General features: G+C 37.6%; 4 protein-coding genes, 1 long non-coding RNA gene and 3 pseudogenes across 10 annotated transcripts; 3 read left to right on the top strand and 5 right to left on the bottom strand.

The window, feature by feature from the left end:
* Positions 1-15458: 15458 nt before the first annotated feature.
* LOC131788627 (uncharacterized) lies at positions 15459-92164 on the bottom strand. Of its 6 annotated transcripts, XM_066170804.1 has the most exons (22): positions 92054-92155; positions 87828-88026; positions 86314-87157; positions 83953-84507; positions 82460-82882; positions 81887-82003; positions 80930-80971; positions 75980-76069; positions 75298-75399; positions 74638-74727; positions 73613-73702; positions 73407-73496; positions 23291-23380; positions 22633-22722; positions 21980-22069; positions 21380-21460; positions 20020-20109; positions 19317-19406; positions 18667-18756; positions 18070-18150; positions 17558-17689; positions 15459-16716 (listed from the first exon to the last, which is right to left on the bottom strand). In XM_066170804.1, exons 3-22 carry the CDS (start codon positions 87053-87055, stop codon positions 15575-15577), a joined length of 4317 nt encoding a protein of 1438 aa, XP_066026901.1. In that variant the 5' UTR covers positions 87056-87157; positions 87828-88026; positions 92054-92155; the 3' UTR covers positions 15459-15574. The 6 variants fall into 6 exon arrangements, with proteins under 6 accessions (XP_066026901.1, XP_066026899.1, XP_066026902.1 ...); XM_066170802.1 differs by lacking the exon at positions 87828-88026 and having other exon boundaries at positions 92054-92164; XM_066170805.1 differs by lacking the exon at positions 87828-88026 and having other exon boundaries at positions 75298-75387; positions 92054-92164.
* LOC136282800 (uncharacterized protein F54H12.2-like) lies at positions 32380-34344 on the top strand. The gene is made up of 2 exons (XM_066170724.1): positions 32380-32526; positions 33064-34344. The coding sequence occupies exons 1-2, from the start codon at positions 32380-32382 to the stop codon at positions 34342-34344; spliced, it is 1428 nt and encodes a 475-aa protein (XP_066026821.1).
* LOC136282799 (uncharacterized) lies at positions 35079-35552 on the top strand. The gene has a single exon (XM_066170723.1). The coding sequence runs from the start codon at positions 35079-35081 to the stop codon at positions 35550-35552; it is 474 nt and encodes a 157-aa protein (XP_066026820.1).
* LOC136282852 (uncharacterized) lies at positions 78178-79440 on the top strand. Its single transcript, XR_010718470.1, has 2 exons — positions 78178-78373; positions 78478-79440. It is a non-coding gene; the product is annotated as an uncharacterized lncRNA (long non-coding RNA).
* Positions 92165-98221: 6057 nt separating the features above from the next.
* LOC136282873 (NACHT, LRR and PYD domains-containing protein 4A-like) lies at positions 98222-99191 on the bottom strand (annotated as a pseudogene).
* A 1946-nt stretch (positions 99192-101137) lies between these two features.
* Positions 101138-114794, bottom strand: LOC136282872 (uncharacterized; annotated as a pseudogene).
* A 6926-nt stretch (positions 114795-121720) lies between these two features.
* Positions 121721-127624, bottom strand: LOC131779168 (ribonuclease inhibitor-like; annotated as a pseudogene).
* Positions 126741-130006, bottom strand: LOC136282851 (NACHT, LRR and PYD domains-containing protein 14-like). The gene is made up of 2 exons (XM_066170809.1): positions 129874-130006; positions 126741-128827 (listed from the first exon to the last, which is right to left on the bottom strand). The coding sequence occupies exons 1-2, from the start codon at positions 129989-129991 to the stop codon at positions 127797-127799; spliced, it is 1149 nt and encodes a 382-aa protein (XP_066026906.1). The 5' UTR covers positions 129992-130006; the 3' UTR covers positions 126741-127796.
* Between the last annotated feature and the right edge of the window lie 6984 nt (positions 130007-136990).

Here is a 136990-nt window from a genome sequence, read left to right as displayed (position 1 = left end):
GAAATGACACATGATAGAGGCCAAAAGTCTAAAGGGGCAAAAGTGAATTTGAATTGGTGTAGTACAATTCCAAGCACATGAAAAATTGCATAGTGTTCATGTAAATGCAATGACTTGGGTATGTTCTGATTGGATTTTTGAAACATTATTTCCATGGTCCTCCAGTGGACTGTGAGTTGTTTAGCATGTGGATCCATGATTAGAAGAAAGGAAAAAAACATGTTTTTCCTTAAAAATGATACAAAACAAGTCAAATGTGATCCTACCATATCCCTGATAAATCTCCCTCTTAAGGCAAAAGGCGCAAAAACCATTAAACTTAACAAATAGCCCAAAATTTACTGAGTTAAGACCATTCTTTGGTACGACCGGCTCCCCTAATTCAATGACATATTTACAAGAAAACAATACCCAATGCCTGTGAACGGTGTAAAGGATATCCTATGCTGTAATATGATTGGTGCAAGATACATACCATCTTATGTTGGCAATCTGATTGGTGCAAGAATAATACCCTAATGCAGCAATCTGATTGGTGGCAGATATATACACCTCAGTCTGTACACTAACATCAACAAAAAGCACATCAAAAAGACAGTGCCGCACTTGAACACTTGTAGTCCAACCACAAGTCTAGATAAATGTCACAACTCAGGACTAAAGGTTCACTTTATACTCATTCCTTGTGCTTATCTACATGTAGCCAGTATTCAGTTGATCTTATGCACGCTCATTCTACACATATACGATTTAGCTCTCATACATGTAGCATAAAATTTAAAGCAAATGTACTGAAAAAAAAAGAAAAACTTAAAAGAAGTGGGTCTCACCATTTTTCATTTTTTCACAAACGATTTTGCAATCAGACCCTTTAACAACCTCTCACATTCTTCTTTCCAAGAGTAACCTTTCTGGGTAGTTTCTCGCGAAGCTTCACGGCATTGACCTTCTCTCCTTCTGCACTTTCTTCATAACATCTTCTCTTATCCTTCGTGCCCATTCACATCGTTTATCTTCACCTGATTCCAACAATGACAGTGTTTCCACCGTCTACTTTTTTTGCAAAGCATCAGCTATTCAAGATTCCGCCAGGACAAGAACAGGAACACCAGCAGAAATGGCCTCAAGATGGCAAACAAGCCCAAATGCCTTCGTGTAGCGGGATGGCAGAGCACCAAATCTGACTGATAGAACAATCACCTGAGTTCCTCTTGTTCACGGCAATATCGACGGATGGTCTTGGTTGTCGGGTTGATGCGACGTGTTGTCAAGAAACCATTGCTCAACTTTTCGTTGTTCACGCAGGAAATGAGCCAACAAATGTCATCTACAAAGTTCTTTACCAAGAGAACCAATGCATTTGCAACTGACATACATAGCCTTTAAGGGCATGTGAAAAGATATCCTCAAAGGAACTCGGCCAAGGACAAAGAGCCACATTTAAATTCTTTACTACCGATCGGTCTACAGCTAATTTTGATTCATTGGAACACTTTCCGAAGAATCCCAGGATTGATAATCTCCACTTTACCTTTAAGGAGACGTCTGCTGTACTTCTGTTGTAGGACGGGATGCCAACGGCAACAACTGCAAATCCGCTGCTTTTACACAACTCAATTTCCATCTTGTGCTTCTTCTCGTTCTTCCTTCGATTGTATCTTCTTCTGCACCCTGGCAGATTCCTTTATATTTTCCCAAGATCCTCCCAGTAGACGTGACAAATTGGATCCATTTACACTTTGTATCTGTAGGAGGGAATTACGCATGACAACCCATTTTTCTTCCATGGCCTACCACCAGTAATGTGGTTTTGGACTCTGGGTGGTGAAAACTTTCAAGCCCTCGAGGGGGTCGGCTGAAACTGAACATTCGAGCTGTGATTAAGTAACACCATGTGTTTAGCAGCTTTTCTGTCCCAATCATCGCTCTATGAGACATAACAGTGGATTTTCATGCTACCAGTCCGTCGCTTGTGCCCAATTAATGGCAAATTCTCGATTGAAAGTTGATAAATCCACCGCTTTGAAGATGTTCCATTCGTCCAACAGAGAAACAATGACATCAGAACATTCTGCTCTCTCTTCTCCTTGTGGCTAATCCTCCGGCATTCCGATGCTTTTGGAAGACGCCCATGGTTATTATTTGCTGATACGTTTTTCCTTCACCAATAGATATAATCTCATCCCCTGAATACCGCAAATCGGCGGAGATTCCAAGTGACTATCAAATCCAAACGTCTGACTCCATCTTGCATATTTAATTGCATTTGTTTATACCCAAAAAAAACACATATAGATTCGCCTGCCAGAGCTGAATAGCATTTGCCGCATGCCTTCAGGCTTTGGCGTGGCGGGAAACGGATTTTGAGTCGTTTGCACGTTTCGATTTTCTTCTGGGCGTTGTTTCCCTTCCGCTTTTCTTTTATATACCAACTCCCTCCGAAAACTTTGTACAACCCCCTAGATATTTCCAAAAAATAATTTTCTACATAAAAACACTGGAAATAGGAAAATCTCTTAAACTACGACAGAATGCCTTGGTTTTAAATACCAACCCTATTTTTCCTCCCCGAATTTCGCTGCATTTTTAACCTCGAGGGCTTGAGCCCGCGATATTGACCGCATAGCTGTGACGCAGCGTTTCCGAGTCTCCTGCTTCCCGTACCACGTTCTCTTGCCTTCCGTCTTTTGTGCCCCTTTGCCTCCCGACTCCCCCCCTTCATTGTGTTGCTCCCGTCTTCAAGTTAATCAAGAGGATCAGAAACCCGGGTTAAATTTTAAAAAATTGCGTTATAAAGTGAACCACCCCGCACTCTCTGGCGCGCTCACTGAAGCGGCATTCCTTTGAAACAAGTTTGCACCATGAGGAAAATCTTCAGTAATTTGGAATGTGCAGTCGTACGGAGCAACCTCCCAAGAAGGTCTTCCATGCACGGATTTTTCGTTGCCACAACGAAAAATACTGAGGCCTATTAAAAGACGACATTTGACCTGAATGACCCTGAATTGCTTTCTTTGCTGGAGATTTTCGACAGTTACAGCTTACCAGACTCTGACACTAAAATAAGTGTGTACATGTGTCATGTGTCATGCTATCTCAGACCTATGACGTAATCAAATTGAAGGGATTTCCAATTCACCGGAAGTGATACTGTTTTTCTAGCCCGAGTATAAACTTACGTTTCCTTGTTTCCAGAATTTTCTTCTAAGCATTGGTGGATGTTAAATGGAAATTTCAAAACTTTGCTATATAAGTGTGTTTGACTGAACAGTACTCAGTAATAAACAACTCATTATTGCCTTCTTTATTTCTTTTCCCGCTTCCCGCCCTCTCCCGCCCCCTGTTCTCCCGGACTCCCGCCCCCCTGTCCCCCTCCACTTGTCGAGACGCCATGAAAAAGGAAGCTGTGCCTACAAATGTAACCCTCGCCTAAAAGCGAGACCTTGGCCCGCCTTGAGACCGTTTCGATGTTCGCACAGGTGTATTTATGCCCTTCTTTTCATATCAAGTGAAAGATCAATCTCTCTTCTCCGCTTAAAAATCTTACATAAGTTTGCACATCCTCTCATAGTCTAATTATCTGAAGATCGAAGGTCGGATCGAATATCAAATATCGGATATGCTCAACGTCCGAACATAGTTCCCTAAAAGAACCATTTCGTCGATCGTTATTCTATCCTCGGCGTTTTCTTTCATCGTGTTCAGAAATCTTTTATTTATGAAAGTCGACTTCTGATTTTAAAATTTTTGTTTCCAGGGGGGCCTCGGCTACACCTCTGCCGCTTTTTTGTTCTCACACATTTTGACGTCATCTGTGATCTAATACTGGAAAGAGGAATCTATTTTTTATAATAAAATGACCCTAGATGAGTGAGCGCGCGAGAATTTCCACAGTTATTGTAGAACACGCTATATAGAATATTAGAATATATTAGAATAGAATATTATATATAGAATATTAGAATAGAATATTACACGATCGTCGTCCATTCATTGTTAATTTGATTTAAATTAATCAGAGCCCAGTTTTTCAAAGAACGGATGACGCTATCCAACGGATAAGTGTTAACAAAACTTACAGCGCCATCCACCTGATGCGGAGGATATGAAAAAACTGTCTGTTCACCCTAGTTGACCTGACTTATTATACACAAAACACGAGTGGAAAAGTTTTATCAATGCAGTCAACGACAACGGCTGTCCAGACAGAAGGAATAATATTTCACTACTACTACTCCTATTCCTACTCCTACTGCTACTGCTGCTGCTACTGGTACTGCTACTGCTACTGCCACTAGTAATAACAATAATAATAATAATAATAATAATAATAAGAAGAAGAAGAAGAAGAAGATGAATAAACATATGTATTTTTATAATCTTTCCTTCGTATTTCCGACCCCAACCAATCCTTGGATCAATATCAGTATCTGGGCAACTGCCCACCTACCCCTCCCCTAACTCAACAACAGTCAATTGACAACAACTTAAGGTTATTGTTGGGTTAGGGGAGGGGTAGGTGGGCAGTTGCCCAGATACTGATATTGATCCCAATCCGGATTCCTTTAGTTGATAGAATATTACTTGCTTCGTGATTTTTCTTTATTATTTGAACACATTTTAACACTTCGTATAAAATAACATAATGAGTTGTACGGAAGGAACTACACAATGACATCACTCATAATGTTTCAGAGCTGATGTTGTCACTCCTCTTGACAGCCTGAAAACCTTTCAATAAGTGAATTTAATAAATTCAGGTTTAAAATTCAGGTTTTAAATTCAGGTTTATGAAACATTCATTTCCGACTTCCACAATGGTGAACCAGTTGTTATTAGAGAACTGTAGTGAGATAAACAGATTTCCATTTCTTGGATTGAAGGAATTTTCGGTGAGTCCCAAAAAATTATCGAAAAAACAATTCGTATGGCCTTTCGTAAGGACGGCTCAACTAACCTTCTATTCCTATTCCTGGCTTTACAAGGAGGGGTGCGGGCGTAAATTAACCTCACAGAGGTTTAGCAAATAAGTGATGATGGTCGAGCTACAGAGCAATTTTCAATTGAGTGTCGAAAGACAATCCGAGATTACTTTTGGTTTTGCTTTCCTGACTGCGCTCTTTGATTGGTCAAGATCACTCGCGCCATCATCTCAACCAATCAGATGCAAAACTAACACCAATCTCAACTTGGTGAATCGCGTTTTCCCGCTCTTCGGGCAGTTTGCTTGTTTTTGCCTCGAGCACTCATTGGCTCCTCTTTGCGATAGTTTCTTTGATTTTGATTGATAGTTCTTCTAACTTTGGTTTTGTATTTACGACATTCAATTGAAAAGCACTCATCATCAAGTCGGGGATTACTATTCAGACATAAAAACAAAGTCTGAGGAATACCCGACGAAGAATGCATGGTTTAGACAGGAAAATTAATATTCAGATCTTGACTGGAGAGAAAGGACCAATGCGTTCTGGAAAATTGTTGCCTAGCTGGAGCCCAGTGTCCTCTGATCATGAAATCATCCACGTACTAAGACTGGCTAAGTTCTAAAATGCTATCTTCTCTCCAAAGGATCCAGTTTAGGTGACGGTCGTCGCGGATCCAAGTGTCTAGAAGATTAATTTGGCTTTGGTCAATTATGCTGAGGAACAATAAAAACTCTAAACATCAGAGTAGATTTAGAGTTGGTCCTAAAGATCTGTGTAAATGCTTAAGAGTTGATAGTATGTAGAGAGGTAACGTTCTCATCACAAGATCTCGGTCCTTGCTTTTCTAAACTCTTTTTTATACACTCTTATACGTTTTGTTTTCCCAAATGCCAGACTAACTAGACAGAAGAATGGATGAGATAATTTTCTCTTAGTTTACAACAAGAAATGTATTTATCGATCACCAGAACGAGCCGATCTTTGTGCGACGATTTTTGGAAGGCGAGCGTTCCCTCGTTCCTTCGACGCCTGAATACGTAAGCATGGAATAATGGAAAAGGATTTTGGTTCTATTTTGTTGGTCTCTAGAACCGAAGTAATGATTGAGCGAGACAGTTGGCGCATTCGTATTTCGCTGTCAGAGATTAAATTCTTGGATTTGCGAAAGACGAACTGCTGCGAAAGTATTTGCCAAGAGTGTTTTCATTAATCAAGAACGAAAGTCAGAGGATCGAAGACGATCAGATACCGTCCTAGTTCTAACCATGCTGACCACAGATAAGAGAGTGTTATTGGATGACCCCTATGGCACCTCCATGAGAAACCAGCGTGTTTGGTACCGAGGGAAGTATGGTTGCAAAGCTGAAACCTTAAGGAATTGACTGAAGGACACCACCAGGAGTGGAGCCTGCGGCTTAATTTGAATCAACACGGGGAAACTCACCAGGTCCGGACATAGTGAGGATTGATAGATTGAGAGCTCTTTCTCGATTCTATGGGTAGTGGTGCCGTTTGCCGTTCTTGGTTGGTGAAGTGATTTGTCTGGTTGACGAACGAGACCTTGACCTGCTAAATAGTGACGCCATCCGCCGCGGATGGCCAGGGCGGCGAACTTCTTAGAGGGACTGTTGGTATCCAACCAAAGTCAGGAAGGCAATAACAGGTCTGTGATGCCCCTAGATGTTCTGGGCCGCACGCGCGCTCCGGGAGAGTGGAGCTGGGTCCTTTTGAGTTACACTGACGACGTTAGAGAGTGCATTCTTCGTCGAAAGGCGCGGGTAATCTAATGAACATCGTCGTGCTGGGGATAGATCCTTGCAATTATTGATCTTGAACGAAGAATCCCTAGTAAGCGCGAGTCATCAGCTCAAGTTGATTACGTTCCTGCCCTTTGTACACACCGCACACCGCCCGTCGCTACTACTGATTGAGTGGTTCAGTGAAGCCTCCGGACTGGCGCCGACACTCTGTCTCGTGCAGAGAGTGAGAGACCGGGAAGTTATTCAATCTTGATCATTTAAAGGAAGTAAAAGTCGTAACAAGGTTTCCGTAAGTGAACTTGCGGAAGGATCATTACCGAGAGAGAGAGTAGTATGCTCACTACTACTAATACATTGAAAACTGCTTGAAAACCTTTTTAGGGGTCGGCCCGTTCCATTAAAAGGAGAGGGCTGCGACGCGCCGCTCGGGCTGCCATGCTGGCTATTTTAGAGAGATAAAAGTTTTTCTCTTATATCTGCAACCACTTACTTTGAAGTCTTACCTAAGTTACTTGTAGAGAAAGAAAATAATACAATCCCAGTCCATAATATCTACAGAAGTGAATGAATTTTTATATCCTGTCCTCTGAGCGGCTTGACTTTCGTTTAATTTCATCTGCACTTTTTAGCTCTTTGGAGTAATCTAACACCTATAAGCTTTATATATCACTTAAACAGCCACGAAAAATCGCCTGACTAAATATGAAACATTATAATGTAAATATAGTTTCTTTTCCGGCAACGTAGGAACATATTGTTAGAATTTCGTGTTTTGGTTTCAATGGAAGAAAGAAAACAAAGGAAAACGAAAAAAAAACCCTTGAAGCGGGGATAGGAACCTAGTTTTAAAGTGTTCACAGTCTCCAACAACAATCTCCTTGTACTCATCATGTTGTTCTTGAATTAAGTATCTAAACCACGATCTGGTCAGATGATAAGACTGAAAAGAACATCGGCGTAAGTCAGTGAAAACAAATGTGACTGAAATTAAATGAATGCATGAAAATAGATAAATAAACGAAAACTAGAAAACATAAATGAAATTCTACACTTTTTCATAATGTTGTAAATGTAAACAGAGTGGATTTCAGCTGGATAATTAAATTTACAAAATAAAACAAACAGAAAACGAAAAATAGAATCATAGCCCAAAAAAAAAGCTGTAGTCATACTTTTGCTCTGGAAACATTTTCGGGAAATTGCATTCATATGCTAGTTCAAAAAGTTATCTTGCCCATACATGAGTGACAAAAAGAAGAAGGCACGAAGAAAAATTGAGATGCGAGCCAGCGGCCATTCACCTGCGCATGCTCAGTGGATAAAAAGGACATCCGCTGATCGATGCTTAATCTATCGCCGCACACTGGCACTCCTCTCCACAATTATACATCAATCGAAACTTGAAATTGAAGATACAAGATTATTACCTCTGTTATTCATTCATTAAAACTGCACCAGAAAAACATGAAGTGGGTGTGAAAGGGGAAGGCTTTACTGTATTATCAGTGAAGAGGAAAAATATTTTGAATTGCTCCATGGTGGTAACTTAGGATTCTCAGTACCGGCAAAGTATGGGTGATGGACATGAGTATCTTTGTTTCAGTTTAACCGACCACCGACATGGCTAATCACACGTTGTCATCACTACAAGAACCTTTCAAAGAACTAAATCATTTTGCAAAATTACGCTACCGAGTAAAAGCCTTGTTGATCACGAGTAACGGGCAGTAAATTAGAACTTAGTTCTCCAAATGATTGTTATAAATAACAAAGCACAACAAAAATATACCAGCGAATAAATAGCTTTGAACGCTCAGTAATTTTTTCTTCTTTTGAGGGGGAGGGGCTTGGAAATTCAGAGAGAGAGGGCTGAATAAGCTTTAAGGCTGAGAATACCCAGCCTCTATTTGCTGTGAAATGTAAGCTCTGTCAAAGAACAGAGGCAATCTCTAGATATGGGCATTTTTTCTTTTGTACATAAGGTTTAGTTGAAAGGAAGAATTAGAGAACGAGTCACGTAACAATAAAACTGATAGATTTCCCTATTCAGTTTCGAAGAGCCTCTTACAGAAACTTCCCAAAGAGTTACTGTCATTGTTTACTTGACAGATTTGACTGGAAGTTTCAAGCACAAGGCCTTTCATTCACTTCGCAAAATCCGCGGCGATGGAAGTAAATCGAGTATAAAACTTAACATGAGGTTGCTCAATAGAATCTCAAACAAATTTAAGAACTCAAATTTTAATATACTTTTGAGATAAGCGTTTGATTTTCCTATCCTGGCTGTCACTATCCTTCAAGACCTGCCTTAAATCAAACTTCCTTTAACAAAAATTAAAAGCAAAAAAAAAAGTACTGAGCCAGAATATATTAGTTATAACAGGAAGGATTTTAAATGCATTAGACACGTTCCAAATTTGTAGAATAGAACAAAAATTCATGCAGCCGAGCGCTTTGAGATTACCTTAAACAAAGAAGTGTCAAGATTGTAAACGAAAGCGACAGCAAAAATTTAACAAACGACCTTGAGATACTGTAAGTTGATACAGATATTCTGACTGACTTCTTGAAAGTTAATAGGACAAAGAATTTCGCGCAGGTATCAAACGCGTCGAAATTAAAAATCTCCTGTTGGAATTAAATGACTATAGAAGCTGCAGTCCAGCTGACATTTATCCAAGAATCTTGAAATGTTGCAGTAACTCACGAGGTTCGCCCCTATGCACTTTGCTTAATAATTCGTTCAAATTTGGTAAATCCGTGGAGAGCTACAGACCTATTTCCTTAGCCTCTGTTGTCAGTGAATTCCCCAACTACGCCTTCTGACACACATAAAACATAATTCGATTTTTGGCACAGAGAGAAGTTTATTAAGAATACGAACCAACAGTAATAAAAGCCAATGATATGCCTAATAAACCTCTCTGCCACCCTATGACATCACACAAAATCACCCAGAGTGGGAGGGTGGGTGGAAAGAAAAACGAAACAGTACACAATGTCTGGTGAACGCTCAAAGTGAAAACTGACGCGAAATGAAACACGAAACTCCTCGTGCCTGGTACTAGAAGGTGTGTGTTACGCAATTAATCCCTTTGAACACGTGCTTGTCCAAAGGGTGTAAATTCCCCCACTACGCCCTCTGACACAAATAAAACACAATTTGCTTTTTGGCACAGAGAGAAGTTTATTAAGAATACGAACCAACAGTAAAAAAAAGCCAATGGTATGCCTAATAAATCTCTCTGCCACCAAACGGAACGCCCAACAAAAACGGGTTGTGCTTTAATTATGAAACTACGAAGCACTAGAAAGAACTGCAAAACGAAGCTGATGGGCGAAGGTGAGCTTTGATTCAACACTAAATTCTAAATAAGCCTTATACGCATCACTCGCCCAGTCTCCGTCTATCTGTATGAGTTCCCCCGGTACACAGTGATTAAAGGCCCTAGAGGCCGCACCGCGACGGAAATAATGACCTCGAAAGGACGAAGCGTCTGGGAGACCAGCAGCAGAAATCGCCTGACAGAACTCGGTGAAATGTATAATGAACATATTTAGTTAACTAAATTAACATGGTTGATAATTAACTAACAACAACATACATGTAAATTTCATTACAGTGAAAACAGGATCAAATCCAACAATTTGCAAAAAGGTGTCATTGTTATAAGGTTATAGGTAGGATGGACAATGAAAATATTCTGATTCACATTCCTCTGGAAACCCTCAAAACTCAATATGGATCGGGTGGCAGCTACAAGAGATTGAAGAAAAGACAGTGCATTTGCCAAAGCCATTTACCCTTTCTCTAAATCACAAATACTAAAGACTGATTAGGTGAAAAGAATATTTTTAATCTTGTTCTGACGCAGAAGTGTACAAATTTCTGTGTATTAACCAGAAAACATGAAATGTTCAATACACGAACACAAATTGTTCCAAATTGACTGAGAGTGGCTTCAGGCAAGAAAACCAGTGGTTAACACCAAAATTTGAGTCTAGTGACTTAACGGTACTCAATAAAGTGGCATAATCTGTTTGCAAAGGGAAGATCAAGTTATAACATAATTAAGCCATGCCAATAAATGAAGCCTTAAACCTCACTTCAAAGTAATTTACATTACTTATCAGACATATTTCTTAAGAGCATTCAAAGTACAAGTGGCCTCTTTTGTTGTACAGTTAATGTAGATAGTAAGAGATTAAATTGTTCCAAAATGGGTATTTGCAAAGGTAAGATCATAAACCTGAAAAAGCTCTTGTTCCTCTGGTAAATGGGTGGTCATCAGGAAATCTATTGGCAAGACTAAACCATTGCCGCATGTATGTGCTGTTGGAAGGTACGCTGCAACCTGAAAAACATTGAGTAACACATGATCAAACAAAAAATTCCTTGAGTACATTGCATGGCAAATATACCAGATGTGCAGTGCTAACACCAAAACATCACAGCAGTCAACAATGGACTGTCTTTTTAATAAAATGCATCCCAATAACTAGTGCTAATATTACTGTCTAGTAGCTTTCAGATTCATTTCCTCCCTCCCTGCCAAAAAAATTGTTGAATGCAACCCTTCACACAAAAAGGGGGCTGAAGGATGTAACCGTTAAATTGTGAAACTTATTTCACTCATGGTTCATGTACAGCCAGAATTCAGTTGTATGAGTTATGTTCACAGCAAATGGCTATTAACAGCAGCATTTTCACCATTCAATACCGACTATAACAATCCAGAGTACTTTTAAATAGCTCTATAAGGAATAAACAGCACAATTTAATTATTAAATAGCATTGCTACTGGATGAAATTGACATGTACCTTATTAGGTTCTTCACATAAAGCAAATTTAATAGAGGGGTGTGTAAATGTTTCTTTTCAAGCTAGAGTTGCAAACTCGATTCCCGGGTTGATACACGCGCATGCGATAAACACCAAACCAAAATAGGATCTTTTCTTTCTTTATTCCTTCCCTATTCCTTGGGACGTTATGATATCGAAGCGGTCAACTGAAATTATTACGTAGAGAAACTTAAGTATTGTGATCATAGCTTAAGAATAATCTCGATTTTGGAAACGAGCACGTGGCAATTAAAAGAGCCAAAAGAAAGATAAAAATGAGCGATAAATTCCGCTTTGAGTAACGACTACGAGCTAAATAACATAGTCACAAAGCAAGTTATTGCTTACCAACGTTCGCGGGTCTTGATTACTTTATCTAACTTATCGAGGATTACAGTCTAACTTGTCTTCTATTCAAAAACGATCTTGATCACACGGAGTCTTATTTTGAACTGAAACGCTAACTATAATTTTCTGTCTAAAAATAACTAATCACAGGGGCGTCAACCTAACCAGAAAATATTTCGTAGCTTTTCTCGGAAGCGCAGTAACACTTAGCTTCAACGGAAGCAGTTACAGGGTGAAGGACAAATCCTAGGACTGGCTCCTCTGAAGCCCCCGTAACAAATACCAGAACATGACTCAAAGTGATTCCATCTCTTCGGCAAATTGAAACTTCTCGTACATATTTCACAAATAAAGCATAAACTTGCTTTTATCTTAGGTTACATGTGGATCCCTCTTGAGAGAATTCATGGAACAATAAATTGAGAAGCAATCTTGCAGTAAGCTTGTGTGTTGTTGGCCTTATTAAATGAAGCAATACTGGTACTTTCTGAAAGATCTTGAAAAATCCAAACACATCCAATCCCTGTTGCAAATTGACAATGCAACGGTCATTTGTTGATATCACAAATTCTTCAATGACATTGACTGGTAGGAAAGCCGGTGACTGTCCATTTTGCAGGAGAGCAATACCCATCATGATGCCCACACAAAAATAGTCATCACAAATATGTTCTCTAAGGCCGTGGTCAAAATACTTTCCTTGATTGCCAAATTCATAAGGCGGATTCATTCTTTGCGTGGCCCACCCAGATCTCTTGCTTTTTCTCCCAAGAAATCCACGTCAAATGTAATATGGAAATTCTCTATGGATCTAAGCTCTGTGAAAGTTGTCTTTAAAATGTCATACCTGTCTATGCGAATATAGTTGGTTTCCCCTTCCTTTAATTCAGATTCACTTGTCACATCCAAATCACGCCCTTGAACAAGCTCTTTTTGCAAGAAACGCAACATTTCTAGAGGATCACTCAGACCTTGCTTGTGAATTTCTTCTATCAGCTGATCAGCTTTTAAAGGTGCCCTTGCATCTGCACTGTCCAACAAATCTTGATTTACAACATGCTGATTATCTCCAACATCAGAAATCAAATTTTTGGGGGAGCATTGGTCGCACTAGCTGAACAGTCAAAGGCTGACTTCAAAAGATCTTCATCGCTTTCTGCCCTTCCATTAAAGACAAACCCAAACCCTTGCTTTACTTTCAGATATACCAAACCTTGGCCTGCCAACTTTTTCACCACAGAATAGTTGTACTCAGATCCTGGTCCCAATTGAAGAGTCGAAATTGTCTTGTGGTGGACCTATACAAACTCGAAATCATTAACGCCAAGTAAAGGAAATTTAGCCGTTAAAGATTCCTTTACTGCTTTCCGTATGGTGGTTTCGTCCGCACATTCTTCTAGAACCAACATATCCTTTGCAATGATAGAGTCCCATTTTAGATGATGAAGCTCCTCCGGTTCATTCGAGTTCCAGCAACGTAACAAAGTATATTCCAAAACCTTCTTTTCTTTCTTCATCGTTTAAATGAAATTTAATTTAAATGAATGAAAAGGATTAAATCAAACTCAAGCAATTAAAAGAAATACTGCAGTAAGATTAAAAACACAGTTTAAAATTTTCAATAAGCGACACCTGCTAGTCGCTGGCGCCGCTTGTTGAAACTAAAACTCTTTTAAGATTATCATTGGCTTCTTTTTCACCCCACCACTATTCTTAGCAACAAAGGTCGTCATTTCGTTTGTTTATTACTCGCCAAAAACTATCAAATGCACTCAAAAGCCTAAAATCGAAAAAAAGTTTACAGGAATTGATCGAGCGAGCGAGTGCCATTCTCTACATCATATCTACAACCCGCTCTTGCGCATGCGCGCAATTCACGCGTTAAAAAGGCTAAGAAACTTTCCACGTACTGTGTTTGCTCGTGTGGCTGCGATGTTTGGTGAGCTGATCTCAAACTTGCGCATTGTGAAATTTTCCTGCCAATAGGATTCGCCGCGTCGTCGTGACCGGAATCGATCGTAAACTATTTTACATACAAGCCGCCAGGCCCGACGCGACCACCAAGACAGACTGCGGCGTCTTCTAGAATCACAGCATCGTAAATTCACTTTTAACTTACCAGGACGTAAGGGAGGTGATGGCTCACCTGCTGATGGTTTAAATTGTCGTCCTCATCATCAATGCCACTATCATCGGATGGAAGAAGGTTAAGTTGCTCCACACGCTGATCCACTGTCTTTGCCAAATCCGTCACAGCGCGCAGCTCGAACAGAGTCACACGAGGCGGTATGACAGGAGCTGGTTGTTCGGAAGTGGGCGCACGAACGAACGTCCGCAACTCGTTGGTTTCCTGTCGAAAAGCCTTCATTTCAGAGGACAAAAGCTTCACCGATTCGGCTAAAGATTGCAGAGAAGAAACAGCAGCATCATGGTCGTCGGTAGGAGGAGTACTCTCAGTATTCGTTAGCGCTTCAATCTCCGCGAGTTCGGCCTGTTCGTTATCACTGCGAGCTGGACCGGTACAGTACTTTCCAGGACGACCGAAGTCATGAGCAGACTTAAACTGTTTGGAACCTGAACACCTACTTTGACGACCCATTGGAAAGAAAAACGAAACAGTACACAATCTCTGGTGAACGCTCAAAATGAAAACTGACGCGAAATGAAACACGAAACTCCTTGTGCCTGGTAATTAATTCCTTTGAATACGTGCTTGTCCAAAGGGGGTAAATTTGCGAGAGGATTGAAAGGAAGTCCGAGGCTAAGTCCAAGCAGTTGGTTTTATGGAAGAGCTTTCTTGCCTACCGAAATTACTTGACACTTTCCGACAAAGAGCCCTGAACCAGGCTCCTGAGCAAGCCATCTAGAGTTTTGCTTTTGACCACGGAGGGAGTTACTTCTATTTATTCTGGACCAAATACAAACGGGAAAAAAAACCTTCGTGCCCAAATAAAGCGGATACGTGTGTTCTAGGCCGTGTTTTCTTCATTAAGGCTCTATTGACAGATTCAGTAAAAGCTAGGATTGAAAAATAATAAAAAAACATTTCACACATTAACTGCAATCCTTGCACATATATGTAATATCCTTGGTTAATAAACTTCAAAGTTTAGTGTGGTCCTTAAAAAAAATATCAAATATATATGTAAAATATGATTTCTACTGAGAGCTGAGAATTTTGGAACAATAACTCACACATTATCGATTAGATTACATCTACATTACATTCTGAACTATTCCATTTAATTGAAAAAGAGATAATACAATAAAATTTACGTTCCCCTGAAACAATCTCCTACCATGAGTATAAAATTTTAGCCTGGAGTAATACATAACTCTGCTCTTCATAAAATCATCAACTAGGATGAAGAAATTTCAAGTTAGAGTACAAGCCTTGAATGACTAACGAGATAGTCCAAATAAACTCATTTGAAAGAGGATACAATAATTTGTACGACGCCTACATTTGGCTTTAAACGAACAAGGCAGAAAAAAACATTCCTTTTTGTACAAGTGTATTTCAATAAAGCTTTCACATTATACTCTTGGAGTCTACAAACAAAAAGTACGGAAGCCTATAAATGTTGAGAAAATATGTTGTTACTTTATTCATACGTCACTAATTCATGTAGACTTTCTTTCGAAGTTTTCTTTTAAAAGACAGCGATATTCATTAAATAGGTTAGCATGATTGTAATTCAATATTCTTGGCATCTTATTACTGTTGGACGGGAAAGTCGTAGAGCTCCTCTAACTTCCCAATCAGTGCCAGTTAACATTTGAGACAAATACTTTTTGCCTTCATCTGTTACATTCCAATTTGCGTGAAGGGTTAAGCTCCTTAGTTTGCATTTGGTATCAGTCAAGGCCTTACACAGGTGCTTGATTCCTTCATCTCCGAATTCGCAGACACGGATTTCTAAGCTGGTCAACGGACAGTTACTGCTGGTAAGTGCATTACACAAGTGTTTCAATTCGTTGTCTCCCCACTGAATGTTACCGACGTTTAAGCTTGTTAATCTGCAGTTAACGCTGGTAAGCGCGTCACAAAAGTGCATGATTCCTTGGTCTCCTGACCAATTCCAACAGACCCTTAACCTAGTTAATGTACAGTTCACGCTGGTTAGTGCGTTACACAAGTGCATTACTCCTTTGTCTCCAAACTGATTACCACAGACGTTTAAGCAAGTTAATGTACAGTTAACGCTGGTTAGTGCGTTACACAAGAGCATTATTCCTTTGTCTCCCAACTGATCGCCACTGACGTTTAAGCTGGTTAAAGTACAGTTCACGCTGGTTAGCGCGTTACACAAGTGCATGATGTCTTTGTCTCCTGACCAATTGTCACTGATGTTTAAGCTGATTAAATTGCAGTCACTACTGATCAACGCTTCACACAGGTGTTTTAATCCTTGACTTTGTAAACCAATGTCATACAGTGTCAAGCTGTAAAGTTCACTCTGAGTAAGCACTGTACTCAAGTTCTTCAAACCTTCATCAGATATCCGACTCCTAGAAAGGATTAATTTGGTTACTTTCCAGTCCCTGTTGGTGATCGCTTTACACAGTGTTATCAAATCAGGGTCGTACTCTGTTGGCCACGCCTTCAATATGCCTGAGGTCGAGCTGTACAACGGTTTACGAAACGTCTTCTCGTCCTCGTCCTCGTTCCACGCTTCATGATACCAGTCCAATGGCAGTACACATTTAGGTAGCTCATCCATAAACAGAAGCACCACTTGCCATGCACCTTCTCTGATGTGGATAGTAAGAAATGTTTTCAATTGGTATTTATCCATTGCTTCTCTTAATTCCTCAAAGGCACGAGGTGATTGGAATACTAAAGGATTAAAACGAAAGAAATATTAATCTTTCACTCAAAAAATTACAGCGAAAAAAACCGCCTTAATATTTTTTTTTGTCTCAAAACTGACAAACTACAAAAAAATTTCCTCAGCAAATTGGAAACAAAAAGAATTTCAAGTCTCAGTGTTTTGACTTATTGTTCAAACATTCCAAATCATAGGAAACCAGTTGGTAAAACAAGGAGACGAACAGTATCAACAATAAATGTCCTGCGATGACAAAAACAGTAAGCTAAGCCTACTTTCTTTTTTTTTTTCCAAGAAGTCTTAAAAATTTCAGCAAATCACTTGCGAAGTTGAAATCATTTTCATAAAGTTTTATTCCAGTATAGTATTTTCCCTCGCTGGTAATCTGCAAGCGACCAGCTTTAACATCAGAATTGTATGGACAGAGTAGAAGGGTCATGTCTGTCCAACTTGATCTTACTCGGTCAATAAGATTTTTATTCCATGACCGCCGCTCTTCTTTTTGTTCCTTTTTCTTGCAGGGCCGCACGCTTGGCCCTGCAGCTTTTAATGCTCCTGCTCATGCAACCGTGCACGGTCTTCATAAAGGGATTAATTTACAAATCTTTTTTTTTCCTTATTAAGAACGGGCATTGGATCGCGCGGGTAACTTGATGATTGTATAAAAATATCAGGTCTACTGAGAAAGAACAAACCCAACACAAGATCACAAATCTGGATTTAAAAAAAAGTTCCTTGATCATAACACAAACCCAGCATTACTCTGTAATCTTACGACACAATAGAGATAACTGGACATATTTTTGAAAACCAGTACAAACTGTCACTTACTTTAACAATGTTAAGTACCTCGCCTGCGTAAGCCAAGTTTGGCTGACTCTTTAGACAAGTAGCTGACATAGCTCTGGAGTTCATCGGGTAAACTGACATCAAACTTCGCCAGTCCTGACCTAATGGTCGGATACATGGCGTTCTCTAATGCTATCATGAAGAACACAAAAAAGGCACAACCAACTTTAGTACTTTAGGTCATAATCTTAATTCGGTGAAATTATAAAATGAGGAACTCCTCTTAAAGACAACGTAAGTGTCAATGTTGTCTTAGGGTTAAACTTACATTTGCCATTCAAAGATACCACCTACATGTCTTGTTGACCATTTCGGATATGCAACATTAATATGTAGCAAAATTTGAAAGTATCTATTTTTTAGTGCAATGGGAGGTTGTCTTCTCACTACATGACGGCTGATGACTGGGTTTCCAGAGTTCCGTGGAAAAAGAACTTCGATAAAGAAGTGGAAATGTTCCAATAGCATTCTACTACAGCTATTTTCTCTTTAAATGTGCATTATTTATTCACCTTCCATCCTACTTTTCTGTAGTTTCTTAAGTAGTTCCTCTAGATCTACTTCAATGGTAGAAACAGGGGGAGGTGAACTACCTGAGAGAACAAGTAAGTAGCAAAATGGTTTAAAGCATTCAACATCATTCTTGGTTCATAGCATTATATAAGAGGAAGGGGTATCTTAAATATTGAGCACATACACATCATATGGTGTTTTAATATGTAATGAGCACAAATGTTTTGCAAATTGCATGAGGGGCTTGGAAATATAAGAGCAATGAGTAAATTATCCGGTCACACATAAGTAAAAGCGTCTCATAAGGGATTTTTCATTCCATCATCATTTTTCATTTTCAGATATTTTGGCTACAGGTTTTTGAAATGCATCTTATTCATCACATAAGGTGCCCGAGAAAGATGAAATGTAACACATACAAAATCATTTAGGAGTCCTTTATAACAAGAAATAGAAAGAGTTTTACCTAAGAGTATTCTGCTTAAAAAATCAAGCCTATTTTCCAGAGGATGTAAATTAGTGGAACCATTTCCTCATATCACTTTCCATATTTCTTTTTCCCTGTTTAACAGAGCCAATATGCATGTTTCACTCACCTTTCACTCTTTGCCTGGTAAGTTTGGCAAGTAGTTTGTCTACTTTCTCTTCAAGATTAGCAGCAAAGAGTTTAGGGGGAGGCAAAGTGCCTGAAAGGAAAGGTAAACAGAAGGATATACTGTATTTAGCATTCAGTGCCTTACCTTACATAAATGGTTAACAGGTATTTACCAACATTGTAACATTATGGTCATGTGAAGGTAAAGTTTGTTATATCTTCAATTAATCACCTAGTATAGTAATTGTTGAAATTAACCATTTAGAAATACTATTTCATCATGATAAGCCATGGCCAAGTTAATATTCCCTTTTACCACACCACAGAATTAGGAAAAAATAAATTAAGAAAAATTTCATCTAAAAAATAACACTTTACATAACATTTACAGCTGAAAGTATAAGACAGCAGTCTCACTTGATAACTATAAAGGAAGAGGGGTTATCTTTACTAAGGAATAATTTCCCTTGAAAATGAATGATTAGAACAAGGACTGGAAGCATTGATCAATAGTAATAAAATTAGATAACAGGTTCTTTTAAACAAGGAATAATTTCCCTTGAAAAGTGATAATTGGACACGGGTGAAAGCCACTTATAGCATTCTTGCATTTATTACTCTCTTGTGAATCAATAAACATTTTTTATTTACCTTCCACTCTGAATCTCATAAGCTCCATGTGTAGTTCTGCTAGTCTTTTCTCAAGATGAATGGATGAAAAGTCAAGGACAGGAAAACTACCTGAGAGCAAAGGTACACAGAAATATATTTAGCACTTGGAGCCTCACATGATAAAAAAAAAGTTACAGCACACTAACATGTATCAAGGTCAAGTGAAAGAACAATGGTGCAAGTTTTCTATTATATCATTGCGAAATAAGCTATCTGTAATTATTATTTCGTTATCACAATTGCCACAGCCAATTCAATACTACCTCTGACTGAAATTATGGATTAAGAGGCAAAACTTAATTCAAAATATTTTCCTTAACAAAACTAAGTTACTGAATAAAAGCTCAGTGTATTTCACAGTATTTTTGGATGAAAATAAGGATAGAAAAAGGCATATGTCTCATACAGGAAATAATTTATCGTACAAGTATTTTCTGGAAAAAAAGGGAAGACATTTAATGGCATTGAGCCATTACATGGCTAAAATATAAAAATAACAACCAAACATTTTTAACACTAGGTCATATTGTCACCCTGATGATGACTTAGTGTTGAAAATATTTGGTTTTACTTTTCAATATTTCAGCTCATTTTTAAACCTAGGCAAACTTTATGGACAGCTATTAGCATTCTTAGATCAGTTTCTCCCTAATAATGACGAGAAATGAATTTTTCTATTCACCTTCCATTCTCAGCCTCTTAATGTCCACACATACTTTTCCTAGCTTTTCTTCAAGATCAGTGGTGGAGAGAAGAGGGGGAGGTGAAGAACCTGAAAGCAAAGGTATACAAAGCTTTTCAAAATTCAGTTTCTTACTTTACACAGAAAAGATAACCACAGGTATACCTGTGCCAACAACAATTTATCATCATGTTAAAGTAAATATCGTTAGTTCTCCATTCTAACACCATGATCATTGTTGAAAACAACTATTATGTATTTTTACTGCACGCCGACTCAATACCACCTTTAGCTAAAGTAGAGAATGAGACAATCCCAAATTTGGATTAATCTAATCGCCCTAGGGACACTGAGCTATTGCAGACACCTTGCCACTGTGGACAAGAGCCAGCCCCAGGGGTAACATGTAAAGAAATGACTGAAATAAACTCCCTTCATAATGGACTCTGGCTATTGCTGTGACAATTTACTTGTTTTTTATTTTGCAATAAGGAACTACTCTTGAAGACAATGTTAGTGTCAATGTTGTCATAGACTGTGACAGAACACAGAAGGCTTATTTGCCATTCAAAGATAACATCAACATGTCATGTTGTCGATCATTTCTGTCATAGAACATTACTGCAAAATTTCTTTAATGCATGGGCTGCATGAGGTTCTTAATGGAGTTTGGGCTTTTACAGCTAACAATAAAAGTTTTGGCCATTTTACAGCTAACACTTAAAAGGTGGGCCATTTTACAGCCAATGATTAATTTGTTTCTGATAAAAAGTTTAAAAGAAATTTTTTCAGTGGACCCTTTTTACGACTGATGGTTGAAATTTGTCAATTTATACACCTAATATGTAATTTTTTTGCTGTTTTACGGTTAACAGTAAACAAAATTGAGACCCTCCCACATGCACTGAAAAGTTTACTGACGTGCATCTTTACTATATGTACTATTAAAGCATAATTATATATATATATATATATATATATATATATATATATATATATATATATATACATAAATGTGGGGGTAGTGTCTACCTTGGCATAAAGTGCTCAATGCTGTGGTAGCAGTGGTGAGTACATATACGTGAAAGAATCAAAGAGCACGCATCGATTCTCTGTTACTCTGAGTTTCGCGCCTAAGCGCTCCTCAGACAGAACTTTTAGTCTGAGTAACAGAGAATCGATGCATCCTCTTTGATTCTTTCACTTATAAATATACGTATATGCTTTAATAGTACATGTAGTAAATGTGCAGGTGTTCTGCGGACTTCTGTGGAAAAAGGCACTTTGATAAAGAAGTGGAAGTGTTTCAATAGCATTCTACCACAATCATTTTCTCTCTAACTGTGCATTATTTATTCACCTTCCATCCTACTTTTCTGTAGTTTCTTAAGTAGTTCCTCTAGACCTACTTCAATGGTAGAAACAGGGGGAGGTGAACTACCTGAAAGAACAAGTAAGCAGCAAAATGGTTTAAAGCATTCAACATCATTCTTGGTTCATAGCATTATATAAGAGGAAGGGGTATCTTAAATATTGAGCAAATACACATCATATGATGTTTTAACATGTAATGAGCACAAATGTTTTGCAAGTTGCATGTAAGGCTTGGAAATATAAGAGCAATGAGTAAATTATCTGGTCCACAACACATTAAAGCGTCTCATGCGGGATTTGTCATTCAATTGTTATTTTTCATTTTCTGATATTTTGGCTACAGGTTTTTGAAATTCATCCTATTCATTACATAAGTTGCCCAAGAAAGATAAAATACAACACATACAAACCATTTAGGAGTCCTTTATAACAAAGAAATAGAAAGAGTTTTACCTAAGAGTATTCTGCTTAAAAAAAAATCAAGCCTTTATTCCAGAGGATGTAAAGTAGTGGAACCATTTCCTCATATCACTTTCCATATTTCTTTTTCCCTGTTTAACAGAGCCAATATGCATGTTTCACTCACCTTTCACTCTTTGCCTGGTAAGTTTCATAAGTAGATTGTCTACTTTCTCTTTAAGATTAGCAGTAAAGAGTTTAGGGGGAAGCAAAGTGCCTGAAAGGAAAGGTAAACAGAAGGATACACTGTATTTAGCATTCAGTGCGTTACCTTACATAAATGGTTAAAAACAGGTATTTACCAACATAACATTATGGTCATGTGAAGGTAAAGTTTGTAATATCTTCAATTAATCATCTAGTATAGTAATTGTTGAAATTAACCATTTAGAAATACTATTTCATCATGATTAGCCATATTAAAGCCATATTAAATAACATTGTAACATTATAGTCATGTGAAGGTACAATTTATGGTGTCTTTGATTGATCACTTAAAATTTTATAGTAATTGTTGAAATCAACCATTTAGAAATACTATTTCATCATAATAAGCCATGGCCAACTTAATATTCCCTTTTACCACAGCACAGAGTAAGGAAAAACTGAAATTAAGGAAAATTTCAAATAAAAGTTGACACTTACATAATACATAATAGGTGAAAGTATAAGACAGCAATCTCACTTATATAAAGTAAGCAGGGTTATCATTGTTAACGAATAGTTTCCCTTGAAAATGTATGATTTGAATAAATAAATCAATACACATTTTACATTCACCTTGCATTCTGAGCCTCTGATGCTCCATGCTTAGTTCAGCTAGTTTTATCTCAAGATCAATGGTTGAAAATTGAAGGTCAGGAGAACTACCTGAGAGCAAAGGTACGCAGAAATATATTTAGCACTTAGTACCTCACCAGATATAAAAAAATAAAGGCATAATAACATGTACAGAGGTGAAGGGAGAGAACAATGAAATTAGCTATTTTTAAGTATTGTTTCATTATAACATGCCACAGCCTGAAATTATAAATCTAACAGCAAAACCGAATTGAAAATATGTTCCATAAAAAAACTAAGTTAGTAAATAATAGCTGGGAGCATTTAACAGTTTTATTGGACAAAAGTAAGGACAGAAAAAGGTTAATATCTCATAAAGGGAATAATTCATCTTACAAGTATTTACTGGAAAAAATAAGAAAACATTTAAAGGCATTGGGCTGTTTACATGGCTAAAAATATTTTAAAAAAGTAAAAACATAACATTTGTGACACTAGGTCTCTTCACCCTGATGATGACCCAGTGTTGAGAATATTTGGTTTTTACTTTTCAATATTTTAGCTCATTTTTAAGCCTAGGCAAACTTTATGGACAGTTATTAGCATTCTTGGATCAGTTTCTCCTTAAGAATGATAAGATATGAATTTTTCTATTCACCTTCCATTCTCAGCGTCTTAATGTCCACACATACTTTTCCTAGCTTTTCTTCAAGATCAGTGGTGGAGAGAAGAGGGGGAGATGAAGAACCTGAAAGCAAAGGTATACAGAGATTTTCAAAATTCAGTTTCTTACTTTACACAGGAAAGATAACAACAGGTATACCTGTGCTAACAGCAAATTGTCGTGTTAACGTAAAATAGTGTTAGTTCTCCATTATAAAACCATGATCACTGTAGAAAACAACTATTATGTTTGCAGACTTAATACCATATTTAGCTACAGTAGAGATTGAGACAATGCCAAATTTGGATTAATCTACAATTGACTCTTGCCCAGCAGAAACCTTGCTTTTACAGACACCCCACCACTGTGGACAAGAGCCAGCCCCAGGGAAAATGCATAAAGAAATGACTGAAATAAATTCCCTTTATTAAGGAACCTTGTTATTGCTGTGATGTTTTACTTGTTTTTTCTCTCGCTATAGCTGACACTTAAATACTTTGTCAAAAATCCTGACTTGCATATTATAAAATGACATTATGGTAGAGGAAAATAAAGAAACCATTCTTCAATTGGGTGGGAACATGAGAATTTCCTATGTTTTGTTTCTATAAACATATGAAATTTGTCTCTTACTAATATGGACACTAAATCTCCCCCAAGGGTGTCTGCAGTAACAGGAGTCAACTGTACTTGGAAAAGTAACAACTGACATAAATGCCAAAAGAATTGAAGGGCATTCTATTTATTACCTTAAAATTTTAATTTTGACTTATCCTTAGCTTCAGGGTCTCTTTTCACTCACCTTTCTTTTCCTGAAATTTCATAGTGCTGCATCTCACTTCCAGTTTTTTTTTTTGTGACCAGCAGTGGACAGTAAAGAGGAGGGTGAAATACCTGAGGGAAAAGTACAAAGAACAATTCATGGTGTTACTTTTAATAGTGACTTGATAACAGGTCAAACAACATGTGATTGCTGACTGTATATGGTGTACAAAATCTATCTAAACTATCTCACTGTCACCTTTTTATGGCACAATTTATGATCAACATTGAAAAAACTTAGTAAATAATTTTATACTGTTTCACTATCCTCAGCCTCTACTATCTTAATGTTCCCTTAAAGCAAAACACAGAGTGAGGGATGTAATTTCCTTTCAAAAAAAATATTTTGAATGAGAACTAAATGTATTTAAAAGCATTCCTAGTTTAGTTTTATCATGAAATTTAATTTAACAGCATCATTCATTCACCTTCCATTCTTTGCAGTTTCATGTGTAGCTCTTCTAGTTCTCCTTCAGGATCAAAGGTGGAAGATCCAGGAAAAGGCAACATGCCTACAAACAAAATTCACACACAGAGAGATTAGCTTTTCTACTGATAAACAGCTAAAACAGGCATACCAACTTGTAGCTAAAGATAGATTTATAAAAGCTGATGAAACAACTATTTCATATACACATATATATCTCATGCATATTACTTTAATTCCACAAACCAACTCAAATTCCATTCCACATTAGTACAGAATCAGGTACAATCATATTCGTATTAATTTACATTATTTTACATAATTTACAGCAATATTAATACTTTTATTTCACAGATAATAACACGGGAAACCAACATGTGACCATCAGTATAAAGTGCATGAAAGTCATCTAAATTACATCATCAATATCAGGTAATCACTACATAGTTAATGATTAAGGTTGAAAAAAACCTTTATCATACTATTATTATACTATTATTTTAATGATTATTTCATTATTATTATAATTATTATTATTATTATTATTAATACTGTTTCACCATCCCAACCACCACCATCTTAACATTCCCTTAGGGAAAACTAAATTGAATTTTAATTTCTTCCAAATTAATCTTTTTAATGAGAACTAAAAGTATTTCAAATATTTGTCAGGTTAGTTTTACCCTACAGACCCTAGCAACCTTAAATGTTTAATCCCAAAAGCACACTTCTTTACACTTAACATCATAGCTGAACACACTGAACATATTCACTTCAGAAATTAATTCAAACTGAGCTTCCTCTTCACCTTTCCTTCCCTGCCCTTCCTCCATACGTTCTTTTCCATGACCAGTAGTGGGTATTACAGTGAGGGGTGAAGTACCTAAGAGCAAAAAGTTCAGGAAGAGATTAGCATTCACAGCCTCTCTTCAGAAGTACTGTTTGTTGTTTCCCATAAGTTGCATTCTTTAAAATAGTACTTACATCACATTATTGCATTGAGATAGTTCTTCAAAGTTTTGTCAAATAATAAAATGTTATTACTGTTCACAAGAACTTTCCATAATAACTTAATACATCTTTTAATTTTGTTTTTACCTTTCATTTTCCCTGTCTCAGCAATTTTCATCTTCTGTTTCCATTTTTTCAGCTCTTCTTGTTTTTGTGGACTTTCACTGGTTGAACTTTCGGAGTGGAATTTAGAAGATAAAGCACCTATAATCAGATTTAAAATAAAACAAAAATTAATAATGAGGCAATCATTCAATAATGACATTTAAAGCCATAAAACACACCTCAAATAGTTTTTTATAAAAATCCCAGACACAAATACGGGTAACTTTTTTTTTGATAGCCCCTCCAACAAAAATCTTGCCAATTTTTATTTTAGCTTGTTTTATTTTATTACTTTTATATTTGAAGAAAAGACAAATACAACCAGACAGAAAGGAAAATAAAAGAAATTTCTTGAAAACAAATAAATTCTGGAAGTAGATTGTCATGGCTTACATAGTCAGCATGAGCTTATTCATGAGACAATTAGTTCTATCTTGATCAAAACCTGGACCCCTCTCTACATGAGTGTTAACCCTATGATGCAACATATTGAATGAGTGATGCATTGTGTTTTTAATCATTTCAAAACATTTTTCCTGAAATTTCACTTGACCTCTCAGTGTATCCTTCCCAAGAAAGTACAGTTTGTATGCAATGTACTCTTCTATGTCCATTGTTGTTTTCAGCTTCAGTTCTGCCAGGTTAAGTTCCTTCAAGATCTTTTCAGTCACAAAACAATCTTGAACCATCTTATCCAAAAGGCCGCGCGAGTAATCTTCCCACAATTCCTCCAAGCTCTTAAGAGAATCGCACTTCACTGTTATCACCAAACTTCCCACAGAAACACCTGTAATGAGTACCTTCATTTCTTGCAAGTATTTCTGAAACTCACTATGTTCATCCCTGCTCTGTGGCGGTGTAGTACGAAGGTAATTCATAGCAATTAAGCACATGACTTTCTCTTTAAGCGGTTGGAGATCCTCTAACTCTGCATCAGATTGTCTTTTTCTCTTTGTGTCTGAAGCTGTGGATGCCTTCTGATATCCTGCTGGCTCCATCGCTGAAACTGAAGCTGTACTATAAGTGTCATGATCTGCAAGTTTCACGTGTTCTGCGTCGACCTTGATATTTAATTTTTCATCTGTTGATTTGGAGCAAAGTGCCTTAGTTAAAATTGTACTTCAAATCCACTTGAAACTATTAATATCACACTTAACTTCAAAGATATTGGATGATAGTCTGCTTGCAGGTCCTCATTATTAGAGGGCTGCTACACCAGTTTTCCTTTGCCCAAAATCTGAAATTGCACTGCAACCTCACAATTGAATAGTACCCAGTACACAAAAAATTTTTGTAACATGACGAATTTCATAAATGTATCTGCAATGATGGAAGAAAGTGAGAAAGAGGTAATAGTGACTGAGAGGGAACTATTACTGCTGGTTTATCCATATCAAAATATTTAAAGAAATAAATCATGCAATATAGCGGCACTATCTACATGTACCTACATTTAGTCTTTTACATAAGGTTTTATATTTCCACGCACAGAAGGTTAAAGCAACATCCCCTGCACCTAAAATTTAAGCAAAGATAAAATCACTGAACATACCATTCTCCACTACTTTCTCAATCAGCCCTTTAAACCTCTCACATTCTGTTTTCCAAGAGTAAACTTTCCTATAGTTCTCCCGAAGCTTCACAGCATTGGCTTCTCTCTCTTCTGCGCTTTCTTCGTACATCTCTTTGATCCTTCGTGCCCATTCATCTTTATCTTCATCTGATGCAACAATGAATTTTTTTCCACCTTCTACTTTTTGCAAAGCCTCAGCTATGCCAGATTCACCAGAGATAAGTACAGGAACACCAGCAGAAATGGCTTCGAGACCAACTAACCCAAATCCTTCAGTACGTGAAGGAAGAGCAACCAGGTCTGATTGGCGAAACATTCCTTTCAGTTCATCCGGTTCAGTGCAATAACCACGAATGGTTATCTGCTTGCGTTTGATGCATGTCTTCTGGAGAAACCACTGCTCTATGTTTCGGTGTTCACCAGGAGATGAGCCAACAAATGTGAGCTCAAATTCCTCTCCAAGGGAACCTATGGCATTTGCTACTATATCATAACCCTTTAACGTAAGGTCTTCAACGGTTGCTCGGCCGAACATGAAGACGTTGAATTTCTTCATCAGCATGTAAGACTTACTTAATTCTATCGATTCGTTGCAAAACCTTTTTATAATTCCAGGGGTGATGATCTCCACTTTCACATTTGGTAAACTTCTGCTGTACTTCTGTTGTAGACGTGAGCCGACAGCGACAATTGCATCCGCTGCTTTACACAACTCAATTTCCAGCTTGTGCTTCTCTTCGTTCTCCTCAATCGTATCTGTAACAATCGTGGCAGTACTTTCTTTGAACTTTCCAAGGTCCTCGCAGAAGACGTGGACAAACTGAATCCATTTACATCTTGTAGCTCGTACAATGAAGCATGCTGGAGTTCCAAGTTTTCTGCTATGACCAATCACAATATGCGGATTCGGAAGCTCTGGAGGTGGAGCTTTCAACAAATCTAGGGGATCTCGTGATCCAGCAACAGTCTGAGCGGTGATTAGATTCACTCCATGTTATTCAGCATCTTCTCTGTCCTGATCATCGCTTCTCGAGACATAGCAGTGGATATTCATGCTACCAGTCGTTGTCTCTGCCAAATTAATAGCTAATTCGCGATTGAAAGTTGATATTCCACCTTTCGAAGATTTCCACTCGTCACAGAGAAACATGGCATCAATAAGCCTCTGTTCTTTTTTCTCCTCTTCGCTACTGGCAGCAGTAGATGCGCTTGAACACGCCATTGTCACTATTGCTCTAATTTATTCCAGGAATCGATAAGTTTCACCCCACTAAATATCACAATCAAAGTAAATTCGTAAAGAACATACACGTTTGACTCCATCTAGCACAGGATAGAACGTCCATGGCTAAATTCAGTGAGTGCTAAGATATCAAGGAAGTTGAGCCCATAGATCAGCGTTAGCTCTTCAGCGGCTCGAGATAATTTCATGTATAGGGCCGCTCATGTCACTTTCTATTCATGTGGGGAATCATGCGACTGAAATAAATGAAAATCTTACACAAGAACCATTAGAGAAGAAAACAATCACCAAATTATGAGAGGCCGCTAAGCATACTTATCTGTGTACAAAAAGCAAAAACCTAAGAGTTTCATGGCAAAGCGCTCGCTCCGCACGTATGACCTCGAGCCAAATACATACACACACACACACACACACGCACACACACGCACACACACGCACGCGCACACGCACGCACACGCACACGCACGCACGCGCGTACGCACACGCACGCACACACGCACGCATACACACATACATACATGCATACATACATACTTTATTTGGTATAGTAGGTTAAATTGAAGGCAGCTGGAGGCTGATGTGGACCTACCGTCTACGGAATTTAGCTAGGAATCTAAGTGTACTATTATTAAATCGGATCAAAGCTACACACTAAAAGTATTTAAAATCTTAATTCTTAAATTAAAGGCCTACGGACTAAACTACGAACTGTTCAGCTAAAACTATCTAGGTGTACTGTTATAAAATTTGTTCAAAATAACAATGCTGAAGATATTTAAAATCGTGATTCTTATGGGATTAAAATTACAATACTAAAATTATTTAAAATCTTGATTCTTGTGGGATACCATACTTGTTTCTTTGAGAAAGCTAAGATCATTAATAATTTTTTTATGCCGACGTTCTTTTAGAAGGTTCTTAAAGTTCCTGAGGGAGTGGGAATGTTTGAGAGAGGTAGGTGTAAGTTGTCAAGCTAGTGGGCCTCTGTATCTTAAGGAATTCCTGCCAATGTCCAAGTTTTATCTGGGTGTAACGAAGTGATTACTATTTCCGAGGTTATAGTGTGGATTGGCAATACTAAAGAGGTTTGCTATTTTATCTGGGGTAATGTTCCTATTTACTTTGTACATTAAGATGAGAAGCTTCTTTTTATATTGGTTTGATAACGGCTCCCATCCAGTACTTTCTAGGGCATCTTGATCTGATATGTCCCGTGGCAATCTGTATATGGTTTTAGCTGTTCATCAAAGGCGGTGTGCTGGTGCCCCAGACTAAGCTACAATAGGTGATAGTAGGGACAATGCTGCTGAAGTAAATTGTTTCTAGTTCACTCTTTGGTAAATGTTTAAATCTTTTAAGTTGCCTCACTTTCTTTCCAAAGGATTTACAGAGGTGCTCTGAGTGGCTGTTCCAGGAGAGCTGGGGATCAGTAATGACCCTCAGACATCTTGTTTCGTGAACAACATTCAGTATCTTATCTCCCAGTTTAAGGGGTCTTAGTGGGCCGTAGAAAGCTCTGTGTGATATGATCATGGCCTCGGACTTCCCAGCGTGATTAGTTAGTTTGTTGTTTCTGCACCAGTGTGAAATCTCTGAAAGGGCTCTGTTTAAACCATCGACTACTTTATCTACATCGTTACCAATGAAATGCAGCGTCTACCACTCCCACTCCCACTCGATCAATCAATAAATACATAATACGAAAAAAGAGATGACGAGAACAAATAATTTTTCACATTTGTAAAGAAAGCTAGTCTGGGACACAAATTTTTCTGAACAACTCCCATTTTATTATTATTGCCTTGTCATAGGCTTTCTTCTTCTTCGTCTTTCAGTTTTAAAATTTGTTTTTTCACCTGTCAGATACGTCATCATTAGTACTGCACCTCTCCTAGGAAAAAATTCTGAATCCATTTCCTGTAAAACGTGCTGATTTGAGCACGGAAACCAAGAACGTACGAGTTTCATGGGAAACGAATATGGCGAAATACAAAAAGAAAATGTTGAAAACAAAGACTTCCACACGATTGTAAAGATACCTCTCTAAGGCACAAGGGTTCTGAACAACGCCCATTTTACTACCAAGGCAGTCTAGGCACGATGCCGTGGAACGGATCCCTCTCCAAAGAAGGAGTTACTTTTCGAAATCTTTACTACTTACTTTAACGCTTTAACGCTTTAGCAAATCCTTTCAGCAGAGTTTCTGTCCTCCCTCCTTCACTTTAATGTAATACAACTATTGGATGTGTGATGTGGTGTAAAATTCTGCTCGTACCAAAGTTTTATCCTGATTGGCTTTCTGTGATGCCTCCGGGGTCCGTGCGTCATTCGTCCATTCAATTTTCATTTAAAATCAAAAATTGAAAATCGATGTCAATTTTTGATTTTCGTCACTTTTTATCATAAAAAAACGAAAGTGCCAAATCAAAAATTTTTACTTTTTTTCCTTTTGGTTGAGTACTGTATTTTTACTTTAATCCTGTCAACAATAAAGAGAAAAATGAAAGTGAGCGGCAATTTTGCTTTTCCGACAATGTTGCAGTCTGTGGCATGGCTTAGTTTTTCTGTTTTCGGCGAAAGTCTGAAAATTGAAAATTGCAATCAATTTTCAAGTTTTGTTTTTCGGCCAAAACATTCAAAATCGTCGACAGAACTATCCAAGAGGAAGGGGGAAGGGTCCATTCGCACGATAACTTTTGCCCCCAGCGCCCTCTCCCTATGGCCAGGTCCGTTTCCTTGCTTAAGGGGTTTGCGAAGGAAGTGAGAGTTTAACTGTCTCCGCTGTTATTCACGACTTTTTGGAGCGCCTTCCCCAGTTCTGTCCATTACAGCGAGCAGCCAGACTTTGGACGTTAGCTAAGAAGTTAAAAAGATCTTAAACTTCGTATTGGACCATATTGGAGCGGGTGATGTAGCCACATCGACTTTTCAGACGCCATACTGTAAAACATGGTTGGAATAAATGTGAGAGAGAGGGAGGGGGTAAGTTTCTGAAACCACCCAGTCGACATAACTGTGATCTTTTTACCTGGTGGCGCTTTAAACCCAATAAGAGGTCAGTGCAAATTCTTACGGATTGATGTGAATGATTCATTTCAGGACTAGATGTCAAGATGACATTTGCTGAGTTATTAGAAGCCCTTTTTCCTTTACTTCAAAGAAAGTAATAAGAGTCAAATGTATTAATTTTTAGTCATAGACGAGAATGAGGAACATAAGATAGCTGTTTTATGGGTAGCACAATTAATCGCACCTTATGTCGATAAAGTGACTGTTAATGGAGAAACATAGCGTTCATTGAAACTTTTCTTTTACCAGATGTAAAAATACACGTTTTGTAGTTGTAATTCCAAGTTTTGTTAATTTTTTGTAGATGGCATAAGTACAGACCATCTTGAAATCGCACGGTTGAAGGGTAAAGACACAAGGCTAGATACATTGTCTATGGACGATCATGTTGAAATCGCTTGGTTGATTGGTATGCTTAAGTTTAGGAAATTAGCTGGACGATAAGGATTGTCGGATAAAGACTTAGAATGTATTGCTCGTGATGTACAGTTTCTAGAAGATAATATGGATAAATAAATAAAAGTTGTATCACCAAAAACACTGTGTCGTTTTTCTGTGTCAATCATGAGGAGTGTAAGACGGTCAGTGATTAAAAGAAGAAAACGCAATCAACGTGGGGGTGCTTCTGTGAGGAGGGTTAAGAGAATTCTTCGTTGAGGCCCCTCTCTTACAGATAAATTAGCTTACGCAGCAAGTATGTTGTTATCGGGTCCTGCACCAGGTTTTGGAATACTTGGTAAACTTCTGGGAAAACAGGCTTTCAAAGGCATGATAGATAATGTCAAGCATTATAAAAAGGGTCGGCGATGAAAAAAAATCATTAGTTTATCATGCCTACCTCGTGGAGTCAATGTCTATGCTACTTACATTATCGAGTGGTGTCGTGGCTTTGTGATCGCATCACACGTATCGTCTACGAAGAGGATGAGCCGCATAAAATCCCTTACGAATGGGTTCCCGAAGACATGGAAGATGAGGTGTTTAAGTTTGTCGCGAAACCACACCTACATCGACTACACGACCGTATCTTTCATTTGGTGACGTTTATGAGATACTATGATGCGAAGTATACATATAAGACGTGGATTCACTTGTATACGCAGTACCTTCATAAGTACTGGGACACTTACCATTATTTCAAACTTTGGTGTCATTTATCATGGTTAAGAAAATTGAAAAAGGTATCAAGGATGAAAAAATGAAAACAAAAGAGAGAATCACAGGAGTTGTATGACGAACCTGGTGTCGTCGGTAGTTTGGGTGGTGTAGCACCGTATACCAAAGCTCAAAGGATCTCTATCGCTCAAGGTAAAAAAGAATTATAGGAAAAATTGGCGTACACGCTTCACAAACCCAGACGTCGACGAGGAGAATTTTTACCTGTCGTGGTGTTCGACATTGATCAACAATGGGTAGCAGATTTGATTAAAGTACAGACCCTATCCAAACAGAACAAGGGATACCGATGCATATTTTTTTACCATACGTACTGATATGTCAAAATACCACCTCAGACTTCTAGTATTACTCCTATCCAAGTGTACTCCTATCCAAGTGTACGATCAGATCTCATCGATCTTTCGAGAAGTTTTGCCCAACTGGATTTGGGTTTCAAAACCACAGAAAATGCCAATCTCACAGCACGCGCAAACAATGTGGGTGTGATGACTTCACCAGCCAACAATATTGCACACACCCTCTTTAAGCAAATCAATTTCAGAGCCAATGGCACCCTACTCACCGAACAAGTGGACATGTACCATCTTAAAGCTTTCATACAGACGATCCTTAATTATGACAGGAATGATGGAGAGACGATACTCGAACCAGCTGGATGGCGGAACGAAATTGATTCTCCTGTAACCTACACCGCTGCAAATGTCAAGATGGATGATGCCGCGTATACAGCTCTTTCTACAAATCATCAAGACAGCATCAAGAAACAGAGAGCAGATGCAAGAGATTACTATACAGGAGGAAAGAGGAGAATCTTGAGAATGAAACCGTTTAAGGACGCGTTTCACCAAGGAAAATGGATCGTCCCCAAAACTCTTTTGGAATTGGAATTTTATCTGAATCCAGCAGCTTTGTTCATGAATGGAGAAGCCGATCCACCTGATGAGGTAGTCCGAGTCAACCCAGAGGATATTAAACTTACCTTCTTTCTCTGTCTGGTGTCCCTAAACCCAACCGTCTACATGAGCATGATGAGTATGATGACCAAAACCCCAGCCAAGTATCCCATGATCCGTACCGAGATGAGACAGTTTCCCCTAAACAATGGGGCCATTTCCAAAGAAATCAACAACCCATTCAATGGAAAGGTGCCCCAAAGGGTCATCATTGGTATTCTGAAAACTTCTGCATTCAATGGTCAATACAACGAAGACCCCTTGGCCTTTGGAAAATTTGGGGTGGAATACATCAAACAAATTGTGAATGGAGAAGAATACCCCTACGAGACTTTGGAACTCAACACGGCTAATGGTCAAAAAGACTTGGTGGGTTATCACCGATTAATGGATGCTACTGGCTGTCTGTACAGAAATGCAGGAAACATGGTGCGATTCAAAGACTGGAGTCATGGAAAAAATTGCACGCTGTTTGCGTTTTCCAATGTGGCCAATGGAAGACACGATGACCCGGTTCTTCTACCTAAAAATGAAGGCTTCATCAACATTCACATTAAATGTGCAGGGCAAGCAATTCAGAAAACAGTGATTGTGTACGCTGAATATGAAAGCATTATTGAAATTGATGGTATTAAAGGAGCTACCACCATGGAAGTGCATTAGTGATGGAGTTTGTGTGGCTTACTACGAATCAACTCAACGCTTTAGCGGATAGCGATCCAGAACTCCGCAAGTACTTTGTGAGTGCTTTAGCCTGTGACGAACTACCTGAGTCGCCTGAACGTGTGAAACCGAGAGCTTACATTGTCAATACCCACACTACAGACAAACCTGGGGAACACTGGATAGCTGTGTGGACCGAACACGATAGCTGTAAAATTTTAGATAGTTATGGTTTAGATTTAACCCCCTATGAATTTCTGACCATATATTCATTGTATGGTTAAACCGATGGCGATACGTGCGTAAAAATACTCGAGCATTACAATCTGTGAAACCCGCAAGTTGTGGAAATTATGTCATCATTTATTTAATGTGTAAAGCAAGACGTAAGAGTATGGATGAGTTTTTTTTCCATGTTTTCTAAAAAGGATTATGTAGGCAACGATGGTAAAGTAGGCGACATGTTAGAAGACATCATTCAATCGTTAATAAAATAAAAGGAATGAAATAAAATCGTGTCATTTTTGTGTAACTCGCTTTTAGCAATCATGTTCAAGTGTGTGGAACCAGGATTTTCTTTCAAATTCCCTTCCAATATTTTGATTGTGGGCCCTACAAGTTGTGGAAAAACCACCTTTCTCCATCACTTGCTTTTAGAAAATTTAGACCTCTTTGACGAAAGACCGCCCCGCGTGCGTTACTGTTATGGATCCTGGCAAAATAAGTTTGACGACATGCAACGCTGTGGCATAGAATCTTTTAAAGGAGTGCCTTCCCACGACGATTTAACAACATGGTTAGGAGATAAACGAGGGGGTATTCTTGTCTTGGATGATCTCATGTCGGAGGGAGGAGATGACAGAGAAATACTTAATCTTTTTACTCAATATTCTCACCACATGAATGTCACCGTGTGTTATATCTGCCAAGATATGTTCCCTCAAGGAAAATATGCTAAGACCATCTCTAGGAATACGCAATACATTATTGCCTTTAAAAATCCTAGACATAAAGTAGCGTTGCGCACCTTACTGCTACAGATATACCCGACCAAGTGGCTACCTGTCATGGATATATATAATGCATGTACGGACAGACCCTATGGTTATTTGTTATTAAACGTACACCCTGCAAGTAGAGATTCTACGAGACTTTTAAGTCACTTGTTACGACACGAAGGGTGTGTATGCTGTTATAGAGAGAAATAAATAAGAAAGATGCCTGGTTATAAGCGCAGCATGCCTACAACCCGAAGGAGAAGAAGAGTGAAAAGAAGACTAGCCAAAAGAGGACAAAAAGGAGGTATCCTATCATCAGCGGCACTCATTCCAGCCCTCATTCCTGGAGGTAAAGCATTAGGTTTAAGTGCCCTTGGAGGAGCTGCATCGTTTGGGGCTAAAAAAGGCTTAGAAGCTCTTACAAAGAAAAAGCGATGATTAATAGTTTCGAGAGAAATGTGGATTTTTTAAAATCTATTTTACAAGAGAAAAATAGAAAGCGTCGTATGGAAAAATTACTTCACGCTAGTAAAGATCAAATCAATGCCGTCAGTGAATTCACGTTGAACGTGTTGAAGAAAAAGATACCTTTATCACCGCCCACCGTTGCCAAACTCAAGAAATATAGAGTGATGTTGAGAGAGTTGGGTAAACGGAGGAACTCTTTAAAAAAGTGGCGTCAATTACTTGTGAATCAAACAGGCGGTAGCTTTTGGAGTGGTATGAACGACGCGTTCTGTCAGTGCTTCAAGAGATCATGACTGTCGCTGTACAAGAGGGTATAAACGAAATGGACACGGATATAAAGTTTGATTTGCAATTCAATTCAACAACGACGACAGTGACTATAAGGATTCAACCGAGTGTAGACTCACAATAGCTCAACTGTTTCGGTGGTTGCGTTTACTTGTGGTGGAGCCCTTGTGGCGATTATGGAGACGTTCTTAATGGTGAAACCTGATTAGTTTCGAGCTTTGATAGATTATTACAAGGGAAAAATTACCGAAAGTACTCTTCTGGACAAAGCCGCACGCGTGGCCGCCGAAGCAAAACTGTTATTAGAAGATACATCTACTCCTGCTGCTTTAAAAGAACCTGTGGTAAAAGAATTGTTAATGCAAGAGCGCAAGCTTACTGACAAATTGAGACAGATTCCTACCGCCGGTGGTGTAGAACCTCCACCTCGAGACGATGAGGGTAATATCATGGAGGGGTTCCAGGAGGGATTGTTAAAAGAACTCATTAAATCCATAAAAAGGAGGGGATAAGCCGCCGTACCTCAGATGACACCTAAGAGGGAACCTGTCACACCTGCGAGGATCAAGAACGAACCCGTCACGGCTGCGAAAGCGGGATTGTCCAAGATTCCTTTTCTCACAGCTCCATCCCAAAAGATACAAAAAACGAAACGAAAACTTCCAATTCCCACACCGCAAAAGCATCGCACGGAGTTGGAACGACTCAAAGAATTTGGCAACTGGGAACCTTGGGAAAAGAGAGGTTACGACCCGTATCAAGCGTTTGAAGATGACGAAACCCCAAAGTCGAGGAAAGGCAAAGGGAGGGGCAAGAACCGTCCAAGCTAAGCCTAAAAGGAAACGACAGAGTGGAGGAAAATTTGATATTCAGAAATGGATTTCAAAGTTAGGTGTTGAGTTTCATTGGCCTGGATACCAGTATATGGGTCCAGGTACAAAATTAGCTAAGCGATTAAAACGTGGTGATCCAGGAATTAATCGCCTTGATATATTAGCCAAACAGCACGATATTGATTACAGTAAAGCTAAATCACTCGCTGACAAACATATTGCAGATCGTAAGATGGTAGCTGGATTCGATAAGTTTTAGGCAAGAAGAGTTTAACCGAGCAAATTGTCAAGCGAATCATGAAAGCTAAACTTAAAACAAAATTGTAATACCTCTACAATGATGAAATAAAACTTGTGAAAATGCAACAAAGTGTGTGTCTCCGGTTCATTTGTAGTTGTGTCGTTATCGAGAGCACATCATGTCAGGTAATACTTTCTACTTGACGTTACCCAGTAACGATGGGAGTCTGAAATATTTTTCAGACAACAAAAACAATTCTTAGAAAAATCGATTAGACAAACGCACCGATTTAGAAAGACAGTGGGAAATGGGATTGAGTAGTATTTCGCTTCCACACGATTTTAAGGTGTCCAGTTACCTCAAAGGATTAAAAGACGATGATATCTTGCTAACCACAGGACGAATTAAAATAGCCATTGGGGATATACAACATAAAGTGACTTACAATGTCATGTACGGAGACATCAAACAACATCGTATCGAGACAGTTCACGATTTACTCAAATCCTTGTTTGATGAAGAACGTTTAAAATGTATTATGAATATGGGCTCGGCGTTTGGGAGTCATTTTTCTTCAGGACACAGCGCACAATTTGAAGTGATTACAGATGAAGATAAAGTAACGATTACTGTGACAGCAGACAAGGTAAAATCGACTGATATAACTCATCAAGAAGTTCGTGACGGTCTCTATTTTGAGTTACCTCGAGACATGTGTGAGTTGTTAGGTTGGACGAAAAAAAAAACAGTGCGTTATCGTCATATTTTTAGTGGTCCTATTGAAGAGAATTGTAATGTATCACGACCGGCACATAATCTCACAGTGACTAAACGTGGTACGGTGTGGAGTTATGATAGGAGGCTTACCACATCCAGTTTGGCGTATTACAGGTATGAGATCCCATGGAAAGACCGATTTGCGGTGAAACATCATAGATTTCTTCTTAGCGATCCGAACTGGACCTTAACAATACTAAGGGAAGTGAAGTACCTACTTAAACTTACCTTACCCACGGACCTTGTATATGCATTCCTCGCTTTGTGCTCCAGTACGTATGGGAGATCAGACGACTGATCTTACACGTCAAATACACTACCAACCAATCTTGGAAGGAAACTATTATTACGAGCCCAACCAGATTCATTACATCAAGTTACGCAAAAATCACATCGATGTGGTGGAAACACAGATAAGTGAGTCGGAAAATAATAATTTGGCTCAGTTTACAGACGGCGCTTCTATCGTCACACTTCATTTTAGACGCATACGTTAACTCATGGATGCCGCCGCCCTGGAAAAGAACAGAGGAGGAAAATGTCCATTCCAGCCACTTACTTGCAAATGTCCTTCACGTCACGAGTGGCAAGACAACATTGAAAAGGAACTACAAGATATGATTTGCAGGGTAGATCACAGAACAGCCTTTCTTAGAAAATGGATAGATAATATCACAGAGAGTATGAAACGCTTGTAAGGATGACACAGACACGTGATTTAAATTGTAACAATTTAACTTGTTTTACTTAAAAATAATAAAAAGGAAACAAAACGCTAAAGTCTCTTGGCTTGAATGTCTCTCATATAAGTGTTTCAATTTTTAAGAGAGTGTCTCTGTAAGAGCGGTCCGGTCGATTTTGCTTGAGACACGGATTTCGCTCGTTTCTCGTGTGTTGTAAGACATTCATGTACCTATACTAAAACCACAATCAGTTTGATCGGATCTCTTTATTTTTCAGAGTTTTACGGAAATTAAATTTCACTCGAGCGAAGGCTAGTCGTGACACTTTTCAAGACTTTAATTTCATACAACTTTGGAGGACAATTACAGCCATGTATATTAACTCTATCTTATCTATCGAGGCGACTTTCGTAAACACCACGTGTCAATCAAGGAAACAGGGAGACTTGAATGACACCTTATCGGTTCGCCTAAATCACACACGCCAAAACCGATCAAATTCAAGGTAAATTTACAAGCGACTAAATACAGGAATGGCTCCGACCTGTGATTGGATGATAAAAATAGTAAAAGTTAATAAGTTATATCTTAACTCGTTAACTGCGTGTCTCGAAGCGGAACAATGAAATACCAATGTAAAAACACCGATGTGTCAAACAAGAAATGGCTACTTACATAACGAAGAGAAGGCAGAGTCTATCTTGTTTAGCGAGGTCGTTCAGTGATATTCCGGCGATGAAAAAGTCATCCGCTGAGAAGTTCCGCTGACAAAACTCATTTAGTCAGTTTAAGCGGACGACCAGAGACTGGAGCCATTCGTGTATTTCACCGCAGACAGGAATGGCTCCAACTCATGCGTACATTAATTTTTTTTCGCCCTGGCTATATAATTTATACACTGAGATAAAAACTGAAAGAGCGATTTCTTAGGTTCTTCTTATGTTGTAATCTACAGTGCTTGCAAATGAAGCCCTCTTTTATTACTACAGGGCCATGTAGTTTCCAAGTTTTAAAATAATGCAGCAACTGCATGTCACGTTTGGAAAATCACGCAATGTTGCGTGACGCTGCGACCAATGTCTTTACTTTACAGCATGCTCTGCTGGAGAAATAAGGCTTGGCCGCAATCGAGGGAGTTTTTTTTTCGTGGAAAACTGATTTTCTAGGCTATTGTTCACATGAAGGAGAAATCCATTCATCGGGCTCTTCATCTTTTTTTGCACAACACCTAAAGGAAGAAAGTCGCGGATTAATTTTGCTTGGTAATTTCTAACAACTCCACTAGACCTAAAAACAAACCAAACCAAAAAAACGTCTTACCAGTCAAGCCAGTTGCAGTAGCTCTCGCACTGAATCATGTCGAAGTACCTTGACTGTTTGCAATGATGGTACAACCAATCTTCAAAAAGTTTTCGGCCATAACAAGAAAGCGTAAAATGATTTTATAAAACTTGTTCTAAAATTAATGAAGGCTGTTCATCACATGACGCTGTATTGGAACGTGTATATCTCGTTTGCTATTGTATCACACTACTGTTTTAGACAAGGTATTTATACCACTTAAATTTAAGAAAGAATGAGTAGAACATAAACCACATTTTCTGTAAAGTACACGAGCCATCCTAACCTAATTTGCCAACTACTTTCCAGGCATCGTCTGTAAAAAATCGCTTCAATTTTTCAAATTTGAAAATTTTTTAGCTAAAACCGTGGCTCCCAAAAATATTTCTCACCTCGCCTAAAAAAATTTTCAGAAGAAATTTTCAAATTTTTCACAGCTTTGCCTATTCCTGCTCGTAGGTCCAGCCAAGCCCTTATGGTCATTGGCCCACGCAATGGCCGCTAACAATGGCTTATAAATATAGGCGTTTGGTGTTGACTTGTAAAACTCCCTGAAGAAGTTTACGACAGTTAGACGAAACGCGTCAGAGAATAAAGAATTTTTACAACTACTGTTCGCACAGCGCTACTCACTAGTTTAGTTTTAAATTTTTAAAATTTTTTTTTTTTTTTAAATTGTCTAAAAATTATATAAAAATTATTGAAAAAAAATTAATAAACAGTCGGAGCTATTCCTGTCAGCGGTGAAATACAGGAATGGCTCCAGTCTCTGATCGTCCGCCTGAACTGACTAAATGAGTTTAGTCAGCAGATGACTTTTTCATCACTGGAATATCGCTGAACGACCTCGCTGAAAAAGAAAGGCTGCCTTCCCTTCGCTACGTAAGTAACCATTTCTTGTTTGACACATCGGTATTTTCACTCGCATTGATAGTTCATTGTTCCGCTTCGAGACACGCGGTAAACAATACTCACGAGCAAGGAGTTAAGATGTAACTTATTAACTTTTACTATTTTTATCATCCAATCACAGGTCGGAGCCATTCCTCTATTTAGTCGCTTGTGGTAAATTTTTGAAAAAGTGAGGCGTTCTTAACTGATCTAACTAGCATAGCTAGGAAGTAGGTGCCATAGAAAAAGTAACTACAGAAAAAAACTTTGCGGCCCGACCTTTACGAGAACTTTATAATTCCGTGAACTTACCTAATTTCGGCAATCTCCGAGTTTGGCCGCCATTTTGAGGGAATTGTCAACATGAAGCGTAACCGATATAAATCAAGCAGATAGATCTAAAACCGTCAGAAATACATACGAAAGCAATTGAAATGAACTTTACTTTCAATTCAAGCGGCAAAATTTGAAATTGTTCGTTAAACTTACAATCCCCATGCGACCATTTCTTTCAACAATTCAAACACTTCTAGTGTTCAAATTTCCCTCGTCGATTCCACCGCAAGAAATAACCTGTGCCACCCAAGCTTCGACTCAAATGTGAAGTACGAATCAAGTAACATAACCGCTTCATCTTCGCGGCAATATCACGCTGGTATTTTGATTTTCCGATCGACAAGAACGGTGATCAGGAATCTATCGGTTTGTTTACCTCATAAAGGTGACCGCTGACCAGCCGGTAAGTGAAAACAGCAGAGCGCGGGGTGGAGTGGGTGGCGGGCTTATCGTCATAAGATATTCGAATACATGCTCAAAAAGCTCTAGGACTATCAGTCTAAACAGTGGTACAGGCAACTTTTATTTTATTCTCATAACTTTCTCCTTTAAATTAGAACTGGTATTAATCAATAGAGTTATCAATATATTTTTAACCGGGTACCCATATAACCTTTTTGCTTGTCATCAGTGTTATAAAATAAGGTGTCTTTTCCACCAGAACCTTTTATTTATGCCCCATTGCACGGAATGAACACTATACTTAGAATGTTTGCTCTAAGTAATTTTTTCTGTTCCCAAGAATGTATGCAAAGTGATAGAGATTTGATTCATTCCGCTGACACGTTCTTTTAAGTTATGGCGCGTGCAGGTTTTTTCTATCAAAAGTCGCGCATGCAACACACCGGAATTGAAAATTCGTCGTAAAATCGCAAGAACCTTAGAATGAGTGTTGGCTGCTTTGACTTCTGGCGAGATTAAGTGGATTGTTCAAAGGACCCCCTGAGATTTTTTTTCAGGACTATAACTGAGATTTGTTAATAACTATGATAATCGTCATCATTAGCGGACGGTGCTTTTTTGCTCATTGTTGTCATCATTATCGTTATCACGCCGGAAGTATAAAGCCGGCATGTCGCCTTACCTAGCTACACAGAAAATTGTTCTCTCTTTTGCTTCCCTTGGATCCTGGAAACTGTTACTATTAAGACGATCAACAAGAAAGCCTTTATAATTATTGAAACTTTTGATGAACAGAATGTGAGAAAAAATCGGTGGAGAGAGTTTTTCGGGTATCTTATAATCTGAACGACAGTTTTAAATAAAACAAATAACACTTAATTCAATTTGCCTTAGTTGTCTCGTGTTTAAAAGTGGCGTTTCTGGGGACCGTAGATTCTTCTCTTCTCTTCTTGTCTCAGCCAATACTCACTATCATCAACTTTTTTCTTGTGCTTCTTACGGCATGAGACACAGTGGGCTGAGGTAAGCGATTGCAAATTTCTCAGTTAAAGTAAAGCCCAGTAGCATCCATCAGGAATAAAAAACCGACATGCCCTGTTTACTTTTATTATTCTAAATCAAATAAGGGGTGTTTTAGTCTGCAAATTTAATCATACTGGTTAATGAGAATCATACAAACCGAGGAAAACTGACCGCAAATAATTGTGAACCGTACGCATGAGTAAGTATTTTGCGTTGTCAGGTGATTTGATCTTCTACAAAAACATTATTGATTATCGATCGAGCAACATTGTACATATTTCCATCTGTAATTAAAAGCACTTACACATAGATCTATTTTTTTCAACGTGATATGTACTTAAGTACCCTTCATCTAATAAAGAATTTCTTCTCTTTTCGAGCAGATATGTTACGTGACAAAAATAGATAACAGAAAATGTTACTGAAGACTACCTGATTCAACTGGAATAATAACTCCAAAAAGCTTTTGAATGTCCTGAGACATATGCAAGGTAATTATATCTCTGCCTTGGATACGCTTCCTGACACCATCATGATCAGGATACTGACATGTTACCTTTGCACTTCTCCAAAACTTCCCTAGAGTGTGGCGATTCCTATAGCAAATCCAAATTTTTTTGTTTATACTCCTGAGCGAGGTTATTGCCAAGATTAGCTCATTTTCACGTAAAAACCTCTTTAGACAGGTGGCAGCTTATCAAATGATGTTTTACTTCGTCATTGCATTCAGACAGTCGTACCAAACCACTTAAGCCACACGATGAACCAAAGTTTTTTCCATCTTTGCTATTCAAAAAGGAGTCCTGAGACATAATGAACGTCTCGCTAATGAACGACTTCTTCCTGTACTTGTAATTGTTTCCAACGCGATACAAGTTCAGGAGTCTAAAGGAACTCACTATAACTTTGTATATTCGATACGATTTCAATTTCCACGTCAAAGGAGAAGCCTATTGTAATTCGTGAGTGGTCAGTGGTTACGCTCGTGAGGTAAAGAATGGGTTTGTGACTTTCTCACTCAATTGAAAGACTCGCGTCACTCTCATGAAATGGTTGAACGGAATACAGACTTCGAGCAGTCTCTTATTTTTCTTAAAGATAGTGAGGTCACGCGTATCCTGTGAGTATGGAGAAGCCGCGAGACGCGAGACTCGTATCTCGCGTCTTTGCCGCTCCACGCTCTCAGAGTTAAGCAAAGACAAGACACGTTATTTCCGGTGCGATACAGTAGGTTCAATGGTTATCTCGATTATCTAAACACATTTATTTACGTGGTAAAGATTTGTTTTTAAATCTATGAACTGATGCTAGTCCTATTTGGAACGTAACGTATTTGAAATAAAAAAGAATACTAAGTAAAATAAAAGTTGTCTGCAACACGAAGCATGCCTTCGCATTAAGACTGAGAATCCTAATGTTTATCATGATACATTAATGCATATGCTCGAATGTTCCCAAAAATCTTCTGATAATCTGCCCGCACCCACCCCTCACCCCGCCCCTCACCCCGCCCCTCGTCACTGAACCGTATTGTTTTCACTCAGCAGCTGGTCAGCGGTCACGTTTATGAGGTAAACAAACCGATCGATTCTTGATCACCGTTCTTGTCGATCGGAAAATCAAAATACAAGCTAGATATAGCCGCGAAGTTGAAGCAGTTATGTTATTTGATTCGTACTTCACATTCGAGTCGAAGCTTGGGTGGCACAGGTTATTTCTTGCGGTGGAATCGACGAGGGGTATTCAGAAAGTTGTAGTGTTTGAATTGTTGGAATAAATGGTCGCATGGGGATGGTAAGTTTAACGAACAATTTCAAATTTTGCCGCTTGAATTGAAAGTAAAGTTCATTTCAATTGCTTTCGTATGTATTTCTGACAGTTTTAGATCTATCTGCTTGATTTATATCGGTTACGCTTCATGTTGACAATTCCCTCAAAATGGCGGCCAAACTTGCCGAAAATTAGGTAAGTTCACGGAGTTATAAAGTTCTCGTAAAGGTCGGGCCGCAAAGTTTTTTTCGGTAGTTACCTTTTCTATGGCACCTACTTCTTAGCTATATTAGTTGGATCAGTTAAGAATGCCTCACTTTTTCAAAAATTTACCTTGAATTTGATCGGTTTTGGCGTGTGTGATTTAGGCGAACCGATAAGGTGTCATTCAAGTCTCCCTGTTTCCTTGATTGACACGTGATGTTTACGAAAGTCGCCTCGATAGATAAGATAGAGTTAATATATTTAGCTGTGGTATTTGTTTTTTGCTGAGTTCCGTAGTTTTTTGTAAATTGTCCTCCAAAGTTGTATGAAATTAAAGTCTTGAATAGTGTCACGACAAGCCTTCGCTCGAGTGAAATTTAATTTCCGTAAAACTCTGAAAAATAAAGAGATCCGATCAAACTGATTGTGGTTTTAGTATAGGTACATGAATGTCTTACAACACACGAGAAACGAGCGAAATCCGTGTCTCAAGCAAAATCGACCGGACCGCTCTTACAGAGACACTCTCTTAAAATGTCTTGTGCATCGAATCCTGTAAACTGAGCATATCCGTAGGGACACGATTTAAATGTTCCTACACGAGGTACCCGCTTGTCAAATACCAAACCATATTTTTTGACTTCTGTTTCTGTCTTAATCTTCTTGGCAATTGGATTACGCTTAAAATGTCTCGGGTTCACAATGTCAGTGTCTCTTCTTTCGTCTTGCGGGTCTAAAATTTCATCCAAAATATTTTGCTTCATGACCTGATAATTAAGCTGTTTGGCACCACGCACGTAAAGGGAAAAGCCACGAACTTTACACACGATTTTCCCATGTTTCGTCGCATACCCATAGTTCTTGGTACCCCCTAACACAAATTCCACGAATCCCCTTCATCCAACTCATTGGTCATATCGCCAAGGTAATCACCTAAGGGAATTTCTGTTTGACCTGGCTTCAACGTGTAAATGATCGAGTCTGTATCATAATACAAGACTCGATCGCCCAACACCTCCAAAGATTCATAAAGCTTAAGACGGGCCTGAATATGTTGGTTTTGGACCCCTTTACTGCATCCTCTTCTATCTTCCTATACGCCAGTTCAATCACATCAGCACTCAAAATGCGTATGTCTGATATTTCAATCGTCGTGTCATTTAAATGATCAATCAGCTCGTGTGGTTCTGTGATTTGCTTCGTTTTCATCTTGTTCATTTGTTCGCGAAACTTACCCCAAAAGGAGTTCAGTATCAGTTTGGCAGTGGCCTTTCTTCCTGGATTTTTCTTGATGTGCTGGGGGTCTAAGTCTATCCCTTCTCTTGCCTTGTAATTTTTAACATAATCTTCTTTTTGCGTGTCCGTTTGTACCCAGCTGGGGTAACCACTACTTTCTTGTTTTATCTTCAACCAGGTGTCTACGTACGGGGCAAACAGACCTTGCCTTCTTTGGTCTGGTGGGAAATGCCATGCTTCGTGTATGCGAAAACCTGGTACCCTTTTTCAACAGCTTTCATGATTTCGGGCGTACACCAAGTACCGGTGAGCATGCGATCCTCCACACCATGACTACAATAATAATTTCTTCCCAATATCAGTTTGGCACTTTCATCTTCCACTCATTTTTGACATGATGGAAACGTCAGTTTTTTCCATGTCGAAGGGCAACACGGGATTGTATAAATTATACGGCGGTAAAATGTCGACTGTCAAGATACCGTAGTAGGAGGCTGGATCTTGGTCGTCTGTTTCCAAAAAGATTTCGGGGTGACCCATGGGGTAAATACCGTATTTGTTTACGTAGTAATATCCTGAGGTGACGTCGACGTATCTGATTTCTCGCCTTCATCTGTGTTGGCCTTGTAATAAAGCGACGCCGCCCCAGTTCGACCTCCACAGAAAGCATCTCTCGGATTGAGCTGTGGTACAAGATTGATTCCCTTGAGAAAATCTTGAATTTCCTTTGAGGCCTTTTTCTGCTCCTTCCATTGGCATTCCAAGATTTCAAGCACTTTATACCCATCTGTCGGAGTGTCTGACATTTGTCTTCCGTCTGCTGACATAAGGCTTCCATCGTTTAGCTGCCTGATGAAAACGCCTTTTTCTTGCGGTCTTTATGACAACGTCTGCACCCGTGAAACAAACAGCCATGAAATTCATACAATGTGTTTGTGTGGCTATCAAAACCATCGACATGGTATGCCTCAGGCCCCGCGGGTATCAACTTCTCCCCACCATTAAGAACATGTTGGATACGTGGGCTGTCTGATCCAAGCTGATGTTCCTGCCACATCAACCATTCTAATGCAACTTCTGATTGATTGACTTGTGCCCCATGCCATCATCTTACAGGTTCAACGGCCGCAGTGTCCTCGGAAAGATGTTTTTACGCCAAATTCTGTTGCATGCTGACGCAACCGTGGCACATTTTTTCATCGGATCAAACCCTGACATGGACTGGAATTCATTTACAAATTTAAGACAACCGGCTTAAAGAAGGGCGACATCTGATTGGCAGTAGGCTATGAGTTCTTGCTTGAGATAAAATGGGTCTTTCTTTTTCAGTTGTTCTTCATACCAGACTTGAAATTCTTCTTTTTTTAGAATTGGACATACTTTCTGGGTCGTAATGGGAGGCTGCTGTCAGGGCTTTCACATAGTCTTGATGGTCGGGTGTGTGGAACAGGTGAGGAAAGAACCTTTCTTGAGTTCCGTGAGAGCAAAGGTACTGGTAAAGGCTGAGAGTGACATCGGGAGAAAGCTGAACGAATCTTTGAATGTGATTTGATCCATTTTGAAGGATAACCATTTAGTACCTATGGCGATGATGTTCTCGATTTTTCTTCCTTCCTTTACCAACTGATGTTGTAGAAACATAGAATCGTACCCCTTTAAATTATGGAAAATGCATATCACCTCGCGTGGATCGCCATATTTGTCCTCGTTGAGCTGGGTGAGAAAGTTCAGAAAGTCGGCCGTGCAATTCTCCCCGTAGTAGGTTTCGAAGGTATCATCTTCAGAGGTGAGGGTGCAGACCAGTACGGGGATGTGTGTGTTATCTTCCGCTATCATAGATTCAAAATCAGCATAGACGAAGATGGGAGGTTCTTCATACACCGAGGCCAAGGGATTTCTTTTCTATGGCGTTTCAGGGTTGCTTTGGTTTTTTTCTTTCTTTGATCTTCTTTGGCTGCCACAGGTTGTATAAGGCATTTGTGTTCTGTAGGTTTTACATATTCATAGCATACGGAGCATTTGTCAAAGTAGCATTGGTGAGATTATTTTGACGCTGTGGGTTCAAACTCCTTGCGACAAGTAGGGTATTGAACATTGCTGTCGCAGATCTTTTTCTCTTCATGCATGTCATAATACGTCTGACTGTAAAACTTTCGGCAACAAGAATAACAGAGTACTTCACGTAAGGCATAATCAGGTTTTGCGCCACATTCTACTTGTTTGCATGCATGACATCTTCGACCCTCACATGGGTGATGTCTGAAGTCATTATGATCAAATCCCTTGTTGCACTGATCGCAAAAATAGGATCGTTCTAGAAAACCAGTGTAAGATGTGTAAGTATCATAGTGACCAATCTCAGAGTCATCATGTTTCTGGAGCAAGAGGCGGATAATATGGGGTGCTTTTGGGCCTACAAATACCATCATGTAGAGGTAGGTTGCCATCACTTTCAATTGGTAGTCTGGTGCTAGGAAGTCTTGAAATTTTTTCAATTCCTCGTGCCCGCATGCCCCCAAAGGTACCCCCGCATCTTCATGGAGTTGATGGGCCATTCGTGATTGAACAGTCTCACATTTTTTTACATTCTCGTAATCGATTTTCTCTCTATATCCCTCATCTTTATGGATCCATGCTTTTGCGACACAAATGGCTCTTGCACAACACAATTAGTCTGAATTTTTAATCTGAATCACGGAATGTTTCTTTTTCAAAACTTCTGCCATGGATCGCTTTCCCACTAGAGCTTTTTGTCTTCCACTTTTATCACCTTTAGGCATTCGAATGAAGGTAAGGTCGGCGGTAAACTTAGAAGAGGATTTAAACGATTCTCCTGAATTCAATTTATTGGCCATGGTAGTCATGTAATTTTCAAAGCGTTCTGAATTCTTCATGATTTCTTCTACTTTGAATGTGGCTGATTGTTGGGCGTGGGCGAATTGATCCGATTGTAAGGTGAAATGGAACGCGTCATGAAATGAACCTTTCTTTTGCTGAATTTGTTTCCGTATCGATCTAAAAAATAACCCAAACAATTTCGATGAGTCTATCCCCTGAAACTTTTTTTGCAAAATATTTTTTAAAATCTTACCTCGCTAACGCATTAGTAATTTCTTTTCCAATATTTTCGCCCTGGGATGGAGTTCGTGTCTGCTTGAGGGTGGCCTCGCATCTTTGTTTATCCGCCGCCTTTTTCCAATTTTTTTGGAGTCCAGCATTTTGAAATTCAAATTTAAAGAGAGCACCACTTGATTGTTCCACACCCAAGTCTACATTGAGGGCATCCAATTGTTGTTGGTCCAATTGTTCATACAATTCATTGAGTTGATCGTCAGATATTTCCCCACCATACTATTGTTTTTCAAGTTCATCATAATGTTGATTTAATAGGTCATCCAAGATACCATCCTCTTCCTCCACATCATCATACTTTATTTTTGCCATCATCGAATAAATCTACAGCTAACAAGACATGACACAAATATAAGTTTTACTCGTATTTTATTAGTTTATTTACAAAAGTTTCGAATGACCTTTACATGATTCATGATATAGATCTTCTGAATCTTTGATATATTCGTTAACCAATTCAGTGGTAGTTTTTAAGTGCTCCTCTTTTACAAGTTTTACAAGCTTGCAAAATACGCGAGTACGGTGTATTTTCTGTTTGGTTAAGGCTTCAAGAATTCGTTCGTAATCGGCCATGTCGTCTTTACAGTCTGGACACATATCGGCAACGGTAGGGTCCTAAAAAAGTAAAACATCTGTGACACATTAAAAAAGCTGCTTGCCGCGACAGTCTTGTTTTGACACTATCATACTCACCTCCAAAGTTTTGTTTTCTGGTTGAGCCATGAAATCTTCAATGTGTCTTTTCAGGATTCTTCTTGGTTTTATGATCTTCTCACTTTACTTCTGCAACTTTTAAGATAAGAGCGCGCGGGTTATATACTAAATTTTGTGTCATTTGATTAGTTTGTTTTCCTGCATGGTGATTGGTGAATTCTAAAACGACGCCATCTGTGATTATTATTATTATTTATTGCGATCCGTCGGTATACTCAAGGTCATGTATAAAATTTTGTGTCATTAGATTGGTTTGTTTTCCCGTATGGTGATTGGTGAATTCTAGAACTACGGCATCTGTGATTGGTGTATTTTGATCCGTCGGTATACTAAAGGTCATCTATAAAATTTTGTGTCATTAGATTGGTTTGTTTTCCCGCACGGTGGTTAGTGAATTCTAAAACTACGCCATCTGTGATTGGTGTATTTCGATCCGTCGGTATACTAAAGGTCATGTATAAAATTTTGTGTCATTTGATTGGTTTGTTTTCCCGCATGGTGATTGGTGAATTCTAAAACGACGCCATCTGTGATTGGTGTATTTCGATCCGTCGGTATACTAACGGTCATCTATAGCGGTATCGTTTTGTTACAACAGTTTGCCTTTAAATCTAAAAAAGAAAAGTGTGTCATATCTCTGAATTAGACCATAACAATCTTTGCTGGCCTTTTGACCAAGGTACGTATGTTGAGAGTGATTTTTTACTTTCTTCATTTGACTTTTTCCTAACAATGCCGTTTTTTTAGATGCCTCCTGTAAGACGATCTCGAAGACTCGCACGTCAAGATGTGGAAGAAGATGGCAGACGGTATGATTGTTTCATCTGTTTAACCCGAATCAACGTCAATATGCACAACGCTACAGGTACATCATGTTGCCAAAGACGCGTACATCGACAGTGTTATCAAACTCACGTTCATACATCCAATACGTGTGGTCTTTGCAGAGAACCTGTTGCTGTCCATGAGGCGCAAGCTATGGCCGCAGTAGCAAACCCAGAACCTAAGCATCCATTTCGTCAAACAGATAAGGAACTCCGCGAACAGCAAAGGCAACAAGCGATCCACATGTCTACTTTATGTGCACTTCTATGTGACAGATAGATAATTTTCAAAATTCGATCTTAAGTCTTTGTCAAGCTTTAATCATTAGAAGATGTAGAATGGAATATTATGTAATTCAAGTATCTTTTTGTAGGGAATTTCAAACGAGTTTTTTTTTCAAGCCCATCATCAATCTCCTCACATTTTTTTGTCAATTTCTCTTTGATGTTCTCTTAGAAAACACGATCATTAGACATAGATTAGGAATACATGCAAGTATCTTGGAAACGAGACGCTGGGACCAGGTGTACTGTCATAGCAATTTATTTATGCAAGTTGGTTTATTTTTTGTTTTATAGCTACCACCCTCCAACTTCCTTTTTTGGCTAGCTTTTTCATGTTCATTTATATGGAGTTTCGCTTTCTTAAATTGAACCATTAAATTAATTTTTATACAACCTATTTTTAGACTGAATTTCCATTGGAGGACATTGTGGATTTTTTAGAAACATTAAAATCATTATTATGGTGGCATGATATCCAAGATGAAATCTGTGTCCTTTTTAATCAGTTTAGGTTTTTTATGATTGTCACCCATATTTATAATATTATACCCTTAATAAGTTTTGGTTTCGTCGAGTATGATGAAGATGTAGCGCCACCTATATTAGAGGATTATATATGGTTAACCACCAATTACCACAGTGATACTCATAATGTCATACATTTTTTTCTTGATTGTATTCCTCAATCATCCTTTTTGTAACGCTAGATTTTTTTCAACTTTTTCAGAATGAGTATCCCTTTATGGATTACTACAACTTTTTATTCAGGCTATGGACCTTTTTAGATAATCAAGATCCCGAGGATGAAATTTTGGCCCTTTTAAACCAATTTGATTTTTTATGAATGTCAATTACGTTTATAATGTCATGAACATTATCTGTTTCAATATTGTCCCCTATCAAGAGGTACCACCACATCTAGAGAATTGTACATGGTTAGCTACCATTCCCAACAGAAACAGTCATAACATTTTTCATTTTTATTGTACTCCATTTGTTTAACAATAAACTTTACATTGGATTTTACATGTGGGTTGTCTTATCTATAATCTAACTCATGAAATGCAGAAAAAAAGCCGTCTGCTATTTCTTTATCCCCGTTAGTATAGTAAATACATCGTTCGTTTCCATAGGGGTGGTAAATGTGTCGCAAGGCATCGCGGAATATAATGTCATGATGTCTCTCCCGTAATTTCAACTCCTGAATTTCTTTCTGATACCTTTCCACATCTTGTGCATGTTTCGATGCTTGCTTACGAATCTTGCGCTTTAGGCGACGCACTTTTAACACACGGAACAGGTTTCTTATGCGACGGCGTCGTGTTTTCTTGCCCCTTTTAGACATGTGAATCCAACGCGGTCACTCTCTGTCAAAAGCCATGGTTATGGAGACTGGCTGAATCTCTAAGAATACCTCGGTTTTTATGGCGTAAGCGATACCATTTAAAAGAGTGTTTCAATTCTGTCATAGCCTCCATGTCAGTAACCAACCGAATAATACATCGGATGTAAGATGATCCACCCACGTGAAACGCGTTATAAGCAGACATGATATCTTCAAAGTCGTGACCATGGTGACGAAGATTGTCCCCCAATTTCACAAAATCAAACCAATGGGTATACATCCACATTTGCTTGTGTGCTCCTTTAGGACTCGTATAATATGTCACTTTTTCCAAAATGCGATTGTAAATACCTTCTTGGCAATACCAGTAGTAATCTTGGGTAGTTTTCATAGCCGTCAAGTGATCTAGTTTTTCCATGACAAGACCTAGTACGTTTAAAAATATCCACACATCGTCATAGTCTTTCACCTGCGATATGACCCAGTATCTCCCTTCTTCTGTCGATGTTTGTTCATACCCAAAAGTGTGGTGAAGTAACACACCCGCGCAACCCGTATTTTTTTCGTCAATCACATGAAATGTATACACAGTATGTGGACAAATAGGACTCATATACACTAACTCTAACACGCGCTCTAAATCCTCGTGGAAAGCCATCGTCAGTAAGAAATGAGAGTTGAACTTTTTTTCAAACACTTTATTACATATCTTTTTACAATCTGACTGGTTTAACGATCTTGACAATCTGGACAATCGCAGGGTTCGCGATTCATTTCTCTTTCTTCTAAAGTCTTAGGAAATCCATCAATACATCCATGACACGATTTCTCTTTTTCACATACTCGGGATCGTCTTCGTCAGGAGGTAGTGTGTAATCTTCTTTTAACATACGTCTCAGATCGTCGTCGTCTGCTTCATTCTCCATGGTGCCTAAAATGTCATCGATATGCCAAAGAAGACCCCGGGTTGGAACGTATTGACACATCTTGTGAATTTTTCTTGAACCTTGTGCTTTGCTTTTATACAGATGTGATGTGAACTAGGAGATATCCATTCGTTCTTCATTAACAAACTGACGTAATGCACAATTACAATGGGCAGCCTTCATGTAATCCCTTAGAGGTTAGGGCAGCCTTGAACAGCTACAATTATATAAATATTTATCAAACATCAATTTTTTAGCCAATACCACGGCCCAAAACCTGAACTTTACGGCCGCTATATTGACGATTGCATCGGCGCTACCTCCTCTACCAAAGAGGAGCTCACTCAATTTATAACCGCCGTCAATTCCTTTCATCCGGCTCTTAAATATACCTGGGAAATTTCCGACACTTCTTTGGCTTTTCTAGACATCAAAATTTCAATTGAAGGCAACGGCTTATGTATTAATGTTTACTACAAACCGACAGATTCACATAGTTACTTGTTGTATTCATTTTCACATCCATCACACGTCAAGAACTCTATACCTTTTTCACAGTTTCTCAGACTTCGTCGTTTATGTACTGACGACTCTGATTTTTCCGAAAAATCAGATACAATGTGCCAGTTTTTCGATAAATGTGGCTATCCTGTTTCCGTCGTTCAAGCGGGCTACCACCGTGCCCAACAAATCGATCGACAGGCAGCACTACAAACGGCTGAGAAGGAAAACACTGACCGCATTCCATTTACTCTTACATTTCACCCTCACAACCACGCAGTCAAATCTATCATTCTTAACAATTTTAGATTACTCCAAAACGATTCAGCGACTGGCACTATCTTTTCGCAACCCCCACTTATTTCATTCAAACATGACAAAAACATAGGCAACTTTTTAGTCAGGAGTTCATTTCAAACCAATGACCAATCTGGAACTTTTAAATGCGCTCGCTCACGATGCAAAACTTGTCCTTTCATTCATGACGTAGAGAAAATATCGGGACCCAAAAGATCCATTAAGATCATTGATCACTTTACGTGTACCTCCGCCAATGTTATTTACTGCATAACTTGCACTTATTGCAATAAGTTATACATCGGCGAAACAGGAAGACGACTGGGTGACCGATTCCGAGAACACCTTCGCGATGTGGAAAGAAATGACAAGGACGCATCCAAACCAGTCGCTAGACACTTTAATCTTCCTTATCATTCTAAACAGCATATGGCAGTTTGCGGCCTATCCTCACATCTAGGCAGTTCGGAAAGCCGTAAAACACTAGAACAAAAATTTATATTCCAAATCGGCACCCTTAATCCCTACGGAACAACGAGCGCTTTTCATTCAACTAATTTATTTCTGTTTTCTCGTCACCATATTCCCACCAATGGCGTAGCTCCACTTTCTGCATATAAATCCACACACAACCCACAATTCCTCTAATCGCTCTGACGAAGGGCTAACGCTCGAAACGTCAGCTTTTTTACCCTTTACGGTGGCTAATTTACGTTTTCAACCCAGTTGTTAACACTAAATTACCTGCTATACTCTCCCACCGACGTAGCACCACAGTTTCTTTAGAAACTTACCCCTTTATTCAAATTTGCTTTGTTTTGGTTTTGATTTCACCCAATCACAAAGCTCGAAACCGATATCCAGACATGGTTGTGGCCCGAACTGCACGCGTGTTATCTTGATGATGATTGACGTTGTCATGCACGAACAGGGCCGGGTCACATGAAGAACCACGAGATTTTTGCTTATAAAACTCTTTTGTCAGTCGTTGTGTATTTCAACGTATTTGGATTGCGATAACCTGGAGCATTATGGCGCAAACGCCCAAAATACTTACAGCCGCATACACAAGTCTTATTGTTCGCGGCCAATCCACAGTAAAAAAGATGTCATTGAGCGGCAATTTTGGAACGGATTGAGTCGCGAACGCTTGAAAGCCATGAAAGCCTTGAATGCCTTGTATGCCTTGTATGCCAATGTCTTAGTTGAAAAACGTACTCTTGTAAAAAGCAAAATCTGAAATCTGAAACCAAACTGCATATACTCTATGCAATCTATTGAACAACACTACTACCGTGAGACTGAAGAAAAAAACTCTAATGGATGCAAACAGCTTGTGAAGAAAGACGCCATGTTGGATTCACTTGATTCCAGGGAACGTAGCTACGATAGCAGTGCGAATGGTATTAATTTCACGATCAGAAAGGTGAATCTTATGTTTGTTTTCATTGTAGTTGCATGGATATTCTTTTTTAATAAATACATGATCCAAAATCCTGTGTTTTTTGTGTATAATGTTTTTATGTTAAGTATTATTTACCCAATTGTCTTGTCACAGGCGGCCCAAGCTCACGTCTTGAGAAAAAGTCAACGATTAATTCATGAACGCGTTGCGCGTTGTGCGACTCGGTGTTAAGTTACGAGAGGAACCGTTGAAGATTTGAACACGTTATAAGGAATAGTATGGGGAACGAAATATGGTCGATTTACAACGATAAATATTTCTGAATGTGAACATTTTTCTCGTAAAATCAATAAAACTTACTCATACCCTGTGCGTCCGTTGTAGTTTCTGGCGATTTCTGCCGTTTTAAGCTTGCTTTATCATCACTGTTATTCATGTCATCTACTTTTGTTACGTTGGTAAAGTCTGCCAGACATCACACCAACCAACTCGCGCGCAAAATAAGAAGACTATGTTGTAGGCTTGAAATTATATTACGATCGATTTTCATCAAGAAATGGGCCAGGAATTTTCCACAATAGTGCAAATAGTCGTGAAGGCCGAGAAGCGGAAAAGCGATTGCGTGACGTTCGGTAAGCTGTAAGATGACATGTTATTATATACCACACGTAAAAACTCTTCAGATTCTCAGTCTGCATTTTGTACCCACTCTGCAGTCTGCAGTCTATATTTTGTATCCGGTCGGCAGTCTGCTGTCCGCATTTTGTACTAACAGGTATCCGTGGCACCGATACAGCTTATTTTTGGTTACATTTATTCGCACAATTTAAAAAACACCCATAATCTAGCACAAAATACCTGTGTGAGGTAATTCGACATTTTCGTTCTTTTCCGCGTTAATACTCTTCTTTCCTTTTGTAAGAATGTAGACCACTTACAATGTTTCAAGTAATCCACCCACCGGACAAAAAATAACTCTTGCATGCATAGCATGCCTATGTTTTGAAATAGGTGTATGCCCTTGGCCAGACTTGAGCTCACTATTTCAGTATACTACTCCGACACCCGTAGTATCACTACATTCGATTCCAAGGATCCAGTACCATCCAGGTATCCCAGTTACCCTGCTCACAGGGTCTAGTTCGAGCTAATTTTAGCCTTTTACCCAATGAGTTAATGTGGTCCAAGCAGTTGGTTTTATGGAAAAGCGTTCTTGCCTTCCGAAATTACTCGGCACTTTCCCACAAAGAGCCCTGAACCAGGCTCTTGCGTAGGCCATTTAGAGTTTTGCTTTTGACCAGGGAGGGAGTTACCTCTATTCATTCTGAACCGAATACAAACGGGAAAAAACCATCGTGTCCAAATAAAACGGATACGCGTGTTCCAGCCTGTGTTTCCTTCAATGGGGCTCTACTGACAGATTCAGTAAAAGCTAGGATCGAAAAAAGTAAAACAACATTTATTACTTTCAACTGCAGTCCTTTCACATATTCAATGTCCTTGGTTAATATACTTCGGAGTTTAGTGTGGTCCTTAAAAAATATAAAATATATATGTGAAATATGATTTCTACTGAGAGTTAGTTGAGAATTTTGGAACATTGGAACATTATCAATTAGATTACATTCTGAACTACTGCAGTAAATCGAAAAAGAGACTATACATTGTAAGGACTACGTAACCCGTAAAACAATTTCCTACCATTAGTTCGTAATTTTAGAGTAACACACAAATCTGTTCTTCATAAAATTATCAACTTGGATGAAAAAATTACGACTTAGAGTACAAGCTTTGCTTAAATAACTCACTAGGTAAAGTCCACATAAACTCATTTCAACGTGTATACAATTGGTTGTACAACGTCTTCAACGAACAAAGCAGAACAAAACATTCCTTTTTGTTCAAGAGTATTTCAATGAAGTGTAAGAATCTTGGAGTCTACCAACTAAAAAAAAAGAAAGCCTATAAAAACTGAGAAAATAAGTTGTTACTTATACGTCACTAGTTCATGTAGACTTTTTAAAAGTTTCTTTTAGAAGACAATGATATTCATTAAATAGGTTATCAAAATATGATTTAATATTTTTGGCATCTAATTACAGCTAAATCACCAGTATAACCAATTGTTTGTAGCTCAAAACATTTTGTTACAAAAGTTATAACATTATTGCTAACAGATCCGTCATAAGAAATTGCAGTTGTATTTGTAATCAATTCTTTAGCACACAGAAATTTGTCTATTGAATAAAGAACGTTTAACAATCGTTTGTGTCATGATACCGAGTTATTTCTCAATTCTTGATCGCGATGTTTCGACTGTCTCACTGCTGGTCATTTTTGTGTCTAGTGCGTTATGGAATTCGAAAAGCACTTTATATACGCCACATTTGAGCACGAAAAATGATGTTTTACTCATAGTTTACCTTACGTGATTAATAACATGAAGTGTACACTGATTTTCAACAAGTGGAATGTGTAACCATGTCGATATTTTATCGTTATAAATTCGGAAACTGTCGGTTTACCAATTGGATTCAAGTAGAAAACCGCAAGGAAGAGTCGGGAGCAATTGAATTCGGGGACGAAAATATGACGATGACTCTGATCTTTGACCACCATGAGCTTTTACCCGTGCCTTGAGGCATAGTTAATCGAGGGGACTGGTTGTGAAAGCCGGCAATCTTCAAAGAGATAGGTTATTGTTTAAGTTTATTGAAGTCACGTGACAACGACCGTGCACACTCAATTCCGAGATGGCGTCGTTTGCAAGCAAACATCATGAAACATGTAGTCATTTGACGTGTTTTTGACGCTGAAAATGTAGTTCTCTCATCTTCAAAAGTTTATCATTACGAAAGTGAAATGCCTGGCGATAACTGCTCGGTTTTTGGATGTGGTTCGTGCCGGAGGACGATTAACTATGTTCTAAGGCACAAGGGTTTCTGAACAATATCAATTTTACTACCAAGGCAGTCTAACCACGATGCCGTGGAACGGACACCAAGCAAGAACTGGGCCTTTGAGAGGATCTTAGAAGCTCTCAGGTGTTTCGATCTCTCTCCAAAGAAGGAGTTACTTTTCGAAATTCGAAATAGATGTGTTCTGATCAGATCTTTGAATCCTGACCTTATAGTTCTACTCAGAAAAGAGCTCTTCTAAGTTTATTTCTTATTTTCAGACCTTTCTTGGTAGAGTTCTTTTCTACTCCTTCCTTGAGGTTGATTCTTTGCACAATGAAGCACAATTTGCTTCTACACGTGATGACATTACTTCTCAAGTGCGGTCATTCATACCTGTATTCTTCGTGTAACGCTTTAGCAGATCTTTTCGGCAGAGTTTCTATCCTCCCTACTTGACTTTAATGTAACGCAACTATTGGATGTGTGATGTGGTGTGAGATTCTGCTCGTACCAAAGTTTTATCCTGGTTGGCTTTCTGAGATACCTCCGGTACCATGCCATTGTTTGTGTGAAATGAAGCAGAGATAGAAGAACAACAGTAATACATCCAATTTGATCTCAGAAGCTATTCTGATGTCTTGACGAGACCAGAATCGTTTTTGCAATGCGCCAAAGGTTTCTGCTGCTGAATCACCTCTTCTCTCAACTTCAGGATTTGAGGAATTGACGATAGTGGCATCTTATGTATGTAACAGACTTGGTGCTTTTCGGTTTTCTCCATTAATATGTCAGCTGAACGGAAGACCCTGGGACTAGATTAGTGAGACAAGTGAGACTAGTTAGACCCCGTGGGTTTTACAGACGTCCTGATTTTGAGGCATCAATTTTTAATTTGACAGAGTAACAGCAGATCACTGGGTGATCTACAATTTTCTCAATGTTATCAGTATCAGTAGCAACCGGAACAACCAGCTGGTAAACAGGAGACCGCGCAGCAAGTTTTCGAGTGGGGGGCTAGAGAAGAATGCGTGAAGGAAAATATTTTTAAATTATTTTTTGTTTAATTTATTTTTATTCTTACAAAAAAGTGGGGGGGGGGGGCTCTCCCTCTGCGCGGTCCCTGACATGTAGTCTCTTGTCTTTGATGGAGCTTTGAGCCTCAGACTTGCTGAACAGTTATCAATTTACACAAGTCTTTTGGACTGGTCATTATTCATTACCTTTAGAAGGGTTGGAAGAATTTGGTTGTGTGTCAGTAAAATTTACCTAATTCCCCTAAGGCTCTGTAATATTCTGATATACTCTCCTCCCTCCCTTCCACCCCAACACACAAACATTTCATTGGTTGTCAATTCCACACTTCACACTCTGTTAGCAACGACTGATCCCCCCTCCACTACCCCTGAAAACCATGTTATCTTCCAAAATCTTCCACCCCCACCCACCCCAGGCGAATTAAATTTTTAATCCAAATCAAAACTTGTCATAAGTACATAGTATTAAATTTCTGCTTTAAAAACTTTTGTTTCCATATTTAAAAATTATAAAATATATATGCAAACTATAGTTTATTCGAGAGTTGTAACTTCTAAGACAACAACTTCTCATGTAATTAATTAGAAACATTGACATTATATCCTTACCTATTCTATAGAATTGGAAGGAATAAAATCTCATTTTCACTTAAATATATTAAAGTGAAAAAGGGATTAAAATATCGCAAAAACTGCATTACTCGTAAAATCGTTTCCTACCAAAAGTTCTTGATAAAATCATCAGCTGAGCTCGAAAAAATAACATGTTAGAGTCCAAACTTTGCCTAAATGATTTCCTAGGTCTGATAAACTAATTTGAAAGAGAATAGAATAGTTTTCATAAAACGCAAATCTGCCTCAGAGAACTAACTGAGTAAACAACAAAGGAGAGCACTGGAAGTTTCTGGCATAAGGCCTTTCTTTCATGTACTTCGCCAAAAACCGTGGCGATGGAGGTAAATCGAGAAGAAAACTTTACATAAGGTTGCTCATTAGAATCTCAAACAAAGGTAGGAACTTAAAATTTTAATATTCTTTTGAGATAAGCGTTTGATTTTCCTGTCCTGGCTGTTACTATCCTTCAAGACATGCTTTAAATCTAACTTCCTGTAGCAAAAATTAAAAGTTAAAAAAAAAATACTGAGCCAGAATATATTAGTTATAACAGGAACGACTTTAAATGCATCAGACGTGTTCCCAAAATTTGAATAATAGAACAAAAATTAAGTCTTTCAACCAAGAGCTTTGAGATTACCCTTAAACAACGAAGTGTCAAGATTGCAAAGGAAGGTGACGGCAAAAATTGAACGAACGACCTTGAGATACTTTAAGTTGGTACAGATACTCTGACTGATAAAAAAAAAACATTGCAGATAGTTTAAATCAATGTTTCGCATCGGAAAACTTGACTGAATCTTCCTAACTTCCTGAAAGTTGATAGGACAAATAATTTCGCGCAGGTTTCAAATGCACTGAAGTTAAAAATCTCCAGTTGGAATTAAATGTCTATAAAAACTGCAACCCGACGACTTTCACCCAAGAATCTTGAAATGTTGCAGTTACTCACAAGCCACGCCCCTATGCACTTTGTTTAATAATTCATTCAAATTTGGTATAATTCCGAGAATATAGTTGTTTATTTGTTTGTTTGATGTTTTTTGAAAACAACTCAGTGTTACTCCGCTTCATATAAAAGGTGCCAAAATTACAGTATACCTTTTCCCAAGCTTCTGTTGTCAGTAAATTTGCGTGAAGATTGGAAGGAAGTCCAAGGCTAAGCCCAAGCAGTTGGTTTCATGGAAGAGCGTTCTTGCCATCCGAAATTACTCGACACTTACCCACAAAGAGCCCTGAACTAGGCTCTTGCGCAAGCCATTTAGAGTTCTGCTTTTCATTATGGAGGGAGTTACTTCTATTTATTCTGGACCAAATACAAACGGGAAAAGAACCTTCGTGTCCAAATAAAACGGGTACGTGTGTTTTAGCCCGTGTTTCCTTCATTAAGGCTCTATTGACGGATTCAGTAAAAGATATCGTAAAAAAACAAAACCACATTTATTAAATTTAACTGCAGTCCTTTCACATATTCAATGTCCTTGGTTAATATACTTCGCAGTTTAGTGTGATCCTTTAAAAAATGTCAAATATATATGTAAAATATGATTTCTACTGAGAGTTGAGAACTTTAGAACAATAACTTAAATACTATCGATTAGATTACGTCTACATTACATTCTGAACTATTCCGGTAAATTGAAAAAGGGATTATACATTAATAAGACTACGTAACCCGTCCTGAAACAATTTCCTACCATTCGTATGTAATTTAAGGGTATTACAAAACTCCGCTCTTCATAAAATCATCAGCTAGGATGAAAAAATTACGAGTTGGAGTAAAAGCTTCGCGTAAATGAATTACGAGGTAAAGTCCAAATAAACTCATTTCAACGAGAATACAATTGGTTTTACAACGCCTACATTTGGCTTCGAAAATGAACAAGGCAGAAAAAAACATTCCAAATATTTAAATGAAGCTTAAACATTATACTCTTGGAGTCTACTGACAAAAAATATGAAAGCCTTAAAAAAACTTGAGAAAATATGTTGTTATTTCATTTATACGTCACTAATTCATGTAGTCTTTTCAAAGTTTTCTTTTAGTAGACAACGATATTCTTTAGATAGGTTATCAAAACATCATTCAATATTCTTGGCATCTTATTACAGCTGAAGCACCAGTATAACCCTGTAGCTAAAAACATTTTTTACAAAATTTTTGACATTATTACCAACAGATCCTTTATACGAAATTACAGTTGCATTTATAGTCTAATTTTTAAAACAGTGAAATTCGTCTATCCAACAATGAACGTTTAATAATCATTTGTGTCATGATACCGAGTCATTCTTCAATTCTTGATCGCGATGTTTCGACTGCCTCACTGCTGGTCAATTTTAATACTCTGTTCAACAAGTTATAGTGACTAGAAGGTCAGTTATCGAATTAATTACCTTGAACAATAATCATTAATTTGTCATTTAAAAAAATGTAATTTATTTCATAACAAGCGAAACGTAACAGGAGGATGCTGTCACGGCTCTGAGTCACTGACTTGTTTTTTGATCTACTTTGTAGTCGAACGGTAAAGTCGTAGAGCTCCTTTATCTTCCCAGTCAGTACCAATTAACATTTGAGACAAATATTTTTTTCCATCATCTGTTACATACGAATTTGCCCGGAGGTTTAAGCTCCGTAGTTTGCATTTGGTATCAGTCAAGGCCTTACACAGGTGCTTGATTCCTTCATCTCCAAATTTATTGCCGCGTATGTCTAAACTTGTTAATGTACAGAATCCGTTGGTTAAAACTTCAGACAATTCTTTCATTCCCCCATCTCCTAATCTATTAAAACCGACTTTTAATTTGGTTAACGCACAGTTACTGCTGGTCAATGCATCACACAAGTGTTTCAATCCGTTGTCTTCCAACTGATTGTTACTGACATTTAAGCTTGTTAATCTGCAGTTAACGCTTGCTAGCGCTTTACACAAAAGACTTATTCCTACGTCTCCAAACACACTGTCACTGACGTTTAAGCTGGTTAATGTACAGTTAACGCTGGTTAGCGCTTTACACAAGTGCATTATTCCTACGTCTCCCAAGTTATTCAAACTGATGTTTAAGTTTGTTAATCTGCAGTTAACGCTGGTTAGCGCGTTACACAGGTGTTCTATTCCTTCCCTTTGTAAACCAATGTCATACAGTGTCAAGCTGTAAAGTTCACTCTGAGTAAGCGCTCTACTCAAGTTCTTCAAACCTTCATCAGGTATCCGACTCCGAGAGAGAATTAATCTGGTTACTTTCCAGTCCTTGTTGGTGATCGCTTTACACAGTGTTACCAAACCAGGGTCGTAATGTGTTGGCCACCCATTCAATATGCCTGTCTTCGAACTGTATATCACTTCATTAGACACCTCCTCGTCCTCGTCCTCGTCCTCGTTCTCGTCCTCGTCCTCGTTATGAATTTTACCACACCGGTCCCATGGTAGTTTAACTTTGGGGAGCTCATCCGTAAACAGCAGCACCACTTGCCATGCACCTTCTCTGATGTGAATAGTAAGGAATGTTTTCAATTCGCCTTTATCCATTGCTTCTCGTAATTCCTCTAAGGCACGAGGTGGTTGGAGTACTAAAGGATTAAAACAAAAGAAATCTATTAATTTTTACTTGAAAACATTACAGCGAAAAACACTACCTTTCCATTGCTTTAGTCTAAAAACTGACAAAGCACAGAAAATACCTCGGCAAATTGGACACAAAAATAATTTTGAGTCTCCTTGTTTCGACTTATTGTTGAATCATCCCAAGTCAAAGGAAACCAGTTGGTAAAACAAGGAGACGGGCCAGTATGAACAATAAATGTCTTTTTCTTTTCCAAGAAGTCTTAAAATGTCAGCAAATCCTTTGCGAAGTTGTAAATCATTGTCATAAAGTTTTATTCCAATATTATCTTTTCCTCCACTAGTAATCTAAAACTCTACAGTCGAAAATGCCTGCGAGAGAGGTTGCTGTTGTTGTTTTTTCCAAATCTGGTTTTAAAGTTTCAGAACATTTTCAAGAACACAAGAGAAAAAAATTGTTTTCACTTTACAAACATAACAACGAACTATACGTGTTGATAAATTGAAAGAGACGTCTTTTTCTTGGTAATAAGATTATAAAACCTAAAAAAAACCCCAACACAAGATCACAAATCTGAATTTAAAAAAAATTCCTTGACTATTACACAAACCCAGTATTTCTCAATAATCTTACGACCGAATATGGATAACTGGACATATGTTTCAGAGCCAATACAAGCTTATTTTAACAATGTTAAGTACCTTGCTTACGTAAGTGAAGTTTGGCTGACACATCTAATAAGTAACTGACATAGTTCTGGACTTCCTCGGGTAAACTGACATCAAACTTCGCCAGTCCTGATCTAATGGTCGGATACATGGCGTTGAGTATTGCTATCATGAAGGACACAAAAAGACGTAAACTATTTTAGTACTTAAGGTCACATTCTCTGTTCAGAGAATTTATTAAAATGAGGAACTACTTAAAAGACAACGTAAGAGTCAATTTTGTCATTAACTGTGAAAGATCACGGACAAGCTTGGGGTCAAATTTACATTTTGAAAAGATACCGCCAACATGTCTTGTCAATCATTTCTGACATGGAACATTAATACAAAAGTTTCTTAACGCACGAGCTTCATGAGGGGCTCAATGGGGTGATGGCTTTTACGGCTAACGGTTAAAATTTTGGCCATATTAGGGCTAACTTCTTTTTAGGGAGTTTAAAAGAAAAATTTCCTTGGTTAACCCTTTGTAATCTAACGTTAAGGATCTTAGAATTCACATCACATCAAATCTATCACGGAGCCTGAAAACAAGGCAAACAGCGTACTCCGATTTATAGGTCGAACAAAGGACCCCAGGAACCCTGAATTGTTCTCGAAATTGTACGAGTTTAGAACATCCAATACTCTAGTACTGCTCTCCAGTGTGATCTCCACACCTCAAAAAGGATTCGGCTATTTTATAGAATGTACAACGCAAAACACCTAGCTATGCAATCAGAAACATTGGCCGAGATATCTCTTGTGAAGAGCGCTTAAAGGTCCTTAAATGGCCAACTCTACATCAGAGAAGATTATTTTCTTCGCTTACCGAGTGCTATAAGACGGTTAACAGTCTTAACGGGCTACACCCATTTGAGTATTTTACATTCGCACATGATTTTCGACCATTAAGAACCAACCATTACCATAAACTTAAACCATTGCCCGCAAAGCTTAACAGTTTTAAGTATTCTTTCTGTGCAAATATAGTCAATGAATGGAATAATTTACCTAAAAAAGTTGCAAAGGCAAAAACTCTGAACATTTTCAAGAACAGACTCAGATGCCATTTTACTAATGTTTTAGGAAATTTTGAACTATTTTACTGTGATTTTTAATTATTTTAGGAGACAAACTTGAAACGGGTAACCTCTTTTGTTTCCTTTTTACCTTTCAGTAAAATTTGAATTGTGAATAAACATTTATGTTATGTTAAGACTAACGGCTGAAATTCGTCAATTTTTACGACTAACATCAAAATGTTTTTGCTATGTTAGCCCCCTTGAGACCTTCCTACATGTACTTAAGTTCACTCACATGCATTAGTACTACATGCACTATTGAAGCAGCAATATGGTAAAGCTAATAACTTCTAGTAGCGCGATGTGGTCATCGTAACTCTGAGGTGGCTTACACAAAGGCTCCTGAACGTTCGACACACAAACTCAATTTACAAACTGCATGTGTACACCTTGTTCTGAATTAGAGCACAATTTGACGCTTGCGGGGCCTTAACACATCAAGGTTGTAAATGGATACGATTAAAAATGGCTAAGCACTCTGATAAAATGCTAGAGTTGTATCCAAGATTCACGACAGTACCGCGCACTTGATGCACGTGCAAATCCCGAGCACTGCAAGCGCGCACCACGAAACTACACAACATGAAACAGTACCTGTAATTTTGCATATGTACCAAAATTTGAAAGCTTCTAGGATGAGAATTTGAAAGACTAGGATGAGCTTATCCTAAGAAGCTAGTTATTTTTTAACACGTGCTAAAAAGAAGTTCACTTTTGCCTGGTATTTTGTTTATTTTCTTCTAAAATATTTTTTTCTAGTGCAATGTGAGGTTGTCTCCTTTCTACATGACGGCTGATTGCTGGATTGCTAGGATTGCCACTCGTGAAAACAGTCTCCATCTAAGTGCTGGGTGCCAATGTAGGAAAGTAATTTATATCTTAGGCCTCTAATGAGCATTGCAATTGTTACTAATTAATGCAGAAAAAGACTGCACGTGCAAGAGTTCCGTGGAAAAAGATACTTCGATAAAGAAGTGAGAGTGTTTAATAGCATTCTACTAAAATTGTTTTTTTTCTCTAAATGTGCATTATTTATTCACCTGCCATCTTGACTTTCTCAAGTTCCCGGCGTAGGCTTGATACTGTTTCAATGGTGAGAAAGAGGGAACGTAAACTACCTGAGAGAAGAAGTAAACAGCAAAATGGTTTAAGGAATTCTTAAACACCATTCTTGGTTGATAACATAATATAAGAAGAGGGGTTATCTTAAATATGGAGTAAATACACATTATCCAATGCTTCAATACGTAATGAGCAGCGCAGATGTTTTGCAAGTTGCATGCAGGGCTTAGATATTGGAGAGAAAATAATAGGAGTCCTTTATAACAAACTAAAAGGAAGTGTGTGTCACCTTTCAGCTTGTTACTGAAAAAATCAAGCCTGAAATACTAGTGGAACTATTTCCTTGCATCACTTTCCATATTTCTTTTGCCCTGTTCAACAGAGTTAATACGCATGTTTCACTCACCTTTCACTCTTTTTCTTCGTATAAGTATCCAAATAAGTTGTTCAAGTTGTTCTTGTTCATCTTCAAGATCAGCAGTAAAGAGTTCAGGGGGAGGCAAAGTACCTGAAAGGAAAGGTAAACAGAGAGATACACTGTATTTAGCATTCAGTGCCTTACCTCGCATAAATGGTTAAAAACAGGCATTTAACAAACACTTCACATTGTACTAGGCTCATGTGAAGAACTGAAAGTATTAGATAACTATCTCACTTAATAATTATAAAGGAAGAGGGATCATCTTTACTAAGGAATAGTTTCCCTTGAAAATTTATAATTTGAATAAGGAGTGGAAGCATTCATAAATAGTAATAAAATCAGATAACAGGTTCTTTTAAATAAGGATTAATTTCCCTTGTGATAATTCGATACAAGGGTGAAAGCCTTTAATGGCATTCTTGGATTTATTTCTCTGATGATGAATCAATAAACATTTTATATTCACCTTCCATTCTGAGCCTCTCAAGCTTCATGCTTAGTTCAGCTAGTTTTTTCTCAAGACCAATGGTTGAAAATTTAAGGGCAGAAAAACTACCTGAGAGCAAAGGTACACAGAAATATATTTAACACTTAGTGTCTCACCTGATATAAAAAGTTAAAGCTTAATAACATGTATCAAGCTCAAGTGAAAGAAAAATGATGTAAGTTTTCCATTAAATCATTGTGAAATAAGCTATCTGTAAGTAATATTTCATTATTACATGCCACAGCCAATTTAATACTTCCTTTAACTGAAGTTGTGGATTAAGAGACAAAACTGAATTGAAAATATTTTCCTTAACAAAACTAAGGTACTGAATAACAGCTGAGAACATTTCACAGTATTCTTGGATGAAAGTAAGGACAGAAAAAAGGTTAATATCTCAGATAGGGAATAATTTCTCTTAAAGTGTCTCCTGAAAAAAATATGAATTCATTTCATGGCACTGAGTTATTTACATGACTAAAATATTTGAAAAATATAAAAAGCAAACATTTTTGACACTAGGTCATCATCACCCTGATGATGACCTGGTTTTGAAAATGTTTGGTTTTTACCTATTCAATATTTTTAGCTTATTTTTTAAACCTAAGCAAACAATATGGACAGTTATTAGCATTCTTGTATCAGTTTCTCCCTAAAAATGACAAGATATGAATTTTTCTATTCACCTCTCATTCTCAGCTTGCTAATTTCCTCAAATACTTGCTTTAGCTTTTCCTTAAGATCAGTGGTGGGGAGAGAATGGAGAGAACCTGGGGGCAAAGGTATACAGAGCTTTTCAAAATTCAGTGTTTGACTTTAAACATAAAAGATAACAACAGATATACTTGTGCAAACAGCAAATTATTGTCATGTTAAAGTAAAACAGTGTTAGTTCTTCATTATAACTCCACGATCATCGTTGAAAACAACTATTGTGTATTTTTACCACATGCCGACTCAATACCATCCTTAGCTAAAGTAGAAAATGAAACAATGCCAAATTTGGATTAGTCTACAGTTTACTCTCGCCCTGCGTACCCCTCACTATTACAGACACCTCGCCACTGCAAACAAGAGCCATCCCCTGGAGAAAAGCATGAAGGAATGACTGAAATAGACTCCCTTTAAAACGGACTCTTCCTTTTACCGAAATGTAGACACTTTCAAGCCCCCCAGCACGAAGTTTCACTTGTTTTTTTCTCTTACTATAACAGACACTTAGTGCTTCATCCAAAATCCTAACTAATATACTATAAAGCGACATTATGAAAAAGGAAAAAAAAGAAACCATTCTTCAACAGGGTGTGAACATGAGAATTTCCTGCTTGCGGCCAGATCTCTTTCCCGTTTGTGAGGCCACGTTGGAGACTTTATTTCATATGTTGAGAAACAAAACAATTTCCTATCTCTCACACCCCGTTATTACAGATTTTTCGCTATTTCAGACATTTAATCTCCCTGCGAGGGTGTCCATAGCAATGGGAGTCAACCCTCAGGGGTAGGGTACAAAGTGAAATTCATGGTGTTACTTTTAATAGCGACACGATAACAGGTCAAACCAACATGCAATTAACTGATTGTATATGATGTACAAAATCTATCTAAACTCTATAATTGTCAGTTTTTTTAAGGCATAATTCAAAATCAACACCGATAAAACTTAGTTTAGTTATACACTATTTCACCATCCTCAGCCTCTACCATCTTAATATTCCCTTCTAGCAAAACACAGAGTGAGGGAAAACTAAATCGGGTGAAATTTCCTTTCAAAAAAAATATTTTGAATGAGAACTAAATGTATCTAAAAACATTCTTGGTTTAGTTTTACCACAAAATTTAATTTAACAGTACATTTTTATTCACCTTCCATTATTTGAAGTTTCATAAGTAGCTCTTCTAGTTTTCCTTCAAGATCAAAGGTGGAAGATCCAGGAAGAGGCCACATGCCTATAAACAAAGGTATGCAGAGAGATATTACCATTTCTACTAATTAATAGTTGGGAAAAGGCATACTAACTTGCATTTAAAGATACTAGTAGGTACATGTACACTGTAGATTATCTTCATTTAAAAACAGAAGCTTTAAAACCAAAACAAAAAAACTGTTGAGAACAACTGAAAAAGTAATCACTCTACATGTATGTAACGTTTCCTTAATTCATTGCATGGAGTCATTGTTTTTTTTTTTAATTGTTTTGACAGTCTTCTGTCCATTTTTTCCACCTCCATCACCGAGATTTGTAAGTCACCTGAGCGCAGTGTTTTTCTTGTGTGGAATCTAAGCGGGCAATCCCAAGGGGGCAGCTTAGATATAGTCAATATCAACACAGGATTCTCTTCATATTACCCACAGGTATGGCCAGCGATAGTATATGGTAAAGTTAATAACGTCAGGTAGCTCATGTGATTATTGTAACTCTAAGGTAGCTTCCACAAAGGCTCTTCAACGTTCAAGTAACAAAATCCAAGTTACAAACTGCATGTGTACACTGTGTTACGGCTTTGACCCGGACAATAAAGTTTGCAGTGCCTTAACAAACTGAAGGGTGTAAATGGATACAATTAAAAACGCCTTGGCAATCTCATAAAAAGCCCTAGTAGTATCCACTACAATACCGCGCACTTGACACTTGTGCAGATCTAAACCACTGCATGCGCGCACCACGCCAACTGTGCATAACATGAAACAGTACCTGTAATTTTGCATATGAAGCAAAATTTGAAAGTTTCCAGGACCAGAATGAGCTTATCCTAAGAAGTCAGATATTCTTTTAACATGCACTACGAGGAAATTCACTTTTCCCTAGTATTTTGTTCCTTTTCTTCTACAATTTTTATTTTCCAGTGCAAGGGGAGGTTTTCTTCTTACTACATGACGGCTGATGGCTGAGTTGCCAGGATTAACCACTCGTGAAAACAGTCTCCACCTAAGTGCTGGGTGCCAATGGAGGAACATAACTGATGTATAAGGCCTCCAAAGAGCATTGCAATGGTTAATAATTACTGCAGTAGAAGGCTGCATATGCAGGAGTTCCCTGGAAAAAATTTTACAGTACCGCTTACGTATATGTTAACTGCGCAGACGAATTACGTACACTCAGACTCAGGTTAGTCAAACGCGCATATACGATTGTTTTGCGCGCACGGTCGAAAAAATGCGCGACTCATGTGCCTTTGTTATTCATTGCAATCGGCGCTCGCTTGAGCGTTTACGCACAGAAATGTAAACAGTTTCATTTCGCATCGTGATGATTTGTTTGGTTGCGGAGCGCAATATATTACTACAATGAAAGGTCAAGTTATAGTAAATCGCAATGTCAAAGACGAAGATTCGAAGATAATAACATAAAATACTGGCCTACTCCTGCTGAAAGCCCGGACATGAATCCTTTAAAGCTCCCCTGACACGAACTGAAAACATTCGCTTGCGTCGCGTTGTCAAGCCAACTAACAAGGACGAACTTGTCGCAGGCATCCATCGGTTCAGGGACTCTGGGACTGCTGCTGAGTGCTGTAAATACATTAGCCACCTCCGAAAAGTTACTTCTACTATAGTCCAACGCGAAGGAAGATCCTAGTAACAGCTTCCTTTAATGAAAAAACGGCTCCTTTAGGAGCCACCAATTTTCCAAAAGTCGTGGATTACTGTGTTGACTGACATAAGTATCGCCGTATTGATGTTTTGTCCAATTGCACGCGTCTGCGAGTCTTATACAAACTTGAACTAAATGTATCCTGCATTTAATTTTTCCCTTCCCTTTTATGAGCAATTTGGTGAACATCGCTCGATGATTTTACAAATTTTAAAACCAGAAGCAAATCCGGTTTCCAATAAAAATATGCATATGGTAAGAACAAGGCGTAGTCGTGACAGGTAACCATACACACAACACCATTAAAATAAGCTGGTAGAACTTATAAGTTTTTGTATAAATGGCGCGATGAATAAACCAGTTTTCGAGAATAGCATGTTCACCGATGATAAAGCTATGAAATAAACGTTCAAGAGGATGGTTTGCATTAAGAATGCGACAACTGGTTACAAACGGACGCTTTAGCTGATTCTACCGAATTACAATACACCGAGAACGAATTCTCAAGGCCATTTTGACGGATGTTTTTTTATACGAAGTGACAAATTTTGATTAAAGAATTCCGTTGTAAAATGATAAATCATTCATATATTCCGATTACGAAGTCGCAGTAGTTTGTAACAGCATATCGGGAAGGTCGGTTAGAACGGTGATTGAAACGAACAAGTTTTCTTGTCGTTGGCAGCAGTGTAGTATTTTAGTCCTGTTACATTGTAGCCAAAAAAAGCATACAATTGCGAATTTAAAAAAATGTGCACGTCAAAAAATCGCACGTGCGTGCATAAGCTTGATACGTCTGCCTCTTTAGAATATATGAGGTAATCATTGTTTTTCTATTCTATTATTCCTATTTTCTCTTTTTTTCTATTCGTTTTTCTATTTAGCCTATTCTTTAAAACGGTAAACCGCCAAAAATAGATAAAACAAGAGGATTACCTCATATATACTAACGAGGCAGACGTATCAAGCTTATGCGCGCATGTGCAATTTTTTGACGCGCACATTTTTTTAAATTCGCATTTGCATGCGATTTTTGGCGCGTTTTATTCGCGTTTTTTGGTTAATGTATACACGAGCGGTAATGTAATTCTATAAGGAACTGGAAATATTTTAATAGCATTCTACTACAATTATTTTCTCTCTAAAATGTGCATTATTTATTCACCTTCGATCCGCCATTTCTGAAATTTCTTGAGCAGTTCGTCTACTTCTACTTCAACGGTGGAAAAAGTGGGAGGTAAACTACCTGAGAGAAGGTAGCAAAATGGTATAAAGCATTTAACAGCATTCTTGGTTGATAGCATTATATCAGAGGTGGAGTTAGATCATTCCATGTTTCAACATGTAATGGGTGGTGGAGATTTTTTGCAAGTTGCATGCAGGACTTGAGGGAAGATAATATAATTAGGAGTCCTATATGACAAACTAAAACCTTTCAGCTTGTTACTTAGAAAAACAAGCCTAAAATACTGGTGCAACCATTTCCTTGCATCACTTTCCATATTTCTTTTGCCCTCTGTTCAATGGAGCCAATGCACATGTTTTACTCACCTTTATCTCTTTGTCTCTCAAGTTCTGTGAGTAGTTCTATTAGTTTTTCTTCAAGATTAGCAGTTAAGAGTGCAGGGGAGAGAAAAGTACCTGAAAGGAAAGGTAAACAGAAGGATACACTGTATTTAGCATTCAGTGCCTTATTTCACATAAATGATTAAAAACAGGTATTTAACTAGCACTGTATATTGTGTTGGGGTCATGTGATAGCACAATTATTATAGTGTCAGTTTTCTGATTAATCTCCTATGGTCATTGTTGAAATCAACCATTTAGAAAAATTGACTCATCATATTGAGCCAGAGCCAACTTAATACAGCACAGAATTAGCAAAAACTAAATTAAGAAAAATTTCATATAAAAACACTTTACATAATAGCCAAAAGTATAAGACAGCAATCTCACTTAATAACTGTAAAGGAAGAGAATGTCATCTTTACTTAGGAATATTTTCCCTTGAAAATGTATGATTTGAATAAGGAGTGGAAGCGCTCATCAATAGAAATAAAATCAGACAACAGGTTCTTCTAAATAAGGAATAATTTCCCTTGAAAAGTGATATTGTCATACAGGGGCGTTTAATAGCATTCTTGGATTTATTTCTCTCTGATAATGCATTAATAAATATTTTATATTCACCTTCCATTCTGGACCTCTGAAGCTTCATGTGTAGTTCAGTTAGTTTTTCCTCAAGATCAATGGTTGAAAATTTAAGGACAGGAAAACTACCTGAGAGCAAAGGTACACAGAAATATATTTAGCACTTTGTGCCTCACCTGATATGAAAATTTAGAGCATACTAACATGTATAGAGGTCTTGGGAAAGAACAATGAAATAAGCTATCTTTAAGTATGTTTTCATTACCACATGCCACAGTTAGTTTAATACTACCTTTCACTGAAATTATGGATTTAGAGGCAAACCTGAATTGAAAATATGTTCCTAACCCAAACTTAGTTGCTGAATAATAGCTGAGAACATTTAAAAGTGTCGCAAATGTTTGGTTTTTACCTATTTAGTAAGTTAGCTCACTTTAAACCTAAGCAAACTTTATGGACATTTAATGGCATTCCTAGTTCAGTATCTTCCTAAAAATGACAAGAAATGAATTTTTCAATTCACCTTCCATTCTTAGCATCTTAAGGTCCACACATACTCTCCCTAACTTTTCTTCAAGATCAGTGGTGGAGAGAAGAGGGGGAGATGAAGAACCTGGGAGCAAAGGTATACAGAGCTTTTCAAAATTTAGTGTCTTACTTTACAAATTCCTGGGCATTCCTAGTTCAGTATCTTCCTAAAAATGACAAGAAATGAATTTTTCAATTCACCTTCCATTCTTAGCATCTTAAGGTCCACACATACTCTCCCTAACTTTTCTTCAAGATCAGTGGTGGAGAGAAGAGGGGGAGATGAAGAACCTGGGAGCAAAGTTATACAGAGCTTTTCAAAATTTAGTGTCTTACTTTACAAAGAAAAGATAACAACAGGTACACCTGTGCAAACAGCAAATTATAGTCATGTTAAAGTAAAATAGTCTTAGTTCTCCATTACAACTCCAATGATCATTGTTGAAAACAACTATTATGTATTTTTACTGCATGCCAACTCAATACCATCTTTAGCTAAAGTAGAGAATGAGACAATGCCAAATTTGGATTAATCTACAGTTAACTGCGAAAAATGTATCGCATGTATATTAAAAATGTATCTCTCACTCGTTCCCTCCACTCACTCGTGAGAGATACTTTCAGCACAAGAAGATAAAATTCGTATCCCCAAGCGGCCATGTAATGTTCTGTTTATTCTAAAGATACTGATGAAATTCCTACATAAAAGACAACTTTTTTTAAATTCATTTTCGAAACAGCAAAATAGTGCAATTAAAGTGGTCACCTATCGCAAAATGCCTGTCATAAAAATGTTATGAAACTGGGATATAAAGGAGAAATAAAGACAATAATATTTATATTTTCTGTTCAAAAAAGTCAAAATTCTAATGAAGAAGAGAAAAATTCAATAACAGCAAAAGAACCGGCCTGAGTGGGAAACTCTCTTGTAATTGGCTAATCATGTTAGTAACCATGGCGACACCAATATCCTCACACATGAAAGATAAAAATAGTATTTTCACTGCGCGCGATGAAGATATGACTTTTTAGTAAGAGGAAAAATCCTGGTATTTCATCAGTATCTATGTAATAAAATACAATTAGGTGTCCTTCATGACAAACTAAAACCTTTCAGCTTTTTACATAAAAAAAAGCCTAAAATACTGGTGCAACCATTTTCCTTGCATCACTTTCCATATTTCTTTTGCCCTGTTCAACGAAGCCAATACACATGTTTTACTCACCTTTCATTAAGACTCTATCAAGTTCTATAAATTGTCTTTCAAAGTCATCTCCAGGATCAGTAGTAAAGAGTTCAGGAGGAGGCAAAGTACCTGAAAGGAAAGGTAAACAGTAAGATACACTGTACTTAGCATGCAGCACCTTACTTTACATAAATGGTTAAAACAGGCATTAGACTAACAATGCACATTGTGTTAGGGTCATGTGATAGCACAGTTATAGTCTGTGTCAGTTTTCTGATTAATCTCCCATGGTCATTGTTGAAATCAACTATTAAGAAAAACTGTTTCATCATTATAAGCCACAGCCCAACTTAATACTCCCTTTGGCCACGGCACAGAATAAGGAAGAACAAATTAAGAAAAAATTCATATAAAAGCTGACACTTTACATAATACCTGAAAGTATAGGACAGCAACCTCACTAATTAACTATAGAGGAAGCAGGGTTATCTTTACTAAGGAAAAGATTCCCTTGAAAATGTACATTAGAATAAGAAGTGGAAGCATTCATCAATAGTAATAAAATCAGATAACAGGTTCCTTAAAATAAGGAACAATTTTCCTTGAAAAGTGATATTTCAATACAGGGGTAAAAGCCTTTAATAGCATTCTTGGATTTATTTCTCTCTGATAATGAATCAATAAACATTTTATATTCACCTTCCATTCTGAGCCTCTGAAACTCCATGCATAGTTCATCTAGTTTTTTTTCAAGATCAACAGTTGAACATTGAAGGACAGGAAAACAACCTGAGAAAGAAGCTACACAGATATATATTTAGCACTAAGTGCCACACCTGATATAAAAAGTAAAGGCATAATAACATCTATCGAGGTCAATGGAGAGAACAATGAAATTAGCTATCTCTAAGTATTTTTTCGTTATCACATGCTACTGCCAATTCAGTACTACCTTTGACTGAAATTATAGATTTAGTGGTAAAACTGAATTGAAAATATGTTCCTTAACTAAACTAAGTTACTAAATAAAAGCTGAGAGCATTTAACAGTATTCTTGGATGAAAATAAAGACAGGAAAAGATTAATATCTCAGATAAGGAATAATTTCTATCGGTAGTATTTCCAAAAAAAAGAAGGTGAAAATATTCAAAGGCATTGAGCTATTTATATGGCTAAAATATTAAAAAAAAGTAATTAAAACCAAACATTTTCAACATTAGGTCATCATCGCCCTGATGATGACCAAGTGTCCCAAATGTTTGGTTTTTACCTATTTAATATGTTAGCTCACTTTAAACCTAAGCAAACTTTATGGACATTTAATGGCATTCCTAGTTCAGTATCTTCCTAAAAATAATAAGAAATGAATTTTTCAATTCACCTTCCATTCTGGACCTCCGAAGCTTCTTGTGTAGTTCAGTTAGTTTTTCCTCAAGATCAACGATTGAAACTTCAAGGACAGGAAAACTACCTGAGAGCAAAGGTACACAGAAATATATTTAGCACTTTGTGCCTCACCTGATATGAAAATTTAAAGCATACTAACATGTATACACTATGAACTCAAAACCCATGAAAATCTTGTGAAATAATTCATTGTAAATTCACAGATTTTTCACAGGATATTCATGGTTAAATCAATGACATTTTCATGGTCTAGGTGCCATGAAAAAGACCTGAAAAATCCCATGAAAAACCTGTGAAAATTTCCATATTCACGACCCATGAAATATTGAGTAAAGTGACCTAGAAGCCATGAAATACCCATGAAAATGGCATTTCATGGCCTTTTCAAAGGTACTGAGAAACCCATGAATTTCAAGCCCAAAATTTCATGGTGTCAAAGTTCACTAGTTTTTAATGGGTTGCAGCAAATCATGACCCATGAATATCCTGTGAATATGTTAAAAATTCATTGACCATGAAAATTTTCCTTGAATTTTCATGGCCTCTACATGGTTTTTTCATGGCACATGAAAGTTAATTGCCAGTTAGTTTTCATGGGGTTGTTAGGAATATGCAAGCACCATGAAAATTCTTTGAAAACCCTATGAATTTGGAATTAAAAATTCTTCACTTTTCTTGTACCAAAGACTGTACTACAGTGTATAGCTTGCAGTATACCATAACTGTAATACATACACTATCACTTAAATTATACACTGAAGAACTAACCTATCTGGGAAACTTCTTGGTCCTGTTGTACAAGCACACACACATGAAAGACATGACCAGAAGTTTGGATTCTCTGATAGTTTATTTTGTTTCACCAGCTGTACATAAATATTACTTTAGGATTCCAAAATTGTGATAATTCAGTTTACACTTTCTTAAATAAAAAAAATTGGTATGAAATTTTCTGCATAAAATTAAGATGTTAATGATTTTTAGCTCTATTTTGATATCACTGATTTTCCTTGTGGAGACAGATTCTGCTCCTATATTTCTGAAGGTATATAATAAATTTGATGTGAAAAATATTTGGACGAAATTATTGAAAATATACTCACTGGCTTGATGTATTTTTGTCTAAACTTCAAATATCTTTTCCTTCGTCTAATATCATGTGTAAAATGTTATGGACAGTTATTATAATGTCTATTTATGTAACAGCATTCATGTAAATTTCTTGATATGTTTTACACTTGTGATCAATACTCTCAAGGTAACTAACAACAAAACAATTACCAACTTTCTGCACTCTTGCATGTGTGAAGATATATCTATGGCTGACTATGTCAGTGTCTCTCTGTTTTGGCCACCTGAATGTGCCATCCTTCTTTCGGTTATCATTACTATTTGCATCTTCATCATCGTTTGGACCAAGATAGGCTGCTTTAGCAAGTGTGCATTTCCTTTCATCAGTTTTGTAGACCAACACTCTTCACTGTTTGCAAAATAAAGGGAGCACATCATCAGTTATCTAAGAGCCTTTCTTATGTACGTAGTAAACCTAGAAATGGATAACTCGCCAAAACAGGTTCTTTTCAACATGAAGCCGTCAGATACTAAGCGACGCACTATGGAAGTGAGGTGAGGTATTTCGTATTCAGAATTTGACTGTATTTTTTATTCCTAAGAACGGTCGTAGGTATTTCCATACAAACTCTTGTGATGTTTCGCCAGATGATCACAGAATAAAAATTTTCAAGTTAAATCAATAGTTAGCGCGCGCGCTCCGATGTTTACGCGTAATAAGATGACCAAGCTTGAACTTACCCCTTCACGTTGTAATACATGTCGATAACTTCATCTTGAGGAAACCTCTTTGAAAAAACTTTTCAGACGGTCCATTGCGTTGATCTGGAAAAAAAGAGACTGCTACACAAACACTACGAGAAATGCAATTGGAATGGAACCATTCCGTTCGAGGTACGAAAAAAACCGCCACTTCTTCATAAATCACGTGTACTTTCACGTGGTGACCTTAGGTCATCGCAGCCATCATAGGTCAGCGGTCACATAGTGACCTCACAGGTTATCGTGTTCGACGTTACGAAATGACTCCGAAGAGGTCTCGTTGCTGCGTCTGTAATCTTACAAAATAAAGCAGCACAAAAAGCTGTTCGGTATTTGGAATTCGAAGCAAGTAACAATCGACAGGACATCATAGTCCAAGAAAGTCAGAGCTGACATCGACAGTGATTCCTGTGAAAGCGATCACGAAATCAACAACGATGTTGTAGAAGGCGATCTCAATGAATACATGAAGGTAACGTTTCATCCCGACTGAGAAGATGGCCTGACTCTGTTAACCGGCGACTCTATGAACGAGGTAAAAATAGCATTTTTCAGGTTACATTTGCACACTATTCAAAGTTCCAAATTGAGGTGACAAAGTGATTGATTTTTCATTGTTTTGTTCCACATTTCGTGTAGATGCAATGCGTACTATTGCTGTGCAACTTAAGCATCTGTACTCTGCAGGTGCCTTACTGGAAAAGCCCTAGAAGATTCCTCAGCCGTAAGAATGTAAGAGAAGGCCTTGAACAGGTTTCCAGAGTCATAGCTAACAATCAAAGCCAGCAGTGAGGCAGAAAAAATTCAACAAAGTCGTCCAGGCATGGCGAAGGCAAAAAGGCCCCAAAAAATCAAAGTGAGGATCAAACATCTGGGTCATTGCCTCCAGCCCTATTTGTCTCAACAAAGGAGCAAATTGAAGATCCATTGTTTTTAGTCATTGTTTTGTGATTTCCTGTACATTTTACGTTAACAAAGGCCACTTAAGATGTTTAGGGACATTTTCATTCGACGGTTTTCGCGCTGTACACCAAAATTCCATCAGTGCATAAATTTATAACAAGTTAGTTCCACGGATCATGAAAGTCAGCTCGTTGATAAATCAGTGACTGTGATGAATTCATTATTACCACTTTTAATGGCCTATGAATTCATCAATGAAATTCATGGGCAACAGATTTCAGGGAATATTCATGGCCCATTAATTTTGTTCTCCCAAAACAAATAAATTGTTAGCCCATGAAATGCTGTTTGATTGCAATTCATGGGCATGAAATTCATTCTGATGACTTTCTGGGGAAACTAATGGGTCATGAAAGTAGACTTTTAAGAAATTCATGGGTCATGAAAGTAGGCATATAAAGAAATTCATGGGTCATGAAATTAATTCTGATGACTTTCATGGCAAATCAATGGGTCATAAAAATAGACTTTGAAGAAATTCATGGGTCATGAAAAAAATTCCCCTAATTCATGGAAAATTCAGGGCTAAAAATAACCCCATGAAATTTAATTTTGCAGTATTCATGGGCCATGAAATGATCTTCATGGGTTTTTCACATGAAATTCATGGAATTTTCATAAAACTACAGTTCATAGTGATAGAGGTCTTGGGAAAGAACAATGAAATAAGCTATCTTTAAGTATGTTTTCATTACCACATGCCACAGTTAGTTTAATACTACCTTTCACTGAAATTATGGATTTAGAGGCAAACCTGAATTGAAAATATGTTCCTAACAAAGCTTAGTTGCTGAATAATAGCTGAGAACATTTAAAAGTGTTGCAAATGTTTGGTTTTTACCTATTTAATATGTTAGCTCACTTTAAACCTAAGCAAACTTTATGGACATCTAATGGCATTCCTAGTTCAGTATCTTCCTAAAAATGACAAGAAATGAATTTTTCAATTCACCTTCCATTCTTAGCATCTTAAGGTCCACACATACTCTCCCTAACTTTTATTCAAGATCTGTGGTGGAGAGAAGAGGGGGAAATGAAGAACCTGGGAGCAAAGGTATTCAGAGCTTTTCAAAATTTAGTGTCTTACTTTACAAAGAAAAGATAACAACAGGTACACCTGTGCAAACAGCAAATTATAGTCATGTTAAAGTAAAATAGTCTTAGTTCTCCATTACAACTCCAATGATCATTGTTTAAAACAACTATTATGTATTTTTACTGCATGCCAACTCATTACCATCTTTAGCTAAAGTAGAGAATGAGACAATGCCAAATTTGGATTAATCTACAGTTGACTCTGGCCTGGCGGTCACCTCACTATTACAGACACCTTGCCACTGTAGACAAGAGCCAGCCCCTAGAGAAACACATACAGAAATGACTGAAATAAATTCCCTCTATAACAGACTTTTGCTACTGCAATGATGCCAACTCTTTCCTGCCCCCCAGCATGACTTTTCACTTGTTTTTTCTCTCGCTATAACAGACACTTATTTACTCTGTCCAAAATCATGACTACCATACTATGAACTGACATTATGAAAAATGGAAATAAAGAAACCATTCTTCAATTGGGTGTGAACATATGAAATCTTCTGCTTACAGCCAGATCTTTTTCCAGTTTGTGGAAACTTTATTTCACATGTTAAGAAACAAAACAAATTTTTATTTCTCTTGTACCCCATTATTACAAACTTTTTGCTATTACAGACACTAAATCTCCCCCCAAGGGTGTCCACAGTAATGGGAGGCAACCTTAAGGGGAAAAGTACAAAAAGGAATTGATGGTGTTACTTTTAATAGCAACATGATAACAGGTCAAACCAACATGCCATTAACTGATTGTATTTGATGTACAAAATCTATCTACACTACATCACAGTCAGTTTTCTAAGGCATAATTTAAGATCAACACTGAAAAAACTAAGTTTATCATTGTATGCTGTTTCACCAACCAAGCCTCTACTATCTTAATTTTCTCTTATAGCAAAACACAGAGTGACGGAAAACTACATTGGGTGTAATTTCCTTTTCAAAAAAATATTTTGAATGAGAACTAAATGTATTTAAAAGCATTCTTGGTTTAGTTTTACCATCAAAGTCAATTTAACAGCACTTTTTCATTCACCTTTCATAATTTGAAGTTTCATACGTAGCTCTTCTAGTTCTTCTTCAGGATCAGAGGTGGAAGATCCAAGGGGAGGCAACATGCATAAAAACAAAGTTATACAGAGAGAGATTAGCATTTCTTCTGATAAATAGTTTGAAACAGGCATACCAACCTGTAGCTCTAAGGATAGATTTAAAAAAGCTGTTCAAAACATCCATTTGAAATACATACATACAGTACAATTATTGTTTTAATTCCACAAACCAACTCAAATTCCCTTTAATATAAGTAGAGAATGAGGCACAATCATATTTGGAGTAATTTACATTTATCTATTTTACATTATTTACAGCAATATTAGTATTCAAGGTGTTAGTTTCATTTGAGAGATGATAACACGGCAAACCAACAAGTCATGTGACCATCTCTATAAAATGCATGAAATTTATCCTAAATACAAAATTTAGGGGAAACTAAATTGGGTTTTAATTTCTTTCAAGTTTACTTAATCTTTTAAATCAAGAATTGAGAGTATTTCAAATAATTGGTTGGTTTTACCCTGCAGACTCTAGCAAACTTAAATGTTTAATCCCAAAAGGACACTTCTTTACACTTGACATTATAGCTGAACTTGCTGAACATATTCACTACAGATATTAATTCAAACTGAGCTTCCTGTTCACCTTTCCTTCCCTGTGCTTTTCCTATAAGTTCTTTTCTATAACCAGTGGTGGGTATTACAGTCAGGGGTGATGTATTTAAGAACAAAAAGTACAGGGAGAGATTAGTATTCACAGCCTCTCTACAGATATGCTATAAGTTGTTCCCCATAAGTTGTACTCTTAAAATAATACTAATGCCACATTACTGCATTGAGATCATTCTTCAAAGTTTTTTCAAATAATAAATTGTTATTGCTGTTGATCACAACAACTCTCCACAACAACTTAATACTTCTCTTAATTTTGTTTTCACCTTTTCTTTTCTCTGTCTCAACAATATTTGTCTTCTGTTCCCATTTTTTCAGCTCTTCTTGATTTTGTGGACTTTCACTGGTTGAACTTATGGAGTGGAATTCAGAAGATGAGGCACCTAAAATCAGATTTCAATGAAAACAAATAATGAGGCAATCATTGAACACTGACATTTAAACCTATAAAACAGACCTCAAATTGTTTTTAAAAACCCCACACACAAATATGGGTAACATTTTCTTTTGTAGCTCCTCCAACAAAAATCTTGCCATTTTATATTTTAGCTTGTTTTACTTCATTCATATTTGGGGCAAAGATAAACACAACCAGACAGAAAGGAAAATATAGGAAATATCTTGAAAACAAATCACTTCTAGTTGCAGATTTTCATGACTTAATTACAAAGTCATGAGAGCTTATTCATGAGACAATTGGTTCTACCTTGATCAAAACCTGGACCTCTACATGGGTGTTAATCCTACTGTGCACCATGTTGAATGAGTGATGCATTGTGTTTTTAATCCTTTCAAAATATTTTTTCAAAGACCAGGCCTTTTTCTTTCTTTCAACTGACCTTTGAGTGCATCCTTCTCAAGAAAGTACAGTTTGTATGCATTGTACTCTTCTAAGTCCATCGTTGTTTTCAGCTTCAGTTCTGCCAAGTTAAGTTCCTTCAAGATCTTTTCCGTCACAAAACAATCTTGAACCATCTTACCCAAATGGCCACATGAATACATTTTCCATAATTCCTCCAAGCTCTTGAGAGAATCACATTTTACTGTTATCACCAAACTTCCTAACTTAACACCTGTAATAAGGGTCCCTACTTTTTCTAAGTGTTTCTCAAACTCATCGCGTTCTTCCCTGTTCCGTGGTGGTGTATAATCAAAGTAATTCCGAACAATTAAGCACAGGACTTCCGTTACAGTTGTACTGTAAGCGTTAGGATCTGAAGGTGCCATGTGGGCCACTCCAACCCCAATATTTAAGTTTTGACCTGTTGATTTAGAGCAAAGTGTCTAAGTTAAAATTAAACTTCAAATCCACTTGAAACCATTAATATCACATTAAAATTTTCATTAAACGTATTAGATAATAGTCTGCTTGCAGGTCCTCATTATTTGAGGGCTTCTACACCAGTGTTCCTTTGCCTAAAACCTGAAATCACACAGCAATCTCCCAATTAAATAATACCCATGCAGTACACAAATTGGTATTACTGTTAATAACAATGGCCATCACCACCAACTTATAGCCTTGGATTACCAGTTTCCTTAAATGTAAATTTGTTACATTCCATAAGACTATAATTGTACTTGTAGCATTTACAAACAGCTACTAACTTGCAAATTGAATAATCAATGCAGAACGTGTGAGCTTCCGAAATATATCCAGCAAAAAATTTCTTCCTTTTGATTTAGCAAAGAGAAATGAAGTTTTCAGGTAACAACACAGAGAAGAGGTACATGTACTTCAACGCTAAAAATAGGTTTCTTAAGAAGTGTTAAAAATTTGACAAATTGTTTAGCTATTACATGCAGGGTTTGAATAGATTATTCTGCATGCAATTCCTCTAAATAATTATTAAAAGCTATCACATAGTTTGGTCATGTATACTATAAATATGTAATCACAAGATTTTGGTTATAAAATTTGGACTAAATAGGCAGTCCTAAATTCTGTCAGACTACTGCAAAAGTTTTTTGCAATGGGCATTCATTGTGAATACATTGGTGAAGACTGAGAATATAACCACGTAATATGTCACTTAAACACTTTCTCGAGACTGTACAATTTTATGCCACTATCTGCATCAGTAGATTAATTATTATAAATTAATATTTAATCAAATTATATTAATGATGTAAAATTTACATTACATATAATACCAACTGGAGGAATTTACACCATTAGTTACTGGCATTAAATCTTCCATAAATGCACTGCCAACTAGAAGAAATTTTGTTATTAGTAAGTGGCATAAAATCTTACATATATACATCACTGATTGAATGAAATTACGCCTTTAGTTACTGGTGGAAAATCTTCCATTACATTATACATTACCATCTTGTTCTCCTGGTGCCTGTTGCTCTTCTCCTCCTGCTGGTTCCCCTAGAGCCTGTTGCTCTTCTCCTCCTGCTGGTTCCCCTGGTGCCTGTTGCTTTTCTCCTCCTGCTGGTTCTCTTGGTGCCTGTTGCTCTTCTCCTCCTGCTGGTTCTCTTGGTGCCTGTTGCTCTTCTCCTCCTGCTGGTTCCCCTGGTGCCTGTTGCTCTTTTCCTCCTGCTGGTTCCCTTGGTGCCTGTTGTTCTTCTCCTCCTGCTGGTTCCCCTGGTGCCTGTTGCTCTTCTCCTCCTGCTGGTTCCCTTGGTGCCTGTTGCTCTTCTCCTCCTGCTGGTTCCCTTGGTGCCTGTTGCTCTTCTCCTCCTGCTGGTTCCCTTGGTGCCTGTTGCTCTTCTCCTCCTGCTGGTTCCCTTGGTGCCTGTTGCTCTTCTCCTCCTGCTGGTTCCCCTGGTGCCTGTTGCTCTTCTCCTCCTGCTGGTTCCCTTGGTGGCTGTTGCTCTTCTCCTTCTGCTGGTTCCCCTGGTGTCTGTTGTTCTCCACCTCCTCCATTTCCTTCATCTGGTTTTTTGCACACAAAATGAGAAAATTGAAATCTCTGTGGCCATTTAGCATGGGAAATATCAATTGAAAGCAGTTGGCCATTTAAGAAAAATTATCGGGAAAATTTCTGCCTTCCAAAAGGAAAATGATGAATCACATTTTGGAACGTACAATAATTTTGGGTCTGATTAAATCTATCTTGCTATTATCCTTTCTGTATCCTTACATACATTTTCCTGATCACTCAGTCAACACTGTTGTCAAACCAGAGCTACGATTGAATGTGGATGTGCTACCCTCTGGAATAAGAGATGTGCTGGATCCTTGGATCCCTGTTGTGTCTGTAGCAGGGTTGTAACTAAGAAATTAGGTTGCTAGCTGAAGTTTCAAGAGAGGCGTCCAAAAGATAGAGAGCGACCATTCACAGACACAGGAACTCTTCTAAGAGAGTTACCACGATGGACTAGAATCAACAGCAATATACCGTATTTACCCGTGTATAATGCGCACTTTTTTCGTTAAAAATAATCATCAAAATCGCGGTGCGTATTATACACGTATTCTGTCAAGCACGTCCTAGTTTGCATACCTTAAAAAACAACAAAAGTAAAATTGCGCGGATTGGTGGCCTGGGGAGGAGAAAGAGCTTGCTTAGTTACGACTCATTTGAAGCTCACGTGACAAATACTGTAAACGCATCCTTCAAACGCGAGAACACTGAACTTGCCGTGATTCCTGGTGGGTTAACTTCCTTTCTCTAGCCGCTCGATGTATCTTTGAACAAACTGTTTAAAGATGGAGTCTGAAAACAGTGGATGACTAATGGAATTCACGAATTTATCGACACTGGACGATAAAAGAAGGCTTCGGAGGAACTGATCTGTTCGTGGATTTCGCAAACGTGGAGAGCTATTCCGTCAGAAATGATCGCTGCCTCTTTCCTGAAGTGTGGGATCACAAACAATTCGGATGGATCACAAGATGGATTGGTTTACAATTTAACCGAGATCACTGATGAAATTGATGATACAGTCATCGAAAACCTATTTGAATCGGACTGCGAGTCGGAATTTGAAGGTTTCGTTGCCTAAAGACACTGAATATTTTATTTAAATCGTACGCAATGCAGTGATGATATTCAAGCTACCAGCAGTGCTGTGAGTACAGATTATGTTTATGAATTGCTGTTATGATAAAAATTCAAGTTGAGAATTTAGGTATATTAATATGGACTTCAAGTTACCACATTTGTAAAACGTTTGACTGTAATTGAATAGAGAAGCTTGTAAATAGGTGCTCGGTGCGTGCGATATTTGTAGTAGCAACTAGTTAGAAAATGTTGTAAACATATTATTAATGAATTCCCAGCTCTTGTTAATTAAATGGAAAAATGGAAGTTTTAATTCTTGGTGTTTGTCTTGAAGTCTTTTTTTTAGACAAAAGAGGTCAAAAATTAAGGTACATATTATACACGGGCGCACATTATAAATGGGTAAATACGATAATGCACTCCTGGGCAACATTAGCTGCGACACTTCTACAGAGAAACATCTATGATGTTCCTCTGCCCCTCTCCCCCTTCCAATGCTGTCAACTGCCAATCATGTGTCTATACCATCTTTCAAACCAACATTGAGAGGGGCAGGGAAGGCAGAGATGTCCCAACAAATATGTCTAAGAGTGTAGGCCAGCTCCTTTGTGGAAATTAATTTACATTTCCCAGGATACTGAACCAGATAAATAAATTGCAAATGTTGCTTACGTTCAAGACCTTAAAGATGCCTTGCATAAACACGTATGCTGAACAAACGAGAAGTTACCAACCTGAAAATGCCCGTTTCCTATCAATCTGTGAAAACAGAACAAAAGAAAGCTGCTTGTTGTTGCTGAGAGTAATGGCACCCACAGCAACTGCCTCATCTTTGACTGTGATGGCAATTGGAGCTCCAAGGCCTTTTCGATGACTGCTGCAAAAGCTAGTACTTTCTATCTTTATGGAACTGTGGTCAGTGACATATGTTTCTTCGTCTGCGATCCCTTTCACCTCGTATGGTCTTATGGCAATCATTGACTTTCCAGATTCTTCAACGACATGACAGTATAATTCATCATTTCTTAAGTCTTCCTTTACTTTAAAGAGTATGGTAAATGGACGGTGATTCACAAAACCAGAAGTATATTGTCTAATGAAGCCAAGTTTCTTTGGGTCAATAGGCACAATTGCAAGGCCTGATTTGAAGATCACTTCGTTAGACACCATTTTAGCTAGTTCCACTGGTTCTTTTTCTTCGTCTTTTGATTTCTTGAAATACAAGGAGTAGCAACTTAAATAATCATTAGGTGAAATGACCTTGTTGCTTGTGACCAGATGAATTTTTTCTTCAAATTTGAGAAAGAGGCCCTGTACGAGGCTTCCGGTGCCAACGAACTTGCCGCCATGTAAATGAAAATCTTTCCATATCCCACAAGTAGCTAAGATGCACTTATTTTCCTTTCTCTCACGGTCTCGTCTCAAATCATGTGCAATAACAAAATTAGAGTTGGATGATTCACTCGAATGTGCCATTTCTTTCTCATCAGACCTCACCTTTTTCCTATCTTTAAAATCGAGGAAATGACTGAGGATATGCAGACTAACTCAGCACGGCGCCAACACGATTTACATTTCCTAGAATGATCACATTCAAATAAAAAAACTGCTTACAATACATCATTTTTATAATATAAAGATTCATTTCATAAGATCCAAATTGAAATTTAAAGCTTTGTAAGGGAAAAAATTATAGGAGATATGCAATCTGTCACGTTTAAAAAAATGAGTTGCCATTCTCTTTTTCCATCTCCGCATCACTAGCCATTTATAATAAATTTCGGAGATAACGCGCGCTGTCATTAGTTGAAAGAGCGTGCTCTATGAGAGTATAGAGCATAGAACTGAGCTAAAGCTGTCACGCCATCTGCCAAATTGTACCATGTTCGACCTTTTCCGGGACTTCTTTTTAGCTTTTTTCCGATAATTGAAAGTGAAATTTCGGAACAAGCGAGCCGGCAAGTAGTAACAGAAGAACCAAACAAAGGTTTGTAAACATACCAGGCGCCGTTTTTTACGTTATTAAAACGTGGGCAGATACGAAAATCCTCAAAGGAAAAACAAAATAGACATTCCGAGTTTTAAAGATTTTCACGCTCGGTTAGATTGCAAGCTTACGTACGGTAATGAAAATCAAACACAGCCAACACTCGTATAGTATATAAAGTTCAGAGTTAAAAAACAAAACAGAACAAAACAGAAATGATGAAAAATATAACCAAACTGGCATAATTGTTAAAATTCATACCAATCATGACGGTGTCTGAGCAAATATGATCATGCTGAAGTCCATCGCGGCTCACTTATCATGCCGCCCTTCGAGTGAAAAAATAAGAGCTCGCTCTGATATCCTTTCCAATGTGTTGAGTGGAAAGTCACTTCAGTCACTGCAACCGAGTTTTGCGGCGCTGTCATCCCGAGCGATCTTCATGTTCCGGTGAATTCGGCTGTCGATCATTTAAAAAACACTCGCCTTGAACAGTTTGTTTTCTACCTTGTCATGTGAAAAAACCCGTGTGTTTTTATGAGCCATAATTCGGCTGAAGTTCACTGAACATTTCACTTCAAGATTCTGAATTAAAAACTTCAGGCAAAAGCGTTAAATTCGACTTGCCGAATTATTTTAGTTTGTAAACTATCGCAGAGTGTGAACTTTGATGGTTTTTGAACTTTGATGGTTTGACACTTTTGACAGCTTTTGTCTTGTACAGCCAATCAGATTATTTGAACCATTCTAACAAGGATTCTGATTGGCTTATTGTAGCGTGCTCTATGAGAGTATAGAGCATGCTGACGACACTGTTCTTCGCTTTGGAAATAAAGTTTGTTTTGAAAATTGAAAGTAATACATGGGGAATTTAACTCAAGAAGTGGGGAGAAACACTCGACTACGTCTCGTGTTTCTCCCTACACTTCTTTCGTGCTCTAGCCGCTTCCTGCGTGCTTTATAACAGAACAGAGCACAGCCAAGGCTTCTCTATTTGTTAAATCAAGGCCATAATCAGCAATGTCCAAACAGCAAAAAATGTTTGAGAACCAACAATTGATAGCTGGCATTAAACAACAGGAATCAAGCAATAATTTAAGAGTCCTTTCATAAAGTAGCTCTTATGACATGTTGTTTGTCATTTGTTTACTCGACCTGGCGGAGGGTGTAACTTAAATTAACAATTGGTTCATACGTCAGCGTGCGTTCATCGAGATATGAAGCACGCGGGAAGTTTGGAGAGCACTCTGGCTTCTTGAGTGCTCTCCAAACTTCCCAAGTGCTTCATATCTCGATGAACGCACAGCTGACGTATGAACCAATTCTTTTACAACATTTTCAACCCAATGGTTTAAATGTTGTGAAAGGGTCAATATTCCCCCTGCTACGCTTCAGTGCGTTGATGATTTTGTTTTAGGAATACATTTCGCTACGCTGTAAACGATCTTGTCTTAGATTGGTAAAAAAACTGACAGGTGAATTCATGCGTGTAAATGAATACAAAATTATCTTATTCGAAAGAAAAACAAAAGTAAAAAATCGCGGAGAAAATGTTTTTTCTTGAAGGAGCTGTTTGCTGATGTCCTGAGCGTGCACAATTGGAATATGAAGCACGCACACGCAATTGAATTTGATTAGACAAATTTACTTGCTATGCTAAAATCCGTAATGATGACTGAAATATGCATATGATTTTATACGTCTACCTACTGTTCCAGTTACTTTTGGGAAACCTTCATTTTATTGAATGCGTTATGTTTTCTCACATGTTATCATGATCATATCGATCAGGATTAAAGGTTGTGATATGTTAACCAGCAATGTTATGACACTTTGATCATGACATTTATCGAATGACTTGTTCACTAAAAGTTCAAGCTATCAGGATAAATTTGAGCCAAGGGAAAACAAAATTAGTTCGAGTTGACAGAGAGTTCGCGTTAACCAAGTTCAAGTTAGCTGATGGTAAATTATTATGAAAATCGGGTCAAATCCAAGGGATATCGGATCTTGTTCATGTTAGCAGGGGATTCGAGTTAACAGAGTTCGAGTAGGCAGGGTTCTACTGTATTAAGGAAGCAATGCATAATTTCTCAATTGAGTCTAAACACAGGATCTTCTTTTTTTTTCTTCCTTGCAGAAACTTACCGAGACCGGAAAACCAAACAACAGTGCCCAACCCGCCGACGAGTTCAAAGCTACTGCGGTTTTACTTAATGTCAAAGGTCTGTCCGAACAGCTTCGCCGTTGCCTACAGCAACAAGGCGTGCGCGCTGTTTTCAAGTCGGAGACTACGCTAAGATCTCAGTTAGTACGACCAAAAGCCCACTAATTCTTATTTCAACCAAATCCAGATTAGTTTCTTATGAAATGGGTTTGCTGGGTTATGAGAACAGCAGTCACTTGTCAGGTTTTTTCGCCCTCGCTGGCCTCGCGTGAAAATAAAATCTAATTTAATTGAATCTACATTCTTCGACTGACGTCAAATGAATACGATTAATTAACGTTTCCTAGAATGTTCGAATTCTAATTAAAAATTAAAGTTCATACAGTTCGTCATTTTCACAAGTTATGGAGTTATTTCATAAGATCAAAATTGTAATCTAAAACATTTGAAGGGAAGAAAAGACATTTGTAAATGCAACACTTCACATATAAAACAGTGGTTCACCGTTCTTTTCTTCGATTTCCGCATCACTGGGCACATGAAGGCCATAAAAATCAATGTCTTATCTTGAAATTGGTCTGAAAAACAACAAATATAGCCGGCACTAGTCTACAGAAATCATTTCTGAACTCGATTTCTTAAATTTAGTATGCATCGAATGGTAATTTGAAATTCCTTTTTTAAAGTAACACTGCATGGTTAGATCTAGTTTGCAATTTGTTTACTCGACCCAGCAGAGCATATAACTTACGTTCGTAATCATGAATAAAATAACCGTGTAATTTCACACTTCTACCAACTGTTTTAGTTACCAACTTACAGTAGAATCCCTGTAATTGAACTCTTAAGGGAAGCTAGACCGGCTCAAGTTAGCGAAGTTCGAGTTATCGGGATTGGTGTTAAATTTCAACCATCCTGTCGATATTAATTACGAATCATGTACACTATATTCCATTCTCGCACAAACAACAGTCACTTTTAAGAACTTTTACGTGTTCTTAGTTTAATTAAAAGTGTAACGTTTACACACATGGTCCCGCGTTCAAATCGATCGCGATTAAAGGTTGAGACGTGTCAATCAGTTATGTTCTGACAATTTGACGAAAATCAAGATATCGGGGTAAATTTGTGCCGAGAAGTAAAATTACTTCAAGTTAACCTAGTTCAAACCCAATCGATATTGTTCGAGTTAGCGGGGAACTCGAGTTGATCAGGTTGGAGTTAGCAAGGTTCTACTGTATTGAGGAAGCAATGCATAACTTCTCAACTTAGTCTAAGAAAAAAGAATCTTCTGTTGCAACGCAGTCAGTTGCAGCGAGAGCACGTGGGCATATTGTACTCAAAGTGAATCACCCTTAATTTCACTTTTCTCGATCTATTTTTCGTTTAAAATCAGTTTTTGACCTTTAAAATTGTTCAAATTTAAAATTGATGACGTGTCAATCAGTTATGTTCTGACAATTTGACGAAAATCAAGATATCGGGGTAAATTTGTGCCGAGAAGTAAAATTACTTCAAGTTAACCTAGTTCAAACCCAATCGATATTGTTCGAGTTAGCGGGGAACTCGAGTTGATCAGGTTGGAGTTAGCAAGGTTCTACTGTATTGAGGAAGCAATGCATAACTTCTCAACTTAGTCTAAGAAAAAAGAATCTTCTGTTGCAACGCAGTCAGTTGCAGCGAGAGCACGTGGGCATATTGTACTCAAAGTGAATCACCCTTAATTTCACTTTTCTCGATCTATTTTTCGTTTAAAATCAGTTTTTGACCTTTAAAATTGTTCAAATTTAAAATTGATGACGTGTCAATCAGTTATGTTCTGACAATTTGACGAAAATCAAGATATCGGGGTAAATTTGTGCCGAGAAGTAAAATTACTTCAAGTTAACCTAGTTCAAACCCAATCGATATTGTTCGAGTTAGCGGGGAACTCGAGTTGATCAGGTTGGAGTTAGCAAGGTTCTACTGTATTGAGGAAGCAATGCATAACTTCTCAACTTAGTCTAAGAAAAAAGAATCTTCTGTTGCAACGCAGTCAGTTGCAGCGAGAGAACGTGGGCATATTGTGCTCAAAGTGAATCACCCTTAATTTCACTTTTCTCGATCTATTTTTCGTTTAAAATCAGTTTTTGACCTTTAAAATTGTTCAAGAACAAAATTTTTTAAGAGTTTTGAGAAATAGGTGAATTTATCGATTGTAATATTAGCTGTTTGAACAGACAAGCATTAAGACTATTGTATTAATGCAAAGTACTTTGCAAAAATCGTCTGAGCGTTCCATTCGATTTCTTGAGACAGAATAAGAAGTAATGAAACTTACCGGCTTATTAATCGAAGTTTCAAGAACTGATGAGTGAAGCTCCTGAATCTTCATTGAAAATGACAAAAGTAGTCAAGTTTCGTAATCTTCAGCACAAATGCGAAGGTGAACCAGATATTATCCAAATATCCAAATATGGCAAGGCTGTTCATCACGTGATGTGCATTACAATACTGCCATTTTAAAACCTTCAACAGGAAATGGTTCAATCGCTTTCACTCGCGTGATCGCCAGCTCTGCCAGCTCAAATTTATGGAAATAAAAGAGACATTTACATCGGAAAAGAAAACATATAATATCTTTTTATTGGTTAACCCCTTTTGCCGATTCTTTCGTCAATTCTGACTTGCTACAGTCGGTAATTTATTCATACTAACTGACGAGGTGAACAAAATGCTCTCATGGTCAACTTTTCAGACAACAGCGATTTACGACGAGGTTTTAAGGCAAGTTTGTGCGACTTTTGGGACAGAGACATTTCAAGAAGAACAGCAAAAAGCCATAGATATCTTTTTCTAAGGTGAAGATGTCTCCGTTTCGTTACCAACTGACTATAGAGATCTGTTATGTATGAAGCAGCGCCAGTGATCGATGGCCCCTCTTCTCTAGAAGAAACCGATCACTATATTTATTGTGCCGCGCGTTAAAGCTCTCACGGAAGACCAGGTGCACTATCTTAATGTTCTTAGGCCAAGAGGATTGTCCGCCTTCAACTTTCGGTCTCTTTGCGAACGGCGCTGCGAAGCTAAATTAAAACTAGTTGTTCCTTGCAGCGATTCTTTGGACTGAGAAAAGAGTCGCTCTTCACGCTTGCAGCGTAACTATCTCTTAAAGAAATCTGTAAAAACCTTGAGATTTTGCGGCAAATGATCCAACCTTTTTCGACGAACGTGACACTGTTTACAAATGCAAGCAGAAACCGCGTGGAAGATCGTCCTCTTCCTACTCTATACCAAAAATCATTCATAATCTTTTGCTATATCCTTAAAGCAAAGTATACATTTGAACTCGGACGCTTGCAAAGGGGAGGGGGAAGGCTGGAGGATTTAAATTGTGTCGCGACTAAATTTACTTGATTTCCTGCTAAGCTACTGTAATATTTGTATGATCCGATTTTCTATGGTCCCTTTTTATACTCTGTTAGAGACGACTGATTCCCCACCACAACCCCGCCCCCCCCCCGAAAATCATGTGATCCCCCAAACCCTTTCTATCGCGATACCGGGATCCCGGCTAATCGGGCTGGCTCGTGTGACTGTAGTGACGAGGTTTTTCTTTGTTGTATCAAACGATGTTGCTGAGATCTCGGCAAAATCGTGCCAGCCCAGCTCCTGTAATCAGGCTTTTAGTCAGTGTAGAGTCAGTAACTACAAAAATTGTCGACAATGAACTGTGCAGGGAATAAAAAGATTGAGGATTCTTTGCAGTCTGTTAAACCAAAACAAAAGCCCAAGGAATTCAATCATTTGTCTTTTAAAAATGTGAAATATTCTAAGACTGCTAACACTGCTATAAATCGATGACAAACAGTGTTAAGAAACGAAACTGACTGAACGCACTTATCGATAAAACTGGCAAGCTTTGTTCATCGGACTGTGCATAGAATAAAAGACTGTGGGTTAGCTGCAGTCTGCTGAACCAAAACAAAAGCACTTGTACAAATACTTTACTTTTTAATACAAAAGTTTTTGTTAAACCATATTTGGATAAGTTCAGAAAAAAAGGCCGGCTCGGTTTTCACTCCGACTTTGCGGGTAAGAAATCATCCCGCATTTGACCTTCTTGTCGCACGGTTATTCCGCAGAAAAGATGGAAAGCTCTTTTTTTTGCCTATCTTCTTCTTGTAAGCGTTTGCTCGGCCCACCAGAGTGCCATTTCTGCGTGAGACTGAAAATAGGAACACTTAATTTCAAGGAAGAAAAATATTTAGATTTGAGTTCCTCCCCCAGCGAGTTAGCGCCTTTCGATTGTTAGACTTTCAGCACGAAAAAAAGTGAATTAGTCTCAGATATTTTGGCATGGTATGAGAGTTTTAAACAAATAGTCTCGACTAATATTACAATAAAAAAAGAGGATCAGTCTTGCATTTGTAGTCCTATTTTCTTTTTACTCTTACCGATATTTTGTTTAACATAGGCTGATATTTTTTTGGCGCGCTTCAAATTGATTGAAAAAAAAGTGAAAAAAAAAACACCACTGTAATCCGCTCTCTTGGTTAACTTTTTGAAACAGATTCTTAACTTGTTTGAAATAAGGCAATTGACGATCAAAGAGTTGAACTCTTAAATTTTTTAACTGTTGTTGTGGGTTGAGACGTTTTGCGCGCTTTTTCATGGACAGGATTAGGCGCATAAAATAATTCCTAATCGCGTATTATACTCCTCATATATCACACAGTCACAGCAACTTGTTTAAAAATTTTTAGATAAAATTAGTGCCTTTTGATTACACTCTTGATTTTCTGTTTTCAAGATGAAAAAAGAAGCTTTCTAAAGCAAACGGATATTTCAGGTAAATCAGTGCTTAGATGTGAATTGAACCTATAATAGTTTATTTATTATTTTAAAAGTAGAGCGAATCCTTGGAAAGTGGGAAAGCCTCTTATCAAGGATAATAGTGTTCCAAAAGATATAATAAAAGACCGGTCGTTAATAGCGACTATGAAGGGTCGGAGCATTTTGATTGTGTCTCGACAAAATTTACCTGACCCCCCCCCCCCCCTCCAAAAAAAAGGGCTCTGTATTATTCGTGTGATCCCCTCTCATTGGCAGTTAATTTTCTATAATTCCCCCTTTATACGCTGTTGGCGAAGACAGATCACCCCTCTGTTCTCCCTGAAAACCATAAGCCCCCCCCTAAAAAATCCACCACCCTTCCCCGCCCAGGTGATGAATAAAGACAGCTTCTCAGGTGAGTTTAAGCAAGGCGTCGACGGAGACAGTAGACGGTAAAAATGATCTCTGAACTGATTTTTTCCCTTTCCTTACTATTCTTAATTCAACTCTCCATTCAGGAGGGTAGAAAAAACCTCTTGTTAGCAGTTACCTTAAATATTTTAAAAGTGTTGAACAACGGCTGAAGGCGGACGCTAAGAAGTCTACTCATTGCCATTTGCCGTAACCGTCATGCTCACTCTCCCTATTATGAGCCACAGCGAGACTCCTTGATTTTGCCGTTCTCTGGAATCAGGTTACACAACACTCTCCTGTTTTAGGGAGGAGCGTTGCGTGACACCCCAAAGAACAACTGCGAAAGAGACTAGCTATATTTTGAATTAGTGCCTGCCTTAATCAGGTTCACATTGTAGTTATTTGAATTATTATTTCTTTTCTGGATGCGATTGTGGTACCAGCGGACAGTGCACTGCTTTCACTCAATCTGGAGTTTACTGCTAACGGAGTAGTATATTTTTATCAAACGGGAGATTGAGCAACTGTGAGTATATGAAAGTCATATATCTAAACTGCGGATAAGGACATGAATATGAAAGCGATCTTCGCTGTAATGAACACTAATGGAGCAGTAGTGAAAATAAGACCTGTAAAAAATTCAGGCCTGTATGGGATTTGAACCCATGACCTCTGCGATACCGGTTCAGCGCTCTACCAACTGAGCTTACAAGCCAACTGGGAGCAGGTCATTATGTTGGTTCCAAATAAACCTGTGAAATGGTGAATAAACGAATAATGGTAACCTGTGAAATGGTGAATAAACGAAGATCGCTTTCCATTATTTGACGGTGAAATAAGTTGGACACGAACGTTCATAATGACGGTATTTATGTTATAACAATTGAATTCTATGAATAAAGCAATTCTCTTTTTCATTTGATTGAATGTTCTTCATGCTGATTAAATGATATCTGACAAAGTTCGAAGAGGCTACTAAAATTAACGTAATTCGCCTCTTATTATATAGTTATTACAGAATGAACCTGGTTAGCAGCACTGATCGATGAAAATGGGGTCAGTGGGGTTAGCCTATGTGTGCAATGATCAAAAAAAGGTCTATTAGTTGCAATCTGTTAAACCAAAACAAAAGCACCATAAGTTCCATTTTTTTTTATGAATTGACAATGGTGACATGCTCAAGTATGTAACAGACTTGGTGCTTTTCGGTTTTTCCCACTGATTAATATGTAAGGTGATCGGACTAATACTAGACTAGTCAGACTAATTAGACTAGTTTCACTAGTTAGACTAGTTAGACTAGTCAGACTAGCTAAACTAGTCAGACTAGCTAAACTAGTCAGACTAGCTAAACTAGTCAGACTAGCTAAACTCGTCTAACTAGTCTGATCAGTCTGACTGGTTAGACTAGCCAGACTCCGTGGGTTTTACAGAGGTCCTGGTTTTGAGGCAATATTTATGGTAGATCACTAATCACTAGGTGATCTACAATTTGCTTAATGTTATCAGTATCAGTAGCAACCAGGACAGAGTCGCTGGTAAACAGGAGCTCTCCGACATGTAAGTCTTTTGTCTTTGATAGAGCTTTGAGTCTCAGACTTACTGAACAGTTATCAATCTATACGAATCTTCGGGACTGGTCATTGTTCATTACCTTTGGGGGTGTCGGAGGAATTTGAATATGGTTGTTACAATAAAAGTTACCTAATCCCCCCTAAGGCTCTGTAATATTTTGCACAAACACTTCATTGGTAGTCAATTCTCTATATTCCCTACTTTATACTCTATTAGCAACGATTGACCCCCCCCCTCCACTCCCCCTGAAAACCAAGTCATCTCCCATAATCCTCCATCCCCACCTCACCCCCAGGCGAATGACTGGTCCTTTAATAACTTACACGCTTTAAGTAAGAATTTGACAAGTGGTGTCTAAAATGGATTGAGCTTTGTATCAATGCAGAAGTCAAGAATTGGCAGATAAAATTGAGCTGGAAAATTATGCTCAGATTGCGGACTTTGATTTCTCCTCTTTCTCTCTCATTCCTTTGGAGTCGAAGGGAAATGTGTTCATTTACTCTCGTAGTTTCCGTATCAAACTCACTTTAAGATCGTGGTGGTTCAAACCTGTAGCAGACTAAATTTTTTTAAGACACCCTATCCTTTTTGGCGGAACATATCGCTGTGTAGATAAGTACCCCCCGCCAGCCCATAGCTTGATTCTCAATTGGTCCAAATCAAATTTTTGGTCCGAATCAAAACTTGTTATAAATATAAATTAATAACGTACAAAATCTCCTGCCTTCAAAACTTTTTTTCCATATTTAAAACTTATAAAATATGTATGTAGAATATATCTTTTTGCGAGTTGTAACTTCTAAGACAACAACTTTTCATGCTGTTGATTAGAATTAATGATTAGAAAAAGGGATTATACTATCACATAAACTGCACTACCCGTAAAATCATCTCGTACCAAAAGTAATTTAAAGAGTATTACTTAATTCTGTTCTTGATAAAATCATCAGCTAAGCTGAAAAATCATAAGTTAGGGTACAAACTTTGTCTTAATGATTTCCGAGGTTAAGTCTGATGAAACTAATTGAAAAGAGCATACAATAGTTTTTACAACATGTAAATCTGCCTCAGAGAAATAACTAAGTAAACAACAAAGGAGAGCACTTTCAATTGAGCTGTTATACGATATCTCTGAAACGACTAACAAAAAACATCATCTGCTATTAAAATTAAACAAACATATTCTTATCATATTTGTATGTCACTAGTTCACGGAAGTGTTTTAAATTTTGTCTTCCAGAAAACAAACATATTCATCAAATACTTTATAAAAATATAATTCAATATTCTTTGCATCCTACGGACCTCTAACACAGAATTGCATCTACGCTTCCAGAAAAAGACTTGCTACTGTATTTTAACCTTCTTTCTGAAAGGAACTTAACATGAACAAAAGATCAATGAAAGTTTAATAATAGTTTGTCTAACAATGCCATCAACTGTTGATGGCGACGTTTTGTCTGCCAAATCGAGAATCGTTTAGAATACACAGTTTGATCGACAACTCATGGAGAGTCGTTCATTTATCCAATCAAAAAGCAAGCGTTAAACAATAATTCTATCAATAAAAGCTAAGTTTTTTCGTTTATCTCACGATGTAGTCACGTTTGAGACAAACGAAAAAACCCAGCTTTTATTGTTATTCACCATGATGAATAACCACAACCTTTTCTACGAAATAATTCTATCCTTCATAACAATGACATTTTAATTGACATGCGATAATTAAGCAACAAGAGTTGCCTATCCGAGCCTTATGCTTCTGACTTAAGGAACGCAGGTTTAAGCTCCGTAGTTTGCAGTTGGTATTAGTTAAGGCTTTGCACTAGTACTTTATTCCTTCATCTCCTAATTCTTTGTCACTGATGTCTAAGCTCGTTAATGTGCAGTTCTTGTTGGTTAAAGCTTCAAATAAGTCCTTTAATACCCTATCTCCTGATCTATTATGACTGAAATTTAAACTGGTTAATCAGTGTGCAGTTACTGCTGGTCAAAATTGTAAACAAGAGCCTTGTTCCTTCATCCCCTAGCCTATTGCAACTGACGTTTAACTGACTTGATGTTAGGGCTGATCATTGCATCACACAAGTGTTTTAATCCTGTTTTTCGAAAGAAAGTCCCTGTGACGGTCGAATTGGTTAATTTGCAGTTAACACTGATGAGCGCGTTACACCAGTGTATTATTTCTTCATCTCCTAACCAATTGCCACTGACGTTTAAGCTTGTTAAATTGCAGTCACTACTGATCGGTGCTTCACACAGGTGTTCTAATCCTTGACTTTGTAAACCAGTGCCATACGGTGTCAAGCTGTAAAGTTCACTCTGAGTAAGCACTGTACTCAAGTTCTTCGAACCTTCATCAGATATCTGACTGCTAGAGAGGATTAATCTGGTAACTTTCCAGTCCCTATTCGTGATCGTTTTACTCAGCGTTACCAAACCAGGGTCGTACTCTATTGGCCACCTCTTCAATATGCCTGACGTCAAACTGTACAACGGTATACTTAACATCTCCTCGTTCTCCTCCCACACTTCATGATACCAGTCCCATGACAGTTTACGTGTTGTAGTTCATCCATAAACAACAGCACCATTTGCCATGCAACTCCTCTGATGTGAAGATGAAGAAATGTTTGAAATTCGTATTTATCCATTGCTTCTCGAAATTTCGATTAGAGTACTGAATGATAAAAACAAAAGAAATATTAGCACTTAACTTGAAAACAAAATTGCGAAAAAACACGGTCCCAGATTTTTTGTTTTTATTTTTGTCTCAAGGCTGACAAACCACAAAAACTACCTCGGCAAATTGGAAACTAGGGAGTGGTGTTAAGACATTACCTGAGAATTTCGAGTCTCGGGGCTGGTTAATTACACGAGGTCTGACGCAAACCGCGGTTTTACGCAATCACGGGGCCTCAGGCATTCTCTATAAGAGGGTTGATCTAATTACATAAATGCCCTTTCACTATTAGCTTTCGGTCTTCTTTAAATAACCGGTCCGTTTATGCGTATGGGTGATGGACGTGGGTATCTTCGTTTCAGTTTAATTGATCACCGACGTGGCTAATCACACGTTGTCATCACTACTAGGACCTTTCAAAGAACTCAATCGTTTTGAAAACTACGTTATCAAGTAGAAACCCAGCTGATCACGAGTAATGACAATAAGATCAAGCTTAGTTCGCAAAAATAAATGTTCAGATAAAACTTTCGGCCAAATTGAAGATGGCTTAGGACACTGTTTTGTTAAAAAACAGCTAAACTTAGTTTAAATAACCAGTCCGTTTATGCGTATGGGTGATGGACGTGAGTATCTTCGTTTCAGTTTAATTGACCACCGACATGGCTAATCACACGTTGTCATCACTACTAGGACCTTTCAAAGAACTCAATCGTTTTGAAAACTACGTTATCAAGTCGAAACCAAGCTGATCACGAGTAATGACAATAAGATCAAGCTTAGTCATCTTAATAACTGTTATGAAAACACTAAGCACAATAAAATTATACCAATGGATCAATAACTTTGAACGCTCAGAAATTTTTTTTTGGGAGGGAGGGGTTTAGAAATTCAGTGGGAGGGCTGAACAAGCTTGACGCAGTTCTTTTTGCCTGACATAAGCGTTCGATTTTCCTTTCCCTTTTCTGGCTGAGAATACTCAGCCTCTATTTGTGAATTGTGGGCTCTGTCAAAGAACAGAAGCAGTGTCTCTAGACCTGTGTATTTTTTTCTCATGTACATAGGGTTTAGTTGAAAGGAAGAATTAGAGAACGAGTGACGTAACAATAAAAGAAATATTTCCCTTTCCAGTTTCGATCTTGAAATACTTTAAGTTGGTACAGATTGACTGATCAAAAAAAAAAAAAACCATTGCGCATAGTTTTAATCGTTAGTTCACATCGGAAAATTTGACAAATCTTCCTAACCTCCTCAAAGCTGATAGCACAAAGAATTTTGCGCAGGTATCGAATGCTCTCCTGTTGGAATTAAATGCCTATGTAAGCTGCAGCCCTGACGACATTCCATCAAGAAATAATCTTGAAATGTTGCAGTAACTCGCTAGCCTCGTCCCTATGCACTTTGTTTAATGATTCATTCAAATTTGGTATAATTCCGAAGGCTGGGAATATAGCTGTTTATTTAATTTTTTTTTTCGAGAACAGCTCAGTGATACTCCGCTTTATGTGAAAGGTGCCAAAATTAAAGTAGAGAGCTACAGACCTTTTTCCCCAGCTTCTGTTGTCAGTAAATTTGCGAGAAGATTCAAAGGAAGTCCAAGGCTAAGTCCAAACAGTTGGTTTTATGGAAGAGCGTTCTTGCCTACCGAAATTACTCGACACTTTCTTGCAAAGAGCTCTGAACCAGGCTCTTGCGCAAGCCATTTAGAGTTTTGCTTTTGACCAGGGAGGGAGTTACTTCTATTTATTCTGGACCAAATACAAACGGGAAAAGAACCTTCGTGTCCAAATAAAACGGATACGTGTGTTCTAGCCCGTGTTTCCTTCATTAAGGTTCTATTGACAGATTCAGTTAAAGTTAGGATCGAAAAAAATAAAATATTTATTTCACTCAACTGCAGTCCTTGCACATATTCAATGTTCTTGGTTAATGTAATTCGCAGTTTAGTGTGGTCCTTTCAAAAATATCAAACATATATGTAGAACAATAACCTAAATATTATCTATTAGATTACATATACATTACATTCTGAACCATTCCAGTAAATTAAAAAAAGAGATTCTAAATTATAAAAACTACGTAACCCGTACGCAATTTCCTACCACTTGTATGTAATTTTTTAGAGTATTACATAACTCTGCACTTCATAAAATCATTAGCTAGGATGAAAAAATTACGAGTTGGAGCACAAGCTTTGTGTAAATGACTTACTAGGTAAAGTCCAAATAAACTCATTTGAACGAGAATACAATTTGTTGTACAACGCCTTCATTTGGCTTCGAAAACGAACAAGGTAGAACAAAACATTCCTTTTTGTTCAAGATATTTAAATTGAGCTCACACATTATACTTATGGAGTCTACTCACAAAAAATATGAAAGACTATAAAAATTGAGACAAAATGCTGTTATTTTATTTATACGTCACTTTTTCATGTAGACTTTTAAGAAATTTTCTTTCAGAACACAACGATATTCATTTAATAGGCTATCACAATATAATTCAATATTCTAGGCATCTTATTATCGCTAAATCATCAGTATAACGTTTTGCCTGCAGATTTTAAACATTTTTACAAAAATAACAACAGTTTGCCAACAGACCCATTATACGAAATTGCAACTACGCTTCCAAAAAGACTTACTATTCGGTTGCATTTACAGTCTACTTTTTGAAACAGTGGAATTCTTCTATCGAATAACGAACGTTTACTAATCGTTTGTGTCATGATAACGAATCATTTCTCAATTCTTGATAGCGATGTTTCGACTGCCTCACTGCTGGTCATGTTCAATACTCCGTTCAACAAGTGATAGTGACTAGAAGGCCAGTTATCTAATTTATCACCTTGAACAATAATCTTTATGTTGTCATTCATAAAAATGGAATTTATTTCATGACAAGCGAAAAGTAACAGGAGGAACCTGTCAGGGCTCTGTGCCACTGACTTGTTACTTGGCCAACTTTGTAGTTTAACGGGAAAGTCGTAGATCTCTTCTAACTTCCCAATCAGTACCAGTTAACATTCGAGACAAATACTTTTGGCCTTCATCTGTTACATTCCAATTTCCGTAAAGGTTTAAACTCTTTAGTTTGCATTTGGTATCAATTAAGGCCTTACACAGGTGCTTGATTCCTTCATCTCCAAACTCGTTGTTGCGGATGTCTAAGGTGGTTAACGCACAGTTACTGCTAGTAAGTGCATCACACAAGTGTTTCAATCCGTTGTCTCCTAACCGATTGTCACTGAAGTTTAAGCTAGTTAATGTACAGTTGACGCTGGTTAGCGCGTTACACAAGTGCATCACCCCTTTGTATCCCAACTGATTCCAACTGACGGCCAAGCTGGTTAATGTACAGTTAACACTGGTTAGCGCGTTACACAAGTGCGTTATTCCTTTTCTCCCAACTGATTGTCACTGACGTTTAAGCTGGTTAATGTGCAGTTAACGCTGGTTAGTGCGTTACACAAGTGCATAATTCCTACATCTCTCAACCTATTGTTACTGACGTTTAAGCTGGTTAAATTGCATTCACTACTGATCAGCGCTTCACACAGGTGTTCTAATCCTTGACTTTGTAAACCAATGCCATACAGTGTCAAGCGATAAAATTCACTCCGAGTAAGCGCTGTACTCAAGTTCTTCAAACCTGCTTCAGATATCCGTTGGCCGGAGAGGATTAATCTGATTACTTTCCAGTCCCTGTTGGTGATCGCTTTACACAGTGTTATCAAATCAGGGTCGCACTCTGTTGGCCACGCCTTCAATATGCCTGATTTCGAACTGTACAACGGTATACTAAACGTCTCCTCGTACTCGTCTTCGTCCCACACTTCACGATACCAGTCCCATGGTAGCTTATATTTAGGGAGCTCATCCACAAACAGCAGCACCACTTGCCATGCACCTTCTCTGATGTGAATAGTAAGGAATGTTTTCAATTCGTCTTTATCCATTCCTTCTCGTAATTCCTCCAAGGAACGAGGTGATTGGAGTACTAAAGGATTAAAACAAAATGAATATTAATATTATACTTGAAAACATTGCAGCAAAAAAACCCCGCCTTTACATAGTTTTTGTCTCAAAACTGACCAACCACAAAAAATACCTCAGCAAATTGGAAACAAAAATAATTTCGAGTCTCCGTGTTTCGACTTATTGCTGAATCATCCCAGGTCAAAGGAAACCAGTTTGTAAAACAAGGAGACGGACAGTATGAACAATAAAATGTCGTGCGATACCAAAAACATTAAACTAAGCCTATTTTCTTTTTCTTTTCCGAGAAGTCTTAAAATTTCAGCAAATCATTTGTGAAGTTGTGAACCACTGTCTTAAAGTTTTATTCCAATTTATAATAAAGTTCAAATATAACGCGCGCTATCATTGGCTGAAAGAGCGTGCTCTATGAGAGTTTATATAATAAGCTCAGTTATGCACGCATTCTGATTGGTTCTCACTTATGATCTACTGGAGGACAGACGTATAGATGACGTCATCATTATAACTTTCTAAAATTCTTTATTATATAAAACAAATAGATTCCAAGTTGCCGTGCGTCTGTTCAGTAATAGATCACAGAAGTGGGAAGAAACACTCGACTACGTCTCGTGTTTCTCCCTACACTCCTTTCGTGCTCTAGCCGCTTCCTGCGTGCTTTATAACCGAAAAGAGCACAGTCAAGGCCTCTCTATTTTTGATAAATATTCTTTTCCTTCATTAGAACTGATCCAGACATCTCGAGTCGAAAATGTCTGCGCGAGATGTTGCTGTCGTTGTTTTTTTTCAAATCTGGTTTTAAAGTTTCAGAACATTTACAAAATCACAAGAGAAAAAAATTTGGATTTACTTTGCAATTATTACAACGAAATATTAGTTTAGATCAATTAAAAGAGACGTTTATTTTTCTTGGGAATACGATCATAAAGTACTTTAGTAATACCACATAAGCGACCAGCTTCAACACCAAATCTACTGAGAGAGAACAAACCCAACACAAGATCACAAATCAGGGTAAAAAAAATCCCCTGACCATAACACAAACCTAGCATTTCTCAATAATCTTACAACAGAACAGGTAACTGGACATATTTTGGAAAACCAATACAAGCGGTCATTTATTTTAACAATGTTAGGTACCTTGCCCGTGTAAGCCACGTTTAGCTGACTCATTTAATAAGTAGGTGACATATCTCTGGAGCCCCTCGGGTAAACTGACATCAAACTTCGCCAGTCCTGATCTAATGGTCGGATACATAGCCTTCTCTAATGCTACCATGAAGGACACAAAAAAGGCACAAAGTATTTCAGTACTTTAGGTCACATTCTCAGTTCATAGAAATTATCAAAATGAGGAACTGCTCTTCAAGACAACGTATGCGTCAATGTTGTCATTAACTGTGACGGATCACGGACAAGCATGGGGTTAAAATTGCATTTGCTATTCAAAAATACCACCAACATGTCTTGCCGATCATTTTTGACATGGAACAGTGATGCAAAAGTTCTTTAATGCACAAGTTACATGAAGGTCTTAATGGGGTAATGGCTTTTACGGCTAACGGTTAAAATTTTGGCCATTATAGGGCTACACAGTTTTAAGTATTCTGTCTTTGTAAATGTAGTCAATGAATGGAATAATTCCCCTAAATAAGTTGCGGAGGCAGAAACTCCGAACATTTTTAAGAACAGACTCAGATACCATTTTGCTAATGTTTTAGGAAGTTTTGAACTATTTTAATGTGATTTTTAATTAATTTAGGAGACAAACTTGAAAAGGATAACCACTTTTCCTTCCATTTCACCTTTTATTGGAATTTGAACTGTGAATAAACAGTTATGTTGTGTTTAGAATGACGGTTGAAATTCGTCAATTTTTACGACTAACAGCAAAATTTTGTCATTTTACGGTTAACGGTTAGCCCCATTGAGACCCTCCTACACGTACTACAGTTCACTCACATGCATTAGTACTACATGCACTATTGAAGCAGCAATATGGGAATGCTAATAACCACTGGTAGCGCGATGTGGTCATCGTAACTCTGAGGTGGCTTACACAAAGGCTCAACGTTCGTCAAACAAAATTCAAGTTACAAACTGCATGTGTACACCGAGCTCTGAATTAGAGCACGATATGACGCTTGCAGGGCCTCAACACATCAAGGGTTTAATTGGATACAATTAAAAATGCCTTAGCACTCTGATAAAATGCTAGAGTTGTATACAAGATTCACTACAGTGCTGTGTACTTGATGCGCGTGCAAATCCCAAGCATCACACGCATAAAATGAAAAAGTATCAGTGATTTTGCATAAGTCAGTGGCAAAATTTGAAAGTTTCTACGACCAAGATGAGTTTGTCTTAAGAAGCCCGATTTTTTTTATCACACACTAAGAAGAAATTCACTTTTCCCTGGCCTTTTTTTTCCCCCTTTGCTTTTACAATTTTTATTTTCTAGTGCAATGGGAGGTTGTTTGCTTACTACATGACGGCTGATGGCTGGGTTGCCAGGATGTACCTCTCTTAAAGACAGTCTCCATCTAAGTACCGGGTCCAATGAGCATTGTAGTTGTTAATAATTACTGCAGTAGAAGGCTGCATGTGCAGGAGTTCCGTGGAAAAAGATACTTCGATAGTAAAGTGGAACTGTTTAATAGCATTCTGCTAAAAAAAAATTTTTTTCTTAATGTGCATTATTTATTCACCTTCCATCCTCCCTTTCTGAAGTTCCTGGCATACTTTAGTTACTGTTTCAATGGTTGAAAAAGGGAAAGCTGAACTACCTAAGAGAAGAAGTAAACAGCAAAATGATTTAACTAATTTTCAGAAACCATTCTTGTTTGATATCATTAAAGGAGGGGTTGTTTTAAATATGGAGTAAATACACATTATCTAATGCTTCAACAATTAATGAGCGGCGCAAATGTTTTGCAAGTTGCATGCAAGGCTTAGATATTTGAGAAAAAATAATATAATTACGAGTCCTCTATAACAAACTAAAAGAAAGTGTTTCACCTTTCAGCTTGTAACTGAAAAATCAAGCCAAAAATACTTGACTGTGTAACCATTTCCTTCCATCACTTTCCATTTTCTTTTGCCCTTTTCAATGGAGCCAATACACATGTTTCACTTACCTTTCACCCTTTGTCTCTCAAGTTTTGCACGTAGTTGTTTTAGTTCTTCTTCAAGACCAGCAGTAAAGAGTTCAGGGGGAGGCAAAGTACCTGTTAGGCAAGGTAAACAGAGGGATAAACTGTATTTATCATTCCATGCCTCACCTTACATAAATGGATAAAATCAGGCATTTAACTAACATTGCACATTGTGTTACGGTCATGTGAATAGCTGAAAGTATTCAATGACAATCTTACTTAATAATTATAATGGAAAAGGGGTTATCTTTACAAAGGAATAATTTCCCTTGAAATGTGTAATTTGAATAAAGAGTGGAAGCATTCATCAATAGTAATAAAATCATATAAGAGGTTCTTTTAAATAAAGAATAATTTCCCTTGAAAAGTGATGATGTGATACACAAGTGAAAGCCTTTAATAACATTCTTGGATTTATTTTCCTTTGATAATGAATCAATAAACATTTTATATTCACCTTCCATTCTGAGCCTCTGAAGCGCCATGCTTAGTTCTGCTAGTTTTTTCTCAAGATCAATGGTTGAAAATTTAAGGACAGGAAAGCTACCTGAGAGCAAAGGTGCACAGAAACATATTTAGCACTTAATGCCTCACCTGATATAAAAAGTTAAAGCATAATAACATGTATTAAGGTCAAGGGAGAGAACAATGAAATTAGCTATCTTTAAGTATTGTTTCATTATCACATGCCACAGCCAAGTTACTACTACCTTTGACTGAAATTATGGATTTAGAGACAAACCTGAATTCAAAATATGTTCTTTGACAAAACTAAGTAACAGAATTATTGTTGAGAGCATTTAACAGTCATCTTGGATGAAAGTAAAGACAGAGAGAGGTTTCTGTCTTTACAGGGGAATATTTCTCTTAAAAGTATTTTCTGAAAAAAATATGAAAACATTTCATAGCACTAAGCTATTTAACATGGATAAAAAATTTTAATAAGTAAAAACCAAACATTTTCGACACTAGGTCATCATCACCCTGAAGATGACCTGGTGTCACAAATGTTTGGTTTTTATTTTTCAATATTTCAGCTCATCTTTTTTAAACCTAAGCAAACTTTATGGACAGTTAATAGCATTCTTGGATCAGTTTCTCCCTAAAAATAACAAGATATGAATTTTTCTATTCACCTTCCTTTCTCAGCATCTTAATTTCCTTACAAACTTTTCTTAGCTTTTCTTCAAGATCAGTGGTGGAGAGAAGAGGGGGAGATGAAGAACCTGGGAGCAAATGTATAGAGAGCTTTTCAAAATTCAGTGTCTTACTTTACACAGAAAAGATAACAATAGGTATACCAGTGCCAACAGCAAATTATAGTCATGTTAAAGTAAAACAGTTTTAGTTCTTCATTATAACACCAATGATTATTGTTGAAAACAACTATTATGTATTTTTACCACATGCCAACTCAATACCATCTTTAGCTAAAGTAGAGAATGAAACACCACACCACTGCAGACAAGAGCCAGCCCCTGGGGAAATGCATGAACAAGTGACTGAAATAAACTCCCTCCATAACGGACTCTTGCTATTACGATAATGCAGACTCTTTCCTGCCCCCCAGCATGACATTTCACTTGTTTTTTACTTGTCCTAGCAGACATTTAATACTTTGTCCAAAATCCTGACTCACACAATATAAAGCAACACTATGATAAAGGAAAATAAAGAAACAATTCTTCAATTGGGTGTGAAAATGAGAATTTCCTGCTTGCAACCAGATCTGTTTCCAGTTCATGAGGCCATGTTAGAAACTATATGTTTGTGTAGTCACATATTATCTCATACCTATTCCATACAACTTTTTATTTCTCTTGTACTAAGGACACTAAATCACCCTCCTTGGGTGTCAGCAGTAATGGGAGTCGACTGTACTTGGAAAAGTAACAACTGACATAACTGCTGAAAGAATTTAGAGCATTCTTACCAACAAAATTTAATTTTCACCAATCCTTAGCTTCAGGGTCTCATTTCACTCACCTTTCTTTTCCTGAAATTTCACAAAGCTGTGTCTTACTTCCAGTTTTTTTGTGTGACCAGCAGTGGACAGTAAGGTGGAGGGTGAAGTACCTCAGGAAAAAGTACAAAGGGAAATTCATGGTGTTACTTTTAATAGTGACATGATAACAGGTCAAACCAACATCAGTAATTACTGATTGAAAATGGTGTACAAAATCTATCTAAACTACATCACTATCAGTTTTGTAAGGCATAATTTAAGATCAACATTTAAAAAACTCACTCACTTAGGTTATCATTATATATTGTTTCACCACCCTCAGCCTCTAAGATCTAAATGTTCCCTTAAAGCGAAGGACAGAGTGAGGGAAAACTAAATTGGGTATAATTTCCTTTAAAAAAAGAACTACATGTATTTAAAAGCATTCTTAATTTAGTTTTTACCATAAAAGTTAATTTAACAGGATCTTTTATTCACCTTCCATTCTTTGAAGTTTCATACATAGCTCTTCTAGTTCTTCTTTAGGATCAAAGGTGGAAGATCCAAGGAGAGGCAACATTCCTAAAAACAAAGTTATACAGAGAGAGATTAGAATGAAGCATAATTATATTTGGAATAATTTCCATTGTTTACAGCAATATTAGTATGCAAGGTGTTACTTTTATTTAGGAACTGATAACACAGCAAACCAACATGTGACCATCTATGAAAGTGCATGAAATTTATCTGAAATACAAACTTTAGAGAAATCTAAACTGGGTTTAAAATTCTTTAAAATTAATCATTTTAATGAAGAACTGAGAGTTTTTCAAATAGTTGTCAGTTTAGTTTTACCCTTCAGACCCTAGCAACCTTAAATGTTTAATCCCAAAAGCACATTATAACATAGCACACATAAGTCCTATTGTGCTGCTATGAAAAAAATCTTTATTTATGCATGCCTGTGCATAAATAAGATGACGTGAGCATTTTTTTAACTGGTTTCAGAGTTTCTGCCCTGTTAAGCTGCAGTGCAGTCTTCCTTCTCTTTGAAATAAGGAAGAAACCAGCAAAGAACTGCCCAATTTTTCTATAAGCATTGACCTTTTAGGTCCTGATCCAACAAGCAACAAAAATAAAGCCAAAAAAACTTGCAAGTTGCATATTTTGCAAATTTGTTGGAAGATCCTTGTTGTCACTGTTATAAAAGAATTTGCTCATGCTTTTAGCTGTGAAAATATCAAGTTATGGATGCACTTGGTAAGTTGTACTCTTTAAAATAATACTAGTGCCACATTACTGCATTAAGATAATTCTTCAAAATTTGGCAAATAGTACATTGTTATTACTGTTCACCACAACTTTCCCTAAAAACTTAATACCTCTTTTCATTTTGCTTTCACCTTTCACTTTCTCTGTCTCAACAATCTTTGTCTTCTGTTTCCATTTTTTCAGCTCTTCTTGCATGCTTTTGTGCACTATCATTGGTTGAACTTATAGAGTGGAATTCAGAAGATAAAGCACCTAAAATCAGATTTATAGGAAAACAAATGAGGCAATCATTGAACACTAACATTTAACACCATAGGAACTCCACACAAAAATAAGAGTAACATTTTCTTCTATAGCTCCTTCATCAAAAGTCTTGCCAGTTTATTCTATTTATTTTATATATATATTTGGAGCAAATACAAATACAACCAGACAGAAAGGAAAATATAGGAGATGTCTTGAAAACAAATCACATCTAGCTGAAGATTGTCATGGCTTACATAGTCAGCATGAGCTTATTCATGATACAACTGTTTCCACCTTGATCAAAGCCTGGACTGCTCTCTACATGTGTGTTAAGCCTATGGTGCACTATGTTGAATGAGTAGTGTGTTGTGTTTTTAATCATTTCAAAACATTTTTCCAAAGGACCAGGCCTTTTTCATTCTTTCAACTGACCTCTGAGTGCATCCTTCTCAAGAAAGTACAGTTTGTATGCATTGTACTCTTCTATTTCCATTGTTGTTTTCAGCTTCAGTTCTGCCAGGTTAAGTTCCTTCAAGATCTTTTTCAGTCACAAAACAATCTCGAACCATCTTATCCAAAAGGCCACATGAGTAATCTTCCCATAATTCCTCCAAGCTCTTGAGAGACTCGCACTTTACTGTTATCACCAAACTATTTACAGAAACATCTAATATGTGGACCTTCATTTCTTGTAAGTATTCCTTAAACTCATTGCGTTCATCCCTGTTCTGTGGCGGTGTAGTATTAAGGTAATTTATAGCAATTAAGGAAAGGGCTTTCTTTTGGAGTTAAGTTCTAGATCTTCTAAATCTGTGTCAGATTGTCTTTTTCTCTTTGTGCCTGAAGCTGTGAATGCCTTCTGATATCCTGATGGCTCTAGAGTGCAAACTGAAGCTGTACTATGAGCGTCATGATCTGCAAGTTTCATATGTTCCACGCCAACTTTGATGTTTAATTTTTGATCTGTTAATTTAGAGCATAGTGTCTAAGTTAAAATTGTATTTCAAATTCACTTTAAACCATTAATATCAGATTATTGGATGACAGTCTGCTTGCAGGCCCCTGTCATTAGAGGGCTGCTGTGTTCCTTCGCCCAAAACCTGAAATCACACAGCAATCTTCTAATTGAATAATACCCAGTACATAAATAACTGTTCACAACAATGGCTATTACAACCAACTTGTAGCCTTGGATTACCAGTTTCTTAAATATGAATTTGTTACATATTTCCATAAAACTACTGCCCCTATAGCATTTAGAAACAACTTCCAACCTGTGTATTGAAAATTTAACACAGAACATGTAAACTTTGTCATTATTTCAAATTTGATCAAAACTTCTGCATCCTTGATGCAAGATAAGAAAACTTACCAAATGCAAGACTGTACATCTTTTCAACAAGGGAATTACAGGGCTTCTCCCAGCTGAACTGCTGCAAATAGTTTTCACGAAGAATCCTAGCCTCTGCGAGTCGTACATTCCTTTCTTTGTAACACACAGCCTTAATTGCTCTGGCCCATTCTGCAGGATCCTCTGAATCCACTATACAATGTGACCCAATAGGCACCTTCCTTAAGGCTTCTGCAATTCCTGAGTTACCACTGACAAGTACTGGAAGACCAGCAGATATGGCCTCTAGAGCACTAACCCGAATCCCTCAGTTTTTGAGGGCAATATAGCAATATCCACAGCAGAGAATAAGTTGGCTAATGTTTCCCTGTTTTCATCAAAGCTGCAGATCATTAGCTGATTACAACCAATACCACACTGAAGTAACTTGTTTGCTAATTCATCTTCTTTTCCTCTCTGTTTGGAAGCAAACCTCAAACCTCAGCTATAGCTTTCGCTGCAATGTCGTACCCCTTAACATAAAAATCTTCACCATCACCACTCTCAGTAACCAAGACACAAAATGTTCTTTCTTCATCACTTGCTTGCTGGACATCTGAAAATTCAGAGAGAATGCTTGGTGTCAGGTTAAAAATGTCTTGTTTTCTGAGTTGGTGCTTATATGCATCAGTTAGCTTGGGGCCAATTGTTACAACTTGATCAGCCATTTCACATAGTTCTATTTCTGCTTGCTGCATTTTTTGACCTTCAGAAATGCTTTTGTACGTGCCAATTTCTTCAGGGGAAGTATGGACAACTTGAATCCATTTGCAATGACTGTAATTTGGATTTCCCTTTATGAGTGGAATTTGCTGACCAAGATCTACTCCATGTCCTAGAATACAATCCATAGCATGGCCATCAGGTACAGAGGCTAGCCAAAGAACTGGTTTTAAACCAGGCCGTTTCACTGCTTCAATGAGTTTAACATTGTAACCATCAGCATCTTTCTTGTCCTCTTCACTACACCAAGGTAAGAAGACACTGACTTCCACATAAGGATGTTTAGCCATCTGTATTGCTAGCTCTCTGTTGATGGTTGTCAAGTCTCCATTGCTTGAAGCTTTCCATCCAGCACTCAAAAGGGTTACTCTCAGTTTCCTTTCCTCAGTGTCCTTCTGTAAACACAAGATTCTTGTGATTTAGGAAATTCAATTAGAGTTATAGAAATAATAAAAAAAGTCATTTTAAGAATTATTTTACTTTCGAAAGACACTTCCTAATTTTCAATTCATTTAGTAACTTCATTAAGTCAATAAACTTAGAAGCAAAAGTTGTACAAAATTTCCATGAGACAGTAAAGAGGAATTGCAGATGAATTTTCAATTCATTTAATAACTTCACAAAGTCGATACACTTTTCAGCAAAAGTTGTACAAAATTTCCATGAAACAGTAAAGAACAATTGTTGTGGATATCAGGGTTAGTGTGATACAACTGTGTAATCTCGTCAACTCTAAGAAGTGACCTGCACCTGTAACTTTTTGACATCATGCAAAAAATGTCATACACAAGTTTTTCCTCTACAGTTATTCAGAGTTTGGATTTGCATGACATGGCAAACTTTAAATGTATGATGTATGTATGATCACTTACCATCTAAAAGAATGTGAAACATGAGACCTTGAACATCTTTTTCATCAGCTTCAATCATTCCAAAGTAAAAATGTTCTACAATCATCTATGTGGACTCTTAATCTTAAACTGATGTGGACTTATTTTACTCTCCCATAAATTTTTTTCCCATATTGATCTCTTGCTTGGTAAATACCACTAATATATTATTATCAAATTTTGTATCTGCAGGCATGTAATTTGCTCCTGAGGGAACACCAGATTGAACAAAGCAACTGGGCAGTAGCTGTGATTTTCAAAAGCAGTTGTTTGATATTTTACCTTTAATTGTCCTGACATCACAAGAACCTTAAATGTTGAATAGGAAGTTGCTAAAATGAAAAAAAAGATGAATTACTTTCATTACTTATTCACAAAAAATGTCTTAAATTACTAACTGTAGACTACTGTATAAGATGACAACTGGAAATTACTGTTGCTAGCATATCACAGAGTAATCATGTTGCCCTTTTGATCAAGTGAAATTTAATTGACGAAATATATCCATGAAGAAATTTCTTCCTTCTGATTAGCAAAGAGAAATTAAGTTTTCAGATAACAATGCAGAGGAGATCGAGGTACATGTACCTCAGTGCCAAAAAGAGGTTACTTTAAAAGTGCTAAAAATTTGACGAATTGTTTAGCAATTACATGCAGAGTTTGAATAAATTATTCTACATGCCATTCTTGTAAATTAGAATTATTAAAAGTTGTCACATAGTTTTGTCATGTAAATTAGTTATTATTATAAAGTTCGAATATAACACATGCTGTCATTGGTTTGTAAGAGCATGCTCTATGCAAGTAGAGCATAGAGCTGAGCTAAAGCTGTCACACCATCTGCCAAATTGGTGACATATGTTCAACCTTTTCCAAGACTTCTTTCTAAGTTTTTTTTTGATAATTGAAAGTTAAATTTTGGAACAAGCAAGCTGGCAAGAAGCAACAGAAGAACCAAACAAAGATTTGTAAACATATCAGGTGCCATAATTTATGTTCTTAAAATGTGAGCAGAGGTGAAAATCCTGATATCCTTTCCAATGCGTTGAGTGGAAAGCCACATTGGTCACTGCACCTGAGTTTTGCAGCACTGTCATCCTGAGCGATCTTCATGTTCCGATGAATTTTAAGATTCTGTATTAGAGACTTAAAAACTTCAGGCAAAAGTGTTAAATTCAGCCAGCCGAACTATTTAAGTTTTTGAACTATCCCAGAATGTGAACTTTGGTGGTTTTTTAACTTTGATGGTTTGACATTTTTGACAGCTTTAGTCTTGTACAGCCAATCAGATTATTTGAACCATTCTAACAGGGATTCTAATTGGCTTATCATAGCGTGCTTTACGAGAGTATAGAGCATGCTGACATCACTGTTGTTCGCTTTGAAAATAAAGTTTGTTTTGGAAAATTGAAAGTGATGCTTGGGGAATTACCTGATTCTTAGGAAGCGGCTAGAGCACTCAAGAAGCGCTACGTCTCGTGTTTCTCCCTACACTTATTTCGTGCTCTAGCCGCTTGCTGCGTGCTTTACAACAGAACAGAGCACAGTCAAGGCTTCTCTATTTGTTTATCGATATGTAATCCCAAGATGTTTTTCATAAAATCTGGAATAAATAGGCACTCCTAAAATTTGTCAGACCACAAATTGCATTGGCCTTACTTCAGAATTTTTTGCGAGGGACATCCGCGAAGACCTCATAGCCTAAAAGATCAAGACAATGTTACACGATTTGTATTTATGATTCAGTCTACTGTTCGTCTCAGAAAAGTCGTTTGAAAATAGAGGTGATCTCAGGTATTTACCAAAAGTTTTTCATTTTTGTAAGAATTCTAGGCATCATGCATTAAAAACTAACTTGAATTGGCTTACCAAGACTTCAGTGGTATGCTACTGTCTGCTAAACATTAATATTAGTAGTATTTCAGGTCGATTTCCGCCTTCCTCCATCACTTTCGGTTTAATGAATTATTTTAATTGGTTTAATTTGGCGGGGGGGGGGGGGAGAAAATCCCTCTCCTATGCTGTTATAAGATATGACTATTACACCACACTTTTGATTATGACAATAGCGTTAGCACGTCGCAGGTGGTTGAATGCAGGCTCGTTCATTACAGGTGTAAGGAATATCTGAGTTAGGAAGGAGATTTGAAGATGGATGTTGGTATGTTCCAAGGGAGAAAAATCCTCGTGACTGGAGGAGAAGGATATTTTGGCCACAAGCTGGGGAATGAGCTGGATGAAGTTGTGAACGAGCAAATGGAGCCGTGAGTGTTTACAGGTAGAGACTTGATCGGTAAATTACGTAATTTACTTTGGATTATTTTACCAAAACAACTCCATTCGAATCTTGCCTTTGTTCTATGCACATACGAAAATATTAAATTTTACCAAAGGGAAAATACGTGGAAGTTATTTCAATTTGCTGTGTCAGACACCCGGCAGCCGGCGGGAAGTGCTTTCTAAAGATTCTAGAATTCTCTCATAATTTCTACTTCACCTTGCGAAGGATAATGTGATATCCTGGATTAAAGTGAATTTTTTTTCTTTTAATCTTATGATAATTTAAAGGGTCATTTTATGTCATAAGATTCTAATGTGTGTTTTCGGGGGATATAACAAGTATATAAGATTTTAGAAAGATTATGAGTCATCAGATTGATGTGGTTTTTCATAGTGCATCGTATGGAATGTCTGGAAGAGAGCAGGTTAATATGTTGTACTTATTGAGTAAATGGTAGGGCCAGAATAAAATATATTTGACTCCAGGTTGTGGATTCATAGAGTGCTGTGACTCTGTGCTTGTTCCAAATTTCATGACTGAGAATGTTTAACTGAATAAATGTTTCCCATTCTGGCCCAACTTAACTCAGTAAAAACTGATTTTTTTAGACTGAAATCCTATCCAATTGATGTACCAATAATGCTTTTTGCTTTTTGCTCCTGAAACTGGAATAAGTGGTCACATGATGGTTTATGTAGCCTTAAATGCATTTTAATTGCAAAATTAATTAGTTAAGTGTATTACTGCCTTGGAATCTGTGCACATGTTATTTGTAATCAAGCAAGCAAGCAATAAGTTATTTCTAGCTTCTGAAAAAGTTTTATTTTCCCTTCCATCCACACCACTGACAATTTTGATTGTTTCTTTATTTTACTCATGTTTGTAATTTATTCCTGATTACTAGACTGTTGTTTTAGTGTATTCGTCAAATATCTCTTAAGTAATAGTTTAGTATGTTATTTACATAGGATATATACATTTAGTGAACAACCTGGTCCCAAAACAAACCTCTGTCTGTTGTGGTGTTAAATTGTTTAGTAAAAGCTGATTTTGTATGTTGATGTCTTGTTCAATCCTCAGTAGAGGACTGTTGTCTGTGGAAGTAAATGAATAAGATACTTTTTTTTTTTCACAACCTGAGTGGAAGTTATACTTTAATCATTTGCCTCTGATGATCAATTCCACTCAAATTGTCCTGGCACCATGCAGTCAGTTCACTGAAAACTATCCTCCTCAGGGGTAGACAAACCCAAATTAACAGATTGCACGATGGACTAATTGAGTATTTTGTTTTGTCAACAATATTCTGGAAGAGATTATTATTTACAATTTTTTTGTCATAATGTTATAGTTTTTGGTATTGATGCTTTTGGAATCTTCATTGTGAGCAAAGCTGTGTATAAGAAATATTTTAAGGTGGGATTATTTTTTTTTTCAATTAACTGGAGACAACATTTTTTATCTAGAACTATAATTTTACCTTAAGTATTAGATACCAGAGGTGTTTACATCCTTCATTGATGAATAAGCATTTTTACTCATTAGAAACACAGTAGACTTTGAAATAACACTAGTTAATTAAGCCTGGACCAATCTGCTAGGATTTTCAGATTTTATTCAGTTTGGATCTGGATCATTGTTTACCTATTTTGGTAGACGGGTAAACAGTGATTGGTTGACTTTGATGGTGGCAGTTAGCCAGTGCTTGTTAAAGTAAGCAAGAAATGGATAGACTTAATGAACTGTGATACTGTATTACTTTTAAACTCAGAAAATTGTGTGTAAACACCAGAAATGTTTACTTTACTTTCTTGCTTACTTGTTAAAGTAAGCAAGAAATGGATAGACTTAATGAACTGTGATACTGTATAATTTACTTTTAAACTCAGAAAATTGTAAACACCAGAAATATTTGTGGAATATATTTTAGTGTGTCACAGAAAATCCTAATGAGGTGTCAGAAAACCAAAATTAAATTTTAAAAAACAATTATGGTCATTAGTTTTTTGATTTTGAGGGTTACTTGTTTGGGAAAAACTTGAATGTGATTGGCAGGTGCTGATGTGACTTTTTAGAATCCAATTAGCGTGGTTGTCAATACTTAACAGAATAATTATTGTAGTTTGCATTGGGAAATAAGAAATCCCAAAGCAACGTGCTTCACTGAAAATTTTTCACGAGGTACAATCCACCAAGTAAATGTATATACTTTTTGTAATTGCACTGTCACCAATAAAATTTATAGTGCCTTTAAGGTTACTTCCCACCTTCAGAGGCCAAAAAAATCGATTTTTCTTTTATTTGACAAAACTGAATTTAAATATTCTACCTAGCGTTTCCATAAAAAAACTTCTGAAATCTTTGAAAGCACCCGAGTTATTTAGAAGCAACGTATTTTCAAGTAAAAGTTAGTAAATCAGGTAGGTGTCATAATCTCGGACCTGGACGAATCCCGTGGGGGAATTTTCGCGGCAACCGCTCATGTTGGGGCTCGTTCTTCTTATTGTTCCCATAATTTGTTTACATCACGCTTTTTACAAGATTCACACGTGAAAGCTCTTTGTTTTTGGAAAAATCTTTGCTCATGGAAAAATCAAAAGCGGAAGAAAGTCCCAATGAAAGAAAACAGAAAGCAGGCCCAAAGAAGAAAGAAAGAGTACCATTCTGTCAAGAAAAGAAAAATATTCCTTTGTGTGTGACTGGTACTGGCGGAGCTCCATGCTGGCGTCAAGATTTCGATTAAAGAAGTCCCCGTCGAACTAAAATTTGCCAAACACGCTGTTAAAAACGAGATTTCCTTTTCTTTATGCAAGTACCAGCCTTGATACAAAAACATCTTTGCCGCGGGTTTTTCTTTTGCCTTTGGCAACTTTACTCATTATTATGTCGTCCTCCTCAACGCTCCACTGAGCGATTTAGGTGAAAAAAAAGACACGTGTCTACAATGGGTTACTTTTCCCGGGAAATCTCGATCCATCCAGGGGGTCCCGTTGCCCTATTGGTTTGCGGTTTCAGGAGGCGTGATAATCTCCTGGCGTGGCACGAGTTGTTTGCGAACCTATATGAGCTAACATCTCGCATCTTGGTTTTGGGAGGAATACAACCACTTTGAGCAAATATGAAAGGTATATGGATTTGACCGATTTTCGTCAAATTTCGCCAAAACATCCGAGGAATAATGACAAACGAAAGTGTATCGGAAAATTTCGATATTTGAAGTACGCAACACGACTCGCATATTTTTAGCTACACCAACTTTAGATGCCGATATCTAGACAACTAATCAAAATATCGAAGGAAACCTAATACACTCTTGCTGATTGATGCCTTGTGAATGAGACTGTGCAGCCAGTTAGCTTGTGCTGCGGCATCCGATACCCGATAAATTCAACAGAAGAACCTTCGGTCGTTTCGCGCCTCACCGGCTCCTGACACTTCCTTAAAAAAAGGTCGCTTAAATTAAATTTTTATCGAAAACTGCAATTATTAACTTTTTTTGTCTAATATATAGTTTCCTACGATTTTAGTGAAACTAGCGCGCGTAGGAATTTTTTCCCGAAGGACACCCGCGAAGGTGGGAAGTAACCTTAACACTATTTTTAGAATAATGGCAGTGGTAACATTATTAACATCACAGCCACACTTCATTACAATGCCGGGACACCCTCTGCAGGTCTGTAGGAATTGTAGGCAAAAAGGCTTTGCCAGCTGCATAACACGAACAAGTAGATTCATGATTAACTGTTTGGAGTATGACCCTTACAGTCTTACATAATTTACCTATTCCAACTGCAGTGAGGACACCCTGGGACCAGAGCGAGTGTCCCCTACAAAGAGGTTTAGTTTTGTTAATAATTTATTCCCCTAAAAAAGCGTCATCTGAATTGTTATCCTTTGGCAAAAGTGATGTGCAGTATTAAAAAAAGGTCGTATTGTGAAAGCTGTTGTCATTGTGATTAGCGTACATTTAATCTTTGGGATCAGTCACATTTTGAGTGGTTAGAATGAACGTTACAACCAGGCTTCAGGACCCAGAAAAAATGTTCTAATCCCTGGAATATAGGTGTCCCTTCCTTTGAGGTAACAGATACAAAGATATTATTAAACATTTCTCTGAGACAAAAGTTTGTATAATGAAATAATTATGTGGTTATTGTTCATCGTGGTGTAAGATAGGAGATGAACTTTATTCGTTTTCTCACTTGTCACTGTGGATGTTGATCGCGACATTTCGACTGCAATACTGCTAGTCTTCATCAGGCGATGAGGTCGATTGTTTACATTTCGTTATTTTTAGCACGTTGGTTCGCTGCTATTGGTGCATTTCGATCCTCATTATTAATATTATTCCGGTTGTTAGATGGTGTTAGGGAATGATGATATGAGGGAACACCATCAACGTTGCGATCAACATCCAAAGTGACTCCCTCGTGAGACACGAATAAAGTTCATCTCCTACCAAAGTTTTTTTACCCAAATAATCTAAGTAATAAAAAGAAAATATGATGAAGAGATCAAGTGAGCAATCCAGCTTCCATTACTCAAGTCATGCAATTTGTCTCATGGTCTACAATTCATTACATCTATTTTTAGGTCAAGTTAATAAAGATTAAATGCATGTTAAAATGTCATTCCTGGTGTCGGCATCGAATCCGCTGTGTTGGCAGTCAGGAGTTAGACCAATCATACAAGTTAGACTAGATATAACATTCAGACTAGTCGGATTAGTCAGAGTAGTCAGACTGGTTAGACCCCAAGGGTTTACAGAAGTCTTGATTTTGAGGCAAAAATTTTAAATCCGACAGAGTTACAGCAAATCACTGGGTGATCTGCAATTTGCTCAATGTTATTAGTATCAGTAGCAACCATCAGGACAGAGTCGCTGGTAAACAAGTAGGTCTCTTGTATTTAATGGGGCTTTGAGTCTCAGACTTGCTGAACAGTTATCAATCTACACAAGTCTTTAGGACTGGCCATTATTCATTACCTTTAGGGGGGTCGCAGGAATTTGAATTTGGTTGTGTCACAATAAAATTTACCTAATCCCCCTTAGGGCTCTGCAATATTCTGATGTACCCCCTCCCGCCGCCCTCCCCCCAACCGCGCACACAAACAATCACTTCATTGGTAGTCAATTCTCTATATTCCTAACTTTATACTCTGTTAGCAACGACTGATCCCCCTCCACTCCCACTGCAAACTATGTTATCTTCCAAAATCTTCCACCCCCACCCCACCCCCAGGCGAATGACCGGTCCCTTGATAAAACGCCTTAAATGAGAATTTGACAGTTGGTGTCTGAAATGAATTGAGCTTTGTATCAATGTGGAAGTCAAGAATTGGCTGGTAAAATTGACCTGGAAAGTTATGCGCAAATGACAGACTTTGATTTCTCCTCTTTCTCTCTCGTTCATTTGGAGTTGAAGGCAAATGTGTTCATTCGCTCTCGCAGTTTCCTTACCAAACCTAATTTAAGATCGTGGTGGTTCAATTCTGTGGCTGTTTTTTGACAAAAATCTTTTAAGACCCCATCCTTTTTGGCGGCACATCCCTGTAGCATACACAGGGGAGTTCCCCTGCCGACCCATAGATTGATTCTCAATTAGTCCGAATCAAATTGTTAGTCCGAATCAAAACTTGCTATAAGTACAAAATATTAAATTACAAAACATCCTGCCTTAAAGACTTTCGTTTCCATATTTAAAATTATAAAATGTATATGTAAATTATTTTTTTTGAGAGTTGTAACTTCTAAGACAGCAACTTCTCATCTTTTTAATTAGAAAACACCTACATTACATTTCTACTTATTCTATTAAACTGAAAAACGGATTAAACTATCACAAAAACTGCAATACCCATAAAATAATTTCTTACAAAAGTAATTTGAAGATTATTACTTAATTCTGTTTTTGACAAAATCATCAGCTAAGGTGAAAAAAAAAACATAAGTTAGAGTATAAACTTTGCCTAAATGATTTCCTAAGTTAAGTCTGATTAAACTAATTTGTAAATCCGCTTCAGAGAACAGAGGAAACAACAAAGGAGAGCACTTTCAATTAAGCTGTTACACAGTATCTTTAAGACGACTAACAAAAAAATATCATTTGCTATTAAAATTACACGCATTCTTATCTTTTTTGTACGTCACTAGTTCACGGAAATGTTCAAATTTTGTCTTTCAGAAGACAAAAATATTCCTTAACTACTTTATAAAAACATAGTTCAATATTCTTAGCTTCCTACGGACCTCTTACACATAATTGCATCTACGCTTCCAAAAAAAGACTCACCTAGCTACTGTATTTTAACCTACTTTCTGAAACGAACTTAACATGAACAAAAGATCAATGAAAGTTTAATAATAGTTTGTCTAACGATGCCATTAATTGTTGATGGCGACGTTTTGTCTGCCACACCAAGAGTCGTTTAGAATACACAGTTTGATCGACAATTCATGGGGAGTCAATAACTTGAGATAACCTACCAAACTATTATTTATCCAATCAAAAAACAAGCGTCAAACAATAATTCTATCCTTCATAAAAATTATATTTTGATTGACATGCGATAAGTAACGAGAGGAGACTATCCGAGCTTTTATGCCTCTGACTTCATGGAACGGCAAAGTACCAGGCCTTCTCTGACTTCCCAGTCACTGCCAGTTATCGCTTCAAACAAACACTGTTTGCCCACGTCTGTTATATTCCGATTTCTACGCAGGTTTAAGTACCGTAGTTTGCAGTAGGTATCAGTTAAGGCTTTACACAAGTACTTTATTTCTTCATCTCCTAATTCATTGTAACTGATGTCTGAGCTCGTTAATGCACAGTTCTTGTTGGTCAAAGTTTCAGGTAAGTCCTTTAATACTCCATCTCCTAATCTATTATGACTGACATTTAAACTGGTTAATGTGCAGTTACTGCTGGTCTACAAAGTAAACAAGAGCGTTATTCCCTGTTCCCCTAGCTCATTGCAACTGACGTTTAAGTTGTTTACTGACTTGTAGTTAGTGCTGATCAGTGCATCACACAAGTGTTTCAATCCTGTTTTTCCAAAAAAGGTCCCTGTGACGGGCAAATTAGTCAATTTGCAGTTAACACTGATGAGCTCGTTACACAAGTGTATTAATCCTTCATCTCCTGACCTATTGTCACTGATGTTTACGCTGGTTGAACAGCAGTCATAACTGATCAGCACTTCACACAGGTGTTTTAATCCTTGACTTTGTAAACCAATGTCATTCAGTGTCAAGCTGTATAGTTCACTCTGAGTAACCGCTGTAGTCATCAGATATCCGACTGCTAGAGAGGATCATACTGCTTACTTTCCAGTCCCTGTTGGTGATCGCTTTACACAGTGTAACCAAACCCGGGTCGTACTGTGTTGGCCACGCCTTCAATATGCCTGAACTTGAACTGTATAACGGTATACTAAACATCTCCTCGTCCTCGTCCTCGTCCTACACTTCATGATACCAGTCCCATGACAGTTTACGTGTTGGTAGCTCATCCATAAACAGCAGCGCCACTTGCCATGCACCTCCTCTTATGTGAATGTGAAGAGATGTTTTCAGTTTGTATTTATCCACTGCTTCTCGAAATTTCAATTGGGGTACTGAATGATTAAAACAAATAGAATATCAGTATTTTACTTGAAAACATAATTGCGAAAAAATCACCTTTGCAGAATTTTTTGTTTTTGTTTTTGTCTCAAATCTGACAAACCACAAAAAATACCTCGGCAAATTGGTGATTTGAATATCAAGAGATGTTTTCAAAAAAAGCAAAATACTGAGCCAGAATATATTAGTTATAACGGGAAGGACTTTTAATGCATTAGACACTTTCCCAATATTTGAATAACAGAACAAAAATTATGTCATTCAACCAAGCACTTTGAGATTACCTTAAACCACTTAGTGTGAAGATTGCAAAGCAAGCCGACAGCAAAAATTGAACAAAAGACCTTGAGATACTCTTAGTTGGTACAGATACACTGACTGATCAAAAAAACATCGCAAATAGTTTCAATCGATATTTCACATCAGAAAATTGGACTTATCCTGTTAACTTCCTGAAAGTTGATAGGACAAAGAATTCCGTGCAGGCATCACATGCATCAAAGTTAAAAATTTCCTGTTGGAATTATGAGTCGGTCCACGAAGGGACCGGGTAGGCGTAACACATGCCATCTCACCGATTTCTTTCAAACTCTCACAATTTATTAGAGTCACTAAGTTATTCAAGAATCCACAGTAGTTCGGGTTGCCAGATAATCCCTAGGGTATTGGAGCCCCCACATCAAATCCCTGGGTAAAAGCTAAAATTAGCTAGAAAAATGCACTTCCAACGAATCTCTCCCACACTAACAGAATGCGATGGATCTTAATCCTACTTTGTCCAATGGTTGTTTGAACCTTAAGGAAACAAAACTTTGAGGTTGGGCTAATTTGATATAACTTCTGCCAATTTAGAGAAGTTAATCATTAACTGTGTCACGCAACTATTCCAAAAAGGAAAAAATTAGGGTTTTTTAATTGCAAATATTTCTAATGAGCAACTTTGTATGACGAGAAACATACTATCACAGCAGAGACCTACCTTAACACTACATTTGTGGGAAAAAACATTTTTGGCCTCTGTAAAAGATTCGTGATCACTTCCCTCTAAAATACGTGACTTCTGACGTTAATTTACGCAATTTGGGTGATAAACCAATGTTTGTTCACTCAATTTCAATATAAAAATGGAATCGCCGAAGCTAGTTTTTGTGGAATTAATGTCTAAAAACAACAGATGTATGGCTGCCCAGCTAAGAAGTCTCTTATCATAGAAATTCTGTGACGCTGACACAATCAATTGGAAAAAATGATTCATAAATGTATGTATTTATCATACATTAAACAATACCGAACTGAGTAATGGACGTCGGCAGTTGACAGCGACGTTTGCCAAATGTAATTTACACAAATGAACCACTTTATACACCTATTATAATTTTACTCGATGCGCCATAATTTTGAGAAGACTTTATCCAATTTTAGGTACATTACTGAACAGTTGTTCCTGGTACATTTAACCTTTAATTGAAAAAAACAAAGCAAAAAAGGAAAAAACAACTTAGCTCTGACGAGTGAGGTTGGCTTCTCAGATGTAAAAGATCTATCAAGATTCCAATTTCTTTAGACTAAGGCAGGAAGAGGTTTCTGAATTTTTTTTTTTAATAAAGGGTCTTAATCGGTCCATTTTTTATTATTAGTCCATTTTAACAGCATAAACGCCTCCTTTTACTCACGCTGAAGTCAATGATTCCATAGGTTACTCACAAGAAGAAGATTATCTGACAATCACTTTTAAAAATCTTTTTGTACCGGTAAGAAGTTTCTAGTTCTCTTCCTTATTTGAAATCTCGTCTCCATCTCTACGGCATTGTTGACGTATTGCTCGTATATTCATCCTCCAAGGAGGCACTTACGACTCCATTCAGGAGATCGGCCTTACTAAAGGCTAATAGCCTGCTTAAATATCTAGCAATTTGGACAAATGAAAGTTATTCCTCCTTGGTGAACAAGTTTTCTCCATTTCCTAATCTTAGACCCTTCATTTTGGATAGCGCACATCCCCAGAGCAGCTCTTTGAGACGCTGCACTGTTATTAAGAACCTGGCCAATAACCAAGTGCTCGTAATTATGAACTTGGCCTTAAAATTCTCCCTAGTTGGTTACCAGGAAACACAGAGAAAATGGTTTGGGATTATGGGTAGGTCATTGGACGTTTCTGTCGCGGTCAACAAGCGCGCGGATGGTGAAGTTGAGGTAGAGCTTTAAGTCCGAGATGGTAATTGTAAAAACGCAGCAGAGGAAATTTTAAAATACGTCGATAGACTACGCCACTGTTGCAAAAAGACTCTTTCCACAATATGAAGAGGTACAGGATGGTGGGCATCAAAGCTTTGAACAACTTTCCTTTGAATCTTTTGGGATGAGAGCTTGAAAAGTGTAAAATATGGAAAAGAGCTTTTTTTATATGGGACAGCCTCAAAAACACAGTTCTCCACAATTTCCAACAGAAAAAAATATTTACTTATTTCCTGAGTGGGAGGGCCGGACGGAAAATATTTGAGTCGACGTCATGACGGACCAAGCGCAACGACGTCCGTGCGCCATGACCGAGTGCCAAATTTCTTCCCTTCCGGCTCAAACAAACTCAATCAAAACGAATTTCACTATATATGGCCACTAAGTGTCGAAAATTCGAAAATTTTTTTAAACCTAAATAGGACGCGATAGAGGGGCGCACGCAAAAACCACAAAAAAGCCACAAAAAACGATTCTACAATACATTTTTTTTTTTTAAAGTTTTTGCAGCAAAACTTAAAGGAAACAGCTTTTACTATGGGATTCAGCCACCTAGCTAGTCATCTAAGGATGTTGGAAGGTTTCATGTGGCAGCATCTCAGCCCCATCTCAGCCATAACTGGTTAGCAAGGGACGTTAAACAACCCACGCACTTTTCGTAAAGAGAAGGGAACGTAGCTCACGCCGTTGTGGTCTTGTCTTGATTCCGAAATTGGGTTCACTTGCAATACTTCCTTCCAATGTTTGTTGCCATACAATGTTGCTCATTGGTGATATTTGCAATTAAAAAACCCTAATTTTTTCCTTTTTGGAATAGTTGCGTGACACAGTTAATGATTAACTGCTCTAAATTGGAAGAAGTTATATCAAATTACCCCAACTTTAGGGAATTGTTTCCTTAAGGTTCAAACAACCATTGGACAAAATAAGATTAAGATCCACGCATTCTGTTAGTGTGAGAGAGATCCGTTGGAAGTGCATTTTTCGAACTAATTTTAGCCTTTTACCCAGGGATTCGATGTGGGCCTCAAGTACCCTAAGGATTAGCCGGGAGCCCGAACCACTGTGGATTCTTAAATAACTTAGTGACTCTCATAAGCTGTGAAATTTTGAAAGAAATCGGTGAGATGACATGTGTCATGCCTAACCGGTCCTCTCGCGGACAGACTCTTAAAAGTCCATAGAAGCTTCAGCCCCGACGACATTTATCCAGGCAAGAACCTTTAAATGTAGCATTAACTCCCCAGCCTCGCCCTTATACTCTTTGTTTAATAATTCATTCAAACTAGGTATCATTCCGAAAGCCGGGAATGTAGCTGCTTGTTTGTTTGTTTAATTTTTGAAAACAGCTCGGTGTTATTCTGCTTTCCATGAAAGGTGCCCAAATCAAATTGGAGAACTGCAGACCTCTATTGTCAGTTAACTTGCAAGAGGATCGAAGGGAAGTCTAAAGCTAAGCCCAAGCAGTTGGTTTTATGAAAGAGCGTTCCTGCCTTCCAAAATTACTCAACACTTTCCCACAAAGAGCCCTGAACCAGGCTCTTGCGCAAGCCATTTAAAGTTTGGCCTTTGACCAGGGAGGGGGTTACTTCTATTTATTCTCGGCCAAATACAAACGGGAAAAGAACCTTCGTGTCCAAATAAAACGGATACGTGTATTCCAGCCCGTGTTCCCTTCATAAGGCTTTGTTGACAGATTCAGTAATAGCGAGGATCGAAAAAATAAAACAACATTTATTACATTCGAATTCAACTGCAGTCCTTGCATATATTTAATGTCCTTAGTTACCATACTTCGCAGTTTGGTGTCTGGTCTTTTCTAAAATATAAAATATATACGTAAAATATGATTTCTAATGAGAGTTGAGAATTTTGGAACCTTGAAATATTATCAATCAGACGACATTCTGAACTATTATAGTAAATTGAAAAAGAGATTATACATTATAAGGACTACGTAACCCGTAAGACACTTTCTTATTATTAGTATGTAATTTTAGAGTAATACATAACTCTGCTCTTCATAAAATCATCAGCTAGGATGAAAAAAAATTACAAGTTAGAGTACAAGTTTTGCGTAAATGACTTACTAGGTAAAGTCCAAATAAACTCATTTGAACGAGTATACAATTGGTTGTACAACGCCTACATTTGGCTTCGAAAACGAACAAGGCAGAACGAAACATTCCTTTTTGTTCAAGTGTATTGCAATTAAGCTTAAACATTATACTCTTGGAGTCTACCCACTAAAAATACGAAAGCCTATAAATATTGAGAATATGTTGTTACTTATTACTTATTTATACGTCCCTAATTCACGTAGACTTTTTAAAAGTTTTCTTTTAGAAAACAACGATATTCATTAAATAGGTTACCAAAATATAATTTAATATTTTTGGCATCTTTTTACAGCTAAATCACCAGTATAACCAATTCCCTGTAGTTCAAAACCTTTTGTTACAAAAGGTATTACACTATCGCTAACAGACCCGTTATACGAAATTGCAGTTGCATTTGTAGTCTATTTTTTTAAACAGTGAAGTTCGTTTATCGAATAATGAACGTTTAATAATCGTTTGAGTCATGATACCGAGTCATTTCTAAACTCTTGATCGCGATGTTTCGACTGCCTCACTGCTGGTCATTTTTAATACTCCTTTCAACAAGTGATGGTGACTAGAAGGTCAGTTATCTAATTAAGCACCTTGAACAGTAATCTCTAAGTTGTCATTTATAAAAATGGAATTTATTTCATGACAAGCGAAACGTAACAGGAGGAACCTGTCAGGTCTCTGTGACTCTGACTTGTTACTTGGCCTACTTTGTAGTTGAACGGGAAAGTTGTGCTCCTCTAACTTTCCAATCAGTACCAGTTAACATTTGAGACAAATATTTTCTGCCTTTATCAGTTATATTCAGATTTCCGTGGTAGTCTAAGCTCCGTAGTTTGCAGTTGGTATCAGTCAAGGCCTTACACAGGTGCTTGATTCCTTCATCTCCAAATTTATTGTTGCTTATGTCTAAACTTGTTAATGTACAGAATCCGTTGGTTAAAACTTCAGACAATTCTTTGATTCCTCCATCTCCTAATCTAATAAAACCGATTTTCAATTTGGTTAACACACAGTTACTGCTGGTAAGTGCATCACACAAGTGTTTCAATCCGTTGTCTCCCCACTGAATGTGACTGGCGTTTAAGCTTGTTAATCTGCAGTTAACGCTGGTTAGCGCGTTACACAAGTGCATGATTCCTTCGTCTCCCCACCAATTATCACTGACGTTTAAGGTGGTTAATCTGCAGTTAACGCTGGTTAGCGCGTTACTCAAGAGCACGATTCCTTCGTCTCCTAACCTATTTTGACTGACGTTTAAGCTGGTTAAGTGGCAGTCACTACTGATCAGCGCTTCACACAGGTATTTTAATCCTTGACTTTGTAAATCTTTGCCACGTAGTGTAAAGCTGTAAAGTTCACTCTGAGGAAGCGCTGTACTCAAGTTCTTCAAACCTTCATCAGATATCCGACTCCTTGAGAGAATTAATCTGGTTACTTTCCAGTCCCTGTTGGTGATCGCTTTACACAGTGTTATCAAATCAGGGTCGTACTCTGTTGGCCACACATTCAATATGCCTGAAGTCGAACTGTATATCACTTCATTAGACACCTCCTCGTCCTCGTTATAAATTATACCACACCAGTCCCGTGGTAGTTTAACCCTGGGGAGCTCATCCGTAAACAGCAGCACCACCTGCCATGCACCTTCTCTGATGTGAATAGTAAGGAATGTTTTCAATTCGTCTTTATCCATTGTTTCTCGTAATTCCTCCAAGGCACGAGGTGGTTGGAGTACTAAAGGATTAAAACAAAAGAAATATTAATTTTTACTTGAAAACAATACAGCGAAAAAAACTACCTTTACATTGTTTTTGTCTAAAAACTGACAAAAAATACCTAAACAAATTGGAAACAAGAAAAAATCGAGTCTCCGTGTTTCGACTTATTGTTGAATCATCCCAAGTAAAAGGAAACCAGTTGGGAAAACAAGGAGACGGACAGAATGAACAATAAAGGTCGTGCGATACCAAAAACATTAAGCTAGGCCCTTTTTCTTTTTGTTTTCCAAGAAGTCTTAAAATGTCAGCAAATCATTTGCGAAGGTGTAAATCATTGTCATAAAGTTTTATTCCAATATTATCTTTCCCCTCCCTAGTAATCTAAAACTGTTAGAGTCGAAAATGCGTGCGAGAAAAGTTGCATGCTGTCGTTGTTTTTTCCCAAATCTGGTTTTAAAGTTTCAGAACATTTTCAAGAACACAAGAGAAAAAAAAACTGTTTTCACTTTGCAAACATAACAACGAAGTACTAGTGTTGATAAATGGAAAGAGATGTCTTTTCTTGAAAACACGATCATAAAGTACTAAAGTTACACCACATAAGCGACCAGCTTTAACATCAGAATTTTATGCACTTATGGACTGAGTAGTAGGATCATGTGGGTCCAGCTTGATCTTACTCAGTCAATCAGATTTTTATTCCATGAACGCCGCTCTACTCATTCTACTTTCTTCTCGCATGGACACACGCTTGGCCCCGCAGCTTTTAATGCCCCTGCCAGGGCAACCGCGCATGGCCTTCATAAAGGGGTTTATTTATAAATCTTTTCTTTTCTTATTAGGAACGGGCATTAGACCGCGCAGGTCATTTGATGATTACATTAAGGTACCAGGTCTACTGAGAATGAAAAAAACCCAACACTAGATCACAAATCTGGGTTAAAAGAAAAATTCCTTGGCCATTACACAAACCCAGCATTTCTCAATAATCTTACGACCGAATATGGATAACTGGACATATGTTTCAAGCCAATACAAGCTTATTTTAACAATGTTAAGTACCTTGCTTGCGGAAGTGAAGTTTGGCTGACTCATTTAATAAGTAGCTGACATAGTTCTGGAGTTCCCCGGGTAAGCTGACATCAAACTTCGCCAGTCCTGATCTAATGATCGGATACATGGCGTTCTCTAATGCTATCATGAATGACACAAAAAGACACAAACTATTTTAGTACTTAAGGTCACATTCTCAGTTCAAAGAAATTATTAAAATGAGGAACTGCTTAAAAGACAACGCAAGAGTCAATGTTGTCATAAACTGTGAAAGATCACGGACAAGCTTGTGATCAAATTTAAATTTATCATTTAAAGATACCACCAACACGTTTTGTCGATCGTTTCCGACATGGAACATTAATGCAAAAGTTCTTTAATGCACGAGCTACACGAGGGTCTCAATGGGGTAATGGCTTTTGCAGCTAACGGTTAAAATTTTGGCCATATTAGGGCTAACTTTTTCTTGTTAAGGAGTTCAAAAGAAATATTTCTTTGGTTAACCCTTTGTAATCTAACGTTATAGTTGAGGGAAAAGAGAGTTTATCGAAAATTATCGCCCCGTGTCGTTACTTCCAGTGATCTCTAAAGTTCAGGAGTGGTGTGTGGCCTCGCGCCTTGTCTCTCACGTTAAGAAGATCTTGTATCCTTTTCAACATGCTTGTCAAAAGGTCAAGTCTTGCGTTACTCGGCTTATTGAAGTATTCTATGACATTGGTCATGCACTGGACCGCGGGCTAGAATCAGACATAATTTACATGGACTTTGCCAAGGCTTTTGATTCTGTGCGCCCGGCAAAGCTCGTGTTGAAGCTAAAAACGTTTGGAATCGATGGTCCCCTACTCGCCTGGTTTTACTCATACCTAACTGGAAGGCATCGAAGAGTGGTTATAAATGGAACTTTCAGTAATTGGACTGGCGTTGGGTTAGGTGTACCCCTGGAGTCACTTCTAGGACCGATTCTCTTTTTATTATTTGTAAATGACATGCCAAATGTAATTAATAGTGCGACGCTGGCAATGTTTGCTGACGATTCTAAATGTTATAGGATCATAAATAATGATGCTGATTTTTCGAAATTGCAGCAGGATTTAGTTTCGCTTACAACTTGGTCCTTGTCAAATGAATTGTATTTTCTGCCTACAAAGTGCAGTAATCTGCGTATATCTAGGAAGCGTATTAGTTCATATCGTAGCTATAGTATAAATGGTATAGATGTGGAGGTTGTCTCTACTGAAAAAGATTTGGGGGTAGTGCTCGTAAATGACACCTCTCGGAAGGATCATATACTCATGATAGTTGCTAAAGCAAATAGGTTACGGGCTTCATTAGAAGGAGCTGCGCAGGAATTGTTGGCAGTGTTCCGCCGTTGCGTCTTTACTATTCATTAGTGTGTTCGCACTTTTGCTATTGCTCTTATTTATGGGCACCTCAGTCTGTTATCAGCAATTTATTCTTAGTTAAAAATGTGCAAAAAAGAGCTACACGCTTTATACTAAAAAGAAATAGTATTAACTTATCTTATAAGGATCGCTTAATCAAACTGAAGTTATTGCCGCTTAATTACTGGCTTGAATATCTCGACTTAGTTTTCTTTTTTAAATGTCTTCATGGTCATATTGATCTAACTTGTTCATTTAATTACTATTTTTCCTTTGTTACGAGTCAGATGCGTCAAGCGTGCTCAGGGCTGAACTTTAAGATTTATAAAAATCATACATCAACATTTCGGGAATTCTATTTTAATAGGATAGCAAATTTGTGGAACAATATACCTAATAATGTTAGGCAGGCTGAGTCTATTGACTCTTTTAAGCGTAAACTTAAGTCGTTTTATTTCAAGAGACTTTTCAACGTTTTTGATGGCGACTACTTTCTTACCTTTAAAATAATTTGTCCTAAATGTCGCTGGGTAAATACCCTTGTTGCGTGCACTTGTTAAGCAGCCTATTCAATCTATTCATATTATTAAGTTATTTTAGGAGGGGGTTGGGTTGGAGCTTAAACCTAGTAGGGAACTCATGGCCTATTGTTTTTGCTTCGGTACTGCTTTGTACAAATCCTTAAATCAATAAATAAGTTAAGGATCTTGGAATTCACATCAAATCAAATCTATCATGGAGCCTGAAAACAAAGTAAACACCGTGCTCCGATTTATAAGTCGAACAAAGGGCCCCAGGAATCCTAAATTGTTCTCGAAATTTTACATGAGTTTAGTACGTCCAATACTTCAGTACTGCTCTCCAGTGTGATCTCCACACCTCAAAAAGGATTCGGCTATTTTAGAGAAAGTACGACGCAGAACACCTAGATATGCAATCAGAAACATTGCCCGAGATATGTCATATGAAGAGCGCTTAAAGGTCCTTAAATAGCTAACTCTACATCAGAGAAGATTATTTTCTGCGTTTACTGAGTGCTATAAGACGGCTAACAGTCTTAACGAGCTACACCTATTTGAGTATTTTACATTTGCACATGATTTTCGACCATTAAGAACCAACTATCGCCATAAACTTAAACCATTGCCCGCAAAGCTAAACAGTTTTAAGTATTCTTTCTGTGCAAATATAGTCAATGAAGGGAATAATTTACCTAAAAAAGTTGCAGAGGCAGAAACTCCGAACATTTTCAAGAACAGAGTCAGACGCCATTTTACTAATGTTTTAGGAAATTTTTAACTATTTTACTGCAATTTTTAATTATTTTAGGAGACAAACTTGAAATAGGTAACCTCTTTTGCTTCCTTTTTACCTTTCATTAAAATTTGAATTGTGAATAAACAGTTATGTTATGTTAAGACTAACGGTTGAAACTCGTCAATTTTTACGACTAACAGCAAAATGTTTTTGCTATATTACGGTTAACAGTTAGCCCCATTGAGACCCTCCTATATGTATTACAGTTCACTGACATGCATTAGTACTACATGCACTATTGAAGCAGCAATATGGTAAAGCTAATAACCTCTGGTAGCGCGATGTGGTCATCGTAACTCTGAGGTGGCTTACACAAAGGTTCCTCAACGTTCGACACACAAACTCAATTTACAAACTTCATGTGTACACCTTGTTCTGAATTAGAGCACAATTTGACGCTTGCGGGGCCTTAACACATCAAGGTTGTAAATGGATACGATTAAAAATGGCTAAGCACTCTGATAAAATGCTAGAGTTGTATCCAAGATTCACGACAGTACCGCGCACTTGATGCACGTGCAAATCCCGAGGACTGCAAGTGCGCACCACGAAACTTCACATAACATGAAACAGTACCTGTAATTTTGCATATGTACCAAAATTTGAAAGTTTCTAAGACCAGGATGAGCTTATCCTAAGAAGCTAGTTATTTTTTAACACGTGCTAAAAAAGAAGTTCACTTTTGCCTAGTATTTTGTTTCTTTTCTTCTACAATATTTTTTTCTAGTGCAATGTGAGGTTGTCTCCTTTCTACATGACGGCTGATTGCTGGATTGCTAGGATTTACCACTCGTGAAAACAGTCTCCATCTAAGTGCTGGGTGCCAATGTAGTAATTTAATTTATATCTTAGGCCTCTAATGAGCATTGCAATTGTTAAGAACGAGTCTCTGTAAGAATCAAACAAATTGGGAAATGAACATTTTCAACCCTCCTTCAAATATTGCATGCAGTTAGGTACTCGGGGGGATGCACAAAAATGCCCTTTTTAGAGGTTGCAACACTTTTGTTGCCATGGTAACAACGGATGATTGTTCTCGGCGGAAAGGCCGTACTTACAAACAAAAATTTGCCTAATATATGTCTGTTTAGACGATACAACTTAATACTTACAGCACATATAGTGATATTGCTCATCTTTATTGTGGCGCATTCAATTTTTCATGAGAGTTAATGTAAATACAGGAATCGATGATTTATCAAGGTACACTTTCGGCCATTTTGACGAAAGGGTAAAACAGCTAACATATTTTTCTTAATTTCTCCAAAAGTACACCGATCCTGGAACTGAGACTAAAGTCCTAATTAGTACTAATGTTCTAGTTGCTAATTCTGTAAAATTCTCTGCGGGCCGGTCGCTACTTTTTATAAGGGCAGTTCACGAACTGACCTCAAAAATCTATGGTTGCATATTTTGGTAATGTTTGCATTTTGAGTTTTCAGCGACAAATTTCACAGACAGACTTACTAGACATACGTTTAAAAGAAGTCTATCTCATGATCAACGTCTCACAGGAAACTATCGCTTCTAGCCGTTATTTTACATCAGTCAAAATAGAGCTTACCGTGAACTCTCAGTCTCATAATTAGGCTCAATACATGGGTTCCTTTCTGCAAGGAATCATCCTAAAATTAGTTTCAAAGGAAGTTGCATTTTCCTTGGGCTATTGATTCGCTCTAGTGTTCATCGTCAGAGGTTACTGACTTGCTAAAAATATCAAATTCAGCCGACAATTCCACCTAAAAGTGACAGCTACTTCAATGATGAACCAGCAACCACGCATGAAATGTTTACGATCATTTCGTGGTAGGATTCAAGCTTTGTTTCCCACCTCAGATATTATCTCGAAAGATACAAACTAAGTTCTGGTAAGTAACAGAACGAAAAAGCAAAAATCACCTTCTTTAAACGGGCGATTGACCCTGAAAACCACACACCCTAGACGAAAGTAGAAACCACGTTTGGTCAGCGGATTTGATTTATAGAGTATGTCTGTCACTACGGACTCAATACTGTCTCTACATTTGTTTTCACCATTTGCCACTGTTGTTCTAAAAGCAAAATATTGCCGCTTTTATTCTTTTTTGCCTTAATGTATTTGATAAGACTGGCTTTAGTAACAGGCCTATATTACAATCGACACAACATATGCTCCACGCAGTCCATGTACACGACGGTAATGATACTTTTACTTTGAGTTGCATGCAGCTCTTACGTAGCCTTGCAGGTACAGCTGTTAACAAAAGAAACAACACAGTCAACTTAATGCACCTTTCGCCGTCCTGAGACTTGCAATTCGAATTCTTCAGAGATTGCCTTGAGCGTTTTAGCATGGACTGTTCATCCTTCGACATCTCACACACCTTGAACTCGTTGAACACGATTGGATGATCGTACTTATTTGATTCTTGCTGTAGGGCAACCATGACATCTTCGGTAACTTCCTTTATAGCATTCTCTAATTGAACTGCGTCAATTTCCGATTCACTGAGCTGCCTTCGTTTGGCCGCAAAGCGAGAAAAGTACGAGTTAATTTGTTGCGGGGTCAAGAATTCTTCGATTGAAAACAACCGCTCATTTTTTGCATCTCTGGCTTTTCTCATATCTTTAGCTACAGCCTCTCCATTTCCATTTTTCCCTAACTTCTCTCCGTGTAAAAACCTGCTTTCAAGATACGATTTTTGCTTTTCATTGAACCTTACTACCTTTCCCTTTGATTTTAACGCCCAGCCCATGTCTAGCAAAGGTGACGATGGGCTACCGTGTACCTGAGCACAGGAAAGGTGTTTGGTTTGGCCCTCTTCTAGACGCTGTGCATAAAACAATTTTGCCCTGTCTTGCAAGGTAATTTTTTCCAACGATCTTATATGAGCGCCAAAAATACAATGTTTCTCCAGTGAAGAGTAATGTACAAAAGATTTTATACACCCTTCTTCGGGACAAGAAAATATTTTCGGTATAGAAGCTTCAGTACAATCTTCGTCTGCGGAAGCGGAATCAGAGCTTGTTGGATCACTCGAATCTGACGCTTCATTTCCTGCCACGGTGACTTTATTTGCCTCACCAGTGTCATTGTTTGCCTGCCTCACACGAGCTGCATTTTGAAAGACAGGCACAAAGTCGCCAAATCCAAAGGACACGTTTTCTAGCCATAGGAAATCTATTTCCTCCGGCACTGCAGATCGACACACAAAACAGGCGTATATTAGTTGATGAATTTTTCATTTTAGCAGCGAATCGTTTTTACAGAGAGTGGTTAAACTTGAAAGGGCATGGTTAACTTATCAAAAGCTGAAGTATTTTCGAACCCTGCCTTAGCAGACTTGTAGCACTTTTTAACAAGGTATAAGGTATGTCGAAAGTCTTTTTTTCTTACAGCACGGTAGAACTTCAAGTGCAAATGAAAGAGTCTTTCATTTGCAGCCACTCATGCATTTCTGCATGTGATCTCTAAGCAACAAGGGACAATACTCGCTCAGTAATTACAAGCGTTATTGGTCTTTTACACCTATGGTACTTTCAAACGTATAAGTGATATAAAAGAAGACGAAATAAAAATCCTGCTTATGATGTGAATGAGCTTACCTTCGTGAAATTCCTCCCAAAGGAAGTTTTTTCTAGGACCAACTTTGTAGGCTTTGAAGGCGTTGAACCCGTGGCCATCGAAAACGAAATTGTTAAAGGTATTCACGCCATCCAGTTTGAATGTTTTCGTTTTTGCCTTGTCTACCTTGACGACTATGACGCGCACCCCAGGAATACCTCCTCGTGACTCGATGGCAATTTTAAACTCACTTGGAGAGGTGACCGAATTTCCTTCATTAGTAAAACGTCTTACATGAGCTTTTACTTGTGCAGCCTTCCGATCACACGCACCTTTACCCCCCTGTGGATCGCTGAAATCGATTTGCTTCACCTGTATCTTGGAGCGTGAGGAAAGTACACGTGCAGAAAGAATTGTACACGATGAGTGGTAACATCCGGCATTATCTTGCCTGAAATATGCTGAGGTAATGCTGTAGTTTTAAGGAACGGAGCACATGCTCCATGATCAAAACAACAGTTTCACTATCTTGCAGTCCTGACTCTAGAATATGAATAAATGTTTGTGCCTCGAGCCGTTTGTCGGTTTTCCTTAGGCATACTGAAATGTGCCACGAAATGCCCCGTTTTCCGAAGAAATCGCTTTGTGCTTCTCTATAGCGGGTTGGAATAAACTTCATTGCGAAGTCCTGGACAATCAGCACAGAAGAAGAGCTCATACGCTGCAGGATATCCAAGCGACAAGTGTCTTGATGAGCACTTCGTAACTGATGTGCCTTCCATTCTGAAATGGCCTGCCCCGCATTTTGGACCATGAAGATTGCTTCATCTCTGTCTTCCTCGTTTAAAAACTTCTTCTTATGTACCTCACAATTAATGTCGTC

The sequence above is a fragment of the Pocillopora verrucosa genome, chromosome 8 (genome assembly GCF_036669915.1).
Source record: "Pocillopora verrucosa isolate sample1 chromosome 8, ASM3666991v2, whole genome shotgun sequence".
In the NCBI taxonomy this organism is placed as follows: Eukaryota; Metazoa; Cnidaria; class Anthozoa; order Scleractinia; family Pocilloporidae; genus Pocillopora; species Pocillopora verrucosa.
This window is presented reverse-complemented; position numbering and strand designations above follow the sequence as displayed.

Excerpts from the sequence above, each read along its gene's own strand:
- LOC136282851 (XM_066170809.1), bottom strand. The coding sequence starts at position 129,991 with ATGTATCCGATCATTAGATCAGGACTGGCGAAGTTTGATGTCAGCTTA. Across the intron at positions 128,828-129,873 it reads ACTTCACTTCCGCAAGCAAG|TACTCCAACCACCTCGTGCC; the intron begins GTACTTAACATT and ends TTAATCCTTTAG.
- LOC136282799 (XM_066170723.1), top strand. The coding sequence starts at position 35,079 with ATGCAACGCTGTGGCATAGAATCTTTTAAAGGAGTGCCTTCCCACGAC.
- LOC136282800 (XM_066170724.1), top strand. The coding sequence starts at position 32,380 with ATGCCTACCTCGTGGAGTCAATGTCTATGCTACTTACATTATCGAGTG. Across the intron at positions 32,527-33,063 it reads CCGAAGACATGGAAGATGAG|ACTTCTAGTATTACTCCTAT; the intron begins GTGTTTAAGTTT and ends ATACCACCTCAG.
- LOC131788627 (XM_066170802.1), bottom strand. The coding sequence starts at position 87,055 with ATGGCACATTCGAGTGAATCATCCAACTCTAATTTTGTTATTGCACAT. Across the intron at positions 84,508-86,313 it reads TAGGAAACGGGCATTTTCAG|ATGAAGGAAATGGAGGAGGT; the intron begins GTTGGTAACTTC and ends GCAAAAAACCAG. Across the intron at positions 22,070-22,632 it reads TCAGAGGCTCAGAATGCAAG|GCACTTTGCTTCCCCCTAAA; the intron begins GTGAATGTAAAA and ends CTTTCCTTTCAG.